This window comes from Hyposmocoma kahamanoa, unplaced genomic scaffold (assembly GCF_003589595.1).
Source record: "Hyposmocoma kahamanoa isolate Upper Pololo Valley unplaced genomic scaffold, ASM358959v1 232, whole genome shotgun sequence".
Taxonomy (NCBI): domain Eukaryota; kingdom Metazoa; phylum Arthropoda; class Insecta; order Lepidoptera; family Cosmopterigidae; genus Hyposmocoma; species Hyposmocoma kahamanoa.
In genome coordinates this window covers 6,264,716-6,408,894 of record NW_020653750.1, presented here as the reverse complement: position 1 = coordinate 6,408,894, position 144,179 = coordinate 6,264,716, and the positions used below count along the sequence as shown (strand labels likewise).

The 144,179-nt window shown below is 36.3% G+C and overlaps 4 protein-coding genes and 1 pseudogene across 8 annotated transcripts; 2 read left to right on the top strand and 3 right to left on the bottom strand.

Moving 5' to 3' along the window:
- The first annotated feature begins 7,007 nt into the window (after positions 1-7,007).
- On the top strand, positions 7,008-39,678 carry LOC113228399 (translation initiation factor IF-2). 4 transcript variants are annotated; one of them, XM_026461680.1, is made up of 6 exons: positions 7,008-7,091; positions 32,597-32,664; positions 36,614-36,748; positions 36,869-37,477; positions 37,580-37,685; positions 38,829-39,678. In XM_026461680.1, the coding sequence occupies exons 1-6, from the start codon at positions 7,084-7,086 to the stop codon at positions 38,899-38,901; spliced, it is 999 nt and encodes a 332-aa protein (XP_026317465.1). In that variant the 5' UTR covers positions 7,008-7,083; the 3' UTR covers positions 38,902-39,678. The 4 variants fall into 4 exon arrangements, with proteins under 4 accessions (XP_026317465.1, XP_026317462.1, XP_026317463.1 ...); XM_026461677.1 differs by having other exon boundaries at positions 7,015-7,091; positions 36,869-37,685; positions 38,829-39,675; XM_026461678.1 differs by lacking the exon at positions 7,008-7,091 and adding an exon at positions 13,650-13,810 and having other exon boundaries at positions 36,869-37,685; positions 38,829-39,675.
- Positions 39,679-46,528: 6,850 nt separating this feature from the next.
- On the bottom strand, positions 46,529-54,270 carry LOC113228515 (lysophospholipid acyltransferase 7-like). The gene is made up of 7 exons (XM_026461848.1): positions 54,044-54,270; positions 52,319-52,629; positions 51,496-51,647; positions 50,766-50,977; positions 48,244-48,417; positions 47,920-48,058; positions 46,529-47,348 (listed from the first exon to the last, which is right to left on the bottom strand). The coding sequence occupies exons 1-7, from the start codon at positions 54,268-54,270 to the stop codon at positions 47,109-47,111; spliced, it is 1,455 nt and encodes a 484-aa protein (XP_026317633.1). The 3' UTR covers positions 46,529-47,108.
- A 1,172-nt stretch (positions 54,271-55,442) lies between these two features.
- LOC113228644 (RAD50-interacting protein 1) lies at positions 55,443-76,679 on the top strand. The gene is made up of 14 exons (XM_026462001.1): positions 55,443-55,574; positions 55,775-56,016; positions 57,707-57,862; positions 58,791-58,963; positions 59,939-60,153; positions 61,282-61,522; positions 63,322-63,499; positions 64,148-64,340; positions 64,804-64,924; positions 65,304-65,425; positions 66,219-66,403; positions 69,706-69,880; positions 70,742-70,869; positions 76,329-76,679. Exons 1-14 carry the CDS (start codon positions 55,443-55,445, stop codon positions 76,537-76,539), a joined length of 2,472 nt encoding a protein of 823 aa, XP_026317786.1. The 3' UTR covers positions 76,540-76,679.
- LOC113228406 lies at positions 73,411-74,237 on the bottom strand (annotated as a pseudogene).
- Positions 76,680-82,573: 5,894 nt separating the features above from the next.
- Positions 82,574-126,120, bottom strand: LOC113228405 (putative inorganic phosphate cotransporter). 2 transcript variants are annotated; one of them, XM_026461692.1, is made up of 8 exons: positions 125,981-126,120; positions 96,906-97,093; positions 89,232-89,477; positions 87,722-87,931; positions 87,236-87,400; positions 85,869-86,085; positions 85,395-85,633; positions 82,574-84,551 (listed from the first exon to the last, which is right to left on the bottom strand). In XM_026461692.1, exons 1-8 carry the CDS (start codon positions 126,012-126,014, stop codon positions 84,369-84,371), a joined length of 1,482 nt encoding a protein of 493 aa, XP_026317477.1. In that variant the 5' UTR covers positions 126,015-126,120; the 3' UTR covers positions 82,574-84,368. The 2 variants fall into 2 exon arrangements, with proteins under 2 accessions (XP_026317477.1, XP_026317478.1); XM_026461693.1 differs by having other exon boundaries at positions 82,574-84,532; positions 85,487-85,633.
- Between the last annotated feature and the right edge of the window lie 18,059 nt (positions 126,121-144,179).

The window sequence follows — 144,179 nt, the reverse complement described above, 5'->3', positions numbered from 1 at the left end:
CTTATAACGGTACAAGCCAAAGCAAGCATCATATATATCGCACTGTTAATACATTAGTGTTATAACTCAGAAAGTCTATTTTTTCAGAAGCGATGAAAAACGAAGTACTCATTTTCTGTGATAGATTGTTACGATTTATGTATAGGTTAAAGTTTATTACAGACATCGAAAGACCTTCCTACTCGCCAAAGATGTTTAAAAATAAAAGGGAAAAATTAAAATAATTTCATATTTTGATGATGCCGCAGGATACCTACCACCTTCTTTACCTCAGACTGGATGCATTATGGAGCCAGTTCGCACACGCCAAAAAGAGGTACTCAGAATTCTGCGAAGTCTAGATGTGCATACAGCTAACGGGCCAGATGGAATTCCAGCAATTGTCCTGCATAACACAGGCGTGTTGTCTCCTATTCTCACACGCCTGTATCGCCTCTCGCTTGAGACTGGTGCAGTTCTCAGGTCGTGGAAGCTTGCAAATGTGCAACCAGTGCCTATAAAAGGAAGCAGAGCTGACCCTGTTAACTATAGACATATCTCAGTCACTTCCATACTCTGCAAGACTATGGAACGTGTACTTAATAACCGTCTCCTGTCGTACCTCGAAGACAACGATCTCCTCAGTGATCGCCAGTACAGATTCCGAAGAGGGCGATCTACTGGGGATCTTCTTGTGTATGCCTCTCACTTATGGAGCGAGGCTATAGAAGAGCATGGCGAAGCCATTGCAGTGTCTTTAGACATTTCTAAGGCATTTGACAGAGTCTGGCACGCAAGCCTTTTAAGCAAGCTTACCTTTTATGGGCTTCCCACTGACCGTTGCAATTGGATTTCGGATTTCTTGAGTGAACGTTCGATTCGAGTGGTCTTAGAAGGCTACTCTTCCGAACATAGGGCGATAGATGCCGGAGTTCCTAAGAACTGTGTACTGTCCGCAACCCTCTTCCTACTGCATACAAAATTTATTCCAGGATTTATTCGATATATTGATTCCAGGTACCTTTGGGCATGCTGATGACAGCACAGTTGTGGACAGGTACTTGACCAATGCAAGGGTCAGTGGAGAAGAAATCCAGTCTCGTCGAGAGTCCATGGTTAGTCGTTTGAATTTGACACTTAAGGCAGTCTCCGATTGGGGCGATGCCAATCTTGTCAAATTTAAAGCTAATAAAACGCAGGCGCTGTGGCGAGTCTATTCTCCACTAAACGGAGTCCCTTTCACCTGACTCCGTGAACTTTTCGTGATATATCCATATCGATAGCCGACCGTCTTCACCTACTTGGAATGGACCTGTCGTCCAATCTGAACTTCGGCAGTTACATTGAATCCATGGTCAAAAATTCAGCCAAGAAGCTTGGCATCCTTTCCAAGGTGAGACGATACTTCACACCGGGACAGTTGCTTCAGCTGTACCATGCACAAGTCCGGTCGTGTACAGAGTACTGCTGCCACTTATGGGATGGATCTGCAAAGTACCAACTGGCCACCTTGATTTGATTCAATAAACAAGCGTGCTAAGAGGCTTATAGGTGACTCGGAACTAGTAGCTAGCACCGCCGTAGAGTTGCCGTAGAGCTTATCGGTATTCTACAGGATATATCACGGGGAGAGTGCGCTGGAATTGCATTATTTGATTCCGCCTTCCCCCTTCCATCATCGGGAGACTAGACGTGGGCGGGGGTTCCACCCCTATGTTGTGGATGTTCCCCGGATTCGCACGAAGCATTTCTCTTCCACATTTGTATGGCGAGTGGCTAGGGAGTGGAATTCCCGCCTGCAGTCTTGTTCCCCGAACGCTATAACTTGGACCTTTTCAAGGCGAGAGTGAATAGGTATTATTTAGGTGTACATGCTACATCCTCGACCTCATCGTCACTTTCTATCGGGTGAGATGGAGGTTAAATGCGCACTTATTTTTTATAAAAAAAAAACTGAACTTCAAAAGACGCTTGGTGGCGGGGATCGATTTTACGTTAATCTTAAATATAAAATTCAAATAATTATTAATACAAAGTTGTCTGCCAAGCAACAGTAGAGCTCCTTGTGACAGAGTTCGTCCACAGAAGTACTGCCACCTTACCTATTTCTGCCACCAAGCGGTAAAGTGAGCATTAATGCGTTCCAGTTTTGAAAGGTTTTGAAAGGGTGCTGGTGCAATTCTGTAACTTTGTGCCTGTTGTGTCACTGTTCGTCCTGTCACTTGATATTATAAAAAAAGACAAAGATCACACAGATAGTGTCTGGCACGGTTAGAAGACATTGGTTCGAATCCAGCCGGATCGAAGGAATTTTTTTTAGTGTTCGATCTTTGTGTTAATAAATTATTGCAAACTAGTGGAGTAACTTCACAAAAATAATTGAATATAATGGTAACCAAACATTTCATTAAACAACTTATAAATTGTAAGATATTCCTTTGAATGTTCACTACTTCGATTGAAAGTTGATTATTTATTTATTTTTATTTATTTATTTTACTTTAATTATAACGGACACACCAATTACAGTAATTAAAGATACATTACTAACATAACAACTTAATAAACACAACAAGATTAAGTACCATTCAAACATCGCCTTCACAATATCGTAGGCATCTTAACAATAACAGTGACCATCCATCCGCAAACAAGTCGCATTCAGGGTTGGTGGCGAGGAGAGAGTTGAGCGCGCACAGGGAGCGCGGTATGGGTGATTTAGCGCGCGCTACGGTTCGGCACCACGCGGTGGCCATCAACTGGTGTCTTCTAATACGGTGGTAGTTGACGGGGGCAAAGAGTCGACACAGCTCATTATGCAAATCTGGGGAATCTATATTGCCGCGGAGAATTTTGCACATAACCACAAGTTGGTGTTTCATTCGCCTAACATCCGGCGAGTTATATCCTAGGCAACCCAGTAGAAAAGCAGTAGGATACATGTAGGGATAGCACCCATTGGCACGTTTGTATAAATATCTAAGAAACGCTTTCTGTACTTTCTCTAACATTATACTATATGTGCTTTCATGGGGGTTCCACACACACATGGAGCTCTCCAATTTACTTCGCACTAATGCATTGAAAAGAAGTTTGATCACGGAGATACTTTCAAAATCCTTACAGTTTCTAAGGATGAACCCTAAAGGCCGAAAAGACTCCTTGGCATCGATGTGGTCATGAAACGTTAACCTCCGATCGAAAACTATACCCAAATCTTTTATGGTGGTCAATTGAGTTACGCTATCTCTATATTGTAGGCATAAGTTATCGGATGCCTTACCCGAGCGAAAGTCATCACATGACACTTATCAGTGTTAAATTCCATAGCGTTCTCTAAACTCCGGTGTACCGAATCGACGTCGCACTGGAGAGCTATACAATCCTCCACCGATTTGATCTCCAGGACGAGTTTCAGGTCATCAGCGTAAAGCAGACATTGTGCGTGGCTGAGAACATTAGGGAGATCGTTCACCATGAGCAAAAACAGGAGAGGGCCAAGTATAGAACCTTGACTTACGCCGGGACGCGTATGATATGGACTAGATTTATACAAACCCAGCCTGACATATTGTTGACGATCGCGAAGATAATCTGCGAGTAGGCGAAGTAGGCGCGGAGAAAAGCCTATTTTCCCAAGTTTTTCCAGCAGAATGTCGTTATTGACCCTATCAAACGCCTTCCGGAAGTCTAAATACAGAACGTCCACTTGTGACCCACGATCTAAAACCTTCGAGATAAAGTCTACCACGGTTAATAAGTTGGTCTCAACTGATCTTTTGGGTCTGAAACCATGCTGCTCGTTGCAAAGAAACCTATTCACCTGAGCATAGATTTGATGGTGGATTACTCTCTCCAATACATTTGCCGGAGCTGACAGAAATGCGATGGGGCGATAATTCTCCACTTTGGACTTATCCGAGGTCTTGGGTATTGGACTAACCCTCGACAATTTCCACTGTGGTGGATATTTACCGGCCATCAATGCCAAATTAAATATATGGCAGACGGGAATGCATAAATCTTTCTTTGCCTGTTTCACAACTACGGAAAGAACGTTATCTGGCCCAACAGCACTCTTTGGCATCAGCCTGTTAATGCCATACAGAACGTCATTCGCCGTAAAATGAAAGATGTTTATATAATTACTGTCGCAGCTAATATCCGCATTATAAGCATTGTTGGCATCAAGTAATGGGATATCCGGTAAAAACACACTAGCAAAAAAGCTGGCGAAAGCATTTGCTGCTTCAACCCCCGAACAGGTCTCATTATGAAAGAAAATCTTCGTACCTATTAATAGACAACTAGGGATCGCGTCCTTAATGAAAAGGCAACACGGATCTTATCTGATAATCGATTTCTTAAATAGAATCGTTAGTAACTTACCTCTGCCACTGCTATTCGATATAATTTTATTAAAGATTTGGTTAACGAAATAAAATAATAACTGTTACCTATGTTAATAGCAATGACAGTTTAGCAGATACGTTAATAAAATCTTACCTATTGGTACCTACAATTTCAAAGTTTCGTAACTTGTTAAATGTTATGTCACTTGGAGTGTTTTCATAACCTGGAATGTTTTCGTAACCTGTTATGTTAATAATAAATTGTTAATTTGAAAGTTATGTAATATTAAAGCGAGGTTGTGTGTTGGAATTTCAAAATATTGTTTCTGCCTTTGCGCTTTGAAAAAAAAACAATTCTCTCTTCCTTTTTGTCTAGTAAATAAGATGGTGTTTTTTGTTGAAAGTGAATAAAATTTACAGTCAGAAAAAGAGTTATTTCATTTACAATGGAGCATCTAACACCGATCTCGTCCTACTTGGAAAGATTAACCGAATACAATAACCAAAATTAGACTTTAACTGGACTCTGTGACGTCATCAAAAGACAGATAGCCTTTCATTTGTTATTAATTTTGAATTATTAAATTAATATTGCCAAATACGATTTACAAATACTGTACATAATGTTTCAATATTAAATTATTTGCAATTCTACGTATAACAAATAAAACTAAATATACCACGTCACGAATATTTTTTTTAAGTGTATTGTATGTATTGCTACAACTGCTATGCAACACGCGGAACCCTATTGCCGTCCACAAAAAATAAGCAGCACAACACTTTCAACGATACAACTTGCTGAATGCATGAAGCATTCTGTAACAGCGCGGCACATACGCTGTTATGCTAATCGTTTAGCTCGTTAGGGTTTTAATGAGGCCTGCTGCGCTCATCGTTTATTAAAATTTGATGTTTAGTTGTAAGTACCTACTCTCCTGCTAACCGTAGCAGCTGTGTGAGTGTTTTTTTTATTTATTTTTTTTACAGTGAATATTTGAAGATTGTGTTACCAACACCGTTAACCACTAATTACTACAAAAAGCTAAGAACTTATAAAAATAATGAAATAAAAATAAAATGTTTCTTTATTTAGGTATACACCCATTAATAAATTTAACACTATTAATTACATTACGTTATATTACATTACATAACCAATTAAATTGAATTTTATTTACCGAATATTATAATTATTAATGAAGTAAATAATTAAGGATTACATTAAATTGAATTGAATTCAGATTAGAAATAATAGTATAACAATTATTTATTTATTTAAATTTTAAATATGGAGTGGTCACTTACAAAGTAGCACGCATCGCAAACTGTTCTTACAATTATATTGGCTGAATCGCTCACTCTCACAAGAAAAGACCAATATCTCTTCCGTATTCACGGCAAACATGCCAGTCACACTATACCGCCAGGGCAGTCGCAGCATAGCGCGAAATGCATTATTGTACTGAACTCTGAGTCTGTCAAAAGCTCGCTTAGTGTAATGTTACCACAACTGGGGGTCTACTCTTGATCTCCATCCGACATCCGTCCGAAACAATTACTGCCAAATTAGCAATATTTGACCAAATGAAAAGACGCGTGATGCGAATGAAGCTTCATACTGAATACTTGTCTTTTAATTTTGTCGAATATTACTTATTTGACAGTAATTGTTTCGGACGGATGTCGGACGGAGATCGAGAGTAGCCCCCCTGACTAGTGTAGAACGCCTGACAGTAAGCCCTAAACAGAGTTATTTTTACTTACTTATGCTTTATTGATTTTTTATATGTACGTTACTATAGTTATACAATAAGCGTGTTGTTTTTATGTAATAAAATGCATTCTATTCCTATTTATAAACAGAATTTAAAAAACTGAAAAGAGATAAAAATACACAAACAGATCTAAATTTCTTAAAATGTGTCTTGAAATACGTACACTCGTGGACTTTGTTTAGAGGAACGCTAAAAAGGTTGAATTATACGTAATAACAATGTTCATTATGAACTACTAGCCACATACACCAGAAAGTTTAATTTGAAAAAGAATAACTGACTCAATGAATGACTTTTGGTCTTTTGGTTTCGAATAAACGCGTAACATACAATGCGTAAGTCAAAGTAATAGTTAGAACTGTTGTAACTAAATGCGTAGATAATAAAAGTCGTGGCGTGGTAGCCTAAGCGCCTACACGAGGCGAAAGATTTCGCGCCCAGTTACCACGCCTTCATGTACATTAATGATAAATCTGAATTCTATTTACTAGCCAACAACATTTAAATTCCTCTGAATAATACAAGCGCGCGGTCACACACGGCCGCCGCGTAGACCAAATTCAAGACAGTCTCGCCCGCGTGCCCGAGACGCTCATTTAAGTTAAAACGTAACAGCTAAATAAATAGAGCATATTTGCCATGACAGTTCGCACGTGGTCACTGCGCGGCGGCAACGCGGGCTCCGCTCGGCAACCGCGCAGCGCTTTGAAATTCGTATCGAATAAATGCGTCCTAATGCGTTTGACCTACCGCTTCTCAAGCAGAGTTCGTGGGTTTGAATCTGGGCTCGCAACACTTAGATTATTGGAGTTTATGTGCGAAATTTCAATTTTACTATGAGCTTTTCTATATAGGAAAACCGTCGAAAAACCTGTGAAATCCCCAAACAGCACTGGGCCAGCGTGGTGGACTATAACCTGACACCTCGCCTAAGAGGAGGCCCATGCCCACCAGTGGAACGTATAAATGGGTTGATGATGAGGTGAGAAATGCGTAGATATCCGTAGTTAGGTAGATGTATTCGCTCAATGTGCGAAAGAAATTTTTGTTTTACATTCCTTCCTAGTCTTGTATTTAATAAATGCGCCAAGCTGAGAATCCCTAGTTGTGAAAATGGCGCATATTTTGCATTACGCTACAAGCAAATACACAAAGTGTACCAAACTGTTATTCTATAAGCGTCGCTCCATTCATCACAGTTAATTTATGACTCGCCTGTCGTCTTGACAGGCTGTCTAATGTTTTACAATTTTTACCCATTCCGGCAACGTGCTCTTTGGCTCAAAGTTGATTATCAACTTATTGAATATAGTTCAACGAAAATCACAAATGACATTGCATCAATTAAAGAACAAATGCATGATATTAAAAACGGTATGGACACGGCAGAGCGGAAAATAACAAGCATGGCAGCAGACCAAATAGAGATTAAAGCTGAAGTTCAAAGCTTAGCCAATGCTATAAGAATTACGGAAGGAAAAGTTGCATCACTGGAGACTGATCTTCAGAATACTAGAGTAGCCGAAATTGACAGAGCACTACAAAACAAACCTTCGTACGACGAAATATTGGCTGAGTTAAATGATCAAAACGCTAGGAAAAAGAATATACTCATAATAGGCATCCCAGAGTCTAAATCGATTTATGCTAAAGAACGGAGTGCATATGACAAGGCAGAAGTACTTAAAATTATAAAACCTATCCTGGATAATTGCCCTGAACCCATCAGAGTTCTACGCGTGGGGAAATATAATGTAAATAAAAATCGCTCAATTAAAGTATGCTACGAATCAGATATTACTACTAAAACTATACTTAAAAATAAGCACAAATTGCAAAACTCCAATATAAAGATATTCCCAGATCAGACACCTTTCATGCAAGCTAAATTTAAGAAATTGAAAGAGGAACTAAATCGTCGTAACTCAAATGGAGAGCAATATCTGACAATTAAATATCTCAAAGGGATACCACAAATCGTCAGTGCACCTCCAAAAAACTCTGTACTTTAAAGGACTCCCAACAACTTCTAACACAAATAACATATCAAGTCTTAAATAATTATGATAATATTGAGTACAACAAAGACTCACTGAAATTCCTCTATGCAAACGCTCGCAGTATAGTAAAACCAGGTAAATTCGATGAACTGTGCTGTATTCTTGAATCTTTAAAATCAAAAGTACATGTTGTAATATTGTCAGAGACATGGATTAAATCGGACAATGAAGCTAAAAGACTGCAAATACCGGGATTTACTCACTATTACAACTACAGACGGAGAACAATCGGCGGCGGAGTCTCGATTTTTGCTACAAATCAGCTAAAGCACCATCTTATCGCGGAACTTACCCAGGAGGACAATCACTTTGTGTGGATACACTTACATAAATTTTCGATTGATATCGGAGCAGTGTATAAACCTGGCCGAACTAATGTCAAAAACTTCCTGGATACTTTCTCACTTCAACTGACCCGGAAAAAGAGAGGAGTTGTTTTTGGTGACGTCAATTTTGATTTGCTGAGCCCTGATGATTCAACAACACAATATATGGACACACTGCGAGAAAATGGATATAGAATAATTAATAAGATTGCTCCAAAATATTGCACTCGAGAAACATTACAGAAGAAATCGCTGCTGGACCATGTCTCAACGAATTTAACGGATAATCATTTTCACTTAGCCACTATAGATTCACCAATGTCAGATCATAAACAGTTATTTTTCCAAATTAAGAAATATCGACCACCAACAAAGCAGAAAATAAAATATGAATCGATAGAGTATGGAAAGCTTCAATCATTCATATCAGAAATCATGAAAGACACAAATAATAGTAATTATACTGAATTTGAAAATAAGTTGTGTATTGGAATTAACAAATGCAAAGTAGAAAAAAAATTCTCAACCCACCAAAACAAGACTGGATAAACAAAAACATTTTGGACAAAATTAACAGCAGAAATGAACTTCATTACCAACATAAAATGAATCCGGAAGAAAAAGATATTAAAAAGAATTATTTAGCAGAAAGAAAGGAAGTAGCTAATGAAATACAAAGAATGAAGAGTAACTACTATCAAAATAAATTTACAATCTGCAACAATAAGCCAAAGAAAATGTGGAATCTGATTGATAGTCTCACTCACAATAAAGTAAAGGATGCGGCAATACCGGCTAAGCTTGAGAAAAATAATATTGTAATAACAGATGGGCAAGGTATCTGTGAATGTTTTAACGAATTCTTTTCAACAATAGGGTTAAAGCTGGCACAAGCTATTCCAATACAATTTCATAATTACAGGGTCCATACTGTTACTGGAGTTGAATTTAATCAGACAGCCTTTGGCTTAAATACCCTTGCACCTTCGACAGCTAATGAGGTGGTTAAAATAATTTCTGATTTGGATAATAATACTAGTTCAGGCATCGATAACGTAAACACAAAATCTATAAAATCTGTTAAAAACTTAATTGCTGAAGAACTATCTCGTTGTTTAAATCAGTGTATGGAAGACGGTACTTTCCCAAAAAATTTGAAAATCGCAAGAGTGACACCCATTTATAAGTCAGGTGCCAGATTTGATCCTAATAACTACCGCCCCATATCTGTGCTTCCAGTATTGTCCAAGATATTTGAAAGAATTATCTATACCCGTCTTGCAACATATTTAGACTCAATTAACTTCTTGTATAACAAACAATATGGATTCAGGCCAAAGTCAAATACTCTATCTGCTACAGTAGATCTAGTTACTAAAATAAAGAACAACATCGATGAAAAGAAAATATGTTTAGGTATATTTATCGATTTAAAGAAGGCATTTGACACTGTCAGTCACAAAATCCTTTTGAGTAAATTACAATCGATTGGTATTACCGGCAACGCTTACAAAATTTTTGAATCATATCTGACAGATCGATATCAAGTGGTCAGAGTCGCTGAATTCCAAAGTTCAACTACACCTATTACGTACGGTGTCCCCCAAGGATCACTCCTCGGCCCATTGTTGTTTTTAATTTACATCAATGATATCAGTAAACTCGAATTAAAGGGAGAGCTTTCTCTTTACGCCGATGACACTTGCCTATTTTATTTTGGTCACGATATCGAATCAATAATTACGGATGCTCTGAGTGACCTTTATATTCTAAATGATTGGTTTCACGGTAATCTTTTAACCATAAACGTAACTAAAACACACTACGTCATATTTGCAGCAAAAAATAAAAATATATCAGATTTTCAACCGCTTAAAATTAACAATTTTGAAATTCATAGATCAAAGAGTGAAAAATATTTAGGTCTTATTTTGGATAGTGGCTTGACATGGAAGCCGCATATTCAAAAGATAAAGTCAAAGTTAGCTTCGTTAACTGGTGCACTACGCGGTATAGTCCGTTGCTTGCCGTTGAATGTGCGATACAATATTTACAATTCTCTAGTAAAACCACACATCGACTACTTGATTGAAATATGGGGGTTAGCAGCTAAAACTAATCTAAAATTTTTACAAACGTCACAGAATAAATTAATAAAAACACTATTCAAATACAATTATCTTACTCCAAGTACAAAACTATACAAAGCCACAAAATTAATGAATATTGACGAGTCATATAAATATTTTACATGCGTACTAATTCGAAAAATATTATTAAAAGATATTCATATTGATATCAAATTTAATACTAAAAATGAACATATGCAACTAAAGCGACTACGAAATGCTAATAACGTAATACTGCGGCCGCCGCGAACCAACTATGGTAAAAATAATATTACGTTTCGAAGTGCACAAATATACAACACATTGCCTAACAATGTTAAAGAAGCTAAAACACTAAACACTTTTAAAAAGCTACTCAAAATTTATCTGATGAATGAACGTTAAGCAAAATTAACAAATAAAGTAAAAAGGAATAGATAAGAAGAAAATAATTAAATAAAACAAATCAAACTCCTGTAATATACTTATGTAGCTTGACACATCTAGTTATTGCCGATCTGTGTAGACTACGCGAGTGCGAACGTACAAAAACTCTTGCCCAGTACAATCAATGTTGCGACGGTTGAGGTAAAATTACCCACCTCTTATAAAAATGTAAAATTTATTTATATGTGTTCGTCTTAGGTGGAATATTTAAACCATACCTATGTATTTGCCGCTTGTCGTACGGCGTAATAAATGTTGTTTTATTGTGAATGTAGCTATATTTAAGTTTCTCATTTAAGTGAATGTATAATTCTTTTTGAGAAATAAAATTCTTTAACCACGAATATTTGGCCGCTAGATTGCTAAACAGATATCTACTGTCATCGAGTAGGTATATAACCAGAAATAGAGACCAAATGTCATTTAATTTGTTTGAAAACTATTCTGCCAAATCATGCAAATCATTACGGTAACAACTGCGCTCCGATTGGCCAGCCCGAATTCGAAACGATTGACAGGTGTCGTCAATTGTTTCATTTAATGTTTCACGAAACTCAGTTTCACGAAATGCATTATTTTACTACGTTTACCCCATTGACTTATAATGTTTACCCCGACGAAAAACAACAGTCATTTTAAATTGACAATAGACTGAACGCAATGGATACAATGAAAAAGAAGCATCTCTGCCATTGCTGCCAACCGTGTACGACAATACTATAGGTACCTACTTATAAAGCGCTGCTAAACAGAGTGCCTCACTTCTTCACTTAACGGTGTAGTAAGTATCCAGTAGCGTCCTGTGCCGAGGTCCTTGCCCACTTGGATGCCTTAAAAAAACTATTATTACTGGTGTGCTTCGTACCAACTTACTAGACCGTAAAATTCAGTTTGATTTTTTTTTATATAAAATATAGGTGCGCATTTGACCTCCATCTCACCTGATGGAAAGTGACGATGAGATCGACGATGTAGCAGGCACACCTAAATAATGTCTATTCACTCTCACCTTGAAAAGGTCCAAGTTATAACGTTCAGGGAACAAGTCTACAGGCAGGGAATTCCACTCCATAGCCGTTCGCCATATAAATGTGGAAGCGTAACGCTTCGTGCGAATCTTCCGAATATCCATAACATAGGGGTGGAACCCAAGCCTACGCCTAGTCCCCCGATGATGGAAAGGGGAAGGCGGAATTAAATCGTGTAATTCCATCGTACTCTCCGTGATATATCCTGTGAAATACCGATAAGCAGGCAACTTTAGGGCGGTGTTCAAGGTTTTTATATAAAAAAAGATTTGAATGACAGGTCGACAAAACGAGAAGTACGTTTTGTAACAGCGTCTTATAAATTATATTTTTTAAGCACCACAATAAAATAATTATAACACTATAATTATATTGAGAAATTATTATATTTATTATATTTTTACGTTACCACTCATTAAGATACTATGAGTGAAATCCACAAATTATATAAACCTTTTTTTTTACGTAATTACATAATGATCATTGTTGATAAATCAATAATGTAGTTAATTCACGAATATACACGAGACAATACGAATATAGACGAATATTTCCTCTACACTCTCATATTCGGCAAGTCATGTTGTAGTTTTGCCGAGAATACGGGGCCCACTTTTTGCTAACATAATACTTGAACGTACTTATAATTTGTTGTACGCTTGTCGTTATTTTAATATTATTTTATCGTAGACTGAGGAAACTATCTGTATTTTATTCTTCTTCTCTTTACGCATTGGTATTGCCCTTTTAGGTATTCGGCAGCGTCAAGTCTAGAAAAATAATATAAATACAAATTGTAGCGAAAGTCGCCAATATCAAGTCTTGGTCGGATTAAGTCAGATATCAATAACGCACGTCGACATGTCAACGTCAAACTGTTGTCATCTAGAGGTGTGCCTGCCCGATTTTGGTCCGATATAATCAGTCAAGGAAACTAGTTCGGTTTTTATTTCCTTTACTGCATTTAATTCAGTAATCATAGCATTTGGGAAAAGATAGGAAACGTTTCAGTCTGTGAAGGACAGAAAACGAAATGATCCATATAAAGTATTTATTAATTTCAACGGGCATAACTTTTCTTTTTTCTGAGTGTTTTTTTTTTTTGGTTATTGAATAAACCCTTTTTCATGCACAATTGTTATTGTAATATCAAATATTTCACTTAAGTGTATTTAAAAAAAAACTAAAATACATCAGCGTCGTTTATAATGTTACGTATTACATTTTAAACGGACTGGCAACGTTCAATCGTTTAGCTCACTCTACTAATTCAGTAGTAAAAGTAAAAGCAGTGTGGAAGATCGCTAATTGCCCCGTTCGCACCGTCAGTCGTCGCCTCACACGAACTAAAAAACAGGTAAACTATTAAGATCGTACAACAAGAAATAGTCCTATCGTTCAATTTACAGACAGAATTAACTCTTATAGAGTTCGAAGTTCGTGAACTAATCAAAACTACTACTACTACAATATAAATACTACTCAAACCTAGTTGTCATCTGTCAGTCAATGCTGAATGTCAAATGGACAACGAAACTGTTTGACGTGAACTTTTACAAAGATTATTTTGACGATGTAAATTGACCTTGCGTGACCAAAGACGCACAACAAGTCTAGTCGTTGTAACATAGGTTCATGTTGCTTTTAAAAATATAATTCATATCTGTGTTTTTCCTGCTTTAAGTAAGACTTTGAACAAACTTCATCTGTGGACTGCAGTTCCGCACTTGAGGTAAGTTTGCGTTTTTTTTTACTTCGAATTTAGGAGTTTCTTGTCAAAATTGGTTTTGTACCAAACCACTTTATTTAGCTACTATGTAAATATAAACTATTTAATATGAAAGCTAATGTGTATTTTTTCTTCGTGTTGTACCCATGGTGTTAGGCTATTTATATCGATGACGTGGGTTTCCTATGAAATTATCATGTTCTGTATTGCAAAAAACCTTCTAGACCAGTTTCTGACCTTAAACATGCTTAAATCTTTAGTTCCGGCTGGTGTAATGTAAATTTTTTGAGATCAAAACTTGTTATTATTTTCTTTATTATTGATTTGTGTTATTTTGCTCTCATGTATTTATTTCTCCTTATACATTGATTTACTAATGTTAAACAGATTTTATACACAATTATTGTATGTGTTTTGGTAGTTAGGTGTAGGTTTACTAAAATCCTTATGTATGTTGATAACATGGACCTAAATTTAATTAAATGTCCACTTGCACCAAAAGTTGGTAGTGTTAATAAATTCAAAACATTAATTTTACAATATTATTAATTTGTTTTATACTCAGGTTACAAATAGGTGTATAGAAAATGTATAGCTATTTTAAGCAATCGGTATTTCATGGACCTTTTTGAAAAATCTATTCTGTTCCAATGTAGACTATTTAGGAAAATAATCATGTACCTAACAACCACACCACTTACCCAGTTTCAACATGAGGTATTTCCTGTACTTTGCGTGCAAGAGTAACTGAATTTGCTCTGGGGCAATACCAAAAACACCCAGACCAGAATCTATTTAAATTAATAAATAAAAATTACTTTTCCAAATTGGTACTAATTGGAAACGAACCTAAGACCTCATCCAGCAGATACTGTGCAAACAGTTAAGCCACTGAGGTCACAAAAAAACATAATCCTCCTACGTAGGTATATCTGGTCCGGACGTCTGGTGTTATCCCCAATTGGTGATATCCTGTTGACTATATGAATACGTAACATTATTACAACTCCTTATTGATGAAGTGACAAGAAAATATCTGTCCATACATGAAAATACTCGTGAACATTATTTATTTAGAACGCTCTAAAAAACTACTGGCCACATATACCAGAATGTGTAACTGAAGTCAAAAGACAATTGAAGTCATTCTTTATTCATTTTTTGAATTAAATTCTGGTACATGTGGTTAGGGGTTTGTATGAAGATTGTTATCACGGAATGTAATTGTTATCATAATTCAACCTTATTTAGTGTTCGTCTAAATACCAATGACGGTACTTGATAATATAATATGTATATGTGTAAATTGTTGTTAGTGGATAGGGAAGTTACGAAATTTATTTAAAGCCGTGTGTAACTTCAGAAACTGTTCAATGTTAGTAGGGTTGGTTTTCTTTTGTCTACAAATAAGAAAAACTTAATGTTTTTTTTTTTCTTTTTTTTTTAATTTATTGAGGGACAAACAGTTACACACATATAAAAAATACATATTTTAAAATTAACTTATAAATAAACCCATAGTCCCCTAAATATACATTAAATAAAACAAAAAGTAGGTAAACAGAATCTGATACACAATAAACAACACGAAAGAAATAAAAGTATGTATGTGGTCTATGATAAACAATTTCAAGTTATGAATAGATACAGCCACAGACATATAGACATAACACATACAACACAAAGAACTCCTGCACAGGAACAACGGAACAGAACAAACATATTCAGCAATATGCGTATTTCGTCTTGCGAACACTGCAAGAGTGCACACAGAGGTAACTCGCTGCGCTCAGGACCGGTCGTTATTGTATTAAAAACATAATTTAAAAAATCAATGTGTCTATATGACACTAAATCTACATAGTATATGTAAATTTTGTAAATATATGAGTTTGGTATACATAAATATATTAAGAAATGTACATAACCAGAATTCATTTCAAGTGCATTCAATATTTTACTTTGCAATTTAAAAAAAAATTGTTTTATTTTGTTATGAAAGCACATTACGTTATGATCTGTATGTGCTCTATTTTTAGACTGGTAGAATCGTGTAGAGCATAAATGACTAGTACAACGCTACATCTGTGCTTCAGTGTACAATAGTACATTGGCATTGTACTCTTTTCGAGAGTCCATGTTTAGTTATTTGGATTTGACACTTAAGGCAGTCTCCGATTGGGGCGATGCATTGGCATCGCGACTCGTCAATTTTGACGCTACCAAAACGCAGGCACGTCTATTCTCCACAAAACGGAGTCCCTTTGACCTGACTCCGACATTTCGTGATATATTCATACCGATAGCCGACCGTCTGTCTCCAGCTGCTTGGAAAGAATCTATCATTGGTGTAGAAGCCATTTCCAAAAATGTAGCCAAGAAGGCATGCTTTCCAGGGTGATGCGGTACTTCACACTGGGACAGTTGCTTCAGTTAAACCAAGCACAAGTGTATAGAATACTGCTGCCACCTATGAGATGGTTTTACCAAACACCAACTGGCCACCTTGGAATCAGTTGAAAAAGCGTACCAAGAGTCGTCTCACGTAATAAAATGTTTCTCCATTTGTTTTAAGTATATGTATCACGTTTATAAGTATTTTCACCGCGTTCCGACTCGTGTTCGGGAGTTACCATTAGGAGGTCGGGTCTGAACAGCTGTATTGCGTCTGACGACGAGTTGTAGCTGCTTGTACTGCCACACTGAGCACTCAGTTCTGGAGGTTAGCGGGATCCGAAGCACGGTGCACCGCTGGCCGACCGTGGGAAGTGGGGGCCCAAGTAGCGGGAAAGCCACCCGTGAAAGGCTGCCCCGCCACCCAACGAAGAATCCCGGAATGCTCCACCTTGCCAGTTGGTGACCGGAGGGGAGGACCAGGTGGTCATCTCCGGGGGAGTTCGGGCGTCCCCGCGGTCTCTAAACCGATTGTACCTTGATGACAGCACAGTTGTAGATAGGTACTTGACCAATGCAAGGGTCAGTAGAGAGAAAATCCAATCTTGTCTATGGTTAGCCGTTTGGGTTTGACACTCAAGGCAGACTCCGATTGGGGCGATGCCAATATAGTCAAATTTAATGCTATCAAAACGCAGGCGTGTCTATTCTCCTCAAAACGCAGTCCCTTTCAGCTGACTCCGACTTTTCGTGATAAATCCATACCGACAGCCGACCGTCTCCAGCTATTTGGAATGGACATGTCGTCCAATCTGAACTTCACCAGATACATTGAATCCATGGCCAAAAATGCAGCCAGGAAGCTTGGCATCCTTTCCAAGGTGAGGCGTTGCTTCCGCTAAATCAAGCACAAGTCCGGTCATGTATGGAGTACTGCTGCCACCTTTGGGATGGCACTGCTACATACCAACTGGCCACCTTGAATTCAATAAACAAGCGTGGTAAGAGGCTTATAGGTGACTCGGAATAAGCAGAGGCGAAGCTGCAGAGCCTTGAACACTGCCGTAAAGTTGCCTGCTTATCGGAATTTTACAGGATATAATCACGGAGAGTGTGCGATGCAATTACACGATTTAATTCCGCCTTCCCCTTTCCATTATCGGAGGTCTAGGCGTAGGCTTGGCTTCCACCCCTATGTTGTGGATATTCCAAAGATTCGCGCGAAGCGTTACGCTTCCACATTTATATGGCGAACGGCTATGGAGTGGAATTCCCTGCCTGCAGACTTGTTCCCCGAACTTGGACCTTTTCAAGGCGAAGGTGAATAGGCATTATTTAGGTGTGCATGCTCCATGGTCGACCTCATTGTCACTTTCCTCAGGTGAGATGGAAGTCAAATACACACATACATTTGAATAAAAAAAAAATTGCTTGAGCAAAATTTTTAAAATTTAATTTGTTTTGATATGACACATCATATTCAATGATGCGAAAATATTTCCCAAATTCGTCGTGGTCGTCATATGTAGGTAGTGCTTCAGGAAATACTAAAAATATTGTATGAAAATTAGTGGTGTGTATGGCATAGTGGCGCCACTGCAGCGCTTCTATAAGCATCAAATTTAAAGGCTCTAATTTAACTAGGTATAAACTCATATAAATTGAATTGACAGGAACTTTATTTAACATTAAAGATTCAACCAAAAAGACTATCCGACGTTAATTTCAAAATATATTTCACGCATGACGTATTAGATGCCATAAAACCGTCTAGTTTGAAGGAAGGCTTCCTTTGCGGGAACCTAGTGCCCGAGTCGGCCATTATGGCGACATGCCAGAGAAAGCGTGCTGCTAGTGTATTAGAGGATATGACGCGAACACGGAAAAGTCTTGGTAAATTAGGACTAATAATAATAACTTTATTTCATCTTGTTACCGTATCGATGGCATACGCTATTTGCTTACCATCGAAGTAAAATATTCGTATATCAGAGGAAATCTACCATTTTTTACTAGAAATGGAATCCTATGTTATTATTAATGCAAAGATTGGAAAAAACAAAGAAAATTCCTCCGAACTGGCTGGTCTCGAACCAGCGACTTTTCGCCAAGCCGGGGCCTAATGCAGCCCGTTTCTTTGCTTTTGTTCGATCTTTGTATCAACACACTACAAAGATCGAACAAAAACTATTTATAGTGGAGTGCTTTTACAAAAAGTATTTGAATATTATAAATAATAATAATAAATATACATTAGATAACAATATAAGTTACTAAAGCACTCACAAAACGTTTTCTACATTGACTCGGCCGGGGATTGAACCCGGGTCCTCAGTAATCAGTCAGTCACTCGACTATCATGGTCGTAAAACCATCATTATCAATAAAATAAAGCACCATATATTGCTTCATGCAATATATGTAGCTTACTGGATAGTTACAAATTATCCTAAAAATATGCCAAAAATGTCTTTTGATACGCATATTTAATAAATATTTGCGTTCGATCTTCTTCACCCATTTCATCGAAAGTGTAAATAAACTTATAACATAAAACATCGGAGAAACATTAAATTATTCACTCCAATCGATATTAATATTTCACCATAATTTAATTATAATTCTCAATCAGGCGATCGCTTAACTTCCCGAACCGCCCGTTTCCACCGCAACAAATTGTAACTTACACTACCCAAAACGCTCAAAATCCGTAGCAATATTCTAAAATGGGAGTACAAACCGTAACTGCGGGACAATTGCGGAAGTTTATGCTTTACGACCTTGTCATACTACCGGCACCACAGACACAAATGCAACGGGATGTAATTGGATATTTTTAACTGCGATTCTGGATACACAGGGTATCGGGATATAAAGAAACGCATTTTTAAATAGAAAATGAAATTGTGATTTTGAGAAAGGCTATCTCAAACCGTCTTTCGAGGATTGCTGTTGGTGCTGACAGGCACATCTGTAAATTTTCTTTGATAAAACTTTTGTTCAATCTATAAAAATAAAGGAGTAAGGTCCGAAGTTATTCACCGGTAGATATGCGCACAGCAAAAACTATAAGTCCTAGAAACATGCAAACTTAAAGATTATGTTACTTTTGTTTAGTGTAGGCATACTAAGACCGGATTCAACCCCTAAGAGGGTGAAAAGGAGTAAAAATATTTATGTTTACAACTTTGTACTTGGTGTAACGGGCTGGTATCCGCAACTCGACGTCAAGGCGCCTATTTTTATGTATATAAATATAAATATTCTATAATGCAAACGGTATTTTCGTATAATTTAAATAATTTTTGTATGGGAACTTTTAAACGCGTGGTGCTATTTGCTTCGAACTTGGTTTGGATGTTTTTAATAGAAAATAGTAATCTCAGTACAAAGTACTAAAAAACCGACCTCAAAAGTCATTCATCCCCTAGTTGGCCACCCTTAGATGTGGAATATTTTCTTTAAACTTAAATGGGACCACTTCTGAGGTATCCTCTTTCCAACAAAAAAAGAATCATCAAAATCGGTTCACAAATGGAGTTATCGCGTAACATACAAAAAAAAAGTTATATACAATCGAATAGAGAACCTCCTCCTTTTTTTGAAGACGGATAATAAACACGTGTCTCAGGGCTTTTTCAAAACAATCCCTAAAAATTTTACGCGGATGTAGACGCGGGCAACAGCTAGTTAATAATATGGTACTTCTTGGCATGCCATCGATAGGATAAGAAGAAGGAATATAATGTTTGCCACCACGACATAGTGTATGCACTATAATGTTTGCCATTGTGGTGAAAGGATTTGCCAATTGACGAATGGTACTCGTCGATTGTTGCCCAGGGTGCCCCACAGGTACGAAAGAAATGAAAGGGGAGGCTCCTTTCGTGCAGTCCAAAATAATACCTGGATAATAGAACATGGATGTACCTACATGCGTATACATGGCACTTATCGTCGCCTTAGAGTGAAAACCTCGCATGCGCTTTTTCACATTGTTCGTTTTTACCGATTTAATATTTTTACTGATATTATTAAAGTAATATACTATCTGAAAGAGGTATAATTTAAGTAATTAAATTGTTAACTGCAAATATTATTACGATTACTACATTTTTCACCACATTTTTATCTTCGTCCTGAAAAATTACACAGAGATCACAGACGAGGTATTCACTCTAAGACGTCGTTATGTAAGTTAAGGTGAGTTGTCTTGTAGGTACGTTACTAAAAACCTAACGCCATATAAGTGCCGGAAGTTAACTCTCTTCCCATATAACTAACTAGTTAACTGTGGTATTACTTCTGCAGTGATTCCATTTCGGTTCCAGTCGAACGACTCAGCCAATAGGCACTGGAGGCAGTTTATTTTCCTGTACTCTACACCCTCGGCAATACCTGAATGCGATGTATTTCAGGAGACAAATCCAATATGCTACACTATTGTCAGTACCACGTGAATTATTCAACTCATGTCTTTAAACAAAATACTTACATTGATTAACATGTACGACCTGCATGTGTTTTTTATTAATTATAATGTACAATCAACAGCACATCAAGCTATACACTTTTGTTCGAATATCGCTTCCAGAGCAACGAAACAAGATCTATCAATTTTTAGCTTGACCTCCGGTGAAACTGTGTCTTAAGTTACATTTGTAAAATTTACAGAAAATAAATTAAGTTTTGTATTTAGGGCTATTGCGCACATTTGAAGAGCTCTTAAATGTTATGCTTATATTCAATACGCATTACGCCCTCTATAGAAAAATGAAGAAATGCGTGTCTTTGTTTTTCCGTATCAATTGCATTTTAAAATTGGTTTGGGAGCAAAACTTTATTTACGGCCATATTCTATTGTGTTATAGGTTTTGTTTTCATTTGACTACATCAAACGGCAAAGGGAGGGTTATATATGATAATAGCAGCGTATGTATTTATCGTAAGCCATGGTAACCTAATGGTGACCTACCGCATCTCATGCTGACGCCGTGAGTTTGAATTTGGCCTCTTGAGTTGCTCTAAAATACGTGGTAAAGGAAAACGTGATGAAACCTGCACGTCGAAGAAGATTCACAATCGTGGGCCAGAGTATGGGCGGACTATGGCCTAAACCGTCGCTTGAGAAGAAACCCATGCCTAGCAGTGGAACGTATATAGTATAGATGATGATTGTATTTATCATCACAAAACCAAAACTACTCACCTGATTTTAACGTGTGTAACGTCGTTGGATTTTTCTTGACCACGTGTTGTAGACTATACAATTTTTAAGAAAAATCCAATTCGGAATCCATGATACGTTAAAGTTAAGGAATGAAAGTTATAAAATTATAGACCTTTATAAAGAAACTTCATAAATACGTTAAACACGTGGTAACAAAGTACGATGTAGAACAATATTTTTTTACCTCTATCCTATTTCGCTTCTTGTTCATAACTATTTCAACCATAACATAAATACACCCTTACCCTGAGTATGAACAAAAACTACGTTCGTCATCATCAACCATATATAAATCACACGACTGGGTATATGGGTTTCCTCCCCCATTTAAATTTAGGTACCTATGCCGTTATCGTTATGGTATACTAGCAAAGGCTCAATAGTCAGAAATAATTTCTTTAGAATAAACTATAAACCGAGTAATGCCAAAAGCTTTAAAACAAAAACGAAAACGAATTTAATTTCGACTGGAATAAGTTGAAATGTTTCAGAGATAATAAGCATGAGAGGCCCCTCAATATTTATAAAGCAAAATGGCCACCTATTGCGACTCATTATCTCCGCTAATGTAAACGTACACAACTGCACTATTATTATTATTATCATTCTGCCGATATGCTAATTGTATTACAACTTACCTTGCGCGCTAAATATTTTAGTTTGCCGATTAAGGCGCGGCACCCATTGATTTTTCGGTAACAAATAGTAATATACCTTAAGTTATCACATTATAGTTCAAATTTGAGTGGTAATGGTCACAGCTACGAAAATAAAGCTGCGGTAAGCTGAGGGAATCCGAGCCGGCAGCATCCGGAATGCTTCGGGATGCTTGGCCAAAAGGTTATCGACCCAAAATATTCTCCTTCTTTGAATTCTATTCTTCTTCTTCAGCCTAAACTGCTACAGTACGTCCTAATCTGCCATTTTTAAATGTACTACTGGTAGTAGGTAAACCAAAAGCTTAAGACTATCCTGAACGCGATGTCGCGAGTGTATGCTTCGTCATATATGCCGTCAGTGTGGCCATCCATCCGTCCATCTGTCGTCCGTCCGTCCGTCCGTCCATCCATCGCCTTTGGATCAATACCTCGATTAATTCATCGATCCATCCATCGATCCATCCATCGATCCATCCGTCGATCCATCCGTCGATCCATTCGTCGATCCATCCGTCGATCCATCCATCGATCCATCCATTGATCTATCAGTCGATCAAACCCTCGATCCATCCACCGATCCATCCACGATCCATCATTCGATCCATCCATCGACACGTCCATCGATCCATCCAGAGATCCATCCATCGACCCATCCGTCGCTACATCCTTAGATCCATCCAACGATCCATCCATCGACTCATCCATCTATCCATCCATAGATCCATCGTTCGATCCATACGGCGATCTGTCCGTCGATCCATCCATCGATCCATCCATAGATCAATCCTTCGATCCATCCGGCGATCCGTCCGTTGATCCAACCTTTGGATCAATACCTCGATTAATTCATCGATCCATCCATCGATCAATCCATCGAACCATCTATCGATTTACCCATCGATACATCCATCGACCAATCTATCGATCCATCCATCGATCTATCCGTCGAACCATCCAGCGACCCATCGACCCAACAGTCGATCCATCCTTTTTTTTTTGTTTTTTTTTTGACGGGGGGGAAATCTTTATGAGCCCAGGGAGACTCAGGAGTTATGTGGGGACTCTCCCTCCAGACTGGAGGGCCTACCCCACTAAAACCCCCCCGGGTTTCCCTCTCGCTGGTTGAGTTGGCGCCGTGGGATCAGTGAACATTCACCACGACGCCGCCCGGCCGCCCTAGCTTACGCCAGGGCTCCCGCACCAACGGAGAGGCGAGTCGGTTGTCCTCCGACCCGCCCCCAAGACGAGTGAGGCCGTGCAATGCAGACTCCGGAGTCAGTCGATCCATCCTTAGATCCATCCAACGATCCATCCATCGATCCATTCATCGCAACATCCATCGATCCATCCATCGATACATCCATCGATCCATCCAGCAATCCATCCATCGACCCATCCGTCGTTCCATCCTTAGATCCATCCAACGATCCGGCCATAGACACATCCATCGATCCATCCATCGAACCATCCATCGAACCATCCATCGATCCATCCATCGATACATCCATCGACCCATCCATAGATCCATCCATCGATCAATCCATCGATCCATCCATTGATCCATCCAGCGATCCATCCAGCGATCCAACCAGCGATCCATCTATCGATCCATCCATCTATCTATCTAAGTAAGGCTAAACTTACGGACTATCCATATAATGGGGTCACCACACTTATACCATCAGTCTGTTTTTGTCCTAATAAGAATGTGTAAATCTAGGAACTAAACAAAGACGAAGAAGAAGACTCTAAAGAGCTTTAAAACTCTAAAAGCTCTCTAAAGAGCTTACATACCTATAACAAAAACCACTTCTTACTACTTAGCATGCTGTGGTAGCCTTGCGATATGAATAAAGCTGTTATATTTTGATTGTACTTTATTTAGTTCCACTCTGTAATAAACTTAATGAATGTTGGTAGATTGACGTCAGAAATTTATAGAACGAACGTGGACAGAAGCGTGGCGAGCTGTAGACCTCGGCGTACATAATATCTCAATCAGATTGGGATGTCCTTAAAAGGTGGGGTCAAAAGTACCAAGAACAACGGGCGTGTATGAAGAGACTGGTGGGAATGGAGGTTTGTCTGGAGCGTAGTAGGTGGAGGTCCGTAGTGTTAACGAAAGCTATATCAATCAAAAATAATAATAAATTATTATATTTACTACCTGCAATAACTATCAGATTAAAAGAAATAAGATACCGATTCGATATAATCAATAAAAACACTATGGCAACACTGAAAGATATTAGTAGGGTAGTCGAAAAAGAACGATAGGATGAATTAACGGGCAAAAAGTTATTTTTCTAACATATTTACGGGTTTTAAGGGATTACATAGCGGATTACAATTAATGTATGTTTATAGGTTTTATTTTCAAATTATTATGCTTATACTTATAACAGTCCCTTCTTACCCCGGTGGGAGACAGGTGTGATAGGTGTGTGTGGTGTGTGTGAGGTGAATGATATGTATATATGCACTCTGCTATCCATTCTAGATTAATTAAATTACTCTAAACACTAAAGAGGACTTATAAATCTTGAATATACTAGAATTGTGGATGAATACGAGAAATGTATAATAATGTAAAAATTTAACCATAACTCTTGACCGTTTTCTAATTTTGCTCTTTGGCTATGTTAGGTTGTAGTATGTTAGTCGAAACGAACTAAAAGGCCATAAACTGGTAAGTTAAATATCTGTGTTACTACTGCTTACAAACACACATACGTTTTGATTACATCGTGTTACAATTTCATTACATAAATTGTATAGTAAATTGAGTTCTTCAACTGAGTACAGAATGTACTACCAACAAAGTTAAAGCTTTCCCAGTCCCAAAACATTTTCGTTTGCAAGCAAAGATTCTAGCTAGCCCCGCCTCTTATTTTGTTGACGTTTTTTTTAGTGAAAAACTTTTCTTTACAATAAAAATAAGATGTAGCATCATAAACATCATTTGTTTTCAAGAACAAGCAAGGTATTGTTGCTGCTACTGATCGCCTGCAAGCAAAAATAACTCTTAAGATAGCAACGCGTCTATTTTCCTGATGTGTACCTACAACAAAATAAGTACAACTTGTTTTATACTTAAGTATATTTCTATACATTGTGTATCTAGAAAAACCTTTTAAGGATAAGTAGACACAAAGTATTATACAATATTTACTCGTAAAGAAAAGTGATCGCTTCTCCTCAAACAATGACTTCACTACTTCGTTGTCACTTTGTAGCACGGCACTTCTGTCTTAAATTCCTCTGTATATAGATGTCGAACGTTACTTACTTGCTAGTTTCTAGATACACTCCTAACGTGCAATTCTAGTGTTTGAGCACTGCCAGGCGTTAGTCAAACGTTTTCTGAGATTGAGATAAAGCGTCTTTGTGATAAGCCGTGGTAGCCTAATGGTTTGTCCTACCGCCACTCAAGCTGAGGCCATGAGTTCGAATCCGGGCTCGCAACTCTCAGGTTCACGGAATTTATGTACGAAATTTAATTACAGATTTACCATGAGCTTTTCGGTGCATGAAACCTGCATGTCGAACAAGGTTCACAACCCTCGGAAAACATGTAACGACCCCAACTCGCTTTGGGCCAGCGTCTCTGACTATGGCCTAAACACTCACCTGAGAGGAGACCGGTGCCTAGTAGTGGGACGTATTGCTCACTTTAGATAAAGCGCTTTTGTGAATGAACGCTTATCTGATTCTCGCAATATCGCATCATCGTGTATTCAGACAACCGGTCTTTTCTTGGAACTCGAAAAAAAACCCGGCAAACACGTTCTCTATTATCTATACAACACATACATAAAATATAGATAACGAGATCATGTATCAAAATAAACTTCGTACTTAAAAACACGAGTTTTCTTATGGTCGTATTCCAGAACTCTACTCAATGCTCAAGTCAGGATCTGAGTATGATTTCAAGCACTAGAAATCATACTCAAGTCCCTGCCATTAGGGTTGTATTTCCAGTGCTTAAATCGAAAAGCAAAAGAATTGGTTAAGATCGTAGCAAGAAGTTATTGTAAGAGAACATATCAAACTTGACACTCTTTGGTCTAACGCTATGGATGCGGAGGTAGAACCAATTTGGGAAATGTATTTTTTATAAATTCATAATGGTCTGGGAGTCCCGCTTAGTGCCCCCGAGTGAATTCCGTTTCTCTGGTAGGTATTCATAGTACAGGGAATTCCATAGTTTGATACCAAGCAATTGGTGTGGTTGTCTGGCGCATTAATTATTTACTGTACAAAATTTTACCAAAGTTTTATCAGTCAACACCAACAAGAAATCTCGAAATTCGGGATGAGATAGTTTTTCATCGTCTGAAACCGTTAGGGCGCGTTTATTCGCGCGCTCACGCGACCGAACTTTCATGGCAAAATACGCTCTATTTATTTAGCTTTTACGTTTTAACTTAAATGAGAGGCTGGCTTGTCTTTGATCTACGCGGAGGTCGTGCAGTTGTATTATTCCAAGAAATTTAAATATTGTTGCCTAGTAAATAGAATTCAGATTCGCCATTAATGTACGTGAAAGCGTGGTATCTGGACGGTTACCGCGCGGCGGCCGAACGAAAACTTTCGCATTTTAGTTGGGCGCTTACTGTCAAATAAGTAATACTCGACTAAATTGAAAGACAATGTCAAGTATGATGCTTCATTCGCATCATGCGTAATTTGCTCAGGTATTACTTATTTCACAGTAATGGTTTCGGACGGATGTCCGACGGAGAACGAGAGTACAGGGCCTGGAACCTAGAACAAAAGTACCGAGTCACACTAATTTTCTTTGTGAAAACGCTATTTAGGCGTTGGTCCAAAATTGGAACTCTCGTTTAAGTGCAGAATAAGGAAGTTAATGCTTACATTATTCCGTACGTACTTGTAGCTTCTCTTACGACAAATAGGATGGAGGAAACAAATTAAACTAAGTGCAAAATATATTGACCTTCTTGAAAATACATCAACTAATTCTTAAAGTTTAAAACTGAGAACTCCATAAAGGAAAATGGACGCAGGAAAACAGGAAATTAATTGTAATTGTGAGCAATAATCTTTGCTACGTGATTCAATATTTATGTTGGCGGCTGTGTAATTAGTTGTACTTGACCAAGCATACTATTAATATATAAAATAAAACATAATTAAATACATTGATTTGAAGGAACACGATATTTTTTTATAATTTTGAGTTAATTTGAACTGGCAAAAACATTCCATTGGACTTATGAAATAAAAACATTTGTGAAAAAAAGCAAATAATAATCATATTCTAGCTGAAGCAAATTTGCTCAAAATACATCGGTTATTTTCGGATTACTATTCACTATCTAATTTCCTTGGCAATTTTTATTAATTACCTAAGTATTCGAATACATTCTCATAAAATATTATTTAATATTCCAGCATGGTATCACCTACACTAATACTGTTTTATATTTCACGGTTATACGTATATTTCGTGATAATAAAAATTGCCACGGAAATTAGACATAACACCAACCTGAAAAGACTCATACCTTTAGGTATCGAAGATTTTATTGATATATTCACTGAACAGCTAAACCTTCTTTCGAATAACCGTTAACACTTTAATTTAATCCCAAAATTGGAGTTCAATAAATCTTATACACCCATAACAAAGATAATTTTGACTCAGTTTACATAATAAACCATACATTTATTATGTTTCATGCGTAAATGGGCCAAGTTTTGACACTAATTGCTGTAATTCTAAGCTTCTGTAATAGACGCGACCCCTACCAGCTACCTATATCAAATATAAATAAGGAATAATCGATAATCGAAAGTTTTTCTCCTTATTGACGTCGGGGAAAAGTCAGAAGTTAGTAAGACCTTCACTTATTTGAGTTCCAGTCAAACTAATAAATAAGTTTACTACTGCCAGCAAGAGATTCTTCATTACATGTATTCATATTCGTATTGCGTATATATTTATGAGAAGATACAATATAGCTATTCCCGACTTAAACGTATGATAACATCTGTTTACATATTATTAAATTTTCAACGTCACAATACTTAGCTTATTTCTTAGAATGAGTAACGAGTGTGATCTCATTTACAACATACCCAGTGTTATCACGGCACAGTCGTTGCCACTGAGTTGAGAAGCCAAGTTTGTATTTATCACCATACTGGACTTTAACGGCGCAAATTTTGCGCGATAATACATTTAACCAGTGATATTCCGACCTTCATTAGTGCTGTGATAATTTTGACAAATTTATCTCCATTCTGGTGAGCGCTACGTGTGCTATTTATTTATATTTATATGAGTTTTATGTTCCCGTGAGCGCCTCATTATAGTGCAGACGAACTTAGTAATGAAACTGTTCATGCAGTTTAGTAGGTACTTTTCGGTCATTTCACTCCCACGAGGCTTATTGTTAGCGCTATAGGAAGGAAGCCCAGGTTGAAAATACGGAAGGAGAACATTTTTTGTTCGTGACATTAAAACAAAATTTAGCTTAATGAGACCCTTTTCAGCTTCATCCTACGTAATTAAACTACACTGTGCCATACATAAGTACAGTTACTGAAAATGCATAAGTGTAAGAAAGAAGATTAACTGGGATTTCATATCTTGAAGCAACGGCAGTAAGAGCTTTAAATCCCGACCACAAATGTGGGTGCAGCGAATGTGCTTAGTTAGGTGAGAACGAAAATCTGTGCAAAGCGCTCGCGATTCCTCCGAGCATTTTTATCTGGCGTCGTCACACGGGCATGAAGTGTGAACACGCCAGAGATTTCCGCCGATATAAATCCCGGTAAGCGACACCCTTACTTTCCGCCCGTCGCGTGCTCCGTACAATCCCTGAATTTGTGGGGACTCCGTACCGGCGGCGATGCACCGCGCTCAGAATTTGAACGCGTAAAATCCCTCTACCCACTAAGGCGCTTTGTTTGGCTCTTCTCACATCATAGATCACGTTTTCGGAATCTGTCTCTGTTTGAGCACAATTGTGCTTCGTTGTTGGAATAATGTACCGTGAAAATTTAACTAGCCATCCAAACAATAACAGGGTAGATGAAAATTGCGAGGAGTGTAGTGCCGGCCGGGATGCGGTTTGGTATGGTTTGGCAGACGGCTGAAGCGCGGAGGTGACAGGCGGACCGTTAACACGGCCGTTACAGGCTCAAGTGATATATGAGCTGCGAAGTGGCTCGGTGCCGCTGTCACTTCGCGTTCCGCCGACGCGCCGCACCGCACCCGCAAAAAGATAAAAAGGATTCCGAAATACGATTCACAAGTGGGCTGCCGGAAATGGGTAGAAAGTTACCGAGAGCGGCTTTATGTCGGGCAATATATCTTTCGTATCGCTATCCAATTTCTGCTCTATGGCATGTAATATCCTCCGGAATCCTTTTAATTTTTACATTCACACCCTTTTTAATCAACGCTTGCCCATTAATTCTAATCTCGACTAGCGTACCTGGAAATGAACCCGAATTTTTACAGTCAAGCAAACGCATATGAGTGCCTACGTCAACACGACATTATGCTGCCCTGACCTAATCTTCATTAGCACAGCAAACATTTCGTATCCCTGGGTCCCTTGTGTCAATAGCATGTTGGCCCACGCGAAACAAATTTTAAATAATTTCATCTCTCCAAGATTTCATATAATTTTATGAAAGTTAGTTCATAAAAATAGATCAAATTTTTAGACTCTTGAACAAAGCTGGTTTGCGTGACTACCGTGACCCTCGCCTTCGACCCGAAGGGCGCACCCCGTCACGCCACCACCGCACTTCATTCCGTGATTTCGTACCAGCGCGGTGGATTAGTCGAAAATTGTCCCTTAAATTATGTGGTGCAAAAATTTATTTAGTGACTGTGTTTTCTAATACGAAAGTAGTTTTAATTATACAACCATTTGTTTGCAATAACGAATTTATGGAATATAATGTGGTATCTATTAAATTCTTACGAAATCTATAAACATTTAGGAAGTTTCACAATCGATTTTACTTATTGACATTGTTGGTCAATGCTTGTTTGTATATGTGTTATATAACTTTTGCTCGCTATTATTGTTTCAGATATTTGTATAATTTTGTTTATGTAGTTAGCAATTTGCTTATTCATTGTGTTTTTATTCTACATCGTACAAAGGTTATAGAATATTTCTTTAAAGTCATCCCAGTCTTACTGTGTAAGACTCCAAATTTCGTTAACCTCCCAGAGCGTTTTACAAATTGGTTTTTATTGAAGGAGCACATAAAGCAAACGTATCTAAAATTTCTCATTGTGGCAGTGGCTTCGAATTTTCAATAAAGCGAGACAAGTATCGCGGCAAGCGTTTTACTTACCTGAACGTAGTTGGTAACGAGGTTATACGGGAACAGTTTCTGTGAAATTGCTCGGGGAATGCTGCTGAGTTAGGTGTCATAAAGTTTCAGCGTTGGACAGACGTGTGCAGCGTAGGAAATACACGTGTCGACGAGCTATTTCATAGTGCAGAGACGCATTCGTACAATGCGGCTGATTTACCCAGGACCGAACACAGAAAGAAACTTAATAGATGTAGAGAATATTTCGAAAACTGCTATCGCAGTTGTGCAAATGTAGTACTGGATTATTTAACAAAATACAAAAACTTATGCTGCTATTAGTTAGTTGTCGTTCCTGTTTGTTGTTCGTAAGTAGTTAATTTGCAAAAAGTTTTTGCTAAGTAACAAGTAACGGTATTCTAGAAATAATTTATATCGATATTGTTTATTATTTTTATTAAGAACTTTCCTAACGCCGGGGCTGTTTTTGTAAATCCAACATTGTTAGGACTCTTTCCACAAACTGTAACTGCCAAGCATCCGTCAAGGAACTTAATGAAATGTTACAGTTAAACTGGACGGCTACTCCTTCCTTTGTATCTCCCTGTTTAATCTTTACTTTGTATGCAACGTACACGCTACTGAACGCTTCATAAACAGCAATATATACTGAATCTCTGCTTAACTAAACAACTCAACTTGAACAAGAGATATTGGCATCCTCCTTATTATACTGAAAGCTAAAGATAGTAAGAATGGCAATAACGTAAACCTAAACTCGATATAGTTACGTCAAAATATAAACAAACCTGAAAACTTATTATGTATAATGCTAAATATTGTTGTATAAAGTGCAATCATCGAAAAGCTATTTTGTCTGCATTAAGCTGACGCACAAGTTCTGGTTCCGAGAAACTGTTTACCACTAACGTCACACATAGGAAACAGCAATAAATAAGCCACAGGACTCGTCGGTTTGGATTATTATGAAAAATAGCAAACTGCAAATTGTTTTCAGTCGAGCGAACGCAATGAAATTAAATTATAGGAAATGCCGTTGTCGCTTGTTATACAATTTCAGTACCAGCCGCCGTAGGCAGACTGCACTTGTATCGACACTCTGCTATACAAATACACACCTAGATCAAGTTTTTTTATTTAGCCCTTTAGTCAGGTGACTTTCGTGTACGTTCTCATTGTAAGCAATGAACATCATTATAATCACTTTTCAGGTACCCTTTGCCTAACTTCTTATGACTTTGATATTATGATTAATATGATAAATTGGAACGCACTGTTCCAATTTGTCATATTAATATATTATAGTGTATTAATATGATAAATTATTCAGTATCTTCATATGTGTGCAGTTTTTTTTAACAAGGTACTGAAAGACGGAAAGGATTATAGATATGAGATGGATTTTGAACTTCACCGATTCGTTTCAGAGATAAAAATCTCGAACTTGCACAGTAGTAAAATTGTGCAATAATCAAACTTTGTCCTTTCATTTCGCATTCTCCACTTACAGATGCAATGCAGAGAAAAAACTTTGATTTATTTATAAATTTAAAAACAATTACATTCCGGTAACTTTAGAGAAATTTGGTACCTAAAGTTTTATTGTCACCTAAAAATAGCAAATTTCGCTGATTTTGCTTAAAAATAAAAATGAAACTAAATAAGGTTTTTAAATCCGATTAGAGGGATTGTAGATGTCCATTCACTGAACCCAGATAAGTTAGTAACTAATTTTACTAAAAATGTCAATTACATTACTTATGGTGAAGGGCAGTATACCTCGTGTAGCGGACTGTATCAATGGGTTAAAGGGTGGGTGCTAACAACGAGTGAGCAAGACCAAAGCAAATGTACTTACAGCTTATTAATTTATTAGAAAACACGTATAGCTTTCAAAGCAAAACAGCAAACAAAAGTCGAGAAAAGGCGCCAAAAACTATCACATTTAAATTTAGAATTTAAATATAAAACTAAAAATCAACTGCCCACTTTTAGCTCAAGCAATTTTCACTGTCTACTTACGTCTTATAGATCAAAAGTTATGAGTCTGTGACAGACATAAGAGTGTCGTAATAGAGACTTTTTATACAGAACCCTCCGGCACATGAAGAGCGTTCATATTTCACCGGATTTTTTCGCAACTGATGGTATAAATTTAGCTTTTTGTTTCAGAGTCACCATGGATTGGCGAACGACTGTAGTTACTCTTTGTTTGGTGCTCTACGTTGATGGATTTTCCAGTGAGTAATACAATTCTACTTATATTATTATATGGAGTGCTATAAACAGAATTACAAAGCAGCACGATATTGACTTTTTCAATATTTCACCGACCAACTTAAGCTACTACTCTGTAATCAGTGTTTGTTTTTTTTATTTCCCTTAAATAGGTAATCCAAGTAAGAATTTCTCCTTTTGATTTATTTCTGCTAAGTGTTTGTACAGTTCTAATGTAAAGTTTAACTGTGATCTGTGGAAACTTGTAATTGGCCATCTATTTTATTATTCTAAAACTATTTATATGCCTAGCTGTTAGTTTCCCTAAAATTGTAAAATAAAATAAATAAAAATGGCCTTTCTCTCAAGTTCTCTTTTTTTAATTGTTTTGATTGGAAGTTGCTTTATTAAAAGCGATTCGTCTGTGGTTTTCGTCTACATTTTTTGTATCCTCTACTCTTTACTTATGTACAATGCTGTATTGTCCTATAATCACCTATATGAATTACAAAGAAAAGAACTTACAAGTGGTGTAAATAGAAGAGCTATGTAGAGAAATTTCTTCCCACAACCTTTGAACTGAATTGGTTTCCCAATTAGAAATGCTATTTAAATAGCCGAATAGATGGTTCTACGAAACGTTTATGTAGGTTAATTTCAATGGTGGTGGTGGCGTGGTTTCTAGGAAATTTGTATCAAAAGAACGATGAAATTACAATGTAAGTTTAAATCATAACCAGAGATGGGCAGTGGGTTAAAACCCAATCAACCCGTCCTGGTTTTAACCCAAAGCGACAGGTTTTAGTCCATTTCTACCCAAAATTGTGGGCAGAAATGGCGATAGTGGAATACGGAAAAATTCCATACTTATTACAAATTTCGATGTAAAAATCTTTCCTGAATCCTATGGATTCTCACTACTAAGGATGTACATTATGATTCTATTTTTACCAAAATCGATTCAAGTGCATACGACCAAACGATTTTATGTATCGAATTATTTCAATGCGATTTTCAAGCAAACCTGAATCTGTTTATAGTAGAAAGGCTTTCTTTAAATTGTAAATTACTTTTTGATGTGATCGGAAAGCCATAAACATTTTGTAATAATATTATTAAATTTGAACAAAACTCGATTTACAACAAATGTTTAGTTTAAATAGTTTTTGCCTTCGATTTTGGTCATTAATGGGATTTAACCCAGCATTAGCAAAATGCCGGTTACAACCCGGACACTCGCTCATCTCTGATCATAACAGATTAATAATAAGAGATTAATCTAGAAGTACTTAATAATGAACAAAATTGAAAATCAAAAATAAATTGGTCCAAAGAAACGTTTTAACTTCACTAAAATATATCATGTATCACGAAAATCATCGAAATATATCTCCTACAGTTTTCGATTGAAATATTGACTCTAAAGCGATGGTTCAGCCTTCCCTGCCCGAGTCACGTAGCACCCCGAAGATTGGCGTAAGATATGGCTCGGATCCATTACCTAATGCACACATAAACCGCGCGCCTGAAAGTAACAAAACAACTTATGACTTACGGTGTCGGTGACTGCACGTTTACTCGGAAATTACGGACGTTTTTTGTCTCAAGAGACCGGCATTTATTCTTTAATTTTTCTGTCTTACATGGATACTGGCATCGTAAGAAATTTCCAATACAAATTAATCCTAAACAATATTTGTAATCGCCTAGTAGTAAACAGTCTTACAGTGGGATAAACATTTTTTTTTATTTGTAACGTTTTGTGCTCAACAATTATGACTGGTAAATTATAAATCGCAGAAACTTATCGTTTTTTTTGGCTTTGCTTTATATAATTTAATTATAAAATATACTAATGAACCGAACAAAAGTAACTCGGCAACTTGTTATTACTTTCCATAATCAACTCTTTTTTGGGTTTCTCAGGTCCGTTTTTTTTTGGCATAGAAACGCGTAATATGAAATTCAAAGAAATTTTCTCGACTCCGCGTTAAATTACACGTGTGGGATCCCAGTCTCTAAAGTAACGAAACAATGAGTTATGATCCGACCTTATGAAGCTCTTTTTATTTGTTTTTATTGCCTGTAAAATCGCACTTGCTGAGTGGCAAATGCCATACTTCCAGAATTTCCCACCCCACTCTTAGCATCAAATGTATTCGCTATAAAAACACACTTGACTTCCATATTTCGGGAAACAAATCGTGTTATTCTTACTCAAGAAATAAGCGTGAATTGTTCATTAAATGTTAACCAATTCTTGTATGAAAATACAGTCAATGAAATGACACTCTTTGTTTGCAGCAGTGGATCGTATCAATGGGTTCATGACGATTATGTTTGATAGAAAAATAATTACTGAATTGATTGAAAATTCATTATTATTGTATATAAACTATCTGCTTCTATACAGCAACTTTTTGTGAGAAAACCCCAATTTTAGCATGCCTTTTATTGATTTATACGTTTCCAAAACACGTTTGAAATGTTTTATTGTTTCTCTTGTAATAGTATTGAACCTTATCCGCCTATCTCTCTGTCCCTCCGTCCTCAGATCACGTCCTTAGATTTTTTATCCCTGGAAATTCTTCCCGCCCTTATATTTACATAATACAGAAGGCTTGTACTTACAATGGAAAAACAATTCAGTGAAAAAACTTTTCCGCTTCGGTTGGTTTTTATTACGTGTGATATTGAGTCGTGTGAGCACCCAATTCGTGTGGAAAATATAGTTTATAATCTTGTTTATGTATGTAATCATAACAATCTTTCTCTTTCTCGGCTCTTTTGTGTACCTGCAAATAGTGCTTAGCTCATTTATTGCTAGTGACTTGATACGGTACCGTAGCACTTGACCACCATGACCACCAACCCGTACACATCTCATAGCTTGGCAGAGAACTTAAACCTATAGAAGTGTGGCCACTCGCTGGCTTAATACGGGTTGGAGGCTTCACACCTCTTAAGAAGAATAATGTGAACCAGTTGTGAAGGTTCTAATCGAAAGTACAGTCAAGAGCACATCAAGCTTGACACTTTGTACTTTGGACCGTTCTTATCGTAAGCGGCATAGCGTTGGATTTAAGTCTTAAGGGTAAAGCGTGCCGTGCTCTTGACCCTATACAAGTACAGTAAAGTACAAGAAGGCAAGCGTACTCCCAATACTACCTACGCCTATATCTCATTCCATAATCATCGTTTGTAAACAGTTAAAAAAATATGTAAATTTAATTATTTACACTTCGCGACGATATTCATGTGCTATAGTCTGTATTTTTTGAAGACGGAATAAAATGACATTTGCTGGGTTGCCTGTGCCTGTTTTCATAAAATTTTAAATACTCGTGTATTTGTTGTCGACAGTTTTATCGGTAGATTGTGAAAGAAGGTAAAATTTTACCAAAAATGTCTGAATTGTGAAAATTACGACATTCTATGATTACTATAATTGCGTTATTGCCTCCTTCATTATTATTTTAACAATTAGCCTTTTAGTATCGAAATACATTTTTATTGCATAAGCGTAACCAACATTCAGTCGAAAGTCGATAAAATATTTATCGACAGCAATCACTAGCTGCTTGCAAATGGGCAACACTTTTGCGCAATGAACTGTAATTTTACTCCCATCTTCAAAGAAAACAGACTTCTTATCCATTATGATTGCCCTCGTGGTGAAAGAATTTGCTAATCCGCGTAAGGTATTTTTGCCCAGGGAGCGCCAGACATACGAAAAGAATTGTACGTCGTGCAGGGAGGCTCCTTTCGTGTAACTAGTTAATGTTTGCAGTAAATCCCTGATAAAGTTGACTGTTTATTTATTTATATATTTTCGACCACAAAGAGGTCTTTTAAGTAGATTTGGTTGAACGAAAATTTCGCAGATAAACTTTTCAAGATGAGGGAGCTAAATGAGCTAAAAATGTTTTCATGTCCCATTTAGCATCTTAATTATTCTATTTATTTTTTCAGAATACGGCCGCACGTGCAAGGATATCGGGTGCCTAAACAGCGAAGTATGTGTGCTAGCTGAGGACCCGTGCTCGTACGGCCAAAGTCGAGATTGTGGCACATACCCCACGTGTAAGAAGAAGTCAAAAGTTGAAGGTAACTGACTTTGTAAACTCAGTGCTACTGGCACAATGCCACCAAAAACCTGCAAGGTTTGAATTTTTTTTTAATATGAACAATGATTTACATAAATACCTATCTATTCGTTGGTTTCAGGATCTCATGCAGAACCAGCACCACCAGCACCTAGGCCTACAACACCTAAACCTCCCATGAGAGACTTTGACAGCCCTCCTCACTACCCACCCCCTGCACCTCCAGGCGGCCTCTCGCCGTACGGCGGTAGCTCAAACAACGGTGGAGGATCTCCCTATGGTGGAAATTCTCCGTACGGCGGACACTCACCATACGGCGGACAAAACGGAGGCGGCTCACCGTACGGCGGCAACTCACCTTACGGCGGAAACTCACCTTACGGTGGAAACTCGCCATACGGTGGCCAAAGTGGAGGAGGCTCACCCTATGGAGGAAGTAGCAATCCGTACGGAGGAAATTCTCCCTACGGAGGGAGCTCGCCTTATGGCGGAAGCTCGAACAGAGGGGGCAGCAATCCTTACGGAGGTAATAATTCTGGAGGATCTGGGTCTGGCGGGCGAGGTGGAAGTCCGCTCGACAGTATCTTAAACACACTGAATAAATACGCAAACGGCGGTGGCGGTAGCTCCGGTGGTAGCGGCAGCCACGGTACCAGTGGGTCAGGAGGCAGCGGTCTCTCCAGCATCTTCGGAAACATTCTCAACGACTTCTCTAAAAACGGTGGACTAAGTAATTTCTTTAATACCAACACACGGCCTATTATGGAAAACCCAAACTACCACTCATACAGCTCTAATTCGAGGAATTCTAACCCGCGAACTTATCCATCAGACCAGGCGCAAGGCCAATCGACGTACAAGAACTACGGGCATAATCAAAATCAGGCGCGTGGCGCGGCCACCACGCAAAAGCCTGTGTCCTACGGCTGGAATATCGGGTAAATAACGTCTAATCGTTGTGCAACTGGTGTGGTGTGGGCTTAAAGGTGTATTAATTTTATTTAATGCTTTCCTTTGGACCACTGCTTACTTTTACCTTGTGCATTACTCCCTATTTTCTGCACTAATTTTTAACTTTATATATTAAGAATTTTAAGACAATTCTAGGTATTGAAATACACACCCAATCAACAAATATATGCATAACTATTTAGTTATGCATATATTTGTATATAGATATTTATCTGCAGTAGTAGGGATACCTTATAAAATGCTTTTAAACAGATGCTTCAAATATAGATTGGTATTATTTAAGTTTTATTGCGAGTACATATATATTTTTGTAATAAACTTACTAAACACAAAGCAGTCACAAAATCGAAATAAATATGTATACCTAATATAAGACGCTAAGTTGAAATTATACTCAAAACCTTTGCTTTAAGACACATTTTTAATTATCTTGCTTATGAATATTATTATAACACTCAAGTATGGTTTTAGTCTTCTCAGACGAGGCAAAAATTTCGTTTGATATAATTGCATGCGTTCATTGGTAAGAGTGGTTTTGTAATTGTGTATATACATAATGAGAGATAATAACCGAGTGTGCCCTTTAAACTAGTTAACATAATCGGTAAAATAAAATTAACTAAAACTTTTTCAAAGGCAAGTATATAAAACCACACTGCTTTTAGATACTGTTACGGCCCCTCTCAAGTTGCGAAAAAAATATCAGCTGTGAAATGTGAAAGTGGTTTGATTTCAAGTCGTAAACTTGCGCTTTTAACAGATTTAGTTAATTTTCTTAAACCTTGTTAGACAATTATGGCAAATCCTGTCCTTTTATTCTAAATGAAACTAATCTCAACTTGACTCATATTTTCGTAAACTCTCTAAGAGGCTATAAATAAAGACTACCTAATATTATTATACACTATATTTGTGAATATTGGTATAGATTATGTCGCAAACATTTTTAATCTTTAAAACCTATTTTATTTTTGTGCACAATGCTTTATATAATTTGCATTATTAAGTTTGTTACTCTTTTATTTTGTATAGTATAACTTGTTTATAAGTAGAAAGTGCCATCCAAACTAAATAATCTTCTAATGTATTGTTCTGACGTTTCATTTCAGTGTGACAGTGGTTATGACGTACCTGATACAACAATACATCCAGAGTATAATACGGCATTCGATAACAATATAGTGTGATATATATCTTTGTTTGTTGTTGTTTGTTGTTTCAGAATTTTAAGTGTATAATATGTTGCCCAAGTGAAACCGCCCATTGTTCGCCCAATATTATGTTATTGCAATATCGATTTTTCGCTAAATTACACGCGAGATTGTAGTGTTTACACAAAATTGTTTGTGTATACATGATGATATAATATTGATGATTTAACAAACACGGGTGTTTTTTATTTTTAACAAGGTGCTTTTTTTCTTAGTATTGATCTTAATAGAGCTGGTGTTGATGCACACTGTACTAAATAGGCCTACTTGCGTGCTATTAGAAAACGAATAGGTACTACTGTACAAAAACATCGTGACTTTTTATATGGAACATGCAATTGTAGTTACCATAGTTGTTCACTTGCCAAGTTACCTCTTATATTTCCAACATAAAAGCCTTTATATTGTAATTTATTTTTATGTAACTTAACCGTATACAAGTAAAACTATACAAATTTTCAATGACAAGATAACTTTATTTGTAATTTTTAAAATTAGAGTAGTTATAGTTCGTATTTTATTATTCCTTAAAAAAAAATTGAGATTATATGTAAAATGTAATCATACAATATTCCACCTAATAATTATTGTTAATTTTGTTCTATATCGTAAAACATGAGCAATGTAATATAATTTTTCGAATATATAAAAAAAACTGTACTTCTTATGAGATTTCTAATACAAGCTAATCTAAAAAATCTGCACTTCTTATGAGCTTTTATTTCGTATGTACAACTTAACCTAAAAGGTGACTCTTTAATTACCATCAATATTTTTCTAGGCATTAGGTATCATTCAAATTTGATATTTGTAAAAAATGGTAGGTTAAATTTGGCCAATAAAATATATTTTCCACACTTTTTTTGGTGACACTACGCTTCTCGGGCAAATGAAAAAGAAAGAAACGCGAAGGCAGTGGGTCCTTGGACAAATCAACAATCAAAAGGAACTCACTGTCCTACATGCAAACTATACACAAACAAATTTTAATTTTAATGTTTCACGCTGGGAAATACCACACCGCGAGTTTGTTTATGTGAGATATTACATTTGAAACAGTGGAAATTTAATAATTTAAACATACAGGAAGCAAAGCAGAAACTGTTCTTCGCAATCTGGGATTCATAACGTAGTCGCTTCTAAAACCCAATAGCTAAACAAAAGAAGAAAGTTGCAAAAGAAAGCACTAGCGTAAAACCAGTCCGATATAAAACGTAAGAAGCGGGGTTGGGGATAATCGGGAAAGATGCTTATACATTTAAACGTCCTATGAAATGACAAAGTATCAGAGAGTATAATAAAAACTTAAAAGTTTATTTTTAGTAAATTGATTTCGATTTGTAAAAATTCATGGAATGTGTTTCTTTACGTTAATAATCTAATTCAGCGAGGTTACTAATAACCTATTGTCTTATGGGCTTTTATTTCTTATGTACAAGCTAATCTAAAAAATTGTACCTCTTATGCGCTTTTATTTCTTACAACTGAACCTAGAAATATATACAGGTGACTTTTTAATCACCATCAAAAAAAATTCTAGACAATAGGAATCATTCAAATTCCAATTTTGTAAAGAAATTGGTAGATACTACCATGAACCAATAACTCAAGAGGACTGCTAATCGAGATACAAGACGACGTAGTCGGGTACTTAGTACTATTAGAAACCCAGATGTCGCGACGAGTATCAAATAGCTATTTTTGTAACTAATTTGTTTCCATTGACAAACTGTAACTTTGCAAAGCTACTATAATTTCTAGTTTGTAACAAATAACTCGATTAAATGGCGCATATTGCATCGATTTTTAGGGATAGTGGCGGCTATTCTTTTACTTGTTTAGAGTTAGCTCCATCTACCCATATAAGGAAGCGTTAATTTATAACACACAATGCCGTCTATTGACAGGCACATTTGTCAAAGTTCAGAAAATAATTTTAGCGTAGGATCAATATTTAAATAATATTACAAGGAAAAAACTGATTTCTTATATTTTACATTAAAGAGGAATTAATTGACATACACGGTCATTTACATAACATAAACTACTTCCCAGCTATTGATCAGCACCTTCTAGATATAAGACGGAATTTCGACCTTTTTCAGAGTTACGATCTGTAGTATGGAGACTAGCAGTCCTATTGACTTATTGATCCATGGTACTATGCAACTAATCTAAAAACCTACACTTAAGAGCTTTTACTTATGTACAAGCTAATCTAAAAAATCTGAACCTCTTATGCGCTTTTATTTTTATGGTACACCTTATCCTAAACACATACAGGTGGCTTTTATTTACCAGTAACGCGTAACACCCAATAGCTAAATGATTTTTGGCTGCCAATAAAAGGCTATTAGACCATGGGTAATTACGACGCCTTCACACGCTGAAGCACATCATGACACGCTGAAGCACATCATGACACGCTGAAGCACATCATGGTGTACCGAGACGACAGTGGGCATCGAAGAAGAAATGTTTTTGCTATACGAACCCTAAAGTGAGATATATCACGACGCTTAGGCTCAACTCACACTGGCGCAGAGTCGAAGCGTCGCGACGCGTCATGTTTTTCGCCTATAGCATATTCATCTCTACTTTCCCATTATTAAGGTACAAATTTGTGTTATGCAAATATGGACGCTTAGTTAAAGTCGAGCGGTTTCGCGCGTTACTTGCGCGCAGTGAGGACAGGACGCGACACTTCGACTCTGCGCCAGTGTGAGTTGAGCCTTAGATGTAAGTAACTACGCAATATTGTTAAGTTATATTAGACTAGGAAAGTTATATTAGATTAGGAAATGGATGCGTCAAGCCGAGAACAGGGCGAAATGGCGTGCATTAGGGGAGGCCTATGTCCAGCAGTGGACTGCAATAGGCTGATGATGATGATGATGATATTAGACTTAGAACAGATTACAAACTTGAAAGAACAGCACAAGCCTTTTACAATAATTTGAAAAAGTGTGAACAAAATATTTGCAAATTTTGTTTGTACAGGGTTATTTGTAAAATACTAAGTACCTCGTACATTGACCTACCTCGTAGGACTATCTGTATCTCCAGTGTAAAACGGTTAAACTCGAGTCTATCCAAAATGTGGATTTTGACACCATTGCGTGTTTTTCGTAATGCTACATCGTTTTTTTTGGTTATGCGATCATTGGCCGCGAAGATAACGATTGTGCAAAGGGATTAATGTTAGCAAAAATTTGCAAGTAATTTGTTCAAAATGATCTATTTTTAATTTATCTCACAATCAATAGCGACAATAGTTTTCAAACAAATTAAATGACATTTCGTCTCTAATGGTTGGTGTCATAGATTTATATACCTACTTAAATCTATGGTTGGTGTAAAGAGATGAAACTATACATATTTTGTTTTATAATACCGGCCTAATATTGTGTAAAGCGGTAAAAATCATGTTTTATCGATAAGAGCGTGAATTTGTGTAAAGCGGTACTATTTTACTTTGATAATTTTTTGATAACTTTTTGATTTCTTTAAATAAACTCTACATACTTTAACCATTTTATAAATTTCCATTTTTAAGTAAGCCAATATCTCTGTCATTTTTGCAAAATACAGGTTCATTTTACAATCAACTTATTACTTACCCTTTATTCTATCTGAAAAGATTTGAAAAATATCTTTTTTTTGTGAATGAGTGAGAAAAAAACTGATTCAAAACGAGTTTTCGCTCTCATGTAAAATAGCATTTTCTGAGTTTAACTAGTTAGGTTTTTTTAAAAAGTTAAGGAAAAAATGTTTTGTTTATAATGTTAATAATACAGTCCAGGGAGGTTAATAACCTTACAAGTAATCATGTAAGTACGGGGTTCGTACGCGCCGTACTTCTTATGAGCTTTTATTTCTTATGTACAAACCAGTCTAAAAAATCTGTACCATTCATGAGCTTTTATTTCTTACATATATACAAGCAAATCTAATAAATCTGTACCTCTTATGCGCTTTTATTTCTTACTTACAACTTAACCCAAGCATATACATGTGATTCTCTAGTCACCTTCAATATTTTTTTCTAGATATTAGGAATCATTGAGGTTCCATTTTAGTTAAAAAAAAATGGTAAGTTGAATTTGAACAATAAAATATTTTTTCTCCTCTGTACGGTGACACTACTCTTCTCGGGTAAATTGGAAAGGGGCGAGATCGACGGGCGAGGGCGAAAGGAAATTTACTCGCATGCGCATGCACTCACTCATCATAAAAGAGTGCGCATGTTTACACACCCGTTAACACAGGCAAATTTTCGTGTTTCGCGCCGGCAGATATCACACGGTGAATGTGTGTAGGTTACCTATCAGTAGTCGTAGTAGTAGTGACATTTTCCAGCAATAACGTTTACTCAAATTTTCAAAACCTCGAAAGTAATTTTGAAAGGAAAATGTTTTTTCTTTTAAACCTAACTTAACCCAACCTAATCTTGTGTGTGTGTATCCTGAAAGAATAGCGGTTTCGTTATAATTCGGTTTCCGGTGTAATGTAAATTCGAACAAACGTTATTTTGGAAAAAAAAATCCAATTTGAGATAGGTTACCGTGTGGGTATATGAGGTGTTGCATTTTAAACGATGGCAATTTAAACGGACTGGAAGCAAAGCAAAAACTGTTAGTTTTCGCAATCTGGAATTCATAATTTAGTCACGTGTAACACCCGGAGCTAAATTACAACGTGTAACTACAACAAATAACTACAACAAGTGTAATTACAACGCCTTCATACGCTCAAGAACATCATGATATACCGAGTTTACAGTGGACATTGAAGAAATATTTACAAACACTAAAACCAATACCTACGCGAGACACACTACGATCTTTTCATGTAAGTATATGCGAGAAATACCATGACCTTTTCATGTAAGTATACGCGAGAAACACCATGACCTTTTCATGTAAGTTTACTATTGCTAAGATGAGAATATTCGACTAAGTAGTTGGCCACGATCGTGCCGCTGTCGGCGGCAGCTTAGTGCGGCGCGACGAGCGGCAAGAACAAATGTATTAAAATATATGAAGCGCGCCGCTCGAAGCGACATCCCGCGCGATTTTCGCAGAGCAATTTATAGCTGAGGCGCGGCAGGAACAAATGTACGGGCGAACGAAGGAGGTGTCACGACCCAGAGCGACGCAGACAGCGGCGAGCGAGTGACGCACTCAGCTGCGGTTGCAGAAACAAATATTTTATATTATTCGGTGCGGAATTTTTATGAATTGGTGACAACCCGTCTGGATTTGATATGGTGTTTCAAATGTACATCGTACACGTATTGAAAAATATAATCAAAAGTTTGTACAGTCATTCGCGTGTATTCATAAAACTTGTCAGGATATTTCCTGTACGCTTCATACAAGTTACAGTATTCGCCATATTTAAACCGCTCTTTATTCAATTTGTGATTTCCTTCTCTCGTATTCAAAATATGAACTACTTTCGAGACAAAGAAGCACCACTTTAGATAACGCCATTCGCTAAACGTACGTGGTGTTGCACCTAGCTAGGCCCAAAGTCGTGGCCAAGCCGTATAATAACGGATTACAATCTTAAAAAAGCAATATACAAGCCTTAGAGAAAGTGTGAATAGAAAATTTGCAAGTTTTGTTTATATATGAAAGGGGCAGGTGCGGGCAGTACAAGCTTCGTACCATGTGCACGCAAGTGGTTATAGTTTAAGAAATATTATTTGCACCAATGAATGTTATCTCTTGGAACGGCTTCTCCTTTCTATTGCAATAGAGTAATAAAACCATTAACACTTCTTTTACTCAAAGCGTACATTGACTTAATGATGTTGGTCCATCGAACGAGGCATGGGTGCGCTAAACACTTTTTCTGAATTCTGATTTTAAAAATGTCTTTTTCATCAGGTCGGTTTTTTTAAACTGTCGTTACTTCGTAGAATAACGACTGCCAACTATTTTCTTACTAATTCGACAAAGTTAGTTCCGCATATACACTTGTTTGCAATAGAAAGATAGCACGTGCATAACAACGAGACGGCTCACTCTTTTGTCCTATTGTACTCTAAAGTTGAAGCGATAAGACGAATCGATGCAAATAATATGTCGCCAACTATACAAACATATACTTTTTTAAACACTTTTGTGGTGCCATATTTCAATATTTTAGTACTAAGTGATAGATACAAATTTTATAGGAAATGAACAAACCAACGTTTCGGGCCATTTACAGGTCCCATGATCACGGTTGACCTGTAAAGGGCCAGAAACGTTGGTTTGTTTGAAAAAAACAAATGTACGCGATTTAAATCCGGAATAGTTTCATTTCCTATGTGTAACAGTCGCGAAAACCTAAGAGCTCAATACAAATTATATTTTTTTAAGAAAAATTTATTACAAATATTAAAATTTACATGGTGATTAAAAAATCATACAAAATGGATACCTACGACATAACGTAAGTTTATTTCTTAATAATTTCTTTTATTGATCATCTCCTATCGAACTGTAAAATCATTCAGATTTTGCTTAAATTGCAGCTAATACGTTCTATGTAGTCTTTATCAACATAAACATAAAAGAGTAATTAATATTTTGCATGTCAAAATAAATGTTTTTGTTTCGGCCAATCATCTATATTAAAAGTAATTAAATAAAATACAAAACAAAATCGGAAATATTTGGTATCAAATTTAAATGTTATATACCTAATTTCAGTTGTTCTATTCATTATTCACCCAATTATGATAAATAGAATGTAAAAGAATAAAACAAAAATGCATTTTGAATCGTTTGATCCGCCTTATGACATACACAATTCTCATATTTTTTTATATAAATAATTAGTAGTAATAATTAGTACACTATCGGCTCAAAATATTTCATTTACATTTTAGTCTCTACTTGAATTACTGAAGTTTTTTTATTATCAAATTCTTGATTTTTTTTCACTAATTACAAGTTTCTTACCAGAAGGTATGAGTTCTATGTCGGTAAAATAAAAAAACTCATACCATGGTAAGAAATCTGTAATTAGTGAATCATATAGTGGATAACCACGAAAGTCTTAAATGTAAATTATTGGTTTTAAAATTTATACGAATTGCTAAAAATATATAATTTACCTTGATGACCTGAGTGAGTCTGTGAGGTCAATCCTTGAGACAACACTATTTTTATTTTATAAAAAACTAGCAACCCACTGAACATCATTATCTCTAATTAATAATGCGACTATACATTCATGCAGTCCAATAAAATAATTTCTACTATACTTAATTGTTCTTGGTTACTACAAGGTATATATTACAATAAGTAATAATTGTACATGCTCACGTTTTACCGTTTCTACTGAATTTATTTTATTGTTCTTATAAAATAATATATCGTGTGTTTAAAGGTAAACCACATAAGTGACATTTTCCACAAAAAAAAAATTATATACAATATAAATAAGAAGATACTATGGTAAGAAAATCACTATCTTTCTGCACGTGAAGCTCAATAACAAAAAAGCTATAAACTTAATTAGAGCTTTATCTACAGAAAGATAAAGTATAATAAAACTGGTATATAATTTGGAGATTTTCTGTGGAAAATGTCACTTATGTGGTGTCACCTTTAAGCAGGCGATATTAGAAAAAAAAAATTATACATACTCATATTTTACTAGATTTACCACTATAATTTGTTTTAGTAAAAATTTACAGGTTGAGCAACTTGTGATTATAATCAAAACCACACAGAAACATGAGAAACAAAACTCTGAATAAATATTGTCATACCATTCCACAATCCAAACTTGTCGTTGCCCTTTACCATATTATACTCGTACATATACATTTACCACTAAACAAATATTGTTTTATTATATATATTATTTTATTTACCACTAAATAAATAAAATTGTCATGAAATTCTATACATTCTACGTTAAACTTGGTATGGTACACACTAGATTTAACTGTATAAAATGCAGCATTAGGAAATCACTAATCTAGGAAGGCATCGAAATGCCTAACCATCTAATTTGAGAGCCAGTCTGAAGTTGAGAATGTAATGTCAATTAGTTCTGGAAATGTATATAATCTTTCATATCTACCACTAATCTAACATATCCCTCATAATTAGAATACCAACTTCGTTTCTATATAACCGGCGAAACTGTATGTTCTTTGCCTTGCCTGCTTAATTAATTGACTTTATCTTTCTTTGTTTCAACTGAATCTTTCTTAGACTTTTTCAGGTTGTGTACTTGCTTTAATATTATTCCTAATATAAGGAACACTAGCCAAACTCCGTACCAATAGTGGTACATAGATGAATAATATATCCAAATACGGTCAAACGTGAGTAACAAAAATGCAGCTGCTTGGTAGGATTCTGAATGTGAGCGAAGGAACCACATTATGAAACCGACGATTTTCTTTTTCTGTAAAATTTAAAACTCAAATTAAGTATTTACATTTTAAATATATCAATAAATAATGTGACATAAGCAGGTAATTGAAGAAGAAAGTGAAACCAAATCTATTCGTTACGATCGTTTTTTGCGCTTCGATGTAATAATTAGTGTAGTAATGTTGAGTGTGTGCGTTATTTATTATTATTATTATTATATTATTATTATTAATTAGTTATTTTTTTTATGAAATACCCACTTACTGTTTTAGATTTATTGCTAGTGTGGTATAGTTTTTTAGTATGAAAAAATTGTATGTGGTTAGAAATAAATTCAACAGTACACAGTGACGATACTGCATATTTGATAATGTATATTGAAATGTGTGTTAAATTAGAATAAAATAACAAAACAGACGGTGGATCTCGCTATAACGCTAGTACGACTAAGGGTCAGACCCCTCTGAACGCGTGTGGTATTGTTAATGTCAGCACGCTTTATCATAATTTTGAATCAACAAATAATATCGATTTATTAAGACCAATACATATAGACAGACATTATTGCACGTGCATGTACAACAAACTTGTTAAATACTTACGGCCCCAGTTGCGTCCTTGTAGTACAGTTTGTAATAAATATCTTCGGCCAACAGATAGAATGGATTGAAGTAAAGGCAGAAGAAGTATCCAGGGTGGAAACCATGCCAGATCACAGAAATGAAGAGCGCCGCGTGTAATCTGTAAACATTTAAAATTTTATTAAAAAAATAGGTTGACGTTACTACAACTACAGAGAAAAAAGACAGAAATATACTGACCAGTTAAGAAGGACTTAACTGGTCAGTATATATAGGTTTTAAAAACTTATTACACATACATAATTCTATTAAAAGCATTCAGATGCATATATAATTGAGACTTACTTCAATGGCGTGAAAGGGAACCGTTTGTAAACCACCGTAGCAACCCAATATTGCACTGCCTTGTTCCACACTTTCATGGAGTCACGCATGGTAATGCAAGTTTCGCAACCCCACAGGTCCATTGATTCTACTGTTTTGAAGTCATATTGAACATTTTTTGCTTGTTCCTCTGACCTGTAATAATGGATTTTGAAATTACCAAACTAACCCAGACAACCTGGCAATTTTATTACATACAATAAAAATGAATTAGGAGTTGCACAAACAACATACTTTAATCAACCGTGCTATATCCTTAATGTTGTTGGGTGATGGAAATAATTCCATTTTGAAAAAATCATATTTTATACAAAAACAAATATTTTTCCAGATATTTTTCCTTTAATTTTCTGCATTTGACATTAACTCCTGTCAAAAGTTACTGATCTTACCACGAAAATGATGGAACCAATAAAAAGGTTTTTTTAGCTGTTATGAAATCATTTTAATTCTCTCTTGATGCGACTGTTAGCTTTACAAATTTATTTTAAGTGGCGCGCACCATAAGTTTCCGGAATGAATAAGAAAAAATACTATAAATGATGAGAAATGAATTTATTGTTTCTCAAAATATTCTCCGTTAGCGTTAATGACTTTTTCATACGAATGAACCAATTTTTAAAACATTTATGCCACTCCTCCACGACAATCTCTGAAACATATTTTTCATACTCTTCGACAGCCACTTCAGGTGATGAAAACCGTCGACTGCGTAACTGGTTCTTAATTTTTTGAAATAAATAAAAGTCACAAGGTGCCAGGTAGGGACTGTACGCGGGATGGCTCATAAGGTAAACGTTGTTCACCTCCAAAAATTTATTTATCTGTCTGGCCGTGTGACAACTGGCGTTATCGTGGTGCAGATGATACGGCGTTTACGGTTATTTTTACGGAGTTTGTCAATAACTTCCGGCAAACAAATGCTCGTGTACCAATCACTATTCACGGTACAATGATTCTCCAAAGCAACAGTAGCCACGTGTCCAGTTTTATTAAAAAAAGAAGCAATCGTCCCCTTAGAGGCACTTTGCACGCACGCCACTTTGGTTGATTTTGGCTCATCTCGAAAGACCCATTCGCTCGATTGCTGCTTTGTTTTGGGATCTACGAGTATAATATAGAACTATAAATCTATGTCGTCACCTGTTACTCGGTCCCACGCCAAATTTGACGCCCCTTCGTTGAATTTGGTAAGCATGGCATTGCACCAAGTGACGCGAACCGTTTTTTGAGCCTCAGTCAAATTGTGTGGGATCCACCAAGAGCACAGCTTTTACACACCCAAATGTTTGTGTAGTATTGATTGTATTTGACTCATGCCTATGCCTAAAGAGGCCCGAATCTCATGGTATGTCACATGCCTGTCTGTTTTGATCTTACGGCGCACAGCATCGATGTTTTTGTAGTTCACAGCAGTGGATGGGCGACTGTCACGAAATTCGTCACTGAGATTCACACGACTGCGTTTGAATTCTGTAAACCAGCTATTAATAAACGTCTTGCATGGTGGTTCATCGCCAAAAGCAGTTTGAAGCCGAGCGAAGCTTTGCTGAGCTGTTAAATTACACTTAAGTCGTAAAAATCATACTACGAAAATTTTCACGAGTTTAATCCATGGTGATGTAGACAACCTATTTCTAAAATGACGCTACAATGTAAAAACAAGTGACAGTCATCTTTCATCTGAAACAAACTGTATTCTACAGCCAAAGAATTCAATTTTCAAATGTTGTAATTACTTTTTAAATATTGTTTATGTAAGTGGTCAGTTCCGGAAATTTATAGTGCGTCCTATAATTCACGGTAAATAAAACTTCAAAAGATGTTACTAAACGTAGAACATAACATGAGCCTTGAAAATTGTATTATTCTAAATTTTTAAATTTTCTGGAATTTTTCAAAACTTAAAGCTACTCATAATCACTATTTAGAACTAGGTTATTGACAATAATAAGCAGTAAAAATAATCTTATGAGTGCCAAACCCAATATGGTAAGATACCGTCATTATAAAGTAATAAACGAATTGTCGCTTACTTAGCAGCGACAGTACAATTTACAATAATGTAGATTTTTTAATGCCACATTGACATTTCATGACACCATCATCATCAACCCATTTAGACGTCCCACTGCTGTGCACAGGCCTCCTCTCAGGCGAAGGTTACGGTCAGGAAAGGCCACAGACCACTACACTGGCCCACTACGGGTTAGGACTTCACACGACTTTTTTTAGGGTTGTGAACCTTGTTCAACGTTTAGGTTCCTTCACCGAAAAACTGGTAAATTGGCAAATTTCGCAGTTAATTCCGAGAAACTGAGATGGTAAACCGGATTCGAACTCACGGCCTCTGCTTGAGAGGCGGTAGGTCAAACCATTAGGCTACCAGGGCACATTTAATGTTAATGTGGCATTATACATTTTAGTCATGTGTATGACCTCCCTGAAATAAAAGCACAAATAGTACAGAAATTTCAACTTACATTTGTTTCAATTTCAAGTACCCAACAGTAGGACCATGCGAAGTTCTATTGCGACCTTCAACTGGATATGCTCCAAGACCAGCAGCTGTGCAGACACTTTGCGCCAACGTCATGCCTGAGTAAATGCGCTGACGGAACGCGGCGAATAGAATCCATGGGTAAAACATACGGTAAACAAAGTTGCGGTTGTGATGTTCCTCCGTTAAGATGTACTGAAACAAAATAATTGTAATACAATACATGCCTGGACCAATCTATTTTAATTAAACAGCTTCTATACTTAACGTCTCTGTTGCTTGCATGGCCGTTTTTATTACTTGTTATTAATTATCAATAATCGAAAAATGTCAAAATATAGAAAGTTGCGTTAAAAAAGATCGACCTCAAAAATGTACCTTCCTTTTTTTTGCCAACTTTTATTCAAATTGGTTAACGGAAAGTAGGTGAAATCCATCCCTTAATTTGCCACCCTTACAGGTGGAATATTAAAAAAAAATATCGAAATCGGTTCACAAATGTTGGAGTAATCGCGTGTGTATGTTACACACTTTTTTTTTAATCGGTTACACAGTAAACTATGTGGTTACAAAATTGTTAAAAGTTTGACTAAGTCTGTAAACTCATGGTAGAAACTGTGGTAGGCACTGTTGGGTGTATAGAATAGATCAGACAGAGCAGATATTTAAAATAAAATACACAATGTTTTAAATATATACAAAATAAACTTTACCTCCAAAGGCCAAATATTAGAAAGGGCCAAATAAAGAGAAATGAAGACAGGAACACCTTTCAATGTATTTATCGTAAAACCAAAGCAATCAACACACTTGCTAAATGGCAGATGGAAATAGTCATCAAATGTTCTGTATGTATAATAGGGACCTGAAAATCATATTAGTTTAGTAAAAACCATATTCTATATATGTTGCCTGTATGTTATTTAAACCTCTCTTAAATGGCATGCTGTAGTAAAATTCCCTAGGCCCTAATTGAACGGCAGTTTGCTGAAGCCATTTGGCTGCAACATACAATATTTGTAAGGTGTTGCATATGTATCATGAATATCTTTAAGGTGTAACTAAATAGGCATTCTCTGGGCAGCTCGCCCATCGTAGACCCTGTCTTCGCTCCAGGGCTAGGTAGTAGTCAAAAGCAAGTCCATTTACTTTGAAAAAATCAACACAACCTGAATTGTAATTTGATGGAAATTACAAATAACCTCTTAATTATTTAAAGTTAGAGTATGTAGGTTTTACACCAATTAATATGCAACACATTCACATGACCGTTTTTAAACATGCGCTAATTATTATTTATAGGACAATGTTGATTTCATTGATGATTGGATAACTAAAAATGGTCAAGTTAGTTTTATTCTTATATAAAGAATGAAGCACTTTCTAGGAGATTTGTACAATCCTACACTAGAAATTTAGTATGTGTAGATACAATTGAGGTTGCAAATACAATGCAGAAAATTTTATTGTTCTATTTTCCTGTAATACTTAATTTTATTTGTAATTTTTAATATGTACATAAATTGCATAGATTACCTGTTAATAAACCAATATAATTAAAAGTGTAGTGAAATATATCCACAACGCTGGGTTGAATAATTTCTAAAAAGTCATCATCCCTGTCCTGGCTATAGCGACCTGTTTTGTCTTTATATTCATTTTTCTTTCCTTTTGCTATAGCAAGCCAAGACCCATTAATGTCAAATGCGACTCCGACTACACGGAACACTATAATCATCTGAATTAGATTTGTCTGGCCCGAGGGGAGTGGAAGACCAAAGTTGTCTGCCAATCGGAAGAAGAAAAGATGACCAAACATAAAGAAAAAAGTCACTGTATGGCAGTATCTGAAATAAGAATGTTCCTTTAACTAAAAAAAAAAACAAAATAAATGTAAGCATCTCATTATATTGTAAAAAGGACTTTTCAGGAATGTATCTTCATATTATTTCGAGTAACAAATATAAAGCAACTGCTTGGATAAACCATCTTCACAAAATCATTAAAGACCAATGTATTTGTCATATAAGCGATTTATGATGGAATAAAAACTTCATACAATAGATTATTGTACAACAATGTGACCAACAATGAGCACCATCAGCACTTTACACCTCACAGTTGGAATTTACATCAGTTCACTTATTCAAATCATAAATTTATCAAATACATCATTATTAGTTATGAATCAAATAAATCCCTTTAACAGTAATAAAAAGCCATGGTAGCCTAATGATTTGACCTGAAGTATGAATGGGTTGATGATGAACAGTAATAAAACTATCATTTAATAAGATTAAAGATACACTATACATACAATTATTACACAGTTTCTGTGTACTAAGATGACAAAAATCCATGGGAATGGTCTGTTTAGTTCCTACAAGTTGTTTTCTCTTCATTTTATTTAATTTTCAACTGCCTCAGTGGCCAAATAGTTACCAAGCTGGACTGCCACACTGAGGTCTCGGATTCGATTACTGGGCTGGGAGAAATATATGTATAGCATACATTTATTTCTCTTATGTGTTTGGGTGTAATTTGTGGTTGTCTATGTGTATATCCATGGCACCCTCAATACAGGGTCTCCTTAGTGGGGGGCTATGAATATGTGCACCTTATTATTATTATGATCATTATTTTAAAAAGTATTGTAAGTGATAAATGTGAAGAAACATCTATTTACAATTATAGCAACCACTAATTTCTAATTTATTATTTTCAAGGTATGAAATAAATTAATTTTAAATTTGTACCTACTTATGTACACAGGAAGATTCATTTCTTTCACATTTCAGTTAATCAATACACAAACACTGCATTATTTTGTTAAAGTTATTATTTCATACTACTATTATTACAAAAATTAACAACAAATGTTAAAGAAGTAACAATAGGTGGTAAACACGAGTATAATTTCTTAACAGATTTATGGATCAGTACCCCATTTTGTTATATGAATCTCAAAAAACCAACAGAAATTATAGTGCGATTTGCAAGAGCTTTCTATGTAGTACTCTACAGAGAAATATCAATAATGTACTGACAAAATTCAATTATTTAGATTGAACAGTGAATGAATATTAATATGGCACTATAAATAAGCACTAAGGCACAAAAAGTAGTGATATTTTTGTGTGCAGTACCGACTGTTTAAATACTGTTCACGAACGGGTTATAAAAATAGATTAAATACGTACTCTGGAATGGGGTAGACTAAAATTACTGATTATCATAATATAGAATACACTCTATACTTACTTCACTGTAAACAGCTTAATAGCTCCAATTCCAAGCAGACCAGATACTATGGGGTGCAATGAATTGTATCCGGATACAATAATAATCAATAGAATACCTATAAGTGAACCAACCCATTTTTTTATTTGTATCGACGTTACAGAACGATAGTATGGACTTATCGCAACACTGAATAGCAAAAGGGACACATAAATTATATCATTTTTATTTTTTGCTAGGAAAGACATTTTTAAAGCTATTTTGTAAAATTTAAAATAAACAACACATTGTTTTTTAAAAAACCGACTTTCCACGAACTAAAACTCAAGTCATGACACTCATTGACAAAAGTCAATGGTCCCATCAGAATTTATCACGGGTTAACCAACGTTTTCACAAAAATGCATGTTAGCCAACATATCCTTGCTGCATTTATGACTTATATGACGTATAATGTCGATACGTTGGTTGACAGTTGACCCGATAATAGTAATAAATATTCACAACAGAGGTGTTGGATGGAGATTCTATATCAATAATGATAGTGTGGTCACGTGGCTTACCTTGTTGATGCATACTGATTCTCCATAAAAGTAATGTTTTTTTACATACTGCTGGGCATCGCATAAGAACGATGATTTTGAAGCATTACTCTACTTTCTTTTTCTTTATCTAAATAACGAAAAAGTATTCCAGATTTATAAAAGCTTTTGATGCCATAGCTTAGGGCTTGCTTAGGGTATTGACGAGGTAAAATAGTTTAATATATAAAAAAGTATGAAATATTTGTAATGCCATGAATATTGAATCACCTTATTTTTTTTTAGTACACACATAAATAAAACAATCTAACAATGATATTCCATATTTACCTACTAAATTACACTCCGTTGCCGAATGAAAATGTATTTTATTGCCACCAAATAACGAAACGATCAAGTCTACGTGGTAAGCGACATGTCAGTTCTGTTCATAACAGTTGTAGTGACACTAAGAGCTTTAAATCACAAAAATCTAAGGGGCACGCACTAGCACTGCCCCCGACACCGAAATACATACATACGTTCACAAGTCCCATGTGCCTGTAATTTTATTGTCCCTTACCCATGTCGGATAATATAGACACATTCATTGTGGAAAATTGGCTAACAAGTTTGTCGATGTATGGGCTACCTAATTTAAATATATTAATGTTGACTTTGTTGACATTTCTAAATTCGCTTTGTCTAATAAATTTTCACGCAATACTCTAAAATAGAACAGTAGAACCGAACCGTTTTTACGTCACTTCATGTATATTGTTATCACTTTCTCTCTTTGGAATTATTAAATCGCCAACTGTAATGGATTTTGTGACGTGCTTGATTATAATCGGAAATATATAATTTTTCGCGTAAATATCATGAAATAAGCTGCAAAGATGAATGAAGACGATAGAGAAAGTATTTTACACGATCTGAATATAAAAATTGGTAGTGATATCAATGATTTATCCAATGCTTACGAGTTGGAAAATAAGCTAGTGGCGAAAAGAAATGAAATACAAAGTCAAGTAAGTTTCACATATTTTTATTCCATACTAATTACTTAATAACAGGCCTTACTATGCAATAAAAAATTTGAACGTCCAACTCGACGTCAGCTTTCTAGAGTTGAGCCTAAATTGTTAATACATAACACTCTGTTTAGAAACACAAACCAATTTTTACCTGAATTTTAAATGGTTGATTTTTCATAACTTTCGTTTCACAGTTAAATGAAGCTAACGATGAAGTACCAACGAAATTATCAACTGCAATAAAAAAGGCAGAGCTTAATTCAAAACAAATAGAAAGTCTAAAAGAAAGGCGTGAAAAACTTAAAGTAAAAGTTGATTTATTTTTGAGCAAGACTGTGCCTTTACAAAATGAATTGAATAAGAGGTTTGCGGCCATCAATAAGTTGGAAGAAGTCCTGTCATATTTGAAGTCTTTTGAGAAAATTGAAGACATAAGGTAGAGTATCTTTTATGATACCAAGTAGCGGGACGAACAAGTTGAGTGCCTGGTGGTTAGCGACATGCCCTTCCATAACAGTTGCAGTACCACTCAGACCTTTAAACTGCAAAGACCTGAGGAGTACTGCCACTGCACCTGTCACGTTGAGACATAGTTGACAAGTCCCGTGTGTACCGCACCCTTACCCTTCAAAACTCAAACGCAGTAATATGTGCATCACAGCTTGACAGCTGAAGAAAATAATATGGCAGTAATTCCCTGGACAAACTCATTCACAATTATTCATTAATCATTCACGTATTGTACTGCTACTGATGACTTCTGCTAGGGTTTCGTAAAGTCAAGTTTACTTCAATTGTTATGTCAATTGAAATTGATAATAAATACACAATTGTGTACAATGTGTTGATTTGCATTCTCGCCATATTTACATAGGTCATTCTATATCTTAAACAACCCAAAACATTAAAAAATATTAATGGAAAAAAAAATTTCTATTTTCTTTTTTTTGTTTATTTAATTGCTGTAAACATCAATTTGGAATCACCTGTTCGTGCTTGATCCAAAGGTCATTAACAAGTTAATACCAAAGGTTATAGCGCAGCTGGAGGAACCGAGAAATTATTGCTATCTCTTTCTTTCTCAAATGCAGCGAATGCGCCTGCAAACAAGTGCACTAGCTAAAGGTAGGATTGCCAAACTTACCACAATTCTAATGATCTATTAGCTAGTCTGTCACAAAATGCTATGTGGTTCAGTATGTAAACAAGAATTAATGCAAAAAAGAACTGCTACCAGGTTCACCAGAACCTGCTTTACCATCAAGTGCAAGTGTGTGAATATTTTTTTGGCATAATGGCATCTCTAATAGTTAAATGGAGTCTCTGCTTTCAAAATTGTGAAACCAAATATTTAAAGTTCCTGAAATTAAGTCTAAATGAGCTTGGTCACGGTATTTTCTTTCAGCTTGCAATGTATATTTGTATGGTACCACAGTGCTATATTTGTGTGTATAAAATCTCAGGTACAGCTAGTTTTAAATAGCTGTTCACCCCATGACTTGATATTATAATATCAAAATGCTTATACTAATAATTCCTCTTATTTTAAAGCTAGGCTCTTGTCAGTGAAGTAATCCATCTCAGTCATCAGGGAAGATTGAAGGAAAGAGAGTCAGAGGATTGACTCTCTTTCCTTCAATCTTCCCTTCTACATGCTTCTAAGAAAACGGTCATGACATATCAAATGCCCATACATCTTTCCCCTTAAGTTATCTATTGCCATGAATAAGCTTCTCTTTTCTTGCACTATTCTTAACACTAATAATAATAAATTACATTATATACATATGGGTAAATTTAAAAATAAGATAAGTTTTGTATATAAAATGTTCTAAAAATGTATTATGTTATATTTTTGTTAAATTTGTTTTTCATTCTAAAGACATCCTTGCCCAGCACTGGAGCAAATTATATGCGCTCATACAGATCTGTTGTATACTATAGCTTACTATTATCATAAAAAAAAAATGTTTCCTAATATTAGTACAGTCAAGAGTGTGTCAAGCTTGATACTTAAGATTCAACTCTATTGTTCTTGCAATTAGATCACCCAAAGTCCAAAGTGTTTTGCAGAATGATCAAGTGTTTTATTGTAATGTATAATTTTAATTTAATATTTATTTCAGTAATCAACTACAACAGTGCAGCGATGATGAACAAGCTGTGCTACTGTATGGTGAGCTTAAAGATATGTGTAGTCAGTATGAAACAGGACACAGGGCTGTTTATATAAAGGAATACACACACTACTGGCATAATGTGTTGAAAGACAAATTGACTAAGTAAGTATTGTTGGATGAAGATAACAATATTTACAATTAATAACTGCACTATACTTCACTGACACAACTTTTTTTTAAACTTTGGATAAAATATTAATGATATTAAAAATCACAAACTCTAGTATGATAAACGCGCGCGCGCAAAGGGGGCAAAACTGTTCTGCTAAATCAAATGGTTTAAGTATTTACTGTTAAATAACAATCTTACAAAAAATATATGAGACATGTCATGTCTAAAGAATGTGCATATGTGTTACATGATAGGAGTACTTTATCTGATCATATAAAAACTTGAAAACAGACTAAAATAAAAGTTTAAAACAAATTATTGAAGAATACAACATCTAACTTTGCACATAATTTTTATATGGAGATATTTCTCTTCAAGTATTATAGGGAATCTACTAAATTTTATTTTTCATCTGAACCCATATAGTTATTAAATTCACATTTAACCCGAAATTTGCTAATTGTCCAGCGGTTTAACGACACGCCACGCCCCCCCACTGCCCCGTCTGTCGCCATCGTGCGCTTATCAACGTCGAATATGTGTCATATTTTCTTCGCCTGTTTTTATTTTATTCATATTAATTTATTGCGACCTCCGACACTTCACCTCCTATAAAGAAGGCTCGCGTTGAAATAACTCGCCTTAAACATTTTAAAGTTTATTATAAAAGTAGGGGGTTGAACATTGTAGACCTATATCTATCTATGACACCGGACACCGTTTAAAATATTATAAATTCGGATACATCAAACCTTATAACTAATTAAAGTCTACAACTACTACACCACAATAAGATTGCGTTCATTACAATGCTTGCTATACCAAATAAAAAACTTAAGAATAAAATAGTAAAATAAAAAATCTTTTTTATAGCTAATAGTTTTTTTCACTATTTAGAAAGATTTTTTTTCTTTTCAGAAACTATGATGAAGTCCTAAAGTTATTAAAATGGCCAATAACAAGTGGTGCAGAAAACTCCCCACCTCCTAAAGAGATACTGCTCAAATTTAGTAACATCACAAAGTACTTATTCCTCATTCAGGAACCTGAAGACCTTGTATCTGTCAATGTTACCAATGATTTTAATCAAGGTACGTAATAGTATAGTTTGTCACAATTATTTGCAGCTAGTGCGATAATGATTCATTCATGACAATTAGATATCTACCTATTTAATCGTATCTTTATTCACCACCATGACAAATACCTACACAGACACGTGATACCGACATTAAATTAGACATAACATAGTAATATATTATCACTTGGAAGGAATAACGTCTCCCTTGGAAGTCATAGCAGGGAAAAGGCGCCGACTCAGCATAAATGACGGGACTGCCCGTGACGCTGGTATTCTGCCAGGACCCTATAGGACAAAGACGCCTCTCGTAAAACAACCGAAACAAAACCAATTTAATTCAATTCAAATGCAAACTAATTCATTCGCAATTCATGTAGTATAGATACAATCAAATATTTTGGACCTTATTTATTTATTTGGCTTTTACCTATATTGATTTTAGAGTTCAATATGTCGATGAAAAATGTTGTACCGCACTGCATAAATGTGTATTTAATAAGATTATTTAGCAATGTTACAATACCAAAATATGTCATTAAAAGGCGGCATAAACAAATGCAATTAAATTTAGAATTAGATAAAACATTAACGAATTTGATAGATTTGTAATGAGCAATTTATTGCTCTATTCTGTCTATATACACTCCTCAATATTTTATTCCAAGTAGATACAAAGCAAAGATTCGGACCAAACCAAAAACCTTTCAACAACCGTCAATCTGTCATTCCATATAGGTTTCTTAATAACCGCTAAATTGTTTCAATAACTGGCAATTTGTCCCGTCAGTATTCCAATTCTGACGTTGGCAGAATCGACTTGAAACTAAAAATGACATAAACATATACAAACAGTATAGTAGTAACTGCTACAAATGTATTAAAATTAACTTTAATCAAGCAATGCCTTTTCCCTTTTAATCGATTGAGACACGGCAAGAGAACAAATGTATGAAACTGTCACTTACGTAGCAACTCTTTTATATAGATCAAGACCCCTGTCTTCCTGTACGAATACTTCTACGCCCTCTCAAGAAACGCTTTACATTCCACTTCACGGGGTCACGGCAAACGGCGCGCCTTGACAGGCCAGAGTGGTTCCTTACACAAACTTTGACTTGGATCAAGGACCACCAAGGTTTCGTTAGAAGTCATATACAACCTGTGGCTGATAAGCTACAAATGAAGAAAGTTAGAGCTGTGGTTAGTGTTTCTATATTTATTTATTTGTTTGTTTAAAAAATGACATTTTTAAAATTTATTATATTGTTGAGTGAGGAACAATGTAATGTTAACTCGCTACATCCTATAAAATATCTATTTAGAAATATTTGTATCGCCTACATTTATTTAACTCGTGAGTTTGGGTGTAATTTGTGGTTGTCTATGTGGGACATGGCACCCGCGACCGGGTGAGGGTTTCCCTAGTGCGAGGCTATGTTAAGTGTGTGCGCTGTTGTTATTATTATTATTATATCATAGAAATTCCTTTAGTTAGCAAGACCTCATCCAGCCCTAATTGTTACATAATGCCATCGAATTGGAAATATTTATGATTGATTAGCCATCACAAGCTAGCTAACTCCATGTCAAGGTAAAGGTGTCTTTGCAGTAAGGTATTGCGCTAAAAAATTTTATTGTCAAAATTGTTCTATTATTTAAACTTGTAGAAAATGATGGAGTATGCATTTTTAGCAAAACTATTATGGCATTTATCGTTTCATTTATCGTTGGACGACTGTCGCGTCTAGCCTGTTCCCATATCACGACTATCTGTCGTGACTATGTTGTTGACGTTTATTTTGTCGTTGAACGACTGTCGTGTCTAGCTGTTCCCACTACATCGTGACGACAATTTATCGGTTCACGGCAGCCATCATGTCGTTTGCACGACAGAATCATTTGACTTTGCCATTATCTGTCGTCACATTTATATTGTGACGTTTTATTTCTCGTCCAACGACTGTCGTTCTAGCTCTTCCCATTCGCACGACAGTCTGTCGTCGTAACGACAAAAAAGTTGTGAGCGACAGTTAATTGTGTTGTACTATATGTGAACAACATCATTTAAATATACAAGCCACGACACTTTTAAACTGCACGACTATCTGTCGTCACGACAAAATGGAAACACCCTAACGAATTGCTTGTTGTTTTTACATTTAACCATTCATTTATGTGTGTTTCTAATGCTACTGAAAAGTCTTTTTTGACGCTTGTCAAATCCCTGCGATTTTTAGAGAACTGTCGACTCTTGGGTTTGTATAAAACTCTCTAACTCCATCTATAATGTTTAATCTATCAATGAATGAAAACAAATTCTATTTACAGGATGAATTTAATGCCGGATTAATAGCATTAGCAGCAGAGCGGCTACACACAGTACTAGCCCTATATAACACGCAAGGGTCGAAAGGGGAAATCGTCGACTCCGCATTTGCGCATGCTGTCGACGAAACGCTTGGTTTCCATAAAGAACTCGTCGCCGTTACGGGAAAAGACGTTAATAGCGTGCTCTCCGTGTTGACCAAAGCTGAGACATTTGTGAGGTGGTTGAGTGTGGAAAAGAAGTGTAAGTACAAATACATAAATATTGCTTCTTTCGATACATAGAATAGCGCATTTTGACACATTATGAAACCAGAAACGCAAAATGCCAAACGGGAATGTCAGGTTCGCGGAATGCCAGATTCTCAAATTGCCAACTTAGGCGTATCTGACGCGCAAACCCGTGTCATCGTATTTTTTTATTGTCGAATGTTGTCACCTGATCAATAGATGACTCTGTGTATTATAATTTAGCACTATACATCACATTGTGTATATAGCTGTGTAAATAAAGAAATAAAAAAAATAATGAATTTTAATCAGCTACCAATAGCTTTATTTCGGCTACACTTATTCCACAATACTCTGTCCCAACTGACTATAGTCTATCTTTTTTGAAGACGGAATACAATGACAGTGCAGTGCGCAAGTGTTGCCCGCGTGTGAGCAGCTGGTGATTGCAGTCGATAAATATTCTATCGAATATCGACTGACTATTGGTCACGCTTATGGAATAAATAGCAGTACTTGTATCATTTGAATCTTCCTCGACTCATTATACATCTAATTACTGAACACAAGTTCATTTAAATTATCAGTTTTTGTAAGTCCATACGTACATACACTATATTTTTAACTGTGTTTATGGCATATTTTAAAGTTTTTCGTTTTAATTCAATACAAATAATCAAATCGAGCTATTATTGTTAAAATGTATAAATGAATAAAAATTTGATTTCGATAATAGTAGGCCAACTGTCAAAATAAAAATAAAGAAGGCAATAACACAGTTAGTAATCATTAGATCGTCGTAACATTCACAATTCTGTCATTTTTGGCAAAATTTTATCGTCTTTCACAATCTATCGATACAAGTATCGGCAACAACTATTTAAAATTTTATGAAAACTGGCAACCCTACAAATGCCATTTTACCCCGTCTTCAAAAAAAGACTATAATCGAAGACTTCTTTGGCCAACGCAAAATCCACTCTATAACCGTCAATTTGTCTAATAACCGCTAAATTAATTAAATTTTTATTGAATTGTTAATTAATACAAAGATCGAACACTCAAAAAAAAATGTATAATAATGTAAGGTATGCAAGAAGACGTCGACGTTCGATCTTTGTATTAATAATTATAACAAACCGTTAAATTGTTCTAAATAATTTGACTCATCATTGCAATAAGTCTAGCAACACTGACATTGCCGGAATCGCCGCGCAAAACTACGGAGCATATCCACATAAAACTTGACTTGAATTGCCCTTGGATTGCCATTCTCTGTTTATTTTATTCTTTGAACACAGTAAAATGCTCTTTCAATCTTAGCAATATGGTCGGTAGTCAGCATTTGAAATCTAAAATTTATTATTTCTGCAGTGAATAAGCTACGCTCCTATTTACACACCCATCAAAAGCGTCTAGGGATCAAGGTATTTTTACCTATTAAAATGAAATAAAAATGTTTACATAAATTTATGAAAATATTTTTTTTAAATTATGAAATTTCCCAAAATGCCATTGGTGTTAAAAAACATAATAATAAAAAACACCAGCATTTGGCAAAAACGTGCTTGATCCCTAGACACTTTTGATGTGTGTATATTTAATTGAAAATACTACTATACTATCTTGCGGTGTTTCCAGCGGGGAATACTTATCAGACAAAGCCTGAACACCAGCACAGTTTCAAGCAATTATTTTAAATGGCGTATATTTTATGTTGAAGAATACAGTCAATATACTAATAAGTTGAAATGTACCACCATGGCACAAGGTTATCAAAAGAAGATTCATAATGCTCAAACATTATTTCAGATGCGTTATTGAAAATGGACGAGACGCTAGGCAGCGAGCAATGGAGCGAAGCAGTGGCAGCTGGTGTGGGATCGGCGGTAGGTTCAGTGGTGTGGGTTCCCCGAGGAGCAGATTGGTTTATCGCGTTGTTGAAAACTATTGAAGAACGATATGCCGTGTTACCGCAGCCAGGACATCGGTAAATCCTTTTTATATTGTTCAGTTTATAAAGTCGAAAAATACAAGGTGCTTATAAATTACGTACGGATAACTTTAGAGTCGTCGTTTTCACTAAAAAAAAATTAATCAAAAATACAAACCAAGAAGATTTATGCAATTATAAATTTACTTAAACCTACAAAAACGTATTTCTTCCAAACATAATAATAATCACGTGCATTTATTTATAAATAAATCATGAAACACCATGACATTGACAAAGACAACATTGAAGACCACTTTTGAGTCTCCAAGTAGTGTTTTTTTTTATAATCTCAAGTGACGAACAAGTCGTGCGCCTGATGTAAGCTACACGCCTGTCCATAACTGTTGCAGTGTCCTCAGAGCTTTAAATCGCAAAGAGCTGCGGGGCACTGCTACTGCGACCGTCATCCTGAGACATAAGGTGACAAGTCCCATGTGCCTGTAATTTCACCAGCAGTTACAGCAGTATTGTATCAGGGTGTGTTCTGGTTATTATCTTGCTTCAAAGTTATTATAATGAGGTAACTAACTGACTCTAAAAACATCCGTGCTTAATTTGTTAACACGCTGTTGAAATTTTTAAAATCTGTATGAAATTCAAAGTTTTGGACGATTCATCAACTGTGTATTGCAATCTTCACAGATTACAATTTCTAGAACTCCAACTAGAGCTAATAGAAGAATGGCGCGTCCGTCTAACACAGCTGATGAACGCGGCTCTAGGCGTGATGGCTGCAGACTCTTTGCTGACGTCAGACTCCCCACGACATCTGCTGGCTGTCATCAACGCCGCTCACCACACGAGGACAGTACTTCTGCAATGGGCGCATTCATTGGTAAAGTTGTCATCAAGAGTTAATGTAGTCTAAACCTATGAGGGTTAACTTCAAACTTAAACTCGATTCAAAGTAGCGCTTTTACTTAACGTAGTTAGTTATAGGTTACTAATTTATCGATTTACTAAATTGGAAATTTAGTTTAGCTTTACAAATTACATAGCTTCACTGATGTGTGCAGGTTTCCTTACGATGTTTTCCTACACCAAAAAGGCCATGGTAAAGTTAAAAATAAATTTCGCACATACATTCCGAAAAGCCCGGATTCGAACCCACAACCGGTCTACTTGAGAAGCGATAGGTCAAACCATTAAATCTTATTTTTATATTATATTTAATATTATTAAATATCTTGGTAATTGGTGTAACGGGCTGGTGTCCGCAACTCGACGTCAAGACTAGGCGCCTTTTTTTTTGCGTGTAGAATAGTATTTAGTATTATTAAATATTATGCCTTCTTTAGCACTACCTCCAGCTTCACTACTACAGGCGTCAGTTCCACCATTTCACTCAGCAGCAACATCATGACGTGTCCGAATCCGAGACCGACTCTAGCGATAGCGATGACGACAGCAAGACCACAGGTGAGCAAAGTGCCTACCAAATCAATTGTTGTTACGTGAAACGACAATAAAAATAACTATTTTATTGATAATGGGTATGAATAGACAAGACATAGTTTTATTAGGGTACAATCTAAGTTATGCCAACGTTTTATCCGTCGTAGGGTTATGACACACTCACAGTCAAATCGTTCATTCTTCTTGTCGAGTCAATGGCAAAAACCAGTAGAAATTTTTGTTTTGTCCACACAAGTTTCATTAGTATGGAATGCCGCAACGCCGTCGATGCGAGGGATGCGAACTGCTTTCCACACTACTTTTTACTTCTTGATAGATACTTGTATGCCAAATGTCGTTGCCACGCGGTCAATTTAGTTTACATAACTAACGTTTTGTACAGACAGTAAAAAAGATGACCTAATGTCACTGAATGAAGTGGAACAACAAGCAAAAACGATGGCGGAGCGCGAAGTGACCAGGAGGGACTCGTTGATGATCGATTTGAACAATTACAGTGATGTTGTAAGTATTTATTTAAAATATACGTAAATTTGTCGATATCAGCTGTAGTCCATGCAGTCTTGTGATTGTATGTATGGCTTCATGCCAAAGCCGTTAAGCGTGAAACATACAGAGAGCGGGTACGGGTCGGGCGCGGGTCGGGTCAGGACCGCGGCGGGTCTAATTCCGTGTAATTTATATGGAAAGGTGTGACGTCGTTCATATAAATACACGGAATTAGATCCGTCACTCCACTACAAATAAAGTCATTTGTAGAGTTTTAAGTAAATAAGTTTTAAAGTTAAAGTAATTGTCCGTTCGAATTTCCTACCGCGCGTTCTAAACGCGTTTGAACTGTTGTAGTCACTTATAATAATAACGCACACACTCAACATAGCCCCTCACTAGGGAAACCCTGTGTCGCGGGTACCATGGACACACACATACACAACCACAAATTACACTGAAACTCACGAGAAAAACAAATGTAGGCCATACAAATATTTCTCCCGGCCCGAGAATCGAACCTGGGACCTCTACGTGGCAGTCCGTCTTGGTAACCGTTCGGCCACGGAGGCAGTTCGGTCACGAGATTACTGTGACAGTTGTGGCTAGCGACCGCGTAAATTACTTCACAATTTTGTATGGCAAATGACAGCGCCCCTAGCGGTCACAAGAAGAAACAACATTTTGTACACAAATATTTTACGCGGTCGCTAGCGGGAACTGTCACTGTAATCTTATGGTAGAGCACAGTTCGTCTCTTTTGTGTCTGTAGTTCTGTAGTAATTTATTTTATAACGCGTATTTCCAGGCGGCGCCAATAGCAAATCTTAGCGTGACAGACAAGCTACCAGGAGACGATGAGGCAGAAGAAGCAGGAGTGTTCGCTGAAGCACCAGCGTTGCTTGCGCATCTACGAGACGCCGGTCTCGCAGCTTTGGCGGATCGAATACTGCTCGAGTTCAAGGCATCTATTCGGGATTATAAGAAGCAATCGTAAGTGCTGCTTAGTCAATGTTATACTTCGTAACATGCGCGACTAATGGCTGGTTTGCTAGCACGTATTATGTGACATAGTAATTAACTAAGTTTTACATTAATTTATGGCTATAAACAATCGCTTAACAGCTGTTATACTACAAAATTTCTAGGATGATCCCTGTGACACTTCACAAAATTGTACATAATATAACCTTGTAACGACGACGTCCACTAATTTACGTACTTTATAAACTATTTTTATAAGTCTCGCTTTTAAGTGAATAAAATTTGTTTAAGCAAATACATAAAATTAAAGTAAAAGTAACACGAAGTGAGAAATGAGCAGAGAAACAATATTTTTTTTCAAAATTAATTTATCTTTACGACAACGTACAAAAGTTACTTCATTAGACTGCATTAATATAAGATAAAAAGTTTTCGATGATTTAATGAATAAATATATAGCGCGTTTAACCCAAGTTTAATCTATTAGGTAATTAGTTATATGATATTAATGTTTTTAATCTACTCGTACATTATGAGTCTATTAAAATATCAGTTGAATTTAGTTGGGTGTTTTATGCCTTCAATGCAATACAAAACACTTCATACATCTATACAACAGCCAGGATCCATTATTTGGTTTCTCGCGATCAATATAATCACGTAGACGCACTACAAGTTACCGCACTTGACTGTCGAGGACAATCTTTGTGAGTCTTTTCAGCATGGCTAAACAACAACAGCCAAATAATAAAAACTAACTAAAAGTCAACAAATAAAAACAACAAAAACAAATAACTTTAAAAGAAAACACAGCTGGGAACAATAAAAAATACCTGGCACATACAAGGTGTCAGCATTCGAAATAAATTTGTATACATGTCGACATCAACGTCAAAAGTATTCTTGGACAATTTCATAGATTTTAGGACGCTATAATTGGTTGTATATGCAATTATTATCGTTCGCCTATCGCCAGCGATGGCTATTGAATCATAAACAAAAACTGCATTTACATTTCATTTGTTTCTTTTCCGGTACCTACTCCATAGAAATATCGGATCGGATATGAAAAATAAAATAAATATTTGTGCACAATTCATGGGAATCAATTATTCTAAAAACTTAATTTTTTTTTAAACCGTAATAATAGGGGTTAAAGTATGAAATTGCCGATTTGTACTGAAAATCTAAATTGTTTATTTTTTAAATTTTTAACAAATTTATTTAATCAAAATAGTTGCCATTATTATCTATACATTGCTGCCATCTAATGGGAAGGTTATTAATCCCTTTGCGATAGAACTCCGACGATCTAGACTGCACAAACTGTGTGAAAGCATTTTGTACTGCCTCCTGGGAAGAAAACTTCTTGTCACGTAGATAATTGTCCAAATCACGAAAAAAATGGTAGTCCGTTGGAGCAAGGTCTGGTGAATACGGAGGATGACGAATGGTTTCTAACTAGAGTTCCTGAAGGGTCAAAATGGTTTCTCGTGCTGTGTGAGGTCTCGCGTTGTCGTGGAGCAATAATGGTGAAGATCGATTCATGAGTCGGGGCTGTTTTACTGCTAGTTTTGTCAACATGGTTCGGAGTTCGGCACAATAGACATCTGCCGTTATTGCTTGACCAGATCGGAGAAAACTATAGTGAATAACACCATGCTGAGACCACCAAACAGTTACCATTACCTTTTTATTGGTAAGTTTTGCTTTAGGACACTGTTGTGGCATTTGACCTGGGGTCAGCCATTGCATTTTTCTTTTCCGGTTATCATAAAGAATCCACTTTTCATCACATGTCACAATTCGATCCAATATTCCTTCATTTCTGTACCGGTTCAACAAGGCAACACAAGTTTCAACACGCGTTTCTTTCTGCAGATCAGTCAAATCATGAGGCACCCATTTTTCGTATTTTTTTATTTTATTGATTTGACGCAAGTGAGTCAATATTGTGGGTAAGGTAACGTTAAACCATGCCGCTAATTCCTGGGTAGTTTGACTAGGATCGGCTTCCACTATCTCTCTTAATTCATCGTTATTCACCTGTGTGGGCGGTCTTCCTCGTGACTCGTTCTTTAAATCGAAATTTCCATCACGAAAGCGTTTAAACCAAAATCGCACGGTGCGTTCATTAGTAGACCCCTCTCCAAACGCAGCATTGATATTGCGGGCTGTTTCTGCCGCGTTAGTTCCGCGTCGGAACTCGTATTCAAAAATCACTCGAATTTTCGCAGTATCCATCTTTCTTGTCTAAATTGAATAACAAAAACAATTGAAAGTCGATATTCAAATGTTTCAAATTTAAAAAAAAAAAATCACAGAAACCATTTGAAAAAAGTTTCATTCGAAAACCTCAAACCATGAAGATTCTATGAAAATTCAAAGAACCTATTGCAATAAAACGGCAATTTCATACTTTAACCCCTAATATTATACAAGGCTGTATAAGAGAGAACCTTTGCTTCAGAAATCAATTAAACCTACAATCTATCGACTTTACCTCATCCCTATGACGAAGTGACACAGGGAGCATCCTAAAAACATTTTAGTTTAATTAATCATCGATTTAGTGGATAATTATATCAGAATCAAACATGTTTTTTACCAAGTAGCCAACCCTCTCGCACCCCTTGCATTCCCCGGAAGGAGTTGCTTGAACTTTGGTGAGCTAACGTTTAATTTTGTTAAAGTTAAAATTTAGTTAAATGCTTTGTCACTTAATACGTGTAAACCAGATGTCAGGCTGCACCAATAATGCTCAATTTACTTTGCTGTGGAACATAATAGGCTGTATGTCAATTGAGTAACGTACAAAGTAGACACGAGTCAAAAAATTGCATTTAATTTGATAAAGTTCAGTATATGTATGTAGAATTTCAGATGATCTCCGTGGTCGAGAGCCTTGCACACCGGTTTTCATGGTGTCGCCATCTCTGAGATCCAGAGTTCGATCTCTGGCCGGGTCAATGTGGTAAAAGTAACTTTTCTATATTGTCTCGGGTCTGGGTGTTTGTGGTTTCTGATTTTCATAACACAAGTGCTTTAATTTATTAATACAAAGATCGAACACAAAGAATAATTCTTTCGACCCGACATGACTTCAATCTGTGTTCACGGTGTACGTATAAAGTAAAAATTAATATCACGGTCGTCACACATCGTGAAATTCAATAAAAATCAATAATACAAATACTTTAGTTACTTACTTTTAGATCGTATGTGATGTTGTCTAATATGTTATATGATCTTAATCGTCGCCTTGTGTAACAACCACTCTAAGATGTGACTTGGCGTTTCGTTCCCTGCAGCTGGCACGCAATGCTGATGGTGGAGCAGATAGCGCTGTCAGTGTCGGCGCCGCTGTGCCGGCCGCTGTCGGCGCTGGTGGGCCGCATGTCGCGCGCCGGCGACTGCCTCGCGCCTGCGCTGGCCATGCGCCTGCGCGCGCACCTCGCCAACGCGCTGGACCAATACATCTTCGAAGTAAGGTCACCGTTGATCTTTATTCACTTGGACACAATTCGAACCGCTTTGCATTTTTTATCATACCAAGTGACGGGACGAAAAGGTCGTGCGCCTGGTGGTAAGCGACATGTCTATCCATAGTGCTAGTCAGAGCTTTAAATCGCAAAGATCTGAGGGGCACTGCCACTGCACCTATCACCCTGAGACAAGTCCCATGTATTTCTAATGTCACCAGCACCTTCAAAACCGGAACGCCGTTATGCTTACATTACCGCTTGGCGGCAGAAATAGTTAAGGTTGAAAGGGTTGTAACCCTAAAAAGGGTTGTAACCCTAACTAGCCGTGAACAGGTTCACGGCAATGAAACGGGAAACTTCCGGTCCACAAAATTTATTAAAGAAGTAAAGTTAAAAGAAAGGGCCCTAAATGGGCCGAGTAACAGAATTACAGATATAGGTACATGAATGCTGTAGACTGTTATAAATTATTACACATGATTTAGCTTATTAAATGATTATAAACGTAGTAAAGAACCAGAATTAGCGATTATTCGCGATGGAATTTGAAACAGCTCCGACTGTTGTGGCGGTCGAGCTGGGAGTGACCGTGGTACGAAAACAAAATGAGAAAGTGAAGGAAGATGGAACAATTCAAATTTAAAATTTAAATACATATAAAATAAAAAAAATTATAGGATACAAGCGGAGAGAAGCGATACAATAAGGTGAGATGTACTACACACAAGGTACTTCCCTGGGCGAGCTCTTTCACAAGGAGCTCGAAAAATGAATAAATCCAGAAACTTCGGCATAGAAGGCATCACTTCCAGCTAGGCTATCATTTCTCAAAACATTATACAATAAACCAATTATTTTCCAGGAAGTGGTATTAGAGAACTGGTTCAACACAGGCGGAACGGTGCAATTCACTCACGACGTGAAAAGGAATCTAGTACCCGCTTTCGCACCCCCCAACAAGAGTGCTTCGCAAATTAATCAGCTGCCGAAGTAAGTATAGTGTATTAACTGGCTAGTCTAAAGTTCTTGTGCTGGTCGAGCTCCGGGACGGACATGCATTACGCATGGCGTATGGCGCAACCACGCGCCACAGGCCGAGGTCAACCCCACAGTAGGTGGGGTACATGACTTGTATAATATACAAAACAGATAGAGAATAACGCATAATAGAATACTGTGTTAGCAAAAGCTATATAATCAATGATTTAGTTCAAAATGCTTATTTACTACTTGCAATAACTATCAGATTTAAATAAATAAGTTACCGATTCGATTTAGGTATAATAAAAAAAAACAAAATGGCAACACTGAAAGATATTGGTGAGGTTGTTAAAAAAATATAAGAGGAGAGAGGCTTGGCAAGGTGGAGGTGAATGAACGTGCGAAGAGTTGTTTTCCTGAAAAGATGTTTTTTGTACAGGTTTGAGGGGGTTACATACCGGATTACAATTAATGTGTGTTATAGATGAAATCCAGGCTCATGCAAGGATCAGTGGAGAAGAAATCCAGTTTTGTCGAGAGTCCATGATAAGTCTTTTCAATTTGACACTTAAGGCAGTCTCCGATTGGGGCGATGCCAATCTTGTCAAATTTAATGCTACCAAAACGCAGGCGTGTCTTTTCTCCACTAAACGGAGTCCCTTTCACCTGACTCCAACTTTTCGTGATATATCCATACCGATAGCCGACCGTCTTCACCTACTTGGAATGGACCTATCGTCCAATCTGAACTTCGGCAGTTACATTGAATCCATGGCCAAAAATGCAGCCAAAAAGCTTGGTATCCTTTCCAAGGTGAGGCTATACTTCACACCGGGACAGTTGCTTCAGCTGTACCAAGTCCGGTCGTGTATGGACTACTGCTGCCACTTATATGATGGCTCTGCTAAATACCAACTGGCCACCTTGGATTCAATAAACAAGCGTGGTAAGAGGCTTATAGGTGACTAGGAACTAGTAGAGGCGAAGCTGCAGAGCCTTGAACACCGCCGTAGAGTTGCCAGCTTATCGGTATATTACAGGATATATCACTGAGAGTGTGCGATGGAATTGCATAATTTGATTCCGCCTTCCCCTTTCCATCACTGGGGGACAAGTCGTAGGCTTGGGTTCTACCCCTATGTTGTGGATATTCCCCGGATTCGCACGGAGCGTTTCTCTTCCACATTTGTATGGCGAGTGGCTAGGGAGTGGAATTCCCTGCCTGCAGACTTGTTCCCCGAACGCTATAACTTGGACCTTTTCAAGGCGAGAGTGAATAGGCGTTATTTAGGTATGCATGCTACATCCTCGACCTCATCATCAGGTTTTCCATCAGGTGAGATGGAGGTTAAATGCGCACTTATTTTTTATAAAAAAAATATATCTATTGTTTCAGTTTAAAATTGTATGAGTATCTTAATAATGATATCACATAAAATTTTAATTTAGATCACTATCTAGAATGATGAGCTCACGACTAGCTCACAGCCAAAGGGCTAGTAATACGTACTGAAAGACTACTATGAACTTGTAAGGAATCGGTCAGGTGCCATGCAGTACAGTTTATGTGTTCGTGTCATGCATGACCTACACAAAATTGAAAGGCTATAGCAGGGCAAGCCGATGAGTTTTACTATAAACATTAATTTCGAAATTTAGTGAGCGCCAAGTATTGAGCAATAAAGGGCAATAAACTTAAGAAAAGAATCGTAAACGATTTCCATATATCATTGACATATATTATGTTGTCCTTATTAATACAAAGATCGATAACTAAAAAAAAATTTGTCGATCCGACTGGATTTCAACCAATGTCTTCCAGCAAACCGTGCCAGACGCTATGCCAACTAAGCTACGGAACGAACTAACGGACCTTGCGCACTTTCCTATGTGCTTGTTGCATCTTTGTATTAATATAACTATTACAAACTAGTGGAGTAATTTCACAAAAATAATTCAATATCATGGTGGCAAACATCGTGACATTCAATAAAGTGAAAAAATAATACTTGTCCCTTTTTCTCCATATTCTGACGAAGCAAACAAGACAGGAAGAGTGTCTCAGTCACAATACGCAATAACGTTGCCGCTGCTGCTGTGTACATATTCACCCAAACCTACACTGGCCTCCTTGTCATAATGCATTTGCATTTTGATATCTTTCGACATATTGGCATCTAAAGTTTTTTTTCCTTTGAAAAATCAAATACGCTGATTTTATTTCATAATAAAACTGAAAGTAAATAACGTGTGACGTTGCGACCTCTTTCATCGTCATCTCACCTTTTTATCACCCTTTTATCTGGTTCCTGGCCACTTACTTTTGAAAATTTGAATCGTTCTCTAATTCTTTTTCTTCGTCATTTTTGCTTTGTCTCATTCCGTGGCCACTTCCTGTAAAGTTCCTGTTGTATATTTGTGTGTGCATGTGTGCGGGCTGCGCCTCGTCTTAACATTAGCCGATTGTTAATAAACCAGTGTGCAACGAACTGGCTTTGTTAGTGGTCGCGTACCCTCCCGCTATACATATATAACACGTGGCGACGAGGATGGGATTTTTAGTATTTTTATTTCGCATAAAACTACGTTTACGCCTCCTTCTTTGTGTCGGTCTTGCCACCGCGAATTCTTCCGGTCCTGCGGGCGGCGATGAGACCAACCTTGCGACCAGCGGATGTTCCTCTCTTGACAGTAGAAGCCTTACCAATATGTTGATGGTTACCACCACCATGAGGATGCTCTACAGGGTTCATGGCAACACCACGCACATATGGCCAGAAGTTGCACTTTACCTTATATTTATGGTATGCACGACCAGCCTTCAGGATGGGTTTGTCAATACGACCAACTCCAGCAACAATGCCAACCATTCCTCTGTTGCTGGAAGGAAGAACTTTCTTTGCACCAGATGGCAGCTTGACTCTGGTGCGCTTGGCGTCAGGGTTGTGACCGATGACTGTGGCAAAGTTGCCAGAAGCACGAGCCAGCCGACCACGATCACCCATCTTTTCTTCCAGATTGCAGACAATTGTACCCTCAGGCATGGCTCCAACAGGCATTACATTTCCAACTTCGAGAGTAGCTTTCTTTCCACAGTATACAAACTACCCTGTGTAAAGACCTTCTGGCGCGATAAATAGCTCGTTGCGCGTCTTAAACTTATATGGGTCACGGAAGTGGACTACCGCTAATGAAGCACCACGGCCTGGGTCGTGGATGATGTCCTTCACCACGCCTTTGATGTAACCATGACGTTCTGCATAGTCCATAGAACGAAGCTTAGGCGCTCCTTTCCTTTTCTTAGTGTGTGATACGAACACTGAACCGGCACCTTTACGCTGAGCACGGATCACACGATCCATGGTTACAATCCCTCAATTCACAGAGGTGCACTTTTGAGCCTGCGCGTGACGCGCGGGGCGGGGCCGAGGGCGAGGAGAGCGCGGCTTATATCAACCTTGTATTGGAGGGCAGCCTACCGGTAACTTTGAGCGATTTGCAGCTAGAAACTGAGCGCGATGCCTTACTAAGTCAAGTTAAGCGTTATGTCTTACAAGGATGGCCAAAAAGATAGGTGATTTAGATTTAAAAGCTTATTTTAACTGTCGTCTACAGCTATCGTATGAAAACGGTTGTTTGATGCGCGGTCATAAAGTTGTTATTCCTGCGGCATTGCGAAACATTATTTGCAAAGAATTACACAGTTCTCATTTCGGAATTGTTAAAATGAAAGCGGAGGCGCGAAAACGGTTGTGGTTCCCCGGCGTAGACGCGGCGCTGGAGAGGCTGGCGGGCGCTTGCGCCGTGTGCGCCGCGCTGCGTCCAGTGCTGCCGCGCGCGCCGCTTGCGCCTTGGCCGCTGCCGCCGCATCCGTTTTATCGGGTTCATCTAGACTTCCTGGGCCCGTTTAACAATCAAATGTTTTTAATAGCTGTGGATATTGCCCTATTAGAGCCTATAGTAAATGGGTTGAATGTTACAATATGAATACAAGTTATGGTTCCAAGGCGGTTATGGAAAGATTGTATGAGTTGATGTCGCGAGTAGGATTACTGCATACATTGGTGACTGACAACGGTACATCTTTCACGTCACAGGAATTCAGAAGAGCTGAAAGTTTCGTTAAAATTGTAAAAAAAGGCCTAAAGAGTTAAGTAGTCCGAATAAAAAACTAGTGCAGGAAAAAATTGCTAAATTTCTTTTCGACTATAGGAACTCTAAACACGGCACCACAGACAAATCGCCCGCGGAATTAGACTACGGACGCTCTTTGCGTACCAGATTAGATTTAATTAACCCTACCGTCCCGTCACCTCCGCCCACAGACCTTCTTGAAACCGTGGAACGTAATCAGTCTTTCCAGAGAAAAGCCTATAAGGGAACCGCGAGACCTGAATTCGCAGTAAATGACAAAGTCTGGCTTACAAATTAAAAAAATATGTTGGATTAGCGGTATAATAAGGAAAAAAATCGGAAATGTAATGTACTTAATATTTGTGCCGCAACTCAACTGCGAAGTCACACGGCACATCGACCAAATAAGAGAACATACTAACGAAATATCAATGGATGATCAACAATGGAACTGCGACGTCGTTCCAGGTGTAGCACCAAAACCTGCAGAACCTCCGGAGAGAGACTCCAGTGGCTCCGTGAAAACGACGCCGGTTCACGGAACAGGTGCTCAGACATTTACACGAACGAATAGGGAAGGGAGTGTAGCAGCGGACACCGGTTTCGGTGCGGTAGAAACCAGGCAAACTGAATGCCCAATCACACCACCATCACCATTGTGGGCGAACGCCCCTGGCCACCGAAGACAGGCAATAAGCCCGGTATTCGCCACACCCAATTCGGAACAAGATGTGGACTTAAGTGATTAGAATGTAGTGCATCTGTAGAGTATTCTGAGTCGGATTTTGTTATGTGTTTAACTACTTATAAGGGGAAGGGATGTTGTATATTTGTGTGTGCATGTGTGCGGGCTGCGCCCCGTCTTAACATTAACCGATTGTTAATAAACCAGTGTGCAACGAACTGGCTTTGTTAGTGGTCGCGTACCCTCCCGCTATACATATATAACAGTTCCCGAACCAAATGTACGTGCTATCTCTCATCATGTATCACTCCATACTAAATTATAAATACAATTTCTTATAACGATGCCGTTGTAACGTGCACATACATCACACACACTTTTGTGGAAAAGTTCAAAATGTCGAAGCTACCGTACCTAATACGTCTAGAAATTTAATAATAAACCTCTACAAGGACGTCATCAGGGCTCTCAAAGCTACACTACAAACTAGAAGATACAGGTCATGGTGCCAGACCCGCGTGAGAAACGTATAAAAAAACGTTTATTGGGGGTTAACAATTCGTTGTTTATGATAAAGGACGGCAGTACGTATACATGTTGTTCACATGAATCCTAACTCACTTATACTTTTTTACCATCTTGTTACTAGGTTAGTAGAAGCATGCAAGCTCCTAAATCTAGACTACGACGACGCGCGTCGACTTCGCTCCTTCCTTACCAAGCAAACAGCAACCTGCGCCGAAACACTCGCCAATCAGGGCATCAGACACATTCTGCCACATGAAGCCTTACGCGTATTGCAACAAAGAACAGATCTCCGTGACACTGCATCACCAGCATCGGTTATGGAATTATTCTGAAGTTTCGAAGGAGGAGGCGTGTAAAGTGCAAAGGCGCTAAGAATGCGACTTTTAATAAACTGCATTTTGGCAGTCCAGATCTATAGGTATGACCTTATTTTAGAGCAAAAACCGAATTAAGTAACCGTTTAACATTTCAAACCATCGAGTCTATAACCAGTAATAGAGACGAAATAAGGGCCATATATTCCTGCTAACACATTAGCGATACAGTTCTTATAAATATCAACTTTCGTTTGCAATGAAATATAGACAGGCCAACTGCTGACCTGTGTGTACGTCTCCGTATATTCCAAAAAATATTTTTATTTAAAGATAACAAAGATAACATCTCTAACAAACAAACCTTTGAAAAAACAAATATACGCGATTTAAATCCGGAAAAATAGTTTCATTTCCTATTTGTAACAATCGCAAAAACCTAAGAACTCGATATCTCTAACAAAGCCATGCTGTTCTATTTGATGGTGTGGGAAAAACAGAAAAACATCTAATTACAAAACAAACGAAATCACATTTCATCGATAATTAAATATTAAAAGTAATTTTGCAATTTTCGTCCATTATAGCAAAGCTCAAGTCAACTAGTCGATCTGAAGTGAAACAGTTGACGACACCCGTCAACTGTTTCGAACTCGGGCTGGCCAATCGGAGCGCAGTTGTCACAATAATTATATGGCAGAATAGTTTTCAAAGAAATTAAATGACATTTCGTCTCTATTTCTGGTTATATACTCGATGTCTCAAACATTTGTACACGCAAATGGTATATTCTTCAAAAAGATTTACCATAATGAAAATCTTACCTATGCCTATATGTAGTCGAAATGCACTTTACTAAAAGAACATGCATGTGGCGTTTAACTTTTGCGGCTCCTCGGAGCCAAGTAAGCCTCCTCCTTATAATAAAATGATCTAGTATAAAATATCGATATTCTAGTTTTAAAGCGGCTTGTTGCTATATGCTTAACAATTATGTGGTTACATCGGTCATATTTGTAAATAAAAATTTCAAACCTGACCTATAAATGACCATACAGCACCCTGAGACCCTTATGTTACACAGTAAAAACGAAAGTATTTTTTCTCTGCTTTAGTCTATGAAATTTCCTAGGTTATGATTAGCAGACTTAACATTGGAAACTCGCGCAAGTTAAATTTTTCTCTTATTCACAAAAGTCACAAGTTACAAAATATGTGCGTGATGTATTTACCCCTTTTATTCGGATAAATTGACAACTCAGAGAAGACTTGTCTATTGTCAATGAGAAGCTTGCTAGGAATTAGTGTCATTATTCGACATTCTACTATATGAATATATTTATAATGTAATTTTTGGATTATTTAATGTACATTAGTTTGCAAAAATGATGAATGTAAGTTATTATTTTGATTAAAAAAAATTATTCACGACATGGGGTAAGCAAATCTGATATTATGTAGTGAGTAAATAACTTTTTCATCACACTTGCATGTAAATAGTATGATTGCATGCAGGCTAACTTGACTATAACGCCCCAAATAAAACCTTCGGGCCTTTTTTCTTCTCATTACACAACCATGACTGTTCAAAGCTGTAATATTCGTGCTAAATGTGACAATATTACAATGGAGTACGTATATTTAGGTACAATTTTATTTCCTTCCGAGTTTTTTTTTTGTCCGATGTAATAAATATGTAATTTTTACCTATAACGTAGAGTGTGTTCAAATTGATAATAGTGAAGCTTAATGCCTATTCTTAATTGGTTTATGCGGACTTTAGGACTTCAAAATAGTGTACAATAAGCGTAAAGATTTGCTGTGTTATAGATTGTAACGTGGATTATAAAGGCAATACATATTTACCACGATTTGAAACCCATATTTGGTGCAAAGCTACGGTGAACAATGATGTACTACATAACGGTGTTGAAAACAAATGCTTTTACGTATTTAAGGTTGTCATAACAAAAGTGTCATCTCGCTATAAAGGTGCATTGGGTCAGCGTAGTGCCTGAGACTACCAATGGCTTGACGATAATAATGATAAAGGTAGGTAGATAGGTAGATAGGCTAAACCAGAGATGGGCAAACGCCCAGTTTTTAGCCCGATTTTGTTAACGTTGATTTAAATCAGGTTAAAACTATTACCGCCTCAGATCGAGGACAAAAACTGTTCATAACTAAATAATGTATTGTAAATAGAGTTTTGTTCAAATTGAATGTTTTTATTACAAAAATTTGTTTATTTTAAGACGATTCGATTTGCCTCTCTGTTCAATCGATTGGCTTGAAAATCGCATTGAAATAAATCGATACAAAAAATCGTTAGATCGGAACTTGAATCGATTTTCATATAAATCGAAATGTAATGTGCATCCTTAGTAGTGAGCATCCACAGGATTGCAAGGTGAGTGTTGTGTGGAGTTGCCTCTTTTTCGTCTAAAAAGATTTATTACATCGAAATTTGTAACAAGTATGGAATTATACCAAATTCTGTATTCGCCGTTTCTGCCCACGATTTTGGGGAGAAATGGGTTAAAACCCCTTTGGGCAAAAACCCGGGTAAAACCGGATGGGTTCCTTGGGTTAATATAATATAATAAGTATTCAGGATTTAGTATTAAGTGGTAGTATTTTTAATAAACACTCCTCTTACAGATATCTCTCACATACTCTCAACACACTCACATGTAATTTACCAAACACTGTACATACTGTCAAAGGCAAAATGTAGGCCAATAGCATCGCGTCTTTGATACGGTACAAATATGGAATAAAATAAGAAAACCCATTGCCTATCTCTAGGCTAAACGGGTATAAATAGAACACATTGGCGAATTGATGTTTTACACATGGGTACTTTTTTATTTTAAACGCGTAGTCGCAGACTGAAACTAGTCACCATTATTATCAGCCTATCGCAGTCCACTGCTGGACATAGGTCTCTCGCAATGTGACGTGTTAACGCATTCACCTGCTCAGAGGACGCTACACTACGCGTCAATTCCACCAGCTATGTCGACGACCTTGGTTACCCATCGCCAACCTCATTTTGAATCTTATCCCTCAAAAAACTCCGAGCATAGCTCGTTCCATAGCTCGCTGAGCGACTTTTAACTGGTGGAATAGCCGTGAACCTTGTTGTGAACCTATAATGTCATCCCTGTGATCCACCAATTCATCTAATCTGATTTGACATGTTTAAAATATTGTTGTCCCTTTTAAACTAATAGAGACTGTAAGGAATGGCAATATCTTTAGATCAGTATAATTGAAAAAATGTATACCAAAGAATCGACACACACCAATGTTAACTTTAAACACCGTTTGATAGTAAGGCTCATACATTTTCTTGTATATACATTTCTACATATACATTCCAAAAGTTAGTATACTACCTAAAAGTCTGGTCAGGAAACAGGGAAGAATGGTTATGTAAGAAAGACAAGTAATAAAATAAATGGTAGGAAGAACAAATATTTTTTCTGATCAGACTTATTTTATTCCAATAATATCCCTAATATGTTGCAGCGTTTAATTAATAAACGATGATATTTATATGTATTTATTATGATTAGGGTGTCTTCAAATTATGCGCTTATAGAAGCGGTGCACTGGCACCACTATGGCGCTACAGCTGCGCCACTACTAACTTTCATACAATATTTAGAGCAACATAGCGCAGTTACAGCGCCACAGTCGTGGCAGGCGCTACTTTTGCAGTCACAATCGGTGAATTAAACATTACTGAAGTGCTACACACGCGAGATTACCGTGCCATAGTCGCACCACTGCAGCGCTTCTGCAAACGTTTTTAAGGCGCCCTAATAAATGATACATAAGTGTATATGATACACAAGTAGTCTTTGGTTAGATTATTTCTATTTGACTTATGACCAGTATCCAGTCTTCACCATTTCTATACATTGCAAATTAAACTATTTTTTCCGGATTTGTAATCGAATTTATTTGTTTTTTCAAAGAAACCCACGTTTTTGGGCTTTCACCAGTCAGCTGTGATCACGCGAAAATTATAAATAGCCCGAAACAGCCCGGCCCGGGTACAATCAATGACGCCTTCAAGTAAGCACGCGATCAAAATGGTATACTTATAGTTATGTTTTCCTAGTGATGGTAAATTCGGGTGCAAAAAAATATTGCAATTATAAATGATGTTGGAAAGCAATCCGCCGTGCTTACAATATTAACTGTAAGTATGTTTGAAATTCATATAGACTTACTGTTCTTATCCTAAGCACGACAACTAGAGACTCTGCGCCCGTGAGCACCGCGCACCCTGCACCATAAGGAAAGCTGGCACTACGTTTATCCACGATTTGTAAAGAACCCGGAACATTGTTTGATTCAAAAAACAAATATACCACTTTTATAATCCGGAAACAATACTTTCATATCCGATTTATATTCGTGTTGTTAATAAAAGTAATTCTTAATAATTTTGCTTGTTTAGAACTTAGAACCACATTTAGTACCCAATATAAACGTCATAGGATATTAAATTATATAAACATGTGATGTTCTTATTTCGATGTCTACTAGTATAACTAAACATGACGTTATGTGCCAAGCTTATTCCGTGTTGTACTAAAAGGAACTATCTATGTGCAATTTATTTGTTTTATTAATTTGTAAAATACCTTTGCTATTTCTACCACAGTCTTTCCTTATAAGGTATAATGTGACCGGTTAAGTTACACTCATTTTGAAAATGACTCCCACCCTTCATTGAACATGTTATTATAACTTTTTTTTATAAAAAAAACTGACCTCAAAAATTTGTGGAGTTACATCTATTTGCCAAGTTTTATTGAAATCGGTTAAAGGAAAGTGGAATTTGTGAAAGGACAATTTGTCACACGTTGTGGAATATTTCTCCAAATTTGAATGAGACCACTACAGACGAACGTGTCGATATCATCGACATCAGCTCACTTAATTTACACAAAAAAAGTCGAATTCAGAACTTCCTCCTTTTCTTGAATTCGGTTAAAAATTTTAAATGTCACACAAGTAAAACATCAATTACGCAAAGCCCATCGTCAATTCGCATAAGTGAAATCATTTTGTTGTATAAAAAAATTACGAAAAAAAAAACTAGATGAAATAAATATAATTTCTGCACTGTACTATAGAGGTACAGACTGTACCGTATGTTTATTACCATTTTTATTTATATAAATTATCTGTATGTAAGATACTTAATAGTATTTTTCTCAATTCTGATATGTTGCGTTTTTCAAAATGTCTTGTACTTAAAGCAACGTAACGCAATCTGTGGTCGGTATCTGACAATTAAGCCGCTCTAACAATAAGCGGTTACTATTTTATTAATATGTTTTATACAATTTGTTGATTTTTTTAACTTTCTCTAATGTTATATATATTATGTTATTTATGTTTTGTTATTTATTAAATAAAAAAATGAAACGCATTTAAATTGGTTTTTATTTTATTTTAACAAAATACAATAGTATTATTGTACAAAAGTCATTTAATTTATTTGAGATATTTTTATCACTTAATAATAACCACACGCACATATAATACACAGCTTTTAATCTTTAAATACATTATGTATACAGATCTTTCAAATGGCACAATACACTCTGTAAAACAAATATGTGCTAAAGTATATATAATACTTTGTTCACAGCCTTTTTTATTTAATTTGAAACTCGATACGAAGTGAACAAAATAATATATTTTGAATAGTGCCTCTGATATTAACAATTACTTGCAGATTCATTTATTCGTGTATAATACTTTTTACACTAACTATACAACTCTAATATGTACATAACAATGGGTATTTGTGTAACCCGTGTGTACCAGGGTAGATTCAGGAATTGTTTTTATTGTTGCTTTCTTATGACATAGTATAATAAAACAAGTATGGTAAATCTATACAAACGTAGCAGCGCGGATTGTATATTTGCGCGCGCGTCTCGTGCCGTGTACGGACGCACACATTCGCATAAGCTCGCGTGGCATATAGGTCGTGTCACGCACTTTTCATTATTATGCGAATGTGTGCGTCGGTACACGAAGCACGGCGAACGTATACAAGCCGCGCTGCTACATTTGTATGACGTTATCATTACTTCATTTATTGTACTATGCTTATGCTAAACAACGGCATTATTAACAATAAAAATAGAGAAAATGGTTACCTAACTAGGAAATGTTTAAATCGTATTATTGTTTAGTCATAGTTTCAACAATATTCAGTAACCAGTCTTAAAAATAGGTTTTATGTCTTTATAGCAATACCACATTATAATGAAATAACAATACCACTACTCTACATTTTTTAAAATTATTAAGCGGTTTATTAAAAAAATATTAAAGTAATTAATAAATTGTTTTGTGCAAAAATATGTGTTTTTTATTTGAATATCTCTAAAAATTTTTAAGATTATACAAGACGATTCCTTTGTAACTATAGTACCTATCTATTTACTTTTGATGTAGGTACATATCACTGCTTTCCAAAAATAGTGGCCCAATCCAAAATACTTCCGTTTTACTTATTACTGAAATTTGTTCAGAAAATGCAAAATTTTATTGTTAACGGGTCAACGAGCTTTTCATTGGTTACAATAATCGTATAATGGCATTGGAATGGTCTACAATATGTAAACTTTGCGCGACACACTCATCCCAGATTTTAAACCATCTTCCTTGTGAATGAGATGAGATGATGCTTTTGAAATAGGCCACTATCCTAGAAAACCAATCAATGTGTAATTTTAGATATATATTCAGAAAACCCGGTGTTACACTTTGACCCTTATAAACTAGTCTTATACACACAATAGGAATAAGGAATACGAGTAACATACGATAATTTGAAAATAAATTATCGTAATTTATAATCTGGAATAATTAGAACTAATAAATTCTTACTAATTTTATTGTATTTGTTACCAATTATTTTTACTATCACATAACACTGGCTGTCGCTAAACAGTTGTACTTTTTTCGGGTTACTTCTTTACATAAAAAATATCAATTTATTTGTTTAAGTTACTGCTCCCTTTTTATATAGAATATGTTACCTACAAAAGTAACAAAGTAAAATCGAAAACCTGTCACGGCAGCGATATCGATGGTGGAGGGTGCATGCGGACCGTATACTCACCTGCTCACTAACCATTTCGTCTTGATTTTTGACAAAGATTAATAATTATCTAGACTAATTTGTTCTGTATTTAGCACATTTTGCGTGTGTGATAACGTCAGCTTTGGAATTAAAATATTTTGACGCTTCTGCCATTTTTATTCTGAAAATTGTCTCTTAAGACGAAAAATCCGTTAGATGACAAAATCCAGGTAGACGTTACAAAACCGGAGTTCAGGTAAAAAACACCTAAAACTAGGCTTTGTCTTAAAAGAATATCATCTCTGCCTACACATATCAAAATGGTAGTAAGTAGTGAACATGCTCTATAGATATTTAAAGAATAGGCGTGATATACTGCTCTGATAAAAGTACTTAGAGTATGCTCTAATTTAATAGTTTTATAGCTTAATGTAAAGTGTGAAATTAACTCTATTATTTAAACAGTCAACAGCAAGTGGGCTTTAAATAGATTAAATTTACTTGTACCTATTAGACATTAATCTTTATGATCTTTTAGTAAGTAGATACAGTTTCAAACAGGAACACGATTTTCATAAATATCGCGCGATAGTTTCATATAGCGTTATAGTAATTTCTATACCTCTTTCCACAGAGTATATAAAAATCTTTACAGATTTCAATGTCGCCTTGAAATTACCTTTTTCCCATCGAAGTTTAACGTTCACTTCGATATTGTGGTTTATAACTTAATTTCAGCATTAATTGACCGATTTACGTTGGCTTCTTGTGCCTTTTTAGGATCTTGCGAAGTGCTATTCCACCATTGTTCGTCTCCGGACGCCCACGCCACAAATACCAAATTGGTGACGATGAACACCACCAGCGCTATCCAGAAGACTATGTGCCATTGTTCGAGTGTGTTCTGTGGAAATTAGTACGCTATTAGTAAGTACATTGTTCAATTAATAATAATGTTACATGTGTTTAAGAATTTTAGAATGGCCTAAAAAGTACCCAGAACAGAAGACGTGTATATATCCCCGCCTGTTTATGTTTATCATACATAAAATAGGGTAACTTATAACGTTATGTAACAAATTTTCAGAAAAGTTCTGTTTCTGATTTGATTAGTTTGACAGTATTAGTTAGGGCACGAATAAATATTCGACACAAATTTCATCGCGCTCACGCTGCGTCGACAACAACTACATAACTATTCAAAATTTAATGAAAACTAGCAACGTACCCTACGAATGTAATTTTACTCCGTCTTAAAAAACGACAGAGTAAAGTTTATCTGCCTGAGGATATTTTTGCGTCATTGCCTATTCAGGCAAACTAGAAAGTCAAGTGTATAAAAGTCGAAGAACAGCAATTAGCGAATCATATATCTTAGTCGGTATAAGTAGGTTGGCTATTCATAATTCGTAACACGGCCTTGGATTGCGATATGACGTTTTATGCAATTCGTTCCAAAACGCTTTTTCTATAGGTACGAGTACATTAAATGAGATTGCCGCACAAGCCGTGAAAAACGGTCCACTGATTCATAGGCTATTGAACTAGGAAAAACCCTTCAAAAATGTCACGGTACTTGTGAACAATTACTAACTTTTATCGATTGTGGGCATTCATTTCAACGAAAAAGAAAAATGAGAAGCTAAAGAAAAACCAATTCTAACTAACAATCAACGTTTAAAAGTCGTATAACCAGAATAAGAAGAACAATTTTGTAGAAAAAAACTGACAAAGAAAACAAACTTACGTTAGTAGTCAAAAGGCCAACCAAATAAGGAGCAATGATGCCAGCAACGGCGCCAATACCATTAACAATGGCCATTATCGTTCCCGCGTAGTTGTTGCTCAGGTCTAGGGCATTGACTTTCATTCCCGGATAGAAAGCTCCCATAAGACCCATGGACGCCGTGAAGAGAATGATCACTGTCGTTGTGTCACAACCGGAGTATGAAGCTAGGACCATGCAGATACCTGGACCTACCGACGCTGAAAAAAGCAGATAGAACTTAGTTGTATGAGAAAAGTTTATAGTTGTGCTATATTCCATGATTTTGATATTATTATTAATATAAAGATTCCCCTTCTTCTTCGAACCAGCGTTTTCGGCATACCGTGCCTGAACTTTTTTTAATATTACAAATTTTGATATTGTTAATCGTGTAAGGATAATTTTGATGATAGATTCTTGAAACGATTTTATGTATTTTATCAAAATACTTACCAACAGTCGTAAACGTCTTCCTAGCATTAGTAACAGTCATCCAGTTCTTCTTGACAATTTTGTCGCAAACGTAGCCAAAAAATATGGAGCACACCCACATAACAGCGTAAGGTAACGCCGATAGGTAACCAGTGCTATGAATGTCGAACTTCAACACTCCTGTCATGTACTTAGGAAGATCGGTTACCATTGTGAAGTACCCATAGTCGTGACCAATCTGCAGAAAAAAGAAATAGTTGACGTAAGGTATATCTTACTTATAAGCGAAAATGTCCCGTAATCCACGCGATGAAAATTAACATGACTAAAATAATAACAGGCGAAGAAAATTTGACACAGATCCGACGTCGACAAGCGCCTGATGGCGACTAACGGGATAAAGGTTAATTTGAAAATTTTAGGACAAATATGAATTTAAGAAGTATTGGGCTTCAGTTGAAAACCAAAATTTTTGCAGGTTCTCGGTAGTATTTAAAGAGAAATGTATGAGTAATACAAAAATTATGTACAAATAATCGTTTCGGACTTTTATTTTAGCCTATATTTTTCAGGATTTCAGGATTTTATATGATCGGATAAAGTACACCTATCGTGTAACAAATCACACTATTTGGACAATATCCTTAGGTGTACCGTATATTTTTCGTAAGATCGTTATTTGATAGTAGGTAAATACCTGAACAATTTGATCTAGCAAATCAGTTTTTCCCGCTTCTCCTCCGGTGAGTTGCTTTAAGTACTGTATGGTTCGCTACAGATCATATTATTTGAAATATTATACTAATTCGTATACACAGCTGACTAATACAGGTTTTCTTAAAAAGTATTGTAAGTAGGCACATGATGTTATATAAGCATATCTTCATAATTGTATGCAAACATAAATTTTATTCCTTTGGTTTTAAGTTCTATAACGATTGCGTTGTAACTACATTGACCGTGGAAACAAATTTCTGCCCATCGTCGCTACCACCACTATTTGATGGATCACTAACTTATACATCTAAAGACATACTTAGACTCAATTTATATGGCGGTGGAATGGAATGGTAGCGAATTGTTGTAACGATATTGTACAATGAACTTTATGGTCAATTCTGTAACGCAGAAACTAGATACCAAAAATCACAGACGGTGACGCCTGGCGAATACGCGGGAATTGACGCGAAACCAGGCGCAGTGTGACGTCAAGGGTCGACGAAATACTACACACAACCTCAAAGCAATCGCGAATGCTCGAGCGTTCCAGCGACAGCGAGGGGAAATTGACGCTTCCGTCCCATTCCGCTCCGTCATAATGTAAATTGAGCCTTAGCTGACTTATTTCCTGTTCAGTTAATAAAAAGAGTATCAAGGATTATGCTTACCTGCGCGCAAACAAGAGCCCAAAGCGGAACAGACATAAAAATGGCCTTCCAGGGTATGGCTGATGGCTGACTACTCCGATGTGTGCCAAGAGCTTCTTCTAGGTACTTCTTTTCTTTGTCTGAGATAAATGGATGAGATTCCGGGTCGTTGTAGCAGAGCAGCGCCTGGAAATTGTCGGTAAATTAACTATGTTTTTTATGTAGGCACGGTACGTAAGTATTTAAACTTAATTGGATTTGTCAAACTTATAGCTTTGCCCTAAACAATGTAAAAAACATTACATTACGAAACAATGTCAAGATTTGGACAATGAACAGAATCGTAATTAAAACCCGACTTCTACAAAGTAAAAGAGAACTTATCTACAACCACATGACACATTTAAACCCCAATAAAACTTAGCTGAATAATCTCATCCTCAGCGTGTTACAATCATCACGTCTCATTGGTTAATATATAGATTTAGATAATTACGGTAAACTTACCCAAAGAATAAACCAAAGCAATCCCAAAGCTCCAAAGAGATAGAAGACAGGCTGCCAATCCCCTGTATTCTTCATCACTAGACCAGACAAATAAGTGCCTGCAATATTGCCAATCTGTGCTCCTCCGAAGACCAAAGATCCCATTCTTCCACGTTCGCTTATTGGTGCCCATCGGGCCAGCATTGCGTTGAGTGCTGGGAATGTTGTACCCTGGAAAAAAGTTTTCTTAGAAGGTTCTTGTGGAAAAATATCCACACAAATTACCATATTAAGTAGAAATTGTGTCGAAGACCTAAGCATTACAATTATGGATATTTTACGTATGTTGGGACGTACATAGTTATTCTCGTGCCGTTTTCAAGTCGATTTGGCATTTGCCAAATTACACAGCCAGTACTACTATAGTAGGTCTAATAACAACAAGTAAAGCAACTCCCGATTGTTCGCCGCGTAAATACCTACACTTCCCTCGAAGCATAGGGCTGTCACATTATTATTTTAGTTTTACTTACAGGTTATAAACATAATTTAAAAAATAAGGTGTTCATTACAGTATTCTCGTGCGTGCTAAGTATATTGAAATTCAATTCAATTCAATAAAAAAAATATTTCAAATAAAAATCAGTATAGTATTTATGTAGTATCCATGTAGTATTATTTAATTTTAACGGACAATACAGCTACAATTAAATGTGGCGAGTCTGTGAACACACACAGGATGCTGTTGGAGCTCCCACGGAGGCGCACCAGCGCAGATGCACACCTTTTCCTCACGATGGCCATGTCTGAGCCTCGACAAACATCCCCGATGCTCTATACCTCCACAGCAAGCCCCATCAGCACTCAGAATGCGTTATTGTATTGGACACGTAGGTCGCTGAATGTCCGCCGCGAAAACGCGACTCACAGACTGCACGTGTACAGCACTTAACAGTATGCTTTAACCTTGGTTAAATGCATAATAATAAAATATATTGTTATATTAGATAAGATATTGAAATATCAATGCGTAAGTATTAATATTAATATTTTTGTACTATGAACCAATACGTACTTATGGATATTTTTATACCAGCTTCGTGGATTCGTATCTTAATTATGAATATGATTATATTAAAATGAAATGCTTGTACATTTCTGATTTGAGGTACTCTTATTCAAACTACCATAAACACGACAATAACCACGTCTACTATTTGATGTAATTTATTGAACACCGATCGCATCGCCTCAATTCTAGAAATAATGGCGGTGTAACAACCCGCGCTGTGTAATGCGAGAGCGCCGCGAGATTATGCAAACATGTGCGTCCAAACACTGCGCGTGGTGGGCGTGCATACATACAAGCGCGGTGTTATGTTTCTATGGAGTTACCATACATGTCTTATTTATTATATACTATGGTACTAATTAATAATAGTAGTAGTGGGCTGATTTTTCGTGTTTTAAGCATACGTACTTGTCACATTTAAGAAGTGCTGTAAACAAACCTACTAAATTAGGTACGTACCTCACCAAGACCTTCTAAGACTCGTAGCACAATCAGCCCTTTAGCTTCTCCAATTTTCACCGTCCATGGCGTCAACAAAGTAAATACTGCAGTACTAAGCACACCGAATCCTAGCGAATATTTGCCGCCGAAACGCTCGGCGAGCAATCCGCCTGGTAGATGCGTTACAATGTACCCGTAGTAGAATGAACTTAGAATGAGACCTTGCGTTGGTTCGTCCCAATCGTACTGTAGTTCCGTTATTGCCTGGAACAACAATGTTGATATAGGTTAGACACTATAAAGATTAAACTACTATAGATTCCAGTAGATGTTCCAGAAAATAATTCAAGATATTTAAGACATTATCTCCAACTGAGAGATTAAACATAACTAAATTTTACGAAAACTTGTGTTACTTTGGGCTTTATCTGATTTTGTGTCTTGACATTTACATTTGAAACCTATGGGTTGCAAGAAACGTAAGTATGTGATAATTTAATATTAAATAGATTTTAAATACTAAAAAATGTAGTTTGTGCGTATCTCAGAAAAGCTTTGAAAGTGTAAACTTAATGTGTGAGTTTTACCTACAAATGGAATTACAAATTTTTACAGTACAAAAAATACTACAGGCATCGCTGATAAAATTTAAAACAATTTTTTCATCCCAAAGCTGTGTGACAGATTATTCGTAGTTAGATCAAAATGAAAAAAAAAATTGAGAGCTTTTTTTAAAGATCTAAGGTAAATTACCGGATATTAAACGTGACAACCCTGATAAAAAAAATTAAAAATCAATGCCGATGCAATAATCCATGGAATAGTTCATGATAATTTTAGTGTATGTAGAAGACTTAAGCGCCCAGTTACACGAGAAGAAAGTTATCGCGCGGCCGTCGCGCGGCGTCCGCCCAGTTACCACGCCTTCATGTACATTAATGGCGAATCTGAATTATATTTATTAAGCAACAACATTTAAATTCCTCTCAATAAAATTGCCGCTGCCGGCCGGCCGCCGCGAGGTCCAAATTCAAGCCAGGTAAGCCCGCGTGTCCGGAACGCTCATTTAAATTAAAACGTAAAGGCTAAAAAAAATAGAGCGTATTTTGCCATGACAGTTAGACGCGCGCGGTCGCCGCGCGGCGGCAGCGCGGACTCCGCTCTTCGACCGCGCGGGGTGAGCGCGATGAAATTCGAGTCGAACAATTGCGCCCTAAAGCAATCGCTGCAGCGCTGGTGTAAACATAATAATAAAAAAAATCAAACGAAAAATAAAATAAAATCAAATAACTTCGTAACGAATGAACCTTTGTTGTTGCCGATTAGTTTACAAAGTATGTCATTTATGATTTTATTGAACGACTAAGTCGGTTGGCCACTATTTTTCAAGCATTATAAACTATGAATCATGTTTCGCCGGGCGAAAATTACGCCATTTTCAATTTTTTTTTTCTGAAACTACACATATTTTTTACATCGGTATTCTACTCTCGCATTTGTATTAGTTCAAACTATAGGAATGTGGAAGACAAAAGGCATGTCACATAATTGGGGTTTATAAAACACTCGTCTTGTATCGCGTTTAGCAGTCCTCTTGAGTCATGGTGATAGTAATCATGTTCCGACCTTAGAATAATAACGCATAGAATGATAGTTTCATATCAAACGAACTGTCACAAGTGAGGCAAAAACCAAATTCATGTAGGCGTAAGCAACTTGTAACTACGCTCGTCGGCACGCACACAAATATACAAATAATGATGCCATGGAATAACATTTCCCTCAAAAGTGGGGAAATTGTATCTTGCTTAACTCATCATTAAGTTAAAGGTGCCTACAGATTTGCCCGACATTGTCGATCAGGTGCCTACAGATGTGCTCGGTTTTGTCGATGAAAAACGAATATAGCACTTATTTGTAAATCCAAGATGGCGGACACGATTTTTCAAAATATGCTATATGGGTATCCTTGTCGATGTATTTGGGGATGCTCATTACGAATATGGCACTCATTTCTAAATCCAAGATGGCGGACACGAGTTTTGAAATAAATGCAATATGGGTATCATTTTCGAGGTACTTGGGGATGCTCATGACGAATATGGCACTCATTTCTACATCCAAGATGGCGGGCACGATTTTTCAAAAAAATGCAATATGGGTATCATTTTCGAGGTACTTGGGGGTGCTCATTACGAATATGGCACTCATTTCTAAATCCAAGATGGCGGGCACGATTTTTTCAAAAAAATGCAATATGGGTATCATTTTCGAGGTATTTGGGGATGCTCATTACGAATATGGCACTCATTTCTAAATCCAAGATGGCGGACACGAGTTTTCAAATAAATGCAATATGGGTATCATTTTCGAGGTACTTGGGGGTGCTCATTACGAATGTGGCACTCATTTCTAAATCCACGATGGCGGGCACGATTTTTTCAAAAAAATGCTATGTGGGTATCATTTTCGAGGTATTTGGGGATGCTCAATGTGAATATGGCACTATTTGTAAATCCAAGATGGCGAGCACGATTTTTCAAATAATGGCAAGTTGGGTATCGTTTTCGAGGTATTTGGGGGTGCTCATTACGAATATTGCTTTTGTTTGAACTGTCGTGTTTGCCATCTTGGATTTAGAAATGAGTGCCATATTTGTATTGAACATTCCCAAACATCTCGAAAACGATACCCAACTTGCCATTATTCGAAAAATCGCGCCCGCATCTTGGATTTAGAAATAAGTGCCATATTCGAAACCTAAAACCGAAAATGCCATAAGCAAACATTAAAGAAAATAACTGTTAAAATAGATTAAAAAATCGCTTAAGAATGCTCCCCTTTTAAGAAAATAAAATATTTTAATATAAAATATTTCGCTTGAGTTACGAAAAGAAAGACATATAATAAGCTATCAAAGTTGTACTGGTGGTGCCAACACTATAGTAGAAACAAATATACAAGTACTGTAAATTTGTTGCAATATGTGCTCCAATTCAAATAAAATTAAAATAAATAATTATTCAATAAAGCATGAACGCAGAGCCGTTAAAAGTATTATAAAATAATTAAGTGTCCCAATCACTTACAGGAGTTAACGAAAACATTTAATGTTTATTAAAGTAAATATTAGTTCAAGATGCGCAAATAAATCTAAATTACAGGCACCACTAAAATTTACGTAATATAATTATTTTGATACAGAATAGCAAAATGGGGAGAAAAAAAATTCGTTACTTTGCAACACTTTCGTATCTTGTTGCCGCGAAATTATTTTTCTGTTTTAGTGAATATTTACATAAAAATATGAGTTGAAACGCATTACTTACTTGTGGAATGCGATGTTAGTGTCTATTTTATGTTTGTCTGTTGTATTTTTACACCCATTTACCGCACATTTCGTCATTTTTAGCAAAAAACTTTGGAGCTGTTCGCGGTGCAATATGACCTTGAGCACTAACAGCCCGCGCGCTCCTGGGACGCGTTTGGAACCCTCTAACTTGCCTCACTTAGCGTGTGCGGGCTAGGTTTCTATGCGTTACATGGAATTAATAAGTACTTCGTACAACTGGAAAGCTCACTGCAATTATTTTGACATATCAAAATGAACGTTAAATGAATAGCAATAAAATACTTTTTAAATAACCAATATCTCCTTAGAGATCTGAGCTCAAGTGAGACATCTTCTTTCTTGGTGTGTCCCTTTCGCACAATTGCCATGTGAGATATTTGATACAATACGGTAGTTGACTATAAAAAAAAATTGGCATAAAAACAATACGTCATTTTGTCCATGAATATTATAAGATGTTTGTAAATAATACCATACCAACTATGAATGCAATAGGTCGCAAATAAATCAAAGTCTTTATATTATTTCACGATATTTAAATATTATTGGAAAGTTTTATTTGTTTTACATTAGGCAACACTAAAATAATATGGCGTCATCTCTGTTTGTTAGTCAGAAAGAGACGGACCAAGATTTATGACATCTCGCTCGGCGCACGCTTCAATACACAGTAAGCCTTCCAGTTGTACGAAGTACTTATTAATTCCATGATGCGTTATTATTCTAAGGTTCCGACATTGTCCGACAGAAACACAGGCGCAGACTAAAAAACAGCACTATGCTGAGGCTTTGTCCTTTTCATCAATATATCAGTAATAGAAATCAAAGCAGCTCTAACTTTATAACAAGTATCTTTATGTATTTAGTATTTAGTACTTATTTATAACTTTTTTATGCTTAAATGTGAGTGTTGTAAAATATAGGTACAAAATTTGTTTCATGTAGTGCGTATTATTTTTACATTATTTTTTATTTAATTGTCATGTGATGGCAATTGGCTAGCTTTCGATGTATTTTTTTTTTATAATTTCAAGTGACAGGACGATCAAGTCGTGGGCCTAATGGCAACCGACAGGCCTGTCCATAATAGTTGCAATGCCACTCAGAACTTTAAATCATAAAGATCTGAGGGGCACTGCCACTGCACCCGTCACCCTGAGACATAAGTTGACAAGACCCATGTGCCTGTAATTTCACCAGCACCCTTACCCTTCAAAACAGGAACGCAGTAATGCTGACATTACTGCTTGGCGACAGATATAGGTATGTAGGTAAGGTGGCAGTAGTTCCCTGGACGAACTCTTTCACAAGGAGCTCGATGTATGGTCACATGCGGCATTCGAAATGTCCGATTAAATTCTTAATGGTATGCGGATGAAACATGTAAATAAATAGCAAAAAAACCGCTCAAAATACATCCGTCAACACGGGGAAAAACATTTAAGTAAGTACAAATATTTGCACTAAACTCGATTAAAACTACCACAAAATTCGTAGAATCATTTATTTAGTAACGATCGTTGAACTTGTCATTTGTCTTACCTACCTATTTATTTGTGAATGTACAATGTTTACTTTGGGTGTAGTTCGGCGAAATTTGTGGTTCGGGTTGCAACCAATGTTACTACCAGTGAGTGTGCCTCACTTGTATGAAATTCAAATGAATTTATTTTGAAATGTATTTTCATACATCCATTCATTCAATATAATTTTCACTCGGACTAAATACACATTTTTGTTAGCAGTAGAACTCCTTGTGAAAGAGTTCGTCCAGAGAAGTACTGCCGCCAAGCACTAATGTTAGCATTACTGTGTTCTGGTTTTAAATGGTAAGGGTGCTGGTGAAATTACAGGTATATGGTACTTGTCAACTTATGTCTCAGGGTGTTGGGCGCAGTGGCAGTGCCCATAAGATCTTTGCGGTTTAAAGCTCTGAGTGGCACTGCAAATGTCATGGACAGGCGTGAGCTTACCAAAATAGAGACGAAATAAGGGCCATATATTTCTGGTAACACATTAGCGATACAGCTCTTATAAATATCAACTCTCGCTTACACTAAAATACAGACAGGCCAACTACTGACCTGTGTGTACGTCTCCGTATATTCCAAAAAGTATTCTGCATTTATTGTAATAAAGATAATATCTCTTACAATGCCGTGCTGTTCTATTCGGTGGTGTGGGAAAACCAGCAAAACATATAATTACGAAATAAACGGAATCACATTTCATCGGTAATTAAATATTAAATATGTAACTTTGCAATTTTCATCCATTATAGCAAAGCTCAAGCTAACTGGTCGATTTAAAGTGAAATAGTTGACGACACCCGTCAATTGTTTCGAACTCCGGCTGGCCAATCGGAGCGCAGTTGTCACAGTAATGATATGGCAGAATAGTTTTCAAACAAATTAAATGACGTTTCGCATTGACTTACAAATAAATGGACGACGGGTGTAATACAAAAACCACGAAAAAAATGTCCCAAGTCAACCTATTTAAACGTAGTGACATGTAAAGGAATATGAAAAAGCTAAAACGTTGAATTTAAATTGTAATGTCATCGCAGTACTGTCTAATTTTGCTTGCTTCGCTGTCAGTCGAACAAACGAAGACTAAAGCGTGAATGACGCTCTGTATACGATTTTAACGCCCTATAAGTTCGGACACTTTTTAGCGCGGACCCGACGTCCATATAATTGTAAGTCAATGACGTTTCGTCTCTATTTCTGGTTATATACTCGAAGGTTTACGCCTGATGGCATGCACGATTTGTTCGTCCCGTCACTTAATGTTATAAAAGAAAAACATCCCATAAGTAACTTAATTTCATACAATTCTCATTTGTAATATTAATATTGTATGTTTCTACGAAGTATTTACCTATACCTGTAATATGCGCCCCTCTTTTAGTAGGTTAGGTAGTATATGTACATGAAAAGCCAGAATCCGAGAAACGAACTTGTTTGCGTTTCCGAACATGTTTTAGATCAAATTTATTTTAGTTTAATAACCTATTCAGTTATGTAAACTTAGGTTTATAATTTATAATTATTATTTAAAATGAGTGTTAGGATTAATGAATGTTATCAAAAATTATATTATAGGATGTAAGTTTATATTAAACGTTCGTTATATTAACTGAATATGAAAAATATGAATATGAAAAAGTTAGTAGGCATTAAATAAATTTATATTAAATGAGCGTTAGTTAAAAACATTTATATGATACATTACACATCTCACTACCAGTAACCCATTAGTTCTTAGCTTTTCTTGTAAATAACATAATATTTGTGTATAGTGTGCCCGAATAGGGTTTATATTTCCAAGATTAATTTGACAAATTGTATAATTCTAGCTGCGAACACCGTACTGGCTTGCTAAATTCTCGACGTCTGGTAGTCGTAATCGATGTCTGGTATCATCTACCTATTTTAATTATACAGCCTAGACTAATGTAGAACTCTAGCTTCTTAGTTAAGAGTTCATGGCTGTATAATAATCAATGGCTTTCAACCAACATATATTCTTATAATAATAAATAAATAATTTATTTGGCATCCCAGGCCCACTTGTTAGTAAATACAGACAATTTTAACTTATGACTATTATTAGTAGATACAGAAATAAACCACAAAAACCATTATTACGCTCAAGACGCGCACTACCCCATCACCTCACCAGAAACTGCCTGAAATGATGAAGCATCGGCGCAACGAGCTTGACCGCAAACGTTTTTAGAATGCTGTTAAGACTAGAACGCAGTCTAGAGAGTACTGACGTCTTTTTTCGCATCACAGCAAAAAAGTCATCTACTCCCACTTGAGCAAAAACCGACGATGCGCTACAGTGTCGCGGTAGTCCCGACGGCATCCTGAAACCGTTATTATATTGAACGCGCAGGGCGCCGAGTACCTTTTGCGTATAGTTAATTCACAGACCACCCGTGTAGAAGGATTGACAATATGCCTTGAATAAAATTGTTTTGACTTGTTACAACGGGCGAATCTATGCGCCAACATATTATATCTGGCACCTAACACCCTATACGATCACGATCAATATCATTTAAATCTCCGTCGGTATGTCAATTTGCAAACCCTCTTTAGGGCCACCTCATTAAGTCTACTCCTAGGTTCATACGACATCTCTCTACTGCGGACTCCAAAGACCAGAAACCCACTCGTGACATAATTGTATACAAAGGCCGTGAGTACTTGTGAACAGCATGCCGTTGGACCCAGCAGCACCATATATTAAACTTAAACGTGCTGTCAGGACTAAAGTACATCTAAATAAGAAATAGAATTCATATGGTCCAAAACGTATAAGCTTACATCAGAAGTAACACTATGAGTGTCATTGAGATTCGGTACAGGACAGCCACCTTGGCCGCCGCTGGTATGCGACCGGTGCCGCACCATCTGGGTGATCGCGATGTTTAGGCAGACCCGCATTGTGTAAGCGTTGGCCACCGCCAAGAATCCCATTACTGCCATCACCCATCGTTGAGGTATTATGAACACTGTGAACAAAAATATTTGTAAGAATTTCGCACACACTAATACGATTTTTTTAAGGAAGGGAATTCGGACTTCACATCTGTGAATTCTTACTTTTCACCACTGAATTTTAGTTGAAAAGTATATTCACAAGTGTTTTTTTTTTTCATTTTGTCAATGCCAAATTACGTTGCGCTTAAAGGTACAGATAATACACCAAGACTTTGCATATTACTTCTAGGTCTTTAGTTTCAAATAAAAGTACTTCTAGGAACTTCCAGAAGTTGTGTATTACAAGTACAGGCATTGTAGAAGTTCAAAAATCTTCTTCTTCTTCTTCTTCCTGTCCTTATCCCACGCTAGGTGGTGTCGATACAAATGTTTAAAAATAATGTTGCAAAAATATGTTTTTACATCTATTTACAGAAGTCAGTTACTGGGAATAAAAAGTTCAAATTACTCAATAAAATTAAATATTCTTTATTTGACATTAAAAATTGACAATTCACTCACATAAGACAGCATTACATTACACAACGCTAAGTCGTACGCACAGTCGATGCCCTAAGATACCTCCTAACCGACTATTTAGTTCTGAGTAGATCAGTGTAAAGAAAGGTGCTAAACAAAATTAACATATGAACCGTAAAATCATTTTTATATGACTTTTTTATTGCCTCATTATTGAATGACGTTTTAAGAAACTTTTAATAAAATTTTATCTTTATTTACATTACATAAATACTAATTTCAAACAAAAAAGGCTGGAATTCCTTTACCTTTTTATATTGAATGCGTAAGAAAGCTCTTAGAACCAAAATGTCGGCTAAGGGGTCAGGTATCTTAGGATATCGACAGTACTACCTGTATCAGAATAAGCTACTTTACAAAAGAAGTCTTCTTAGAATGCATATCGAAACGGGTAGAAGAAAAATGATTTAGGTGTCAATTTATCTAAATTAGTTGCAGGTGAACTATAATAAGATTTTTGTCAATGTTACAAAAACTTAAGTAACAACACTTTTTATTTACGTTGAGCAAAATCTAATTGAAACGGATCAGAACACTGCCGTCCTATATTTTTTGTAGTTGGTTTGCAAATCTGTGAAACAAAAAATCGTAGTGTAGACGTGATATTTATTTATTACATTTATAGTGTGAATGGGCTACATTAGGAAGAAAAAATATAAAGTCACCGTTGTTTTTTTTGTTTGATGATTGTTGCGATACATTTCATTGCTTAGGTAATTTCATGACCTTTAAAATTCGTGTAAGTGTATTGCGTATTTGTTTTTAAGTGTAGCTACAACATAGATTTAGTATATAGGTACCCATATATTTAGTAAAAGGCAGCATGTCCTCTGTGCACCATATATTGCTCTACACATCGTAGACTTTAGCAACACACATGGAAGCACACACACACGCTCATGCGCATGCAAGCACGCATGCTTGCACACCCGGAGGCACGCATGCATGCACACGAACACGCGCGCCTATAGTTGTCTACGCACGTCAAGCTTGACACTTGGAATTTTTGGACCATTTTATTGTTACGTATTGTACGTATACGTACAATTCATAATTAATTTAGGTACTGTCATACAAATGAACTACGATATTTTAATTATAAAAAGGCAGTATTTTAGTAAGGGACCACGCTGAGCAGCTTGCCTCATTAGGTTAAAGCAATCAGGCGTTTTATACAGAAGCTCGCCGTTGGCGGCTAGATTGTCTTATAAAATAGTCAGGCGTGTCGTTTGTTCGAATCACAGACATTATATCTAGATATATGTCTATGGTTGGAATAGATAGACTAAAGAATTATATAGGTTAGTTTATAGTTGTATAGGTAGTTATGCAGCGATACCAATTTGGTCTCTTAGCCACTAGAGTATAATACCTGTTTTGTGTTAAACGGAAACTTTAAAAACAAACAATAAAACATAGTCAATTTATATTTATGACTTTAAAATGAAATATAAAATTTAAAATCATATACAAAAAACTATGATTAAAAACTAAAATTATGTTTACCATTTAAATTTAAAAAATATTGAATTTCGAAATCCATAAAAATACATTAAAAGTAACATAGCAACAAAGTAATATAAATGTATAATTATGCGGTATTGAACATTCTTATTACACAAAAAGTTTTTCTGTCATTTTTCTTTTTTGTAACCCATTATAATCGTATTTTACTGCTGTGCAGAAGCGATGTCTACCATATTCAACATAGACAAGACATACCTACTTGAAACTTAAGACTTACTTAGAAAAACTTTAGATCCCTACCTGCAATTTGATACGTCAATCGGAGAGCATGTAACTTTTTTGATAAATGAAACTTATAGTTATGCTGAAATTGGTTGTTATTGTATGTCTGTTGATCAGTTTAAAGTGGTAGCACCTTTTTTGTTACACTCTGCATAATCATCTTGATATATTTTATTCGTTTTATAGGAAATTCAATTATAGATTCACGTCCGTTAGCCTTTACGGTCTGTAGTTCACGAGTCAATGCCAGGAGCGCCGTAATTGTGATTTTAATAATGACATTCTTTCCTTTTATTATTTAAATATATTGTTTTATTTTATTATAATAGAAATACTCTTTATTGCAGACTAAAACAAAGGACAAAATATGTATTTCAAATGTTATCTGCGGTCTTCCGAGTATGTACCAAATAGACTCTCGACTTAATTTTCAAGGTTTTGGTGTCAAGATTAAAAGGCCTTCTGAGATTACGGTAGCTTTCGCGTTGTCATGTAGTTGATTACAAATTGTAACTTTTTGCTCAATATTGCCTTCTATTGTGGCTGGGGCGTGGTCATTCCACGTTTATGACTGACACGTGAGTTGCGTGGGCTTCAACGGGGAATATACCGGTTGGCAGTATAGATAGGTTACAGGATAGAGGTTTTTACTCTTGGTTTTTACTTTTACTCTGAGGTTTTTAATCAAAACTGCCTTACGCAAGAGTAGTAAATAGTCTGAGGTGATAAAGACGTAATACAAGGTTATTTATAAACCTGAACATATTGCGGAATTGTAGTGAACTACGTTCTTTTTCTAATAGTCAAAAGTTAACATTTACCGCCTTACCTTAAAGATCAAAATATAATTTTAGTTTACATCTACGCATATGTTTGTAAGTACATAATAGTATCTAACAGAGTACGCTATCGTTACTTAGTCCTACTGAGATTTAAAATTTGAACATTTACTTATTAAACTCAGTGCTTTAGAAACATAGTTAGTACGAAATTGTATTGCGTTACTATAAATGTGACCTTAGTATATTCAAGGCAATATGCAAGATCTTCTCTTCCGACAGTTCCAGCCACTTAATAGCAATTTCATGACGACACAAGTAATTCACAATGAATACTCGGATGTCAGAATAATTACAGATACAAAGGCATGTCGGTCGAAAGGATGAATGAGTGATGGTTACATATATTGCGAGCAGCGAAGCGCGACGGCTGCTCCCTGAGGAAGTTACCCGAGTTAACTGAATGACGGGAACTGCGTATACAGCATTAGATTCAGACATATATTCACTTAAAATAAACATTCCAAGATAATAAACAAATATTAGAAGCGTGAAATGATAACATTTTTATTAAAAAAGACCGAATGACGTAATTTTAATACAAATATATTTTTCAAACAACATTAACTTTTGAAAGTTTGTACAATTATATCTATTTGCCAAGTTTTAAGGAAACTGATTCATCCGCGAATATGCCAGTTAATGCGTGAAGTCATACTCAACTTCATGCAGCCGAGACCTCGACTCGAAGTTGATTACGACTTCACGCATTACATGCAGTCAATCAAATATGTCAAACAAGTCAAATATATTATGTTGAGGTGGCACTTGGAATGGATGAATGTAGATTAACGAAAGAAATAACATACAGAACTAACGTGGAAGACATCATTGCATGAAGACGGGCACAAATAACATTCTTAGATCAGTTAAAGAGTGTTCTTGAAAAGCTGGAGTGCGTAGAAAGAAGAATTAGAGGGCCTCTATGAAAGAATTGATAAATGTAAGTGAAGGAAGAGAGTTTTATAAATAGTCTCTACCTACACCAATGGGCATGAGTAGGGAATGCAATCTCACAGGATAATCACAGTCCCGGTACTTGCGGGATCCCTCGGGAGCCTGGTATTTGACGGATCCTGCGGAAAAGACTTTGAGAAAAAAGATCATGTCATATCAACAAGTTTGCGAAGAGATAAAATTCAAAGAAAAAAATAATATTATTAAGTTCTTTATTGAGATCAATCACAATTAACTAACTAATTAATTAACTAACTAATTAATTTAACTGGCTCTGTGGCCGAACGGTTACCATGCCGGATTGCCACGCAGAGGTCCCAGGTTCGATTCCCGGGCCGGGAGAAATATTTGTATGGCCTACAATTATTTCTCTCGTGAGTTTGGGTGTAATTTGTGGTTGTCTATGTGTGTGTCCATGGCACCCGCGACACAGGGTTTCCCTAGTGCGGGGTTATGTTGAATGTGTGCGTTATTTATTTATTTATTTATTTATTTATAATTTATCATAATAAGGTAAATTTAAGTATTATTTTGGAAGTAACTGCGCAAAAACAATAAAGTATTAATAGTTTCATCTGCTAAACGACTCCTGACCTTACAAACTAGGTAGCCAGCAGCGGAAAAAACTCGCTGTGCTTCCACCTGGTAGGAATAACCGCCATTAGTGCGTTATAGGCAAACTGAAGATATGAGCGTTTTAATCCACATATATGAAAATAGTCCTTCCCTAGCTGAATACAAATGTATATTACCACTAAGACCTAGATATGTTGATAAATAAATCTTCCAAATCTTTTCATTTGGTATAAATTTTGTATTTAGTCGCTAAATGCACATGTAAGTCTTTAATGGAACGTCCAATCGTTTTAATTATCGATTTAGTGAAGTTGAATTTCGCTATCCTTGAAACAGTACTTCCACACAACTGCAACTCTTGCAAAGTCTTTACAGACGCCCCGATCTCTATTAATCTGCTTATGCGGTATCCCGTAAATACTCAGCTCAGTTTACGTGCGGGATCGATCCCGCAAAATTGGTGCGGGATCCCGGTATTCGCTATTGTATTCCCTAGGCGTGAGTGTAAGTCAGTAAGTAAGCAAACAATTATAACGAATATGTGTTTTTTTTAATAGCAAACGACGGAATGAACCAGTCGTGCGACTCGTGTCACGCCTACGACAGTTGCAGTGCCACTCAGTGCTTTAAATCGCACAGATCAGACAGGCACTGCCACTGCTCCCGTCACCCTGAGGCATCAGTTGACAAGTTCCATGTGCCTGTAATTTCACCAGCTCTTACCCTTTAAGACCGGAACACCGTAATGCTCATATTACTGTTTGGTATCAGAAATAGGTAACTAACACTTTCCTGGACGAACTCTTTCACTAGGAGCTCTACTGCTACTAATTCTGTGTTCTCTTCTCTTACAAGTTAAGTCCAAGTATTGATATGAATATATAGATATCTGTTTATAGAGCAGTCAATGGCTATTTTGTATGCAATAACTCAATACAATATTGTGCTTCATTGTTCAATTCTTAAACCCTGCTTCTGTTCTAGGTTAAATCATCGTAAGTATAAGATGATACATTTAGCTTAGTAAGTAGTGTTGTTAAAGAGCAATAGATAATTTGCAAAGTGCCGTAAATACGGTTGTAATATTTCAATAGTTTATTGATTATCACGATGTGACACTACCATGATATTCTATTATTTTTTGTGAAATTGCTCCACTAGTTTGTTATAATTATTATACAAAGATCGAATGATAATAATAATAATAATAATAACGCACACACTCATTGCCCCGCACTACGGAAACACTGTATCGCGGGTGCCATGGACACACACATAGACAATCACAACTTAAACCCAAACTCACGAGAGAAATTAATGTACGTCTTGCAAATTCTCCCGACTCGGGAATCGAACCCGTAACCCCTGTATGGAAGTGCAGAATGGTAACCATTCGGCCTTGGAGGCAGTAAGTTACGATGTAATGTTAAGTTTATTGTTTTTTTTTATTGAAAATTGAAATGCAATAAACTTGACATACAATTATTAAAGCGACATCTCTAGTCAGCTGCTGGTAGATGTAAAGGTAGGTTTACGTCTACCTTTACAGCCAGGTGGCAGAGTGAAGAAAAACTTTCAAAGATTTCTCATAGATGGGGCTACGGCATAAAAGTCGTTGAAAACCAAAAACAAAGATCCCAACAAAGAACAGAAAAATTCGTTAGGTCCGCTGGTTCGTTGCGTAGCTCAATTGGGAGATCGTCAGACACGACATACTTAAGGCGCTGGTTTGAATCCAGTCAGATCTAAAGAAGTTTTATTAGTATCCGATCTTTGTATTAATAATTATAGAGACGGTTGGTTTTTGAAGAGTCAACGAGTCTCATTTTTCGATTAAAACAAATTTCCGTATAAAACACAAACGTTCCATAAGTCAATGCGTTCCATGCATTAATTGAATAGTTAACAACAAATCCCGTAACAAAAAAATCATGATATAGTTCCTCCATGTGTGAATGAAGACATCTACTTGCCTAATGCATAATGGCAGTTCACTGGCTATTATCTGAAGCTATTATCACCTTTTAACGTGGCGTTTCTATTGACATACTAATTGTTAATTGCCACTGCGGTGCGGCCTGCACGAGGATGCGTATTCTAGCATGCACTTTCAACGTGTTTTGCTGCATAGATATAGAAAATATCTATGATTTGCTGTGTCTCATTTGTCATTTTACACTTTTGTTTGCTATTCTTTGTTTCAGCATCAAATGTAATCGTGTTGTGGTTTTCGAATAATAAATATTTAACCAGGTGATCGATATGAGGTAATATCATAGGTGAGTTTGTTAGTTTTAGTAGTAAAAGAGCTTTTTTTTTAGAACATCAAGTGATGAGACGAACAAGCCGTGCGCCTGATATTAAGCTGCACGCCTGTCCATAACAGTTACAGTGCTCCACTCACAGCTTTAAATTGCAAAGATCTGAGGGGCACTACCACAGCGCCCATCACCCTGAGACATAAGTTAACAAATCCCATGTGCCTGTAATTTCACCAGCACCCTTACCCTTCATAACTGGAACACAGTAATGCTGACATTACTGCTTGGCGGCAGAAATAGGTAAATTGGCAGTATTACCCTGGACGAACTCTTTCACAAGGAGCTCTACTGCTACTAGCTCTTTGTGGAAGAATTATTAAGATATATAAGAAATATTGCCACCTTACCTATTTCTGCCGCCAAGCAGTAATGTTAGCATTAGGCTGCTGGCAAAACTGCAGGCACATGGAACTTGTCAACTTATGTCTCAGGTAGATAGATAGGCGTAGTGGCAGTGCCCCTTTGTGATTTAAAGTTCTCAGCGGCACTGCAACTGTTATGAACAGACGTGTCGCTTACCACCCGGCGCACGACTTGTTCATTTCGTCACTCAGTAACATAAAAAGAAGATAATAACATCTGAAAATTACAAAATGCCACACAGTAATTATTTACATACTATTAAATAAAGGAAAAGGTATGCCTACGGTTTTCATAAGTATACGATTTGCCTTATTTCCATAATGTTTTAACATGTGAACACATCACTGATATTAAAGGTAAACGCATGCCTTTATTTATATCATTTTTTCCTTTATATTTATACACATAAATCTGTGCAGTGAAAATCAACTACGCAACATTATTTTGATATAAATTGGATTTGCGTTATGGAACTAATTGTTTTGTTATGAATTTAGATTAAATTTTTTAAATAGCTTCGTTTTACTTTGTGGTGCAAAGAGGAAGTTACCGAATGCAAAGTGTAACCCAAAAAAGACTTCTAGTGAACCGAATAATAATAAAAAAAAAACAATTGCAAAATGGTTTTCGGTTTCGCATACAAATGTTAGATGAATCGTGAGTAGTTTTTATATTATAGGAACCACGTCGCATACGTCACCGCAATGTTCGTCTCATGATAGAGCCTTTGCGCACAAAGGACTACGCTATATTTCCGATAATTGTTACTGTTCGTATTCGTAATAAAGCCACATATGGTCAAACGTCAAAAGTACTTTTGTCACATGAAAGTCCTAAATAACGAACTACACGAAACTAATTATGTATATGTGAAATTTTGTAACTCACATATAAAAAAAATTTCGATTAATATAAATCGTATATTCTTTAAACCTGTGTCCTTAAAAGCTGCCAAGCCCTTACAGGGTATAATATTATTATAATAAGGACTAATATGTTTTTTAAGATCCTTGTAAATTGTATGGAGCAATAAATGATTTTTTTTGTGACCAAGTGACGGGACGTACAAGTAGCCTTTCTAGTGGTAGGTGACACGCCTGTTCATAACAGTTGCAGTATCTCTCAGTTCTTTAAATCACAAAGAACTGACGGACACTGCCACTGCGCCCGTCACCCTGAGACAAGTTTACAAGTCCCACGTGCCTGTTATTTCACCAGGTCCCTTACCTTTTATAACCGGAATGGCTTGGCGGCAGAAATAGATAAGGTGGCAGTACTCCCCTGGATGAACTCTTTCACAAGGAACTCTACTGTTACTAAATAATAATGATGATAATTATACTGTGCCAGGCGATTACACCAATTACCTGATCTTAAAGTAGTGATTTTTTTATTCTATGAGTACCAGAGCAACGGAATTCGGGGCACTATTCCAGTGCACCCAGACCAGAACCAATTTAGAAAAAGATCATTTATACAAATTGGTTCAATCGGAAACCGAACCCGGAACCTCCTCATACAGGCGCCCATAGAGCAAACCATTGGGCCACCGAGGTCGTCAATTCAAGTGAATTGAATTGTTGCATTTTGCACGTACACGTGTCCCTAATGGATGCGATTTTTTTTGTCCGAAATGATACTGCTCATTCAATCGCACCAATGACTAAACGTGCGATTCGTTTAGTGGTTTGTGTGTAACGCCCTTAAATGATCTGAATGCACATTATGTGGACAATCGGTGGCGACTGCGGCTCCACTATGTCTCTCGCAACTTGGTTCGCTAGAAATACCGAGCAAAAACGGACTTCTACGAGTTTCTCAATTCCATGCCGAAATAGGAAACCGCCTTGACTGGAATGCGATGGCTTGAATTGCCTTAAATGGCACTGATGCCATAGGGGACTGATTAATTAAGCGCCTATGTATTTTGTTAATATTATTTTCAAAAGCAAGACAAATTTATTTGCAATAAATCTCTTTGCCTTGATTATTTTTTCTCCCAATGCCTTAATTTTTTTCCTTGTTGCACAATATTGTTATTTTCCTGCATTTTTTTATAAAGTAGATGTTACATTGTGATTAATAAACAAGCTACTATTTTTAAATGACTAAGTTTTTGTTATACTACGAAAGTAGGTTAATACTATATACCTACTTGTATGTACACCATAGATTATTTTTAGCCATTGTCAGGTTTATAATCATAACTCTATATCATTTATGGTAAGAACACATCAACAAGTTTAGAATGGACTGAAGACTGAGCGTGTACCTATGTAACAAAAGATAAATTCACCAAGATTTGGCTGTATAGTTTTAAACTTATGCCTTTATGGAAAGAATTTTAAAAAACAACAGGGATTGCTATTGACGTTACATGTGTAAACATAGGCTTTCTTAACAAAAAATTTGTACAACTCTATATCTACGTCGTCTGCATATATATGCATTAAAAAATATTTGGTAAAAATAAGTAAGTGAATATTCACTTACATATTTTTACCAAATATTTTTTAATGACTCAACGGGAATTCTAACGAGCGGAAAGCGTTACATTTTGCCAACTGTACTTGGGTGACGAACGGAAATAATCAAACCATTTCTGCCGGCGTGTGACGAATGTGACATCTGTGTAGAAACACCGAGTAAATTGACCACTGGTTCTGGTTTTAAAAATAGATTTGAAAATGAATGGACAAAGTGCATGTTTCCTTAAAAAAAAGAACATGAAGTTAAAGTTCCTATTTTTTTTTAAATGTTCCAGACAACCACATCAATTGCCTGGTCTCAAACTAGGGAATTTCCTTAACTATGAGTACCAGAGCAACGGAATTCACTCTAGGGCATTTCTCAGGACATCCATGTCAGTACCAATTTCATGAAAAGTTCATGTCCAAATCGGTCCTACCGGGAGTCGAATCCATGACCTCCGCATCCAGCGCCCACCGATCGTCAGAACTTATAATAATAAAAAAAAATACTCAATATACTTTTCTTTTTCTCGAGCTGCGATGACAACTTAGCGACTTAAGCCATTATATTATGCAAGTAACATTTAATTTCATTTTAGCGCCAAACAAAGCTTGCGCTTTGTTGGCGCTCTTTCAATAAGATGTCCTCTTTTAACATTTAATATTATGATTTTATCTTAGCTAATTTTGTGAATAAGCTACTCATTGGTAGGTTTCTTATTTGAAGTGTTATACTTTTCTCTGTGCTATGACCATAAAGTTCTTGACAATGAGATTAACTGTATAATTAGTTTCGTAAGATGTTTCGGAAGACGAAATCGATATTGTATATGGAGTGGAAATACAGTTTTAGTGATATGTAGTGAATTTTAAACCTTCTATCTAGCGACATTTGCTTTGGTTTAGTTGGCAACACTGTTGCATTGTTCTCGGGTCATAACACCCGGAATGTCGGCAATAAAAGCTTAAAGCGAACCTTTTTAAACTTTTTTGATTGAAAAACATCATCTCTTTCCATTGGATTTTTCCATCGACATCATTTCACATCGCCTAGGTGGTAAACTGCCATCAATTATTGCTTATTTGCCTAAGTAGAGCTACAGGAATCGAACGACCGCTCGTCTAATTGCAAGGCAAAGTCGTTTGACAAGCCAGGCTTTCACCGTAATGCAGTAAATCAACGTACCTTTTATACGACCAGCTTTAAGGAAACTGACGTCGTGTTCACGATTTATGTGTCCAGAGGTTCTCCCCAACTGGACATTGATATCGTACTTTGCAGACTGAGCGTCGCGGTAGGTGGCAAATTTTCTCATAGGAAACCTTTATATGTATATTGCTATACTAGTGAAAGAAAGTGATGTGACTCCATAGACAATGGTACTCGAGAAGTAATGGAAATCATGTGGGTAGAACTGATTTCCAGACTGACCTATAGTTTCTAGAATCAAATCCATTTAGAATAACGTTTATGTCTTTTTGATTAAGATAAGTACTTAAGAAATCTAGTTACGTTTTAATGCCGATAGTCTGTATGTAACAAAGTTGTTAAATGAATAAGAAAGTATAAACTTGTTTAAACTGGTACTTTATTAACGCTTTTGGACTAGCCATTATGGTGTTTTCCCGGCTTTTTAATTTCAGAATTGATCCTTTAGTAGGTTTCCAAAACTTGATTCGAGGCGTGATCCTTAAAAATAAACACAAGTGCTTTATAGACTAATTTCACGGTTTTAAAAGCCACTTAGTCATACTTACTTTTAAGTTTAAGTTTTTATTTACTTTATTACTACATAAAGGTCATCGCTTGTGAAGTATAAAGAGATCACATAATGTGTTTTAATTATAAATTGATTTGATTTTATATAGTATGTGTTCATTAATCATTCAATTCAAGCTAGACTGAACTGTGAGAAGGGGTTAATCTACTCAATTATCAACTTTTATTATCTTTAACACGTGAATTTAGCAGTGGCATCGAGTGTGTTCATGTCACTGCTCACATTAAACACAGCACCCGATGTCTTTCTCAATAAATCGAAAATTTATACCCGTAAAAACTATAGTAGCCTAAGGCTCAATTCACTCTGGCGCAGAATCTAAGCGTCGCGTCGCGTCCTGTTTTTCAACTGCAACGCCTGGCGAAGCGCGTCGACACTCGCATTAGTGCGCCTGGATCACAGTGTGGTCGGCGTCAGACGCCTCACTGTAAGCTCAAGTAACGCGCGTCATCGCGCGTCGACGCTTGACTCCATATTTGCATAACACAAATTTGTACCTTAACATTGGAAAAATAGAGATGAATCTGCTATATGCGAAAAACATGACGCGTCGCGACGCTTCGACTCTGCGCCAGTGTGAGTTGAGCCTAATGGCTTGGCCTACCACCTTTCAATCAGAGGGCGTTGGTTCGAATCTGGGCTTGCACTTGTGAGTATCGAAATTTATGAGCGAAATTAGAGTTCAAATTTACCATGAGCCTTTCGGTGAAGGAAAACATCGTGAGGAAACCCGCACACACAAAAGCAACAGCAAAGCATTTTTAGGATGTGTGTGAGTCCCCAATCCGTACTTGACCGCGTGGGAACTACAACCCAAACCCTCCCATTGCACTATGGGGAACCGCCTAAGAGAGCCGTGCCATTGATTTTCCCAAAAGTCTGTGGAGATGCATGTATTATAAATATAAAGCTAAGAGATCAATCTATACAAATATCCATCAGTTAAACTTCTGTCTGTTACTATTTCATGGCACAGAGCAGCCAATATGAATTTATAGTGACATAGCAGTAGTAATAATAATGGGTGATTCATTTGGAGGTACTTTATTCAAAAGTAAAAAAATGTAATATAAACAAATTTATCGGGTTATCTATATCATACAAAAAAAACCATTCTTTACATTTATTTTTTAAAGATTATTTCTTTCAAATATTGGCCGTAACTGCGGTTAACGAGATCCATTCTGCAGTTCCAATTTTCGATGACGGATCCGAGCATTTCGATTGGTATTTGGCGAATAACGCGAGTAATATTGGCTTCCAGTTGCTCAATCGTACCCGCCTTATCCGTATAGATTTTGGACTTTACACAGCCCCAAAGGAAAAAGTCTAGGGGTGTGATGTCACAAGATCTAGATTATCTACATCACCATGGATTTAACTCGTGAAAATTTTCGTAGTATGATTTTCTACGACATTAAGTGTAAGTTAACAGCTCAACGGAGCTTCGCTCGGCTTCAAACTGCTTTTGGCGATGAAGCACCATGCAAGACGACTATTTATAGCTGGTTTGCAGAATTCAAACGCGGTCGTGTGAATCTCAGTGGCGAATTTCGCGATGGTCGCCCGTCCACTGCTGTGAACAACAAAAACATCGATGCTGTTCGCCGTATGATCAAAACAAACAGGCACACGGTAAAAACAGATTACTTAGAAAAAGAAAATTCTTTTTATGAAGACAAATTTACTAAATACAACAAAATTATCGTCTCCCTATAGACACTAGAGAATAATTACTTGATAATAGTAAAAAAACGTCTCAAAAGTGTATTTTAGTTATAAGAGACAAATATTTAATCCAAGAGCAAATTAATTTACTTCAAGACACAAAGCTACTCTAGATTCAACAAAAAAAAAACATACAGTCGAATTGAGAATCTCCTCCTTTTTTGAAGTCGGTTAAAAATATTTATTAGTTATCAGAAATGTCCGATTTCGACTTGAAAAAAAATGAAAAATTGAGAGGTACTTAATTATTTGACTGAAGATTTATGTTTTCTAATACCTGTCAAAAAGGGTATATTTTTTACAGGATTATGGACCCAACAGTACGTCGCAATAGAGTGAAAGCACACAGTACAGTGCCAAACCTTAAAGTAGCAGAAATGAGACGGAATCTTCCCAAATACTTGAGTATCGTTTAGTGCCATATAAATGCTACAGCGGCAGAAAAACTAACAATTCGAAATATATGAGATGACTTATACTATTGAAGTTAACAAAACGATAGCGCGTTTCAGTGGAAAACTAATGCCATCTAGCAGTGGCACGATGGAACTAATTGCATGTTAAAGTTGTGCTTGTAACAAGTGTAGTTTGATTTCATGCTGAAACCAAATTTCTTAAATTATGACTACAAACAACACACTAACAAACTGGAGATACTACTTATTGTTTTTTTGGATAAATGACTGTTTATGATTTTTATGATTACAAGCACAAGTAAAAGTAATCGATACTGCGTGCGCCTTCGGCGACATGTCACGTCAACATTGACTATGAAAACGCAACGAAATGTTGCTTTAAAAATATACTCTAGAATTTAGAATATTAATCTGAATAGCAAACTACTTCTTTCTTTGTTTAAGAATATATTTTCTTAAAATACACCCAAGAAATTTTGAATTAATTTAAGATTATTTAAATTTGATGTGAGAAGTAAAAATTTCTTGATGTAACTAATGTTTAATTAATTGATTAGAAATGAAATAAAATCTTGAAGAGAACGTATTTGTCTAAAAGTTAGAATAAAGTTAAGTGTAAAATTGTATTAGAAAAAGATAAGCAGTATTTTTGTAATGACAATATTTTATTACTTTTAATAAATATTTTTTCAGAAATAGCAAATATTTTGAGAAATTGCTCTTTCTTATAAGTAGAATTCTTTTTTTCTATGATGTGACATACCATGAGATTCGGGCATTCTTTCGGCATTGTATGAGTCAAATACAATCAATACTACACAAACATTTGGGTGTGAAAAAACTGTGCTCTCGGTGGATTCCACACAATTTGACTGAGGCTCAAAAAACGGATCGCGTCACTTGGTGCAATGCCATGCTTACCAGATTCAACGAAGGGGCGTCAAATTTGGTGTGGGACATAATAACAGTAAAACAATGCAGCAATCGAGCGTACGGGTCTTACGAGATGAGCCGAAACCAACCAAAGTGGCGCGCGTGCAAAGTGCCTCTAAGCGGATGATTGCTTCTTTTTTTAATAAAACTGGACACGTAGCTACTATTGCTTTGGAGAATCGTTGTACCGTGAATAGTGATTGGTACATGACCATTTGTTTGCCGGAAGTTATTGACAAACTCTGTAAAAATAACCGTAAACGCCGTATCATCTTCACCACGATAACGTCAGTTCTCACATGGCCAGAGAGACAAATGAATTTTTAAAGGTGAACAACGTTGACCTTATGAGATATCCCGCGTGCAGTCCCGACCTGGCACCTTGTGACTTTAATTTATTTCCAAAAATTAAGAACCAGTTAAGAATGATTTTCATCACCTGAAGAGGCTGACGAAGAGTATGAAAAATATGTTTCAGAGATTGTCACGGAGGAGTGGCATAAATGTTTTCAAAATTGGTTCATTCGTATCAAAAAGTGTATTAACGCTAACGGAGAATATTTTGAGGAACAATAAATTCATTTCTGACCATTTGTAGTATTTTTTTCTTATTAATTCCCGAAACTTATAGTGCGCCACAAGTAGATTTATGACACGAAAATGACTCAATCTCCCCATAATGCATTGTAATAGGAGGCGTGTGTTCAGCAGTGGGACTATATGTATATTGGCTATATATCAAAAAGAAGAGGTGTCAACTCAGCATAACTGATGGTAATAGTATGGTTACCAACTTCTTTCCTTCGGTGAGTAGGTATTTAATAACTAAGAAGGATGAAAACACAAATTCATAGATCAAATTTCCTACTACATTGATAGAGCTAATATTTTAGACTCGTAACTGTTCCAAGGCCTTTCCGAGGTGTGTTTCCCTTTGACGTGACGTAGATATTTACCCGTGACTTTCGTAAGTAGTTTACCATAAACATTGTACGTCAAATGTCGTCTTCGACCATAAGGAAAACCGCCTAGTGCTTTGTCTTCTCTTGCAACTACGGACGTTATTATGAATTATTGTTTCCTTTATGTACAAACACGGATCATTTTTCTGAATACGTGGGGCGCACTATAAGTTTCCGGAATGAATAAGAAAAAATGCTATAAATGGTCAGAAATTTTCTTTTATTTTACTTTAATTTTATTGTTTCTCAAAATATTCTCCGTTAGCGTTAATGCACTTTTTGATACGAATGAACCAATTTTGAAAACATTTATGCCACTCCTCCGCGACAATCTCTGAAACATATTTTTCATTCTCTTCGACAGCCTCTCCAGGTAATGAAAATCGTTGACCGCGTAACTGGTTCTTAGTTTTTGGAAATAAATAAAAGTCACAAGGTGCCAGGTCGGGACTGCACGCGGGATGGCTCATAAAGTCAACGTTATTCACCTTCAAAAATTCAATTGCCTGTCTGGCCGTGTGTGAACTGGCATTATCATGGTGCAGATGATACGGCGTTTACGGTTATTTTTACGGAGTTTGTCAATAACTTCCGGCAAACAGAAGGTCGTGTACCAATCACTAGTCACGGTACAACGATTCTCCAAAGCTACAGTGGCCACGTGTCCAGTTTTATTAAAAAAATAAGCAATCATCCGTTTAGAGGCACTTTGAACGCGCGCCACTTTGGTTGGTTTCGGTTCATCTCGAAAGACCCATACGCTCGATTGCTGCTTTGTTTTGGGATCATAACTATAAGTCCATGTTTCGTCACCTGTTACTATATCCCTCACCAAATTTGTAACAAGTAAGCACCAAGTGACGCGATCCGTTTTTTTAGCCTCACCACATTGTGTGGGATTCACAGAGAGCACAGCTTTTTCACACCAGAATGTTTGTGTAGTATTGATTGTATTTACTCATGCCTGTGCCTAAAGATGCCCGAATCTCATGGTATATCAGATGCCTCTCTGTTTTGATCATACGGCGCACAGTATCGATGTTTTTGTTGTTCACTGCAGTGGACGGGCGACCATCACGAAATTCGTCACTGAGATTCACACGACCGCGTTTGAATTCTGCAAACCAGCTATAAACAGTCATCTTGCATGGTGCTTCATCGCCAAAAGCAGTTTGAAGCCGAGCGAAGCTCCGCTGAGCTGTTAACTTACACTTAATGTCGGAGAAAATCATACTACGAAAATTTTTACGAGTTAAATCCATGGTGATGTAGACAACCAATTTCTAAAATGACGCCACAATGTAAAAACAAGTGACAGTCAGATGAAATAAACTGTATTATACAGCCAAAGAGTTCCATTTTCAAATGTTGTATTACTTTTTAAATATTGTTTATGTAAATGGCCAGTTCCGGAAATTTATAGTGCGCCCTATGTATAATGTAAAAGCAACGAATTAAACATTAAACTAAATACTTGTAATATGAGATAGTTTTACGTATATAACCAGCGTCATCAGTTTTTATAAATCGATAAAAAGACATTTCCACAATGGTGCTCGGAAATATTTACATTACTTTAAAAAAACTCACAAAGTTTGTCATTTACGGAGCGTGCAACTTTAAGCCGGCAAATTAAATAAACTCCATTACTGACCGCTGCACTAAACTTTAAAATAAATCTACTTAGAAAAAAGAGCATTGTAAACAGACTAAAGAAAAACTGTCACACAACACAATTGCTAACTAGCATGTCCGTAATTGCGAGAGAGAATTTAAAAAAATGTCTATAGTTTACTTATTTTGCGTGTAAATTAAGGTGCACGATTGGCAGTATGGCGTAGACGGCTTAGCCTGTGCCGATTATGGTGCACAAAAAATAAATACCTTCACGTTAAACTTAAAAAAATGGCGGTAGAATTAACAAAAATATTTTGAAATTCTTTTATATATTTTTATATTTTTTCGCGAAAACGTGTTCTAGTTCACTAGAACTCGTTATTAGCTCAAGTCTGTCTTTAACAAATACACATTATCCCCAATCATAAAGGCAATAAACAAATAAATTCAGCTTTTTAGATAGTGTGTCCTACAATGTATTGTCACATAAGTATACATATATCATTTTTAATTATGATCAACACAAATGATCTCGCTAGGACAAATAGTATCTTGGCCGCTCCGACGTCTGAAGAGACTGAGCTGCTGCAAATTAGTTAAGGAAATAATGAAGCGAAGAAATTAAGCGTTAAATCCAAAAACAAAGATCTCTACCAATACCAAGGTATAGAGAAATTCGTAAAGTCTGTTGACTCGATCTGTAGCGACAATAAATACTATCTATAATATAATAGTGAATTGCCTTTTTATTGCCTTTGTCATTGGGGATATAATTATGTGTATTTGTTGAAGACGGACTTGAGCTAATCCTTTTATGTCAACTGCGATGCTACAAAGTCAATTATAAATTACGCTTACAAAAAATAAAATACAATTTATTAATTAACACTTGCGCCTGTCATTATGTTAAATACAATGTACATTAACATTACTTTATAATAGTTTAATGACTGTATTCTGATTCTGACAAGTAAACTAATTCTACTCCATTAAAAATTACTTACATTAGAGTTTCTATCTGTTCAAAACCAATGCAAGAAATTAATATACATTGTCGTAGTGTTTAGCAGCAGTTTTATTTCTGTTCTTCACACCCCCTCCATGTGATGGAAAATTATAATCGTGGATTATACGATATTATGAAACTTATGAACTTACTCATAGATTGAATGATGAAGAATTTCATAGATTTCTCACAGAGATATTGTGAAATTTATGAACTTACAGATTGATTGATGAAGAATTTCATAGATTTCTCGCAGATGAAACTACGGCAAAAAAGTCGTTACAAACCAAAAACAAAGATCTGCAACAAGCACATAGAAAAATTCGTAAAGTCCGCTAGTTCGTCTCTTGGCTTGGGCATAGCGTCTGACATGGTTTGCTGGAATACGTTGCTATGCTAATAATTAAAGAAGTATCCTTAAGAAATGTCAATTGACTTTGCCCAAAATAACATTATTCAAGGCGTATTGTCAATCCATCTACACGCACGGGTGGTCTGTGGGTGGATTACGCAAAAAGCACTCAACGCCCAATCTGTTTAATATAATAACGGTTTCAGAAGGGTGTGCCCCAGAGGGAGTTGATGAGGCGATACTGCTCTTGAGACTGCATACAAGTTCTAAAAAACATCCTTAAAATGGGTGCTGCTAAGCTCAATACGCAGATGCTGCGTCAATTCATCCAGGTTTTGATGAGGTGATGTGGCAGGCAACTACTCGAGCGACTCGCATTTTTAGTGTTTTGATCAATAATGTACCTAGACTTAAGTTTAATTTATTATTATTACTAGCAAGTGGTTGTATTACTAACAAGTGGACCCAATAAGTCTTAATAAAAGATTTATTATTACTGTTATTATTAATTATCGCAAATGCGTTGACGGCAATCTACGTCTCCTGTGCTTGTGATATCTCTCTTCAATACGGAATATAGTAGTGTTGTATTGCGGCAGAAATAGATTAAAGGTCGACGCAAATTTCCGCAGCCAGGCGACGCGGTGCTGTAATGAATTCAAAAGAGTAATGCAACATAAATTTTAAATTCTACAAGAGCTTTAAGGCAAATCTAAGACTCTTGTATAGTATCAAGAACACATCAAGCTCGATATTTTTACTTTGAACCGTTCCTATCCCAAGCAGCATAGAGTTGAATCTAAATCTTAAGTGTTGCGTGTATACAAACTGCGATGATTCTGATTGAATGGAGAGCTATAACGTAAGCATAGAAGCCGTAAGACTCCCGATAGCAAATATTTATTTAATTTCATAATATCGGATAATACACGTCTACAATTTTCGGTTTGAAGAACATAATTATAACTTAGGAAATGAAACTATTTTTCCGGATTTAAATCGCGTATATTTGTTTTTTCAAACAAACCAAACAAATAAACGTCGATTTGTTTGAAAAAACAAATATACGCGATTTAAATCCGGAAAAATAGTTTCATTTCGTATGTGTAATAAATATAACTTTTTATGAAAAAACCATTCTCAACATTTTGTAGAGTTATCTGTATATCTGTATAGTTTTATTGAAATTTGAATGGTACCACTACTTAGGTATAACCTTTCCAACAAAAAAGGAACCATTGAAACCGTTCACAAATATCGGAGTAATCGCGTAATATATGTGTACACAAAAAAATCGAATTTCGAACCTCGTTTTTTTGAAGTCGAATAATAAATGAAACTCGTACTAAACACTACGCTTACCTACATATGTGTAATGTAAACAAAGCACAATAGAGCACGTGCGCCTCATATCAAAGTGTCATTAAGTTACGAAGCTAATAAGTAAATTGTAGTTATTCGATAATTGTTTTACCACTCAAGTGCATTTGTGACGTAAAATAACTCATTCTCGCGTATTAAATTGATTGTAACATTAATGGTTAGGAAAATAACTCCATGTTGACGGCATATTAGTTTTCTACCTTTCAATGTTGAACGTGTAATGTGTGTTTATTATATTTCGTATAACCGTTACGTAGATTTTCGTACACGTGCTTCCGGTGGTACACGAAATCTCTTATAGGGTATCATGCATACAATATACTGTTGTATTAATATATATCTCATATTTCCTACAAAGTTTAGGCCAGAGCATGGCAAAGTACAGCCCGAGTGCCAACTCCGGCCTGCGAAGGGCCATCCAGCCCACCAAGGTCCCTTAGGATCCCAGCAGGAGTGTAAGGCCATCGGAAATGTATTCGACAACAACCGCGTCGATATCGTCACACAAAATAATATATTATATAACTTAACATAGACACAAAATAACATAATGCTACATAATAATAAGTAATTAAAAATATTTCAAAAGAAAGTTCTTTTTATGTTCATTTTAATTCTGGCCCCATTGTGAAATTTCGAAATGAGCAAGTGTTTTTCTGTTCCTTAACGAAAAACGTTTGCTCATTCCTAGTTTATGCCATAGTCCGTTATGATATCACAATCAAATATTGCAGCTCCTTTCTAACGTCTGAATTTTAACTGCTTTATTATTTAAAGAGTTTGAATTTATGTCTATTTTGTAATATTGACGAAAAGTATCTTAGTTTTCGATACTTGTCAAATACCATTTTAGAGCTTTAAGTCAAGAATCTATATCGTACTTACTTCTTTACTATGACAATTATCTATTAATCACTGTAGTACTAACTGGCTCGTGGTAAATAAAAAATTTAGTAGCAGTAGAGCTCCTTATGAAAGAATTCGTCCAAGGTAGTACTGCCACCTTACCTATTTCTGACGCCAAGCAGTAATGTTAGCATTACTGCGTTCCGGTTTTTAAGAGTAAGGGTGCCGGTGAAATTACAAGAGCACATGGGACTTGTCAACTTATGTCTCAGGGTGACGGGCGCAGTAGCAGTGCCTCTCAAATCTTTGGCACTGCAACTGTTGTGGACAGGCGTGTAGCTTACCATCGGGCACGACTGGTTCGTCCTGTCTCTTGATATTATAAAAACATAATAAAAAAAATAAAATCAGGCATGTAACTTCACAGCTGCGTATACAAACCTCGAAATAACTTGAGTATACTATATAATATATAACGAATACTAAATATTAATAACACTTCAATTAAATTGTTAAAAAACCCCGATACAAAACAATGAACTCAAAAAGTCACCGTCTGGAAGCTAAGGCTGATTACACACAACGCAGTATCTACAGCGGCACCGCCGCGCCCGGCGCCACAACTGTAGTCACCCTTGCATTTGTTTGCACACTTTCAAACCTGCACCGCGACGACGACGGCGTTACTCGAAATCGCGGCGGCGGGCGGCGGCGGCGAGCGCTGCCGCAATTGGCGCAAAAAATGTGTCATCACCATAACAATTCACTGCAATTAACTAACAAAAATCTCAGATTACCGTTTTGTAATCTGAGATATAAATATTCAGGTATATTATCGTGTAATTATTAATTATGATTTTACGATACAATATTCGAATATTAAATAATATTGTACGATAAAAAATCGAATACTTTAATTATCATAAAAATTACCACTGAAATTAGGTAGTCCGAGAATGACCAGTAGAAATATTTGTATGGCGTACATTTATTTTTCTCGTAAGTTTGGATGTAATTTGTGGTTGTCTATGTGTGTATACACGGCACCCGCGACACATGGCTTCCCTATTGTGGGGCTATGTTAAGTGTGTGCGTTATTATTATATTATACCGTTCAAAGAACCATCTCGCTTCAACTAACATTCAAATAAAAAAATGCGTTGATCAGTCCATTCTTTTGGGAGCTATAATACCACAGACATTGTGATATAATTTTCAAACACACACCTGCCTACACCTGCCCATAAACCAATCTACACAACATACATACATAAACACATACTTTTTTAAACTTTGTTTTGGTTTTAAATACAGACATATTAATATTTTTTGTCCCGTTTAACTGAACATTGTCTTTTAGGACAGATACTTGTCTATGATAGTTTCTACCTGTTTTTTTTATTTTTTTTTATTTACATTTGTAATCAGTAATCACCATGTAATCACTAACTTTCTTCTCTGTATCATACATAAGGCTAACGGACATACTCATTGTCCCCCACTAGGGAAACCTGTACCGCGGATGCCATGGATATACACATTGACAACCACTAATTACACTCAAAGTCGCGAGAGAAATAAGTGTGGCCAAACAAATATTACTCTCGGCCCGGGAATCGAACCCGGGACCGGACCGGACCAGTATGGTAACCGTTCGGCCGCGGAGACAGTTAAATGATTCGTACGACGACATATTTTGTCGTATGAAGGAATCATACACAATGAAGCATTAAAAATGTCGTCTACCTTTATAAGTAAAGAAACAGCTGAATAAATATTAGAATTTTAACTAATGGTTGGATATTCGGATGCTTTTACACCCAAAGTCCTTTTCCCGTAATTGCGGTTTAAATATGGAAGCAGCTTTTCAAAAATTATTTCTCTTTTTGTTTTGGCTCACTCTAAATTTTGAAAGTCTGACGATGACCAGAAATGTGACAACTTAATCTCAGTACTGTGAATAGCTAGAAGTCTAAAATTAAACTTAAACTACGGTTTCGGTTAAAAATTATCAAAACCAATTTTTTTTCTTAATATCCGAAATTTTTGCAAATTTTTCAATTTGATAATAGTTAATTTAAATGTTATACAAATAACAAAGAACATTTTAAACGTTCACTTAAGTGCGTTCCATGTTAGAGAGCAATCTAATCGCAAAGAAATAAGCATCGGATCGTCCGTTTTTATAACATATGAGATCATTACTAACTTCAATTAAATTTCATCTTAAACACAGTTCATGGTGCTTATATTTAATTTGTTAAGAAGAATAGGATTTTTTTATGAAAAACAATTATAGACGTAACATCAATGCAAGGGGAAAAATAATGTGGCTACTCTTGACAGCGCTAGTCGTCTTCACAAGTCAGTCACAACTTAATTTATAGAGCAATGTAAACGCTTCTGTAATAAGATTCCATTTAAGAAAGTTCCAAGAAAGTTTGCCATTTTCAAATAAATATTGTAAAAAATAAATGTGTACAAATGTTTATTTACAAGAGCAACCTCTAGAATTTCTTAATCTCTTACTCTATACAGCTGACTTACGACTTTGAAGTAGAATTTAATCAACGTGACGATTTCAAGCGTAATTTGCTTACCTATGAAATAAAGATGATTTGACGTTGAGTTTGCAATAGCACATCTTGTAAGGATAAGGGCAGTAAATAAATGATTATGTATAGTTTCATAAATAAAACAATTTCTTCGATGGTAACACTATTTTTATTTTCTAGACCTATACGACAAAATTGCGAGGTGGCTCGAATTATGTGTCCGGGTATATAGTATATATATATATTACACGCTACACGCCTGTCGATAACTATTGCAGCGCCACTCAGACTTTAGATCGCAAAGATCTGAGGGCACATCACTGCTAATGCGCCCGTCACCTTGAGACTTAAGTTGACAAGTCTCATGTGCCTGTAATTTCACCAGCACCCTTACCCTTCAAAATCAAAACGCAGTTTAACCTGATTTAAACTCGGCATTAACAAAGCACCGCCGGGTGCGAAGGTCGTAACATATAACGTTAGTTGTAGTTTAACATTGTCGTTTAAGGTTACGTGACGTAATTGTCAGATACGATGGTTAGTAAAAAGAAGGATTAAATATTACGCGACATGTATCGCGAGCGATACATCTGAAGAGATCGTGTCAACAGCTGAAATCTGGTCGCTTTTTTTTCTCACGCCCTGTAGATGTGGATTTATAACTAATAATACGATTTATTCGTGTATGTTCACGGTGATGCCATTTACAATTGTTGTAGTTACTGTTACTACATTACAGGTATATGTATAAACAGGCAGGAAAATTCTCGTCTTAATGTTTGTTGTTGAACTTCCCATATGCAATGGTCATATTTTATTGTATAATAACATATATTATATATCTATTTTATTAGTCATTCTAATATTCTCAAATAAAAAAATAAATGCTTAAAAACTTCTAGTAGGTATGCAAATTGTTGAGGTAAGTTCTATGTATGCATCATGTATAAAAGTACCTACGAGCGTAAAAATTGATTACTGTAATATTAAGGTGTTTTCAAAATAGTAACTATCTATGTGTACATAGGTCTATACAGATTAGAAGAATGTTATCATTGTCATTTAAAAACGGGTCGTTTTGGGTCAAATCTTTATTAAACCCCGGTCGGGCGGATAGGTTTCAATCATCTTAACCAAGTAAGACGTATGATGTTATTTAGCTTGCAAAGGAGAGGTCCACTAGTCGTCATAATTATATCTACCGGTTTTATATACGAATATTAACTTTTTAAGAGAACGTCTTAGACACGAACTACAGCACAAGGTGTGAAATGTTTAACTACGAATACCTACTTTGCCTTAAAATACTAGTAACTGCTTAATGCTAGTAATGGTGCATTTATACCGGGTCAGCTGCCGCCTTCAGCTGACTACTTCGCCTTGTCCAAAAACGAACGCCTTCGCTGAAATTGCGTCAGTACATTTGAAATTGTCACTATGAATTGTCGTGTTCTCCAAATGGGATCGATGAATTTGGGAATACATCGCACACTTGTGTTTCTATACAAACAAGTGATGTGCGATGTTGCAATAAAATATGATGTGCATCCGCGGACACGATGAAGCCTGTTCGGTCGCATATAGCGTTTACAATTCGGCTGCGAAATATGGTGATCAGGCGACTCAGAATTTACACCAGGTAGTTATCCGCCTTAGGAAGCTGGAACATTACGGTGTAAATGGCAAGGCGTCGAAACTTGTCTCGTCATATCTCAACGGAAGAATTCAGAAAGTAGACATAAATGGAGTGACTTCTTTAGGTCCTCCAGTAAAAATGGGTGTTCCGCAGGGCTCAATACTTGGACCTTTCTTATTTCTGATTTATATTAATGATCTGCCATTCTTTGTTAAGGACCATTGCGAAATAGTGTTGTTTGCTGATGACACGTCCTTGATTTTTAAAACAGACAGACATGACTATGACAGACGAAACTATGACCATATTAATGATACCCTCTCTAAGATAATTTATTGGTTTAATTCTAACAATTTATTGCTTAATGCCAAGAAGACAAAATGTGTTAAATTTGAATTACCTAACGTAAAATGGACTAGTCCAAGCATAGAAATAAACGGAGAAAAGTTAAACCTTGTTAATAAAGCAGTCTTCTTAGGAGTGACCTTAGATAGTAAACTTCAATGGTTTCCACATATATCGTCCCTGGCCAGCAGATTAAGCTCCGTTGCATACGCAGTCCGCAGAATATGTGAGCTTACCGATGTTAGTACTGCTAGACTAGTTTACTTTAGTCACTTCCTTAGTATAATGTCCTACGGGGTTCTCATGTGGGGTAAAGCGGCAGATATTCAAACCATATTTGTATTGCAAAAACGAGCGCTTCGTTGTGTACCGTCTAGGCTCTCGGGTTTCTCTCAGAGAAAAGTTTAACGAGACTGGTATCATGACTGTGGCATCACAGTACATTTACTCAAATATTTAAAAAGTAAGTAGTAAAAACACAAATAATTTCAATAAGAAAGAAGATATCCATAATATTAACCTTAGAGCTAAGTCCAAACTCATGGTACCACGAATTCGTTTAACCAAGGTAAACAACTCTTTTATGGGGAACTGTATACGTTTTTACAATAAGATTCCAGAGCATATATTAAGATTATCATTTCCTAAGTTTAAAAACTACATTAAAAATATTTTGATCGAAAAATCATATTACAAAATTTAAGACTACGTGTTAGATAAAGATGTATGGAAAGACGACATGGCTCCAGAATCCATACAATTTGATTCAAAGTGTATTCCATAGCATTTAAGTTTATTTGAAAAGAGCAATCCCTAGAGTTTCTTGCTCGTTCTTCTCAGGGAGGTCAGCGTAGTGAACGAGCAGTTAAATGTGACGTTTTCAAGTGTACATTTATTTTACCTATGGAATAAATAATCTTTGACTTTGACTTTGACTTTGACTTCGGCAAGCAAGTGACGGTCGTCTGTCGACCTGGTGTAAATGCGGCATTACGATAGTCAGGAGGTGGATGATTTGCCGCTTTTGCTTGTGAATAGAACCTTATGACAATCGAAATTCAATACACATATGTTGTTATAGATAAAAATTTTGCCACATGTATGCGTAGGTATATGGTACTTCGATTTCACTAAAAAACTTGTTAAGTAAAGCGGTGTGTACTTAGTTCTCCGTTTCATACCTCGTAACCAAAAATAACATTATTTCCGTATCGCTTAGACCTCAGACTATCTAATATTTAAGGACATTAGTCATACTTTAGTGCTAAGTATAACGACAAAAACAGCTTCTCTCGGATATCGACCTTCATTTATTTTAACCTCTTCGTTAAATACTGCAAATTACATCTCACTATTCCTGTATTTAAAATTAATGAAATTATATACTAAAAAGATGTTTCATACGGTTTCATTTCCTTAATTAAGCGTTCTTGCGTGCATATTGAATTTGAATATTTTTATTAACATTTTTGAATTTAGATTTTGTGAGACTTATGTATTGAGTCAGTACTGTTATATCAACCCATAGATATATTTTGCTACTGAGCACGGATCTACACGAAAGAGAGTGTTGAACTCATCAAGTATATAGCCAGAAATAGAGATGAAATAAGAGCTATGAATCCCTGGCAACTAATCAGGCAAATGAGCCTTATATCTTTTTTAAATATCAACTCTCGTTTACACGGAAATCACAAATTAGAAAACTGAAGTAGTACGGCGCCAACAACTGACCTGTGTACGCGTCTGAATATTCCAAAAATATTCTGTATTTAATGTAATAAATATATATCTGTAACTATGGGGGGCTGTTCCATTCTGTGGTGTGGGAAAAACAGCAAAACATGTAATTACAAAACAAGCGAAATTGCATTTCATCAGTAATTAAATATGTAATTTTTCTATTTTTCGCCCTTTATAGCACGGCTCAAGTTGAACTGGTCGATATGAGGTGAGACAATTAACGACATCCGTCAATTGTTTCGAATTCGAGCTGGCCAATCGGAGCGCAGTTGTCACCGAAATGATTTGGCAGAATAGTTTTCGAACAATTTAAACGACATTTCGTCTCTATTTCTCATATATACTCGATGGTTGAATTGAATACTACTTAAACGTTTACATGGCGTTCTATGAAACAACTATATGGGACAGCAAATTATGCATTATAAGTACTTTAAACTTACTACACCTATACAATGAATATTTTTTTCTATTCTAAATCTATTCGCGTTTATAATACTACATAATTTTATCAGATTTATGTGCTCGACCGTGAGCAGCTTCCTTTCTCATATTTAATTTCTTCCTAACTGCAAATATTATTTTAGTGTTTTTACGTATTTAGTTGGTGCTAAAATGCTTCACATATTTTACATATCCATTACGAGTTAAGAGGATTTCAAAATTTGAACCACACAATAAGTTTTGAGGTTTTAAATTGGTTCATTGTTCATGACATAGGTATTGTTATTTTTCTTTTTTGTTATGTTAGGAAACCGCACTGCGTGCATATATTTCCTGTACTATGAGTACCGAACTTCCAGAACAGAGTTAGGCCATCGAGGTTGTCTGAACTTACGAGTGGATATTGCCTCAGCTCGAATTTTAATTTTTCTAGTACTGATACGTTTTATTTTGCTTGGGTCGAGCGGCAGCGACGTGGCTTTATTTCAGAATTTTTGAAAAAATCATTGGTGTATGTAAAGTACCCATTAAATACAGCTATTTTCTTGTTAAATTTTGAGGTAAGTTTGCGTTTTCTTTTCTATACAATACAATATTAAAATAATAAAAATTGCCACCAAAATTAGGTACAGAAAATTAATCAGAAAATTACTCAAGTCAAGTATGTACTTCGCACCTTTGGTGTAATAAGTTCACATCTGCAAAATAAAAACTTTTCAGGAGAGAAGTTTATAGATTCTACGAACAAAATTAGTCGAAAACTTTTTTATGCTTAAATAGGATTGCAAATATTTACATATAAATAATTTGGTTCATGTAGTTATTGTTATGACTTTCATGTCGATAAGGGTGCGATTTATTTGTCTCTCCAGTGTTCAATATCGTCAAGGGCACTGTGCAACGTTTTAATTTCATAATAAACTAATTATGTTCTTTATACAGATATGAAACTATTAAAAGTACCTCTGTCAGTACAATAACAGTTCAAAAAATTACTGAATAGAACCAATAAATTTATATTGACATTTATAAGTGGCTTTTGCCCAGCAGTGGGACAATATAGGCTTTAAAAAAGTGGATAAGTAATTATTATATGATTAAAATTAAAATAATCGCATTATTCGCAATAAGTTACATTCCGTATTTATTTAATTTTCAAATAAAGTGTTTTCTCAATTCCATAATTTTTAAGTTACGACAGCATTTGTACTCACGTGCGAATTGTTTCACCGCTTTTTTATAAACAAAAGTATAGCCATGTAATTTATTTGAGTTTTGTTTTAAATCTTATTTTTTGTAAAATAGTACCTGCAAAACTCAGAAATGAAGAATTATTAAAATAAAAGTAAAACTTACGTTTAGATAAAATTAACTGCCAGCCTTTTAACATTGTTTCAGTTCAAATATCACTATAAATTAAATTAAAAAAAAATTAAAGTCACTTCACACACAAAAGTACACAATTTGCGCGTGTTTATTTCAACATGCGCGTGAGCAGGTCCGTGCTTCCTGCGCTGCTATCGATCTACAATTAAACGACGCGCGTGCTGCCAACACTCTATATACCTGTGAGCAGTCATAAAAATGTAACTTTTCTTAGAAATTCTTATTGGTATTCAAATGATATTGTTATTAAAAGTACATACATAGTATGATCATATTATCAACGTTGTGAACTAATGACATAGGAAATAAGACCATATTCAACAACAATATCATCAACTAGTCACATATACCATTGCAGAGCACGAGTCTCCTCTAAAGCGAGGGTTAAGGGAATAATCAATCCATTAGACCCAGCAACGTCTGTTGGGGACTTCACACGTATTCGAAGGGTTGTAAATTTTCTCCGTGGCCGAAAAGTTACCATGCTGGACTGCCGCGCAGAGTTCCCGAGTTCGACTCCCGGGTCGGGAGAAATATTTGTATAGCCTACATTTATTTCTCTCGTGACTTTGGGTGTACCCGTGGCACCCGCGACACAGGGTTTTCCTAGTGCGGGGCTGTGAGTCTGTGTGTTATTTTTTTCCTTGGCCGTTAAATGTATCGCAACATTCATAAAGTCGCTTTTTTAAAATTAATTCAATTTTTAAATTACTTGAACCTGACTTTAAAACACATTTGTATTTATTGAAATGTTTTATGTAAAAAACGTTTTTCAGCTTTAGAAAATCGTGCAAAATAAAGTATAAGTTTATTCACTAATTGGTAACATTCGGTTGGTCTGTGCGATATCAATAACAATTAATTAATTAATTTACAAACCAGTTGTGTGATCAGCCAAGTTCAAAAGAATGCACAAAAGCGTCTGGGATGCGTCACGTCTATTGTCGTTCATTACTTAGATTTGGTGAAGTAGATTAAAACTTAGGAAATATCACATAGAATTTTTTTAATTAGATAATAAGTTAAAATATACGGATAAGGTAAAATAAAAGCTTAAATGCTAGAAACTAAAACTAGGATTAAAGTATATGAATAAAATTGGGTCCTCGCGGCTAGGTGTCCAAGATGCTGGCAGCATTCCTATTTTCTATGGCTATGCTAATTAATTGGGCAAAGTAGCCGGCCCTTGGGTTTCACAAACAGTCTATAATTTTTTTGAATAAATTTTCTACAGATGAAGGGCACCGCGACCCCACGGCTTCGCTCCAAATGCTGTAAATAGGTAGTCAGAGCCGAGGTCCTGGTACTGATCACAAACTTATGAAATATCTGAATATCATGGCAATACCTATGACAAGGGTTCATACCATGGGAACAGAAACCTAACCACTACTTAAAAGACAATCTGATATTCGGAGTGAATTTCGAAACCTATTTATGAATAAATGCCTGATATTCTGGTGTGGATTTTGAGAATGTCTCGAATTTGAGTTTTGGTGTTGAATTTCTGACTGGATATCAGGATAAACGAATAGAAAGCTGGGTGGCAAAAGCCTCCCTGTGTACCAAATTCCATGGCAGTATAAGTGTAATGAATGACTAGAAATTTGGTGAAATCTACTGGTTGGTAATCTATTAACATAAAAAATACATCTGCCAGGGCTGTGACAAAGTTAATAAGTGATTAGGAGTTGATTATATACTGTAAGCATTAGGAAACTATGTTACTACATTGCAATTACTTATAAGCCAAGCACAGGCACTAAGAACGAATTTAAAATGCAATACGATTTATGGGTAACGTAAAGATAATGAGCTTGTGCTTCAACCATAAATTTTCTGTCTAGCTATCTCTTAGCGACGTTAAAGCATGTGATGAGCGTTTGTGAAAAGTAAGTAGGTACCTAGATGAAAATGTTGAGTACCTACATCGAGTATGTAACCAGAAATAGAGACGAAATAAGGGCCATTCACCCGTGGTAACTCATCAGGCAAATGGGCCTTATATCACTTTTAAATTTAAACTCTCGTTTGCGCTGAAGTCACAAATTAGAAAACAGAAATAGTACAGTGCCAACAACTGACCGGCGTGTACGTCTCCGTATATTCCAAAAATATTCTGTATATATTGTAATAAAGATAATATCTCTAACAATGGGGGTTGTTCCATTCGGTAGTGTGGGAAAAACAGCAAAACATCTAATTACAAAACTAACTGAATCAAATTTCATCGGCAATTAAATATTAAATATGTAATTTTGTAATTTTCGTTCATTATAGCAAAGCTCAAGTTAAACTGTTCAATCACAAGTGAAACAATTGACGACACCCGTCAATTGTTTCGAATTCGGACTCGCCAATCATTTCGTCGCATTTGTCACAGTAATGATTTGGCAGAATAGTTTTCAAACAAAATAAATGACATTTGTCTCTATTTCTGGTTACATACTCGATGAGTACCCACGACGTATATTGGCTTGGATGAATTTGGGTTACATTTCATAGATTCCTAAACATATTCCCTAATACAAGCGATTACATTGATCTGAGCGGGTATATGGTTTCTAAACAGTGCCATCATTACGCACGTGCTCCAAGAGCTGGACCCATGTCCACGCATCTATGGGACCTCTATACACTTAGATTATGTAACCGGTAACAAATTAGTTTACATAAATGCTGGAGTTTCACTGTTAATGCTGCAATATAAAAAATACAAAGTAACATATACAAAGCTAGAGCTGCTAGAAGGCCCAAATCCAGTAAAGTGCTATTTATAAAGCCTTAATACCTAGGCCATTGGTAAAGTCCTTCTGAGCCAGCACACAGTATCCCAAATCAATTATTTCTTTGTTGAACTTCTCTTATGAACATACTCGGTAGATTTTTAAAAAATACCAAATGACGGGACGAACAAGTCGTGCGCCCTATGGTGGTAAGCAACATTGTCCATAACAGTTGCAGTGCCACTCAGAGCTTTAAATCACAAAGATCTGAGGGGTACTGCCACTGCGCCAATCACCCTGAGGCATAAGTTGATAAGTCCCATATTCCTGTAATGTCACCAGCACCGTTATTCTTCAAAACCGAAACGCAGTAATGGTCGCATTTCTGCTTGGCGCCAGAAATAGGTAAGGTGGCAGTACTTTCCTGGACGAACTTTTTCACAAGGAGCTCTACTGCATAGATTGGTGACTATAGTAAAGCTGCAACGTAATAAGACCGTCCGTAAGCAATATGCGAATTGCAATTTTTACAGGAGAATAAAAAGTGTGTCTATAACCTGTAACCAATTATTATCCTAATATGCGACATAGAGTAATTATATGTATTCAATTTGCAGATATAGAGCAGATGTCTGTGTATGCCTACGTCTGGCTAAAACTAAACCTTTATGAGGTGCATAGGAAATGAAATTACTTTTTCAGCCCTTTGCAGCCGTGTACCGTGACCATGGGACCTGTAAAGGGCCCGACAAGTTAATTTGTTTAAAAAAACGAATAACGTGATTTAGATCGGAAAAAATAGTTTCATTTCCTATGTGTAACAATCGCGAAAATCTAAGAGCTCATTACAAGTTGCATTAATAGTACATTATTGCAAAGGCCAGGAAGTAAGGGATTGCTGGACGAGTACGAGTTACAAGAACCAGCGCCAGCGAGGCCTTGTATTAATACGAGGCAAGCAATTCCCGTTCCGTTCCGTCCCGTTCCGATTTGTATATCTATTAATGTATTTTCGATATCGCTCTTCTCACTAGCACTCATTTTCGCGACCAAAATACAAAAAAGACGAAAAAACAAAAGAATATCAAAACACTTTAGTTTAAATGCATCGAGTATATAACTGGAAATAGAGACGAAATGTCATTCAATTTGTTTGAAAACTATTCTGCCATATCATTATTGGAACAACTGCGCTGCGATTGGCCAGCCCGAATTCGAAACAATTGACGGGTGTCTTCAATGGGTGTCGTCAATTGTTTTACTTCAAATAGACCAGTTAACTTGAGCTTTGCTATAATGGACGAAAATTGCAAAATTACATATTTAATATTTAATTACCGATGAAATTTGATTCCGTTTGTTTTGTATTTAGATATTTTGCTGTTTTTCCCCACACCACCGTATGGGACAGCACGCCTTTGTCAGAGATATTATCTTTATTACAATAAATACAGAATGTTTTTGGAATAAACGGAGACGTACACACAGGTCAGTTCTTGGCGCTGTACTATTTCAGCTTACTAATTTGTAAATTCAGTGCAAAAGAGAGTTGATGTATCACTGATGAGTTACCCGGAATGTATGGCCTTTATTTCGTCTCTATTTCTGGTTATATACTCGATGTTTAATTGTTAACGCCATTTTCTTTTTTTTTAGTAAGCTGTATAGGTAGGTATTTATAATTTTCTTAACTATGAATACTGGGCAGTAATTTGCTGTATGAATTTTTCTTTTGCCTGTTTACATAGTTCATTATTAATAGGTAGATTTAAAAGTTTAGAGAAGTGGACAGTAATGGATTTTCATTGATTTTCATACTTACTTTGCAGGCCTTGGCCGGAAAGAAGTTGCATTATCCATAGATGACAAACTTTCCGTGTTCGTTTTTTGAAAGTAATGCAAACATTTCCGAGCATGTTTGAGAAAAATACTTTATAGATAGGTACAGTCAAGAGCACATCAAGCTTTATACTTTGAACCGTTTTTGTCGCAAGCGGCATAGAGTTGGAAATAAGTCTTAAGTGTCAAACCTTACGTGCTCTTGACCCTGTGGTAATGGGTAGCATCACATTAAAATGCATTTGGATAGTACTCGTAAATGTCGTCGATACGCTCTTGTCTGAAATAACCCATACTGAAGTTTCTTTTATTTTCAGGTGATACATATAACGATGGTGCTTGAGTGCTGCTGTATCGATTTGCTCTATTGATCGAAGGTATGCAAGATCGCATCACACAAACATAAGTATGGCTAGGATTCAATATTTTGCTAAAAATCCTTGAGCTAGTTGTCATAGAAGCCCTTATGTGAGGTCCTTAGAAGTGACGTCATATTATGTGATAGCATTACCGATGCAGGTACTAAATGCAGACATTACATACTGATCGTTCTAGGCTATGTATTTAGGTTTTGGAGCCACGTAAACACGTGTCTGGATTGAGTAGAATATTTTGCGATTCATTATCATGACTAGACTAACAGACGCCGAAAACGTTACCTACGTATTTGTAATCGGTAAGCTTGTAAACAGTGTCTTTTTATCAAAATGGTTTTTGTTTGAACATTTGCTTTCCTAAAATGAAATAATTTAGTCCTATATATTTTCACACAACTTCTTCAGGGGCATAAAGCTGCTGAGAAAAGGGGTGTTCGGGATCCTAGTCGGGTATCAGCTTAAGCCAAGCCTTCTGTTGCTTTTTTATTTGAGATTTAAGTATTTAAGTATTATAAGGGTGCATTGCTTGTATTTAAAAAAATATTAGAAGAGAGAAGTGATAAGTAAAAAGAGGTCTATTTTATTATTATTATTCACTGAGACCTTGTGTTTTGTTGTTGACTATAGAAACAAAATGTGCCGGTCGATCTGCAAACAGCGATCGTGGAAGTTTCCGCGTGGACAGGTGCGCGTGCGCAAGTTTCACTGCAAACATTTCAAAGGTAATGTGTTATTTCACCTGAGGCGCGAGTGTTTAACGTTTCAATGCTTTTAAATTTTTTATTTACTAGTGTGCCTAATTAAATTTTTGGCTTCTTAAGTACAAAGGTTACAATACAACCAAGTGAATATTGATAAAACTAGAACGTCTTTAGGTAAATATTGTCTTTGATTGATGCTCAATTTCTAAATAACCAAGCCTAGTGCTGCTCATTAGGTTGTAATTTTACGATAATTTTTTTAGTAACTATTAATATGCAACTGCATAAAAAATGGTGACATACTTGTTATCCGAAAAAAGTTTCCTATCTAGATTGTCTTAGAGCATTCTTTGTTATCCACTCAATAAGGAAAAGTTCTACGAATCATTATTTTTTGCTAAAGCAGGAAATATGTACGTAAACATAAAAGAGGGAAATCCTAGTAAAAGATTATAACTATTAAACACTTTGAAAGCACAGGGTAAAGTGACTCATAATTCACCTATAATGTGGTTACTGTTTTTTAAATTCTTAGCGTTAAGGAAGAGGCAAAAATTAATGCCGTACCACCAAGTCTTGGTAAATAATTGTTTTGGTAGTTTTGTAGTCCATTATATTTTACAAGCACTAAGTCGGCATTAGCAGTGGAGCTCCTTGTGAAAGAGTTCGTCCAGGGAAGTACTGCCACCTTACCTATTTCTGCCGCCAAGCAGTAGTTTTGAAGGGTAATGGTGCTGGTGAAACTACAGGCACATAGGACTTGTCAACTTATGGCTCAGGGTGACGGGCGCAGTGGCAGTGCTCCTCAGATCTTTGCAATTTAAAGCTCTAAATGGTACTGCAACTGTTATGGACAGGCGTGTAGCTTACCATCAGGCGCACGACTTGTTCGTCACGTCCCTTGATATTATAAAAAAAAAGTCTCTTATACTATTTTTTTCGATGTAGAACTTTACGTAATAGACACAAGTGTGTAGTACATAGTTTTGGGTCATAAAAAATTTGCATTTTGAAAAAATATATTTTTTTTTGGAAAATAAATATTTTTCCGAATATTTTTCCTATGTTTTACCACATTTAACTATTGACATCTGTAAAAAGCTGAAAATACTGAACGAAAATGATGGAGCCATTAAAAAATTTTTTTGCTATTGTTCAATCTTTTAAGTCTCGTTTTACTCTAACTTGCTTTAAGCTATACAATTTTATTTTATAATTAATTCATAGTAATAAAAATTCAAAAGATAGAATATATGTAAACGTACAACAATATATGAGCATTCGAATTATATTTTTCCAATTTTTCAGATTTTTTTTCCGAAAAAATTTACACTATTTGAAATTTTTCTGAACATTACTCTGTAGAAGTTGTACAAATGAGATGTCATTCTATTAATTGTCCATTTGTATGAAAGAATGTAACAAAAATAAATTTAATTTATTTCAAGTTTTTAATTTAAAGAGGTATTTGTTTTTCTGTATTGATTTGAATTGAATCCTATTGATAAATTCTTAGAAGGTTTTATGATACAAAACAGTCATGCAGTTATTTGACTTATTTCTTCGCCTTAGAACAATTGCAAAAAAATTACAGATTTATGTATACTAGATACAAAGACACAGAGCGCGTCAAGCTTGTCGTTAATACAAAAATCGTACAAACTCAAAGAAAAATCAACTGCCTCCGTAGCCGAACGGTTATCACCGGCCGAACTGCCACGCAGGAGTCCCAGGTTCGTTACCCGGGCCGGAAGAAATAGCTGTATGGCCTACAATTATTTCTCTCGTGAGTTTGGGTGTAATTTGTGGTTGTCTATGTGTGTGTCCATGGCACCCGCGACACAGGGTTTCCCTAGCGCGGGGCTATGTTGAGTATGTGGTCCCAAGAGGTCCCAAGTTCGATTCCGGGCCGGGAGAAATATTTGTATGGCCAACATATATTTCTCTCGTGAGTTTTGTGGTTGTCTATGAGTGTGTCCATGGCACCCGACACAGGGTTTCCCTAGTGCGGGGCTATGCTGAGTATGTGCGTGTGTGCGTTATAATTCCTTCGATCCGGCTGGATTTAAACCAGGAACATTTTCGTTTAATGCTGGTTAAATATGTGAAAATATCGCTGGTTCTATTGCAGCAGGTTCGAAGGAATCTTTCCTTAAGTTCGTTCGATCTTTGCATCCATTATAACCACACAGTAGTAGTCTTACAAAATATATGTATATACTTAAATAAAGTTTGCACTTAATATTTAAATTCAACTCGTATCGCTTACGATAAGAACGGTCAAAATTCAAGCTTGAAATGTTCTTGACTGTACAAATACATGAAGTATAATAAAGCTTGGTAAATAAAGTAAACACGTTACACCTGTCGTCTTCACCCTAAAATTAAAAATAAAGTTTGCGGTATACATTACCAAACAAAAGATCAGTCAGGCTTTATGTAAATAATATGTAGTAAATATGATTGAAGTATAGTATTTGCCTTTGGATTTCGACTTAAATTTAGCAAATAATAATGATTATTGTTATAAGTAACCACTTATACTAAGACCTATTTCTGCCGCCAAGGAGTAATGTTAGCTTTGCTGCGTTCCGGTTTTGAAGGTACTGGTGAAATTACAGGCACAGGGTCTTGTCAATGTATGTCTTTATAGGATCTTTATTTTTAAAGCTCTGAGTGGCACTTCAACTATTACGGGCAACCATGTCGCTTACCAACAGGCCCACATCTTCATAAAAAATAATTAAAATTTTTTTTTTAATTATTATTTTTTGTTTACTGCGAAAAATTGTTACGTAGTAATAATGCCTCCAATTCTGTTATATATGTCATTGTAATTTTTTAAATGTACTAAGCGATATTTGGCACCTTTGGTGTAATAAGGCAACATCTATAAAATGACAACTTTTCAAAAAAGAGTTTTGAAGATTCTACGCACGAAATTAGTCGCTAACTTTTGAACTTTACATAGGCGATTTATACAATTTCACATAAACATAATTTGTTTCGTGTACGTGTTCGCATTGTTTCTATCATTTTCATGTGATAAAATCACTTTTTTTAAAAACTTTCTAAAAGCATGTTTAGTTCTACGTATGTTATATACAGATAACGTGAATGTTTTTCAACAATACTCTCCATTATCCAAATAACGAACCAAAGATTCTTCCCCAAAATATTCATTAAAAATAGCTCGTTCCGAGACATATGTAGGTAATGTCTGTAAAAATTACTATATATTCAATAGAAAAAAACAATAAGAACAGAACCAACAAATTTGACTTATTATACTTGACACAATTCGAAAGTAAGTCGTATGTTAAAAGTTCCTGTAACTAAACCGAGTTAATGTCGAAGCTGTGTAATTGAAATAAATAAAGCCTGTGAAAATAACATAAATGCAATAAAGACTAAGTATTCTATTTTTATACAGAACGGAAGACTAGGAATGACTTTAAATTACTTAAGATCGGAAATGCGAAATACATATATAACAAAGACCTAAAAACTAGAAACGATTTTCAATCCCACCAATTTCCGCGTAATGTAATAAAATTTTTTCATAACATTTTGGAAGAAGCATAAAGTAAATGATTTTTTTTTCTATATATAGATGTTTCTACAAAAGCTCCAGGGCCATCGCGTGACCTTGCAATGTTGCTGAAAGGAAATCGAGAGACCACCGGCTACTCAAACTAAGTATTGTTGTGACACGCGATTCTTGCAAAATCCTTATAATCGCTTCGATTAAATTTATAAAAACAAGGTCATAGTATATCATACCGGCACAGTACACCACTAAGTAGTTTAAAATAATGGTCACAGTATAACTAACTGTAGTAGGCCGTTAATTGTAATCCGCCTCGTAAATCAACAATTAACAAATTAAAAATAACTGTATTATTAGCTGTACGTTAATATAACAGCAATACCTAATTAAATTTAATTGACCCGAACTTGTCAATGTTTATTTAATATTTACAAAATCATGATAAATAGACACATGTTAATGAGGGTGCAGTGGGAGCTCTACTTCATTTACCATGCAACAGAACAATGTCCAAGTCGGAAGATAGTAACGAAACAATGCACTTAAATAGTCAATTAATAGCTGTAAATTATTTCCCTTTTACGTAGCTCTAATGGCGTGTTGACTGGTCGCCTTCGCTTTCGCTCGCATTGAGTCGTTTGACGACAGTAGGGGAGAGCGGGGCTGAACGTTCCGATTTTCAAATAACTTGTAGTTTCATACTGAAAATGAAGGATTTGATTTTCAACATGTGGAAATGTTGAAAAAATGTTTATCGCTTTTTGTAATAGTATAGTCACTTCTACTAATATCTCAATATCTTTTTCACAGAGGCAAATTTTTAACAAATTTCGGATCGGAACATTCAGCCCCGCTTTGGGGCGCGTTGTTCTGCCTTTGAGGCAAATTGTTCCGCCTAGATTATGACTGAATAACAAAGATTTTCTTAAATAAAACCACCTATTTTATAATTATACGTAGGCAATGTTTATATTATGCACAACTAACTTAAAAAAAACAACTACATTCTTATTCATCAGTAATATCATTCATCGCTCATTTCTTCATCTGAATCACAGTTGTGATACTCATAAGTGACTCTATCATCTTGTAAATATTTGACATGAACCTATTCGCGATAAAATTGACTCAGTCTATTTACTGCAGCGCTTGCTAAGGCTGTTTGTGCCGGATGAGTACAGACGCGCGCGACAACACATGCTGCTGGCGCGGGGCCTGGCGCGCACGCAAGCACACCGAAACACACCGGTGCTGTGCGCCATCACGCTCCTCAACTCCGTTCTCGAGGCGGCACCACACTCTGATTTGTTTGACAGCACGATTGGATGTCTGATGTGTGAATGCAGGAAAGTGTTTGAACCATTGATGCCTGTGACTTCAATCCTGTGAACTGTATTATGTTTATTTGTTTGTATGTTATTTGATATGTTTTTTTTTTGTTGTTTTTGTTTGTAGCGATTTGGATTTATCTGTAAAGCTACAAATGTTAAATGAATAAATAAATAAATAAATATGCATACTCAGTATTGCCACATATTTTCCTTGCAAAGTTATTGCTGTGAGAAGAACTTACCCCGGGAACTACCAGGCCCGATCTTCTCTAGTTATCTACGGAGTCAACTCTGTGTAATCACTGTCGGACAACTCGGTTAACTTTGACAAACGACTGTCGATTAAACAAGTTTCAACGTGTCGGCGGCCACGTTTTTTTTTTATAATATCAAGCGACGAGACGAACAAGTGGTGCACCTGATGGTAAGCTATATATATCCATAAGAGTTGCAGTGCCACTCAGAGCTTTAGATCGCAAAGATCTGAAGGGCGCTGCCACTGCGCCCTTCACCCTGAGACATAAGTTGACAAGTCTCATGTGCCTGTAATTTCACCTGCACCCTTAGCCTTCAAAACCGGAACGCAGTAATGCTGACATTACTGCTTGGCGGCAGAAATAGACAAGGTGGCAGTACTTCCCTGGACAAACTCTTTCACAAGGTGCTCTACTGCTACTAGAACGTCTCACGAGAACGCGCGTTCTGGGGGCAAGAGAATACCTACCTACCCGATCAGTTTGTTGAACGTTTCGAACGAATTGTTGTGTCTCTATGCGTAAACTTGTATTTATTAGTAATTTCGAGGAAAGCGGCAGCCGACTTAGTGTAAATAGGACGCATACATTCGCATAATCTCGCTCAGCACTCGCGTTGTATAGCGCGAGTCAAGCGCAGCCAATGCGCGCGCGCCGCCTGCATCAGCCGAATTCGTCTATCTGTCGGCGAAGTAGGCTGCTGAAGTCGGCAACTCTGTGTAAACGCTATATATGTATCTTTATAGTAAGTGCACAATTTATTTATGTTATCTGTCAACAAGACCACCACAAACAAAAGATATAAGATAGGGTATACTCTATGTTTTGTCTTTGTTTGTCTGTATTTTGTTCTTGCGTACTAAAAACTGGTGTGGTTTGAAAACTTAAAATTCAATTAATGTAATGTGTGAATCTTTATCCAATTTGGTCCATATATTTCTATTTCATATAATTCTTAATCTATTAAATATTTATTCACCACATCATCAATACAGATTATTTTCTATAAATTATTACACAATTAGCTATTGTTTACGTAGATTGCAGCGTAACACCGATAATAATCTATTTCATAACTTTTGAACTTGAACTCTTTGTTTAACACATTATCGGCCTACTTTCTATACTAATCGACTCGATTTAAACGACTACTTGACAATATATTTTTTACATTGTTAATTTTTTAAGTCTATTCAAGAAAAACTCGCGTAGAAACTATAGGAAAAACGCAATTTTTATAACAAAAAATAAATACGATCGTCTTTTATATGGTATATATTTTATAGTCAGTTTTATAATGAGGTATTTCAAAATGGTTTTTAACAAATAAAAAACTCATAGAAACAGTTTAGTTCACTTGCTATTTTTTTACTTTATTATTGGTATCTATACTTGTAACCGGTAACACATATTATTACATGCAAGTCGTAAATTATTTGTCTCAAAGTACGTTTTTTCTCGAGAATGGCAATTCAGTAGATGTATGTACAAATAATGATGTAGGTCAAGTCAATCACGTTCGACGAGCATGAACAGCTCACCGATCGTATTTGCCTTCCTTTGCTATTGGAATTTTTTATCAAAAGAATCTAATGGAAATGTTTGCAAAACTCATTTGTTTTACATGTGATTTTTCCCGTACAATATTTGATATTGGTCTGTCTATGACAGGTTGAAGTAAATCAATAAAGTGTACAGATTTCTACTTCTAAAGTTTGCAGAGGCCACAGAGGCGGTCTGTCTGGTATCGTAATACACTAAGAACTAATTTGGTGCATTTTTTTAATTTAAATTCCATTGCACTAAAATAGTATAAATGGCATTAGGCATTCTCCACCAGGTAACCGAAGAGCTGGGTTCAGAATAACTAACAGGGGTGCATAGCATGACCATTAAAAGCAGATAGGATTAAAGTTTATAAATAATCATGATACATAATTTACATTACAAAATAGGATTTTATATAGTACAAATTTATTATAGAGAAAGGTTAGCGCGAAATCGGGGTGGACTGTGATAGCTTCTATAGTTCCCGAAGCTGTTATAGCTTCGCTATAAATATAATGCATTCATTGATTCATTTTTTTTTTTTTTTTTTTTTTTTACTACTTAAAAACTTAAAAAAATCTTACTTGAGATCATTGCTAATGAATGCAAAAAACAATGCTAGGTTAACTTGGAATGTAGTCAAAACCATTACGAATATGCAGTCTGCAACGAATCCGTCAGGCTCCCTGTTGAAATTACATCCCAACCCGGTAACTTCAGTGAACATTGTGAACAAGTTTTTTGCTACAATCGGAATTAATTTAGCGAGTAAAATCAAACCATCTTTAACCGCAATTTGTCAATCTCCTGTAGCTCGTTCTTTATCCGCTAAGTCTTTCTCTGTATTGGATGTGGACTGTGAGGAAATCGAAGGATTAATTTTGATGATGCGCAATAATTGCGCGGTCGGTCATGATGGTATTTCCTCGTCAATTTTGAAGTCGACGCGCCATGTTCTCATTCCAGTACTTGTTCATATCTGTAACTTGTCCCTTTCTACCGGAGATTTCCCTAATGTTTTTAAAAAGGCTCTGGTACATCCCATTCACAAATCAGGAGATAATGATGTTGTAAATAATTACAGGCCAATCTCCGTTCTCGGTCTCGGTCTCGGTCTCAATCCCTTTACTTTTACTTAAATTAGAAGCTATGGGCATCAGGGGTACCCAACTGGATATTTTTAAAAATTATTTAACCAACCGCTCACAAGCAGTAAAAATCGGGAATTATGTTAGTGATGACGAGCAAATTTCAATCGGTGTTCCGCAAGGAAGTATTCTTGGTCCTTCCCTCTTCATCGCATATATTAATGACCTATGTCAGCTTCAGCTTCCCAACTGCAGGATCATCACTTACGCTGATGACACAGCCTTATTAATACATGGAAGTACCTGGGAAGAGGTGCGTGAGCTGGCAGAGAATGCTTTTGCTGCGGTAATGAGTTGGCTGTCCTCCAATTTGCTCACTATTAATTTGTCAAAAACCTTTTTTCTTCCTTTCGCGCTCAAACAATCTTCAATACCACCCACTAATGCATTTCTTATAAAGGCCCATACTTGCGTAATCCCAAGTCATAATTGTACTTGTCGTTACATTGCAGCCACCAATCAATACAAATATCTCGGTGTAACTATTGACCAAACTTTTAGTTGGCGCAATCACATAAATTCTTTGACCTCACGGATTCGTAAACTAATCTATGTGTTCAAAAACCTCCGGCAAGTAGTTGATGCTCACACCCTCCACATGACTTATTCTGCCTTATGCGTGTCCTTATTGACCTACTGTCTTACTGCTTGGGGTGGTGCGGCTAAAACGACTATGCTTAAATTGGAAAGAGCTCAGAGGTCGGTCTTAAAAGTGATGTTTAAAAAGCCTTACCGGTATCCAACTTCACTGTTATACTCTGACTCTTCAGTTCTGTCAGTAAGGCAGTTATACATACTACATGTCATCTTGCAGATGCATACGCTATTAAAATATGACCCAACTTTTTTGCAGAGACGTAGAAGTGCTTACGTATGCCCTCACAGGCAATATGGGACTACCTTGGCTGGAAGGCACTTCTGTGTTCTCAGCCCTCGCTTATATAATATCATCAATAGTAAAATAAACATATATTCTCTTTCCCGTTACGAAGTCAAGAAAAAACTGACAGCTTTGTTACAATGCCACGACTACGATTCCACAGAATCGCTGTTAAAGTAATTTCATTTATCTATAAATAATCAACTAGATTAGATTGTGTAATTTCATTTAAACTCATTTGTTATTCGGCTCTCCTATGTTAAGACCCTATACGCATTCAAAAGCAAAAATTAAGACGCACCTTTCATACAGCTCACATTCACACACTACATGTCCGAATCAGTACCATTCACGACACATTTAATACACACTCTCCACTTTTACATACACACCGCCAACTACACAGCATAGATTAATCTATAAACTTAATTAACCTACTCTTTAAATGTTGTTTCTTTGTTAAATTTAATTTTATTTTCTTCTTAGTCCCAAAAGAACAGTCTTATTGTACTAGTTTTGGGACTACAGAGTTTTATTTAGTTTACTTTTAAGCCATTTGTTTGTTACAACTAAGATTGATGCTTTCCCGCCGTGGTGGCAGCAGTACTATCCGCTAACACAGGTTGAATCCTTTTGTGAGGTCTGGATGTTACCTGGCTGGTTAGCAACCAATCAATTACTTAAAACATATTACTGTAATTATTTTTATAATATTTGTAATGGCTATAAATAAAGTTATTATTAAAGTTATTATTAATAAATGATTCATTCATTCTATTCCCACTATTACAAGAGGGCATACCATGAGCAATCCTGATTAAGCCCGTATATTGAATTATCTGTCAAATTCTTACTATGGCCTAATCAAAACAAGACAGGTTCAGTCAGTTGTCCATTCAAATCTGTTCACTTTTTTCTCAATTTTTTTCTTTAATTATACAAAGTACGATGTTATAAAACAAGGTGTTTTATATAATCAATAATAAAATTATTTTAGAAACACAATGTTTCCCTTTTCGAACACAATCACGCTCCCAGGCTACCCTGGGAGCGTTCTGTACAGTTACCATTTTTTTTACATGATTAAACGTGTAACTCCATCTTTTAGTAGCTGTGTGAAAGCGTCCGTTCTGAGAAGTACTGCCACTTTCTATCGTCAAGTAGTAATGTGAGCATTACTGCGTTTCGGTTTTGAAGTGTAACGGTAACGGTGAAATTGTAGCCCACGTGTCTATATTATCAACTTATGTCTCATGGTTACAGTCGCAAGGGCGGTGCCCCTCAGATCTTTTAAAGGTCGAATGACTGCAACAGTTATGGACCACCAGGCGCACGACTTATCAGTCCAGTCACTTATGGTATCATTAAAATAACTCTCGCTCTATAATCATTAATACAAAGATCGAACGCTTAGAAAAAATTCGAACCGACGTCTTCTAGCAAATCTCTAGTTTCTCTATAGTCTCGCTCTATAGTTTTACTAATTAGTAAGTCAGAGACAATAATAATTAATTAATGTTTAAAAAGCAAAACTCACCATCTTGCCATGCAATTCCCGCTCAACTTTGTCATGATACGAATTTAAACGACTCGGTTTTACCACGTAAACCAAACTATATGGAACCTGGCTGGTTCCTTGTAATATGATCATAGTAGGCCCTAGGTCACCTCCACCTACTTCCACTTGACCAACAAAGTAATAAAATACGAAATATCTATTCCATCAATCGCTAGTTTATGGACAGAAGCTATGTAGAATATCTCCCGTGTAATTGATAGGCCTGTAATTGTAAGCAGTGATAGGCGCGACAGACAGCCTGGCTGCATTACTGCAAACCTGTCCATCTAGTACTACTAACTACTAGCAAATATCACACTTAATGCAACTTTACGTATGGAGGCCAGTTCCACCATTTTCAACCGTAAGTTAAAGACATGTAGAGTTGTTTTGTGATGAGCTTGTGATTTTTAAAGTGGACATTCTATAACAAAGGTGTTTTTCAAATCTTTAAACCGTTAGCAGGGTTTTAGCAATTTTACATGGCTTCGATTGCTAGATATAAATAAGCTGCAATCAACAGCGTACTTAGCCTTACACTTCACATTTTGGACGATACTTATGAAAACCGGCCCTTGCATTAAAATTTTAGGTGTAAAGCTGATTGACACGGTGCTATTGAAGGGTCGACAGACCTGGTAGATATTATCTAATCTTACCAGTTTATGTTACGTGTGTCATAAAGAAATATGGTATATAGCAAAAACTTATCTTGTTTACAAGACATTACTTTAGTAATGGAAGTACCTACGAGTTAGTGTAAAACGACTGTTCAGCCTTTTTCGAACTGACTGTACTAGTGATACTAGCTTACGTTTACGTAGTATACCACGTTTAAGTTATTATGATAAACTACACAAAGTTTGCAGTTTGATGATTATGGAGTATGTTACACAAACTTTGCTTCTAGAGAATAAAGACTTTTTTATGATACCGAGTGACGGGACAAACAAGTCGTGCGCCTGGTGGTAAGCGACACGCTTGTCTATATCAATTGCAGTGCCACTCAGAGCTTTTAGTCGTAAAGATCTGAGGGATACGCCTCTGCGCCCGTCAACCTGAAATATAAGTTGACAAATCATTCTTATATATCTTATATATATCTTACCCTTCAAAACCGAAAATCCGGAATCAATTTATGCAATTCCATCGTATTCTCTCCGTGATATATGGTGTAGAATACCGATAAGCTGGCAACTCTGCGGTGGTGTCCAAGGCTCTGCAGCTTCACCTCTACTAATTCCGAGTCACCTATAAGACTCTTAGCACGCTTGTCTATTGAATCCAAGGTGGCCAGTTGGTATTTAGCAGTGCCATCCCATAAGTGGCAGCAGTACTCCATACCAGTGTTGGGCAAAATTTAATTGTTCTGGCAATTAAAGATTGACAATTGATTAATTGTCAATTGCGAAACAGCAATTAACGATTGATCAATTGTTAGTTGCGAGAACCGCAATTAACAATTGATTAATTGTTAATTGCGGTTCTCGCAACTAACAATTGATCAATCGTTAATCGCAAATATCTACAATTAACAATTAATCAATTTTCAATCTTTTCAATGTTTTTGATTAACAATTAACAATTAAAACTGACAATTATGATAAATTTATAAGGCATATGGGGGTGAGTTAGGGCGTTGGTTGTGGTCCCCGCTTGGGGGCCCCGGTTGGGGTCCCCGCTTGGGGTCCCCGGTTGGGGTCCCCGCTTGGGGGCCCCAGTTGGGGTCCCCACTTGGGGGCCCCGGGTGGGGTCCCCGCTTGGGGGCCCAGGTTGGGGTCCCCGCTTGGGGTTCCCGCTGTTGGTCTGGCAAGCCTTTTGTATCATCATAAGTTTATTCTTAGGCCAGGATTCGACATATTGTCTTATACATTGCGAAATAATACAAAGTAGAATTTATTTTGAAGTGAATGTATGTGGCAATGAAGCTGAAGAATCTATGCGAGTGTGCTACTAGGAGTCTTGTACGAGAAGAAAAGGTATCGAGTCGTCTGTGGTTGGTTATTTTATTTTATTAAAATTATTGATAAAATATTTGTAGGATAAACAGTTGGGTAATCGAAAGTACCGAAGTTTTTTAAGAACAGCTGTTTGCGTTCTTTCTAGGTTTATAAGAGTGGTTTTATGGGCACCGCCTCAGGATGTAGGTAATGCAGTAAAGTAACAATGATTGACAGAGGGATTAACATACGGATTTGAAAGTTCTGGTTGGTGTGCTTAAGAAAATTCCGGTGCTCTGGTACATGGAATTCCCAAG

Bases quoted from the DNA above. Each gene is read 5' to 3' on its own strand.
- LOC113228399 (XM_026461677.1), top strand. The intron at 32,665-36,613 runs GTGAGTAATACA...TTATTTTTTCAG, and splicing joins CTACGTTGATGGATTTTCCA to AATACGGCCGCACGTGCAAG. The intron at 37,686-38,828 runs GTAAATAACGTC...GTTTCATTTCAG, and splicing joins TCCTACGGCTGGAATATCGG to TGTGACAGTGGTTATGACGT.
- LOC113228515 (XM_026461848.1), bottom strand. From the start codon at position 54,270: ATGTCTTTCCTAGCAAAAAATAAAAATGATATAATTTATGTGTCCCTT. The intron at 52,630-54,043 runs GTAAGTATAGAG...TTCTTATTTCAG, and splicing joins ATTAAGCTGTTTACAGTGAA to ATACTGCCATACAGTGACTT. The intron at 48,059-48,243 runs GTAAGTCTCAAT...AAATGTTTACAG, and splicing joins TTCCCTTTCACGCCATTGAA to ATTACACGCGGCGCTCTTCA.
- LOC113228644 (XM_026462001.1), top strand. From the start codon at position 55,443: ATGAATGAAGACGATAGAGAAAGTATTTTACACGATCTGAATATAAAA. The intron at 61,523-63,321 runs GTAAGTACAAAT...ACATTATTTCAG, and splicing joins GTTGAGTGTGGAAAAGAAGT to ATGCGTTATTGAAAATGGAC. The intron at 64,925-65,303 runs GTGAGCAAAGTG...CGTTTTGTACAG, and splicing joins TGACGACAGCAAGACCACAG to ACAGTAAAAAAGATGACCTA.
- LOC113228405 (XM_026461692.1), bottom strand. From the start codon at position 126,014: ATGTTAAAAGGCTGGCAGTTAATTTTATCTAAAC. The intron at 97,094-125,980 runs GTAAGTTTTACT...TTTTGTTCACAG, and splicing joins GCAGTTAATTTTATCTAAAC to TGTTCATAATACCTCAACGA. The intron at 89,478-96,905 runs GTAAGCTTATAC...TTGTTGTTCCAG, and splicing joins CTCATAGTGTTACTTCTGAT to GCAATAACGGAACTACAGTA.